This window comes from Zootoca vivipara, chromosome Z2 (assembly GCF_965207765.1).
Source record: "Zootoca vivipara chromosome Z2, rZooViv2.hap1.1, whole genome shotgun sequence".
Classification (NCBI taxonomy): domain Eukaryota; kingdom Metazoa; phylum Chordata; class Lepidosauria; order Squamata; family Lacertidae; genus Zootoca; species Zootoca vivipara.
The window spans coordinates 18373004-18499478 of record NC_142585.1 but is presented as its reverse complement, the minus strand read 5'-3'; the positions used below and the strand labels follow the sequence as shown (position 1 = coordinate 18499478).

The window sequence follows — 126475 nt, the reverse complement described above, 5'->3', positions numbered from 1 at the left end:
AAAAACAATTCCTGTACAGATTTTTTTTAAAAAGTACTACTGTAATTAAATACAAATTAAAGATGTCAATGCAGATTTTAAAAATAGTGTGGAAGAAAAGTTCAGTCTCTTCCCTCTCCTGGCTCTGCGATCCCAGTTCAATTTGGACCCCTCCACAGTTGCTTTTAACAGCTATTTAGAAGAAATGGGGGTGGGGTTCTGATCATGGATCTATGACTTTTCATCAAGCTTGATTCTGCAACACTGAATTCTTTTGCAAAATTGCTAAGGGTTTTTAACATGAGTGGTGGCTCTCTTCCATGTGTGGTATCGTTGCTACAATCTGCTGGGTGCTATTATTATTGTTGCATGCCACCTCCAATCTCCAAGTGGTGCAAGATTCCAGGGGGTTCCAGGCGCTTTACGCAGGGTTTGTGTTTCATTTTGGAAATGAGGCACAGCAGAGACTGTGGTGCCTTTAGGCTATAGGGTTTCTTTACAAATACATACAATCTGAGCCTATGGTGGATGGGTTTACAGCATCAACACCCCCAAAAAGGTCTTGCTTCTTCCATAACCACAGTCTTGGATCTAAGACAGTCTAACCATGTTTTCTATGCGTCTAGCTCACATTGCTTCTAACTTTTAAAACTTTGGCTTTACTGTATCTGTTGAGGGAGGGGCCACACCCATTTTATATCTGGTCCTCTGTTTCTTAATCACCTATCACCTTAGACAGTGCAACAACACAGGAGAATAGTCTGATTTAATGAGCTTTTGACACTTTGCTGATTCCAGGGATTAGAAGTGTTTTAGCACCCAAGCTTGAATTATATTCTAACACTCACTGGATCCATGGATTTTAGAAGTCTAGCACCTAACTTAAAACACATGTGTCTGGCACCCAGTTTTAACACCCTAAGCATTAATTAAATTCTGATACTTCTGGCCCAGGAATTTAGGGGAGTCTGGCACCCACACACTTGTAACATTTCTTTATTAAATTTATATACCACCCTTCATCTGAAGATCACAGGGTGGTTTGCAGGTAGCCTGTACCATAGGTCAACCTATGTTTACTGTACCCTGATTATTAAAGTCTACACTGGAAAAGATGGCAGTAAGAATAGATTGGCCATAGAAACTCCTGCTAGGCCATGTGAAATTCATTTTCATATTTTACCATGTGTTTTCTGCATTAAATTTTTTCTGTTTAAAGTGGCTACTGGAGTCCAACTGATACAACATAAAACAAGCTGTTTAGAATATTAAAATGATCACTGTTAAACAATAAGCATCAGAAGTGGCAACAGTACATTAACTCTACAGTCATACCTCGGTTTAAGTACGCTTCGGTTTGAGTACTTTCAGTTTCAGTACTCTGCAGACCCATATGGAACGGATTAATCCACTTTCCATTACTTTCAATGGGAAAGTTCACTTCAGGTTAAGTACGCTTCAGGTTAAGTATGGACTTCCAGAACCAATTACACTCATATTTCGGGTTAAGTATGCTTCAGGTTGAGTACTCCGCGGACCCGTCTGGAACGGATTAATCCACTTTCCATTACTTTCAATGGGAAAGTTCGCTTCAGGTTACGTACGCTTCAGTTTAAGTACAGACTTTGGGAACCAATTGTGTACTTAAACCGAGGTACCACTGTATATGCACAACAGTCAGTCAAAACACCAAACGCCTCTTCAAATAAATAAGCTGCTCTGCCAAAGGCAGGCAAGTATGGATGGCACTAGAGACTTAAAAAATGCCCCATTCTGCATCTGATGGCAACAATGGCACAGAACAGCAGGGCCTCTGGTGGGGATCATATTTGTTCAGGCAACATTGGATGGCCGCTTATAGATTGCCAGAATATCTACATCACCGTAAAAACAAAACCAAGGACACATGTGCATATGCCAATTTATATACATACATACAGATTTAAAAATGTAAAAATAAATTCATCTTAGTATTTGAGGAAGACAGTGACCAGGTAACCTGTACACCTGATTGGTCTGCTGTCCAGATGCTGAAGGGCAACTTCAAGGCCCTGCTTTTTCTCAGTTATCTTTAAAGTGGACTTGACGATACTGCCTTCTGTAAAGTTAGATTACCCTAGGTGGAAGATTGTTTTTAAGGGTCCAGGTAACATAGGCAAGCATATAATAACACAATCTTCCTTATCTGATATTTTGGTTTGGCATTGCTATTAGGGTGGGCAAGTAACCAGCACTCTAAAGTTGAAATTCTTTGTGGGGTAGTACGTAGTGGTGTCATGGGACTTCTGGGTTCTTAAAATACTTTCTGATACTGAAACAGGGTCCAGAGCTGTAGCCCAACGATAAAGGGTTGGAATTAAAGATGTGAAGACCCAGGAAAATGGAACATAGAGAAGGGGAAAATATTGGTTCTCTTCATAGTGGTAGGGATCCAGTTTTTCCACTGGATGAAAATGGAAATTTAGGGAAACATACATTGTATTTTCTCTTTCAAAATGACTGGGTTTGTGTAGTATTTTAAAATAATACTATGTCTTCTTTTCTTTTGTGATCACTTGTAGCCGAGTACAGTAAGATTGCCTTCCATAAACATGGTTTTAACAATGAGTCCGTAAGTGACTGTGGAGGCCAATTCTGGATCCGCACGTCCTTCCACAATGGGGACATTGGTTTCCGGGCAGGAGTTGATCACAGTGTGGATTTGCCAAGCGTGGCCTTGCTCTTAGCACGTTTCTCCCTTGCATCCTGAGTTCGAGTGTCTTCAAAGCCCATGACACCTTTGGTAAAGGCTGTTCTCCAACTGGAGCGCTCACAGGCCAGTGTTTCCCAGTTATCAGTGTTTATCCTACATTTTTTAAGATTTGCCAAGAGACAATCTTTAAACCTCTCTTGTTGACCACCAGCATTATGCTTTCCATTTTTAAGTTATGAATAGATTAGTCGCTTTGGAAGACAATCATCAGGCATCCGCACAACATGACCAGTCCAACGAAGTTGATGTTGAAGAATCATTGCTTCAACATAGGTGATCTTTGCTTCTTCCAGTACACTGATATCAGGGTACAATACAGTACTATACTGTACAATACTTCCAGTGTACTGTATCAGTGTACAACAGTATGTAATACTATAGTCAAGTGGTTTTATCCAACTAACTTCTTACAACAGACACATTCAAATTAATGGATCTATGTTGGTCATGTCCATAAATGTCAATGGATCTGCTCTTAGTAGGACTAAGACTGGAAGCAAGCAACCAAGGTAAAGAGACAGTAACATGAGACCAGTTTATGACTCTGAGACTTAAACTTGAGATGCTGAGACTGGACCCCAAAATCTATGTCTTGGGGCCTCCTGAAGTGGTGGAGATGGAAGAAAGAGCAGTAACTCCTCTATTTTCCGCTTTAATGTTTTCAAAGTATTTTTGTCTCTCGGCTGTAATCTTTGGACTTGTATTGAAACCCCCAGCTGAGCCCTGGGTGCACTTTCAATGCCATTCTGACGAGTCCACTCAAGACAAGAGGTGAGTTGTAAATATTGAAAATATTAGCACACAGTATTCGTACCCTACAATAATTACAACAATGCAGCCTTGTGTATCTGCCTTGGTACACCACAGTGCAAACCAATACTGTGTAAGTAAAGAATGTTGGGGAAGACCTGGGAGAGACCAGGGTTCAAATTCCCACTTAGTGAGAGAGCTCATTGGGGAACCAAGGGCCAGCCACCGTCTCTCAACCTAACTTTTTAACTTTTTGTGGATATAACATGGGAGAAGAGAGAACCACGTATGCCATCTTCAGCTCTCTTACATGTAGGTGACTGCGGGGGCTAGCAAAGGAGGACGGTTCCTTCCTCTGCACCCAGTATTATTGTTGTTGTTTAGTCGTTTAGTCGTGTCCGACTCTTCGTGAACCCATGGACCATAGCACGCCAGTATAAGAACACAGTAGTCTAGTGGAAGAAGGAAAGTATTCGGTCTCCCGTTTGCCAGCCCACACCAAACACACTTCTCTGGGGTTAAAGGGTGAAACACGTCTTTACAGAACATTAGCGATGCCGGGAAGGGTCTCTGCCTCGCAGTAATCCTCCGCGATCCCCGCTCTGTCACTGCGCTTGACGGATGCTGTGAAGCCCCGCCCCGCCGGCATCTAATTGGGCCACTTTCGCAAAGGGGAAGGGGCGCCGGGTCGGTTGAGTCGCGGGACATGACGTCAAATGAAAGCGACGCCGCAGCACTTCAGAGAGGGCGGAAGAAGCTGTGGAGATGCCTCCGAAAGGGAAAAGCGGCGGCAAAGGGGGAAAGGGTAAGGGATGGGTGGGCGCTGAATGGGGGAGGGATGGGGTGGGTGGGATGAATTCCATCTGCAACCAGAGAACCCAGGAGTCCTAGTTTCCATCTCCCCAGCCAAGTGCTGACAACAGGGATCCCAGGGATCCTGATTTGTCTCCCAGAAGGGACAGTACAGCCTAAGAGTCTCTGCTCGCCCCCCCCCCGGTCCCGCTTCTCTGGAAGGCGATGTCTAACCCTGCACATCTTAAACCGGCCTGAAGCAGATTTAAGCACCAGGGTGGCGTGCAGAGATCTCTGAGACATGTACTTTTCCACAGGTGCCTGGGATGCCCTAATAGGTTTCCAGCCCCTTGACTCATGAAGAGACCGGTTTGTGGTACAGCATATCCCAGATCAATGATATGTAATCCTGTGGCCCTCTAGATGCTCTTGGACTCCCAACTCCCATCGGCCCCAGTCAGTCAGCAGGGTCAGTAATGGTGTCCATGGCATGAGCCCTCCTCCCCAGCTGCAGATGGTACAAACAGCAGTTCGGACAAAGTGAGGGGATACTTTTTATCAGGACCAACCAATGTTACAAAACAGGGAGCAATTTTTCATATTCTCTCTGGTACAGTATGCTTCTTCAGGCAGAATGTCAAGCAAAACAGGAATGGGGAAAGAAAAAAGCTATTATTGTGATTCAGTTCCCAGTGCTGTGATTGTGGTGTTTCTGTGCGCTTTCACATCCCGCCTGGGTTCAAGCAGGGTGAGCAACCTTTGCCTTACAGCAGCATAAGTCTAGCATGCTTTCGTGCATTGCTGTGAGACTGGTAACCTGGAGTTTGGCTGCACAGGGCACACACACAGCCGAGCACAGTGTGTGGGCTTGGCATTATGGAAGGAAGGTGTCATAGCGCACCCAGGGTGTCTCACTGTTGCCTCTGACCTTGTGTGTTTTCATAGGTGGAGCATCCTCTGGCAGTGATGCTGCAGATAAGAAAGCCCAGGGCCCTAAAGGAGGTGGCAGCAGTGTGAAGGTGGGTGTTTTGTGTCATTTCACCTTGGATGGTGTCCCTGCAGTGCCATTTTAGACAAGAATGTATGTACAGCGTAAGTCAGCTAAACTGGGGAGGGTGACTTGCTTCCTGATCTTTAGCCGCTCAACACAGCTAGCTTGACATCAGTCTGCACAAGGAGGGTGGGGATTCTGTGGCCCTCCATATGTTGCTGGACTACTGCTGGCTGATGGGAGTTGGGAGTTCAACACCTCTCCCCTACACTAATGACTCAATGCTATGGGATGCACAACTAGTGAGACGGGGTACAGTAAACCACATTAAATTACAGTCAAATGCCAGAGCTGCTGTTGTTTGCATCACCTATTGAGGAATAATAATAATACATAATAATTTATTATTTATATGCTGTCCATCTGACTGGGTTGCCTCAGCCACTCTGGGTGACCCCCAACAAAAAAATCTTCAGGCAGAGTGGTGTATGCTTGTCTAGTCTGCATTCTGCTTCTTTTTAGGTGAGGCATATTCTGTGTGAGAAGCATAGCAGATGCCTGGAGGCATTGGAAAAACTCAAGGCTGGGGTGCGCTTCAGTGAAGTAGCCTCTCAGTACAGCGAGGACAAAGCCAGACAAGGGGTATGTGCCTCTTTCTTTTTTGTGCTGATAGACCACCTTGTTGCTGTGGTTGGCACCTTTCCTTTGCTGCCCTGAGGACTTGAGAGAAAGAGGCAGCCAAGGTGCTATAGTCTTGCTTTTGCTACTTCACTGCCTGTTCTGCTGTACAATTTGGAAACACTGAGCTAGTTGAGATTTGGATTTAAAAGACTAGAGTGAAGCTTAGCTGCAGCAGAAACACAGAGGCGGAGCCAAATGAAATCTGTGTGTACAGCACTTTGCATAAGTAAAATGAGTTTTAAAAAAGACAGAGCTTTCAGTGGAAATCCCAACAGAAGAGGACATAGGAGGTGAGGAGGCTTGGAAAGGTGAAAGCGAAAAGGAACGAAGAGTGAACTTATGGTAAGCAAAATGTTGACGATATCTTAGCAACCTGACCTACAGGAAAAGCAAATTAGGCTTGTCAGGAGCATGTGCAGAAAGCAAACAAGGTATAGCATATTGGAGAGGGAACTGAGGTCCAGCTGTAAGGGCTTGTGCCTTTTAGAGTAAGGAAGGGCAAAAGAGACGTTGGATCTCCTGGTTGATCACTGGATGATGTACAGGGGACTGGTGAGGGCTTTTCACTCTCACTTTTGTTATAGCAGCCACTTCAACAACATCCCTCCTCCCTTTCTAAATTAGACTGTTTGAATCTCTGATGTGTAGTAACTCAGATGTGGATTTATATGTGTACAAACAGGTCAGCACAGTGTGGGGGCTCATGGGGAACAGTAGCCCCGTCCCCACAGCTACCTTTTGCATCTGGCTCTGGTTGGGGCCCTGAAGTTCTGCTAAAAACTAAATGTACTGAATTCTGCCCAACAGCCCTGCTATCGGGCTTTAACAGTCTCCTGTTGTTCTTCTTTTCCAGGGAGATCTTGGCTGGATGAGCAGAGGCTCTATGGTGGGGCCCTTCCAAGATGCAGCCTTTGCCTTGCCTGTCAGCAGTATGGACAAGCCCGTGTACACAGACCCTCCTGTGAAAACCAAGTTTGGCTATCACATCATAATGGTTGAAGGGCGTAAATAAAAAATGTTCTCTGTGATGCTGGGAAGTCCTTCCCTTTCATTTAATCCCTTGGTATGGTTGTGTGAGAAATTGGAGTTTGATTTCCACACACCCTCCCTAGGTGTGTCAAGGCTGGTGTGTGTACACCATGGTGGGGTGAGAAACTGTGTGTGTATTGGGAATCAAAACTGAAACATTGAAGGTGGGTAGTGTAGAAAGGAGGCACCCAAGGAAGGACATGACAGACATTAATGAAATTATACATGGTGTGGAGAAAGTGCATCATTCCCTCTTTCTTAGTTTAGCCTTTAATTTGGCCTTCATCTTAGACAGCTTTAAAATTCATGGTCAATAAGGCTCTGTATGTACCAGACATTTAAAGCACCCTCCTACCCCAGTGAAGTGCACTGGAAATTGTAGCTCTGCAGTGGCTAAACTACAGTTCCCATTCCCAGGATTCTTTGGGGGGATTCATGTGCTTTAAATGTAGGGTGTGTATGTAGTCTTGATACTCAGTCCCTTCAGAATCAGAAGCAGCATGGCTCTGGATATCTCTGTTTGTGGGGAGCACCAGCAGGAGAAGGCTGTTACCTTCATGCCTTGCTTGTGGACTTCTGAAGAAACATCTGACTGGTCATGATGGGAAACAAGAAGCTGGGCTAGATATGGACCATTAGTCTGATCCAGCAGAGCTCTTCTACATGGTTTGTTCTTCCTGAGTAGGTGGCAGCAACAGCAGCAATTATTTAAAGCTGGCCCACGTGATTGGTAAAAAGAGGGCTAGGTTTTATTTTTTATTGTTTTGCAGCAAACACGACAAGCAGCCTTCAGGGCACCTCAGGAGGGGTTGCAGATGGAATAAATGAGGCGTAAGAGACTAGTCCCCTGTAACTCTTTGAGGGTATTGAAGGAGAACGACCTGCAATTGTCCATTAATGATTCAATATCAAGTGCAAAATCTTTTAAGTCAGGGAGTAAAACCTAGGATCTCAAGGATGCAAAGAAACCCTTCACTCTAGCCCTGTGGATGTCACTTACTTTCCCCCAAATCCCACCCTTCCAAAATGCTAAAGGCAGTTTCTGCATGGTTCCCAGGCATGCAGTTTATATGGCTAAAATTGCTTAGCTTCAGCAACAAAGCTGCATCGGTTTTCCAAAATGTGAAGTACATTGCAGCTGTTTCCGCAGGCTTGTGCAAGGCTTCACATAAATGCATGGTGGTGAACCCAGCACCTTTGTGAAGAACCTGGGAGAAAGGCCCAGGGCAGGGCTAATTAATAGATACAAATGGTTCTGCAGGACAAAAGCACATCAGTGTGCACTGATAGATCTCTGCAGGTGCCAGTTGCACAAATTAGTTTCTCGGTTCAGGGTTGAATGCCTGAGTGTGCCTCTGTTATGCAGACATCTGAGAACCATAGGAATTGTCCTAAGTGATTCTCAAATTGGGGAAGGAGCTCCTTCCTTCTGATAGATGGATCCTGAATTTGTGGCTTATACACAGACAAGCAAAAACAATGCATTGCAAAAGATCATGTCGTTTTCCGGAAGTAACTTGCCTATAGGAGTTCACCATGGTTAGGCCCCACAACCACTGCATTCTTGTACAAATTGCTCAGTTGTGCTTGTCCAAGTGACCTTCCTGATCAGTTGTGTTTCATTGTTTAAGTGGGCTGTACAGAGAAACTTGGCGTCTGCAAAGTGTGTCTGTATAGTTTTGGTAGGGAAAAATAATGACACATTAAAATTAAGCGCATCTACACATACGTGTGTCGACAAAAGACCCAAACCCTTGTGTGTAACTACAGGCAATGCAATAGGAACCCTTCTGTAAATGGCATGTCCAATATAAGATATAACACTGTTAAAATGGTAACCAAGTATTCAGATGTGCCTTTTTACAGAGGATGCTTTCACTTCACCTTGTTTTCTCAATGAATCCACCAATTTATTGATGAAATATCACATTTACCAGTAAAACCTGAGCTGAAATGGTACAGAGGGCAAGACGTTGTTGATAAAACATTTCCCAATAGACTGGCGATAAACTTCTTGCCACCCCTCTGCAAAACCAGTCTGGCAAGTATCTGTTAAAAGCATAGCAGACCTGTCAAAAGAGCATATTCTGTGTATGACTAAAGGGTGGTGTGACAATTGATTCAAGAATCAAGGCATTTGCAACTCCTAAAGAATGGCCCAGGCTGGCCAGGAAAAGACAAACAGCAAGCATCATCAGTTATCTAGACAAGACAGAGGACTGTCATAATACTATCAAATCCCTGTTTCAGGCCACCTCTTTCTGTGACATTTGTGTTATGATTTGGGATGGTTTGACTAAGGAGTTGGGCAATTTCTAAAGATTTTAAAAGATGGTACACACCTTTGTTCTGGGTCCCCTCACCACCTAGCAAAGGGGCGGGATGGGGTGGGGTGGGGACGGTGTTGCAACAGAAAAATAAATATCTGCCTTGCTTTCCTTTAACTGGTCTCTGTCTGGCTCTACCCTTTCTTCTCTGGCCAACAATGGACTTAAGCTCCCTTGGTGATAAGTTGGGTTGTAAAAGCCAACCTCCCCCCCCCCCATTTTAAATGCTAATAGACTAATAGATCTGGAAGGGATCCTGAGACTCATGTAGACTAACTCTCTGCAATGAAGGAATCTCTATGGCAGATGGCCGGGTTGTAGCTAGAAATCGATGTGGCGGTGGGAAGGGAAGCCAGAAAGAATGGAGAGGTATCGGAATAACACTTGTAGTTTAATGGTGATTTTGGGGAAACAATAGAGAGGTAAGAGAATTCGGATTATTATAAGACAGGCACGTCCAACAGGTAGATCGTGATCTACCGGCAGATCACTGGATGTCTGTGGTAGATCACTGGTAGATCAGTGGCTCTCCCCAAAAAGCTGAACAACTTTGGCTGCCCTAAAAGAAAGCTCAACATTTCGGCCCTTCACCCCCCTCCTTCCTAAAAAAGCTCAACAACATTGACCTGAACCCCCCAAAAGGGGGTAGATCACTGCCAGTTTAATTCTGTGAGTAGATCGCAGTCTCTTGAGAGTTGGCCACCCGTGTTATAAAAGATGCAGGAGGAAATGATTAACAATAGGAGCCACAAAGGGGAGGAGGGAAGTCCAGGAGATTCTTTGGAATTTTGTTTCTATGTTGTATGTTGGATATGTGACTGTAAAATTTCAATCTGAAAACCCAAAGAAAGAAAGGGAAAAAGAAAGGGGGGGGGGAGAAAAAGAAATGCCGATGTATAAATCATCAACAACAACAACAACATACGTTGCTAATAATAATTGTGCGACAAACAACGACGATGTGTTATTAACAATAGTAATAATAACGCAAACAGAAATGCCGCTGTTGCTATTCTATGCGCGGCTGGGTTGCAGCAACGAAAGGGTTAATGCCACACCCCTCTACGTTATGTCGTGTCACCCAACCTGGGTCCTCCGTTCCTCTTTCTGCAAGATTCCCCCACCCACCAGGATTCCTAAGGAGCGGATTGGTTAATATTTCAGGCTGGCCTCCGAAGAGCCCTGTGGTTGGCCGAGCGGCGAAAGGGAAGGGCTGCGATTGGCTGGATTGCCGTGTTCCTCGGTTCAGCATTTAACTCTTGAGTTTTGCGGCGCGGCTGGTCCCAAAGTCCGGGAGCGGCACTGCAAGAGGGAGCCGGGAATGGACCGGAGCTGTGGAATAGGGCTGCCGATGGTGCTGCTGCTGCTGGCGCTGTCCTGCCCGGCGGGCGCACTAGAAAACGGGTTGGCACGGACGCCGCCCATGGGCTGGCTGCACTGGGAGCGCTTCCTCTGCCAGATCGACTGCGAGCAAGAACCCCGCCGATGCATCAGGTGAGCGCCTGGGATATTGGGACAAGACGGCTGCCAGATAGAACATAGCGTTTTCATTCTTCAAAAACAAAAGCAGGATCTCAGCTTCATCCATCCATCTATCCAGTCTCTGTTAAAAAAAAGAGAAAAATCTGCAAGGAAGGAGAGTCTGCCACCTCCCAAGGGAGACCATTCTACTGTCAAACTTCCTCCTGATGTTGAGTCGCAATCTCCTTTCTGGTAACTTGACGCCATTGGTTCAAGTCCTACCCTCCAGAGCAGTAGAAAACAAGCTTGCTCCACCCTCGATGTGACAGCCCTTCAGATACTTGAAGATGGCTATCATATCTCCTCTCAGTTGCCTCTTTTCCATGCTAAACGTAACCAGTTTCCTCAGCCATTCCTCATTAGGCTTGGTTTCCAGTCCCTTGATCATACTGGTCAGCCTCCTCTGAACACATTCCTGCTTGTTACCAAAATAAAAAACTTAGTTGGTCTTTAAGGTGCTGCTGGAAGGAATTTTTTAATTTTGTTTCGACTACGTCAGACCAACACGGCTACCTACCTGTAACTGCTTGTCTATGTCCTTGGACACAGTACTCCAGGTGTTGTCTGACCAAAGCAGGATAGAGTGGTACTATGACTTCCCTTGATCTCTGGACACTGTATTTCTGTTGATGCAGCCTATAATAGCATTAGAATATTATTATTATTACATTATTTTAAGATATAAGATATCTTTATTGTCATTGTCCCCTTGCGGGAACAACGAAATTACTTGATTGCTACATCCACTCCGATAAAGCATTCCGCATAATCCAAAATTACAAAAACCTAATTAAAAACAGTAAATATAATACAAAATAACAAGTAAAATAAGATGACTTCAAAGTCCAGGGGAATCTTTTGATTTTTGCCCCGTCAGTTCCTGCTGCTGCATCATGGTGCTCTTGGGCCTTAGGACATCATTGCTTGCATTTGGGTTCACAAATTGTTAAATTATACCTTGTGGGTTCAGGCAACAACACCAGAGTCATCTTATCACCTGCTAAAAGTTTTTAAATGGGCTTAGCAGAGTTAGGAGGGTTGTGCTACAAGCGGTGTGCTTGTATACATGCTGAGACTTGCATGGAAGCATCACAGCTGTGACTTTTGCATCTAGTGGCCTTTTGAAGTGAATGCTTATATAAAAAAGGTAAAATGCTTATACGTATATACATACAGTCTCTCTCTCTCTCTCTCTCTCTCTCTCACACACACACACACACACACACACACAGCTCTTTATACCTGCGTGTGCACACATGAGAGAGAAAACTCCATCAGGTTCATGAAAGGTTTGCCAATATAAAGGTGTACCACATATATCTGTTGCCATTACTGTGGGCTAAGACACTCCATGGCTGGGGAACCTGTGACCCTCCAAGTAATATTGGACAACAACTTCCATCTTTCCTAGCCATGGCCATGTTGGTGTGAGTCCAGCATGTGAAGGATTTCAGATTCCTCATCCCTCTTCATTTTAATGAAAGGTCGTCACCTTTCATTGCATGGTTCCTTTGCTTTTTAAGAGACACTTTAACCAGCAGATGAAGTTTTATCATCCATAGAGATCTGGGGCAGCGGAAGGTTCATCTGTTGATTTCCTGTTTGCAACTGTTAAAGGAACAAAAGACTTTTGTTGTGTACTGAGTCAAAGGATTTTATATCTGTACTACTATTGTATGTATTTGCATTAAGGTAAAGTAACTGCCTTTTGGTTCCAGAAGGTACAGCTACTATTGGTTCATTTAAGCTGCTGTATTTGGATCCTCTGTCTTATTGGTTTCCTCCAAAAGGCAGCACTGTGATTGCTTGATATTGTTCCCTCCAAAATGTATCCCTTCCTAGCTAGTCCCCTGTCCCTATAAATGTAGCTTTCCTCTCCTCAGTCTTCAGTCTTGTTCACTTTAATAAAGAGCTGTTACTAGAGAACTGTCTCCAGCATGTTTTGTCAAGAGAGCTGAAATCACAAACCCCACGTCACAACAACTGGCGATGAGGATGGGATCCGGAATGCTGAGGAGCGGTTAAACACAGCCCTGCCTCAGAGTCCGGATTGCAGCTTAGAACAAGACTCACTGGCCAGCTGAGAAGACGACCCTGCCCGCTAGGACAATGGAGAGTCCAAGGGTATTGGAGCCCTTCCAGCCATCAGAGCCCCACACATGGGAAGACTACGTCGAACGCTTCGAGTTCTTTGCAGTGGCTCAAGGGATCACCGATGCCAGCAAAAGAAGGGCCACATTCCTGAGCTACTGTGGGCCCGAGACCTTCAAGCTGGCCAAGGCATTACTTGCTCCAGCGAAGCTGAGTGAGACATCTCTCAAAGATATTCTTGCCTGCCTAACAAGCCACTTGGCGCCTACTGAGACCAAGATGGCCCGGCGGATGGAGTTCCATAAGAGGCAGCAGCATGCTGGGGAGTCTGTATCCACATTTCTGGCTGAACTCCGGAAGCTCGCTCAGCACTGCAGCTTCCAAAATCTGGAAGAGACTCTCCTGGATCGGTTTATTGGTGGTCTGAGCAGCAAGAAAGCCAGAAGACGCATCGTGGCTAAAGAAGAGGTTACCCTTGCTTCAGCCTTGAAGGAGGCCACCGCCACGGAGAATTATGAAAGAGAGGAGCTTGATGCCAGTCGCAAGGCCACTAAGCCACAGATAGAAGTTGCGCATGCCATGGACGAGCTAGAGGCTACTCCGAGCCAGAGCCCAGTCCGTGGGGTCGAGTTGGTGCGTCAGGCCTGCACAGTGCACAAAGATCGCCGAGGCAGTTGCCCAGGCTGTGGCGGAAACCATGAGCGGAAGAGTTGTCGTTTCAGGGATGCTATGTGCCGGACGTGCGGAAAGACGGGTCACATCGCCAGGGTCTGTAGATCGGCGGCGTCGGGAGCAACAGGAGCACCTAGACTGGAGCATCGCAGACCGCCCACAGCAACTCGTTTTCTAAAGGACTGCCACTACGTAACGGAGATCAACGGGAGGGCCGTGCAGTTTCCAGCGCAAGGCAAGGCACACGTCAAGGTGAAGATTGAGGGTCAGCAGTGCGACATGGAGGTGGACTCCGGATCTGCATTCACCATCGTGTCGGACCAGACCGCGAAGACATTCTTTCCCAGGGGTAAGTTGCCCCCTCTGGAGCCCTTCCCGGCAACCTTGCAGTCGTACTCAGCAGGCCGCATCCATGTTATGGGAATGTGTGCCGTGAGAGTACAGTTCCGGGACAAACAGGCTGTACTCAAACTGGTGATTGCGAAGGGCAGCCGCCCCAGTCTCCTGGGCACTGACTGGTTCCCCGCCCTGGGACTGAGTATCTCAGGGCTTAATTCAATCCAAACCTGCCCTGAGATGAGCGAGGCATTATGCAAGGAATTTGCTGGTCTCTTTAATGGAAAACTGGGTTGTTATAAAGGGCCCCCAGTTGACTTCGAGTTGGACCCCGGTGTGGCCCCAATCCGACTCAAACCAAGGCGAGTGCCATTTGCACTGCAACCCAAGATCGAGGCAGAGCTGGATAAATTGGTCAAGCAGGGAGTTCTCTCACCCGTGGACTCTGCTAAGTGGGAGACTCCAATCGTCACGCCCCTTAAAGCAAATGGGGAAGTCAGGATATGTGCAGATTACAAATGTACTATCAATAAGGCACTCAGGGGAAACTCATACCCCATTCCAGTCGTATCACATCTGTTGGCTAAACTGGCTGGGGGCAAGGTGTTCGCCAAAATTGACCTGGCACAAGCTTACCAACAGCTGCCAGTAACCCCACAATCAGCGGAAGCACAGACTATTGTCACACATAAAGGGGCGTTCAGAGTTAACAGATTACAGTTCGGAGTTTGTGTGGCCCCAGGGATTTTTCAAGGGCTCATGGAACGCCTGTTAAGAGGTCTGCCGGGGGTCTTGCCATTTTTTGATGATGTTTTGATTGCTGGAAAAGACCCACAGGAACTGGTTGCGCGTGTCCGTGCAGTGTTGCTCAAGTTCAAGGAGGTGGGGTTGCAACTGAAAAAAGAAAAATGCAGTTTTGGGGTGCCAACTGTGGATTTCTTGGGGTTTAAAATTGATGCATCAGGCATCCACCCCACAGATGCTAAGATTAAGGCCATCATCGAGGCACCACGACCACAGAACAAGACGGAGTTGCAGTCATTCCTGGGACTTATTAACTTTTATCATTCGTTCTTACCCCAGAAAGCTTCGGTAGCTGAACCATTACATAGACTATTGCAGAAAAAGAATGTGTGGCGATGGGGGCGGGAGCAGCAGAAGGCTTTTGACTCCTTGCGAGGAATGCTGAGTAGCAGGAGCGTCCTTGCTCATTATGATGAGTCAAAGCCGCTGGTCCTGGCATGTGATGCCTCTCAATACGGTCTGGGGGCTGTGCTGAGTCATAGGGAACCGGATGGGTCGGAAAAGCCCATCTCTTTCTATTCCCGTACGTTGTCGCCCACAGAGCGCAACTATGCTCAAATTGATAAAGAGGCACTGGCTATTGTGTCCGGAATCAAAAGGTTCTATGATTATTTGTACGGTCGCCATTTCTCCATTGAAACGGACCACAAACCACTGTTAGGGTTGTTCAACCCAAACAAACAAACGCCACAAATTCTCTCCCCCAGAATGTTGCGTTGGTCAATATTCCTGAATGGGTTCCAGTACACCTTGACCCATGTGCCGGGGAAACAGTTGTGCCATGCTGATGCGCTGAGTCGGTTGCCCCTTCCTGGCGGGAGCAATGAGGATCCTGCTCCGGCGGAGCACATTATGATGCTAGAAACACTTCCGGGGGCTCCTGTAACAGCTACGGATATAGCTGAGAAAACTAGGAAAGATGCTGTTCTCTCCCGTGTGCTCACTTGGGTGGGGAGGGGGTGGCCAGGTGGTCCGCATGAAGAAAAATTCAGGCCTTATGCGACAAGGCAGCACGAATTGTCCATGCATAAGGGTTGTCTCCTATGGGGAGATAGGGTGATAATCCCAGCACCACTGAGAAACAGGGTTCTTGAGACGCTTCACATGGGACACCCGGGAATGGTCAGGATGAAGTCGCTAGCCCGATGTTATGTGTGGTGGCCTGGAATGGACCAGAACATAGAACAATGGGTACGAACATGCAAGGCATGCCAAGAGGTGCGGCCAGAAGTGGCCAGAGCACCAGTCCACTGGTGGGAGCAGTCCAGGACTCCCTGGAGCCGGCTGCACATAGATTTTGCTGGGCCATTCCAAGGGAAGGTCTTTTTGGTTATCGTTGATGCATATTCCAAATGGTTAGAAGTGGCGATGGTCCCTAGCATGGCATCAGCTGCCGTAATCAAGGTGTTGAGGCAGCTGTTTGCTACCCACGGGTTACCTGAGACCATTGTATCAGATAATGGGGCAGCTTTTGTATCCCAAGAATTCAGGGCATTCTTGGCTGATAACTTTATAAGAGGGGTCACATCCGCGCCCTTTCACCCATCCTCCAATGGGCAGGCTGAGCGCATGGTAAGAACAGCCAAAGAATCCATTGCGCGCTTAATGGAGGGTAACTGGTCGGCTCGCATTGCGCGAATGTTATTTTTGCACTGCGACGGGCAAGTCGCCAGCCGAGCTGCTCTTAGGTAGAAGACTGGTAACGGTGCTGGATTATGTCCACCCAGATAAAATGCCAAACCGTAATTCAAGAGCAACCCCCCAGGCTGAGACTGACACAACAAGGTATCTCGCCCCTGAAGATCTGGTCTGGGTGAGGAACTATTCACGAGGTCCGCGGTGGGTGGCCGGTGTGATCACCCGGGCTAGTGGACCTGTGTCCTATTATGTGACCTTGGAAAATGGGCAAGTTTGGAAGAGACATATAGATCAGCTGAGGCGCCGGGCGCTCAGCAGGGAGGAGTCAGATAATTCATCCCTGGCTAATGACGCACAGCTGCAAGACCAGAGTGAAAATGGTCCAGAGGTACAGTCACCAGGGGCTTCAGCAAATGAACCAGGGTCTGCTAGTCCTCATGATGACGAGGTACAGGTCGGGGACCCTGAGATGTCTGGGACTCCATCTGTTCCTGATGAAACCCCTATAGCAGCCCCTCCACCACAGGTAACACCCAATCCAGAACCTGCAACACCTGTTGTCAGGAGATCAGGTAGAAGTTGTAGGACCCCACAGTACCTGAGGGATTACGTCTGCTGTGCTCACTAGGGGGGGAGGGGTGTTGTGTACTGAGTCAAAGGATTTTATATCTGTACTACTATTGTATGTATTTGCATTAAGGTAAAGTAACTGCCTTTTGGTTCCAGAAGGTACAGCTACTATTGGTTCATTTAAGCTGCTGTATTTGGATCCTCTGTCTTATTGGTTTCCTCCAAAAGGCAGCACTGTGATTGCTTGATATTGTTCCCTCCAAAATGTATCCCTTCCTAGCTAGTCCCCTGTCCCTATAAATGTAGCTTTCCTCTCCTCAGTCTTCAGTCTTGTTCACTTTAATAAAGAGCTGTTACTAGAGAACTGTCTCCAGCATGTTTTGTCAAGAGAGCTGAAATCACAAACCCCACGTCACAACAACTTTGACCTTGAAGATAAGTCCAAGTGTGTTAATTATGTGACACTTTGAAACTCCAAAATCAGAAAATGTGTCCACAGTTGCCAGTGTGTAGTGGCAAACTCTGACTTATCTGCTATCGATAACTCACAATTTGCCTAGCACAGTGAGAAACTGACATATGCTGGTGTGTAAGTATTCAGGCAGGAGCCCCCAAAATACATTGAAACTCCTGTGTACTACAGCAAGCCTTGAAGCTGAGGGAGACAACTCTCTTTGCAGGAGAGGGAAAATACGTTGCATTTCTTCAGCATATGCATTACATTTCTAGGCGCCTTGGCAACAGACTGCCTTGGATTTTTGTAGCCCTGGTTTTACTGGCATGCATGATCTGGACCCATCTGGGACCTGGCCTGTGCTTGCAAACAGAATGGTAGAATGGTCTGTGTGTGTACCAGTTCAGATTGCAGATTGTTTCCCCACTAGATAAAGGTAAAGGGACCCCTGACCATTAGGTCCAGTCGTGACCGACTCTGGGGTTGCGCGCTCATCTTGCATTATTGGCCGAGGGAGCCGGAGTATAGCTTCCAGGTCATGTGGCCAGCATGACAAAGCCGCTTCTGGCGAACCAGAGCAGCACATGGAAACGCCGTTTACCTTCCCGCTGTAGCGGTCCCTATTTATCTACTTGCACTTTGACGTGCTTTCGAACTACTAGGTTGGCAGCCATTAGATAAACAACAGCAAATTCTCTGTGAATAGAAAAGTAGAACAACTGAGCTGAACCCGGTGCCCTAAGTTTTGTTTGTTTTGTTTGCAATTCTTTATGTAGGGGCACAGTCTGCAGTCTGAAGTTCACAGTGCCACCTCATTCTGCTAAATATGTCAACACAGGTTGAAGAAGCAAGCTGTGCAGTTTGCACACATCCTATGGCTGGCCTGGCAGATTATGTAGTTTCCTCTTTAATGGTTTACATAGCCTAAACATAAGCTGTTCCACATTCCATGGAATATTATGTGATTCAGACAGTTGGCTAAACTTTCCATGCAGGGCCGTCTTGAGCAGATCGCGCGCCCTGGTGCTGAGGGGCGGAGATCGCTCCGCCGCCCGCCCCGCCCTCGCAGGGCGCAATTGGTTTACGCACGGCTTCGCTGCGCGGCGCCCTCCTTGCCAGGTCGGTGCCCAGCTTACCAGCCCCCCGCCATGGTGCACTGCGCCACCGGGGGTCTATGTAGAGCCGGCCCTGTTTCCATGTATGTAAATTATCATGATTTATTTTTACATAGTGCCATGACTTGTACATGGACACTTTATGGAATAAGAGTTCCTCATCTCAAAGAGCTTACAGTTTTGCCTGCTGGGAAGAGGAAACTTTGTGCAACAAATAATCTGAGTAAAATGAATAAGAAGTTTTTCAGCTGGGGGATAACAGTAAGGGGCTGAGTCAATAACTTCACAGAGATGATGGGGTTTTCAGGCAGTTAAAGGCTTTTGCTGCTGTAGGTGCTGAAAGAGTGGGAATAGGGTGAGGAGCAACAATTTTTTGATTGATTAAGATGGTCTGAAACTGGAACCTTTTATGGAGCTGGTTGATACATCCAGGGAAAGGGGGGTAGAATTAGATAAATGTGGTTAAAGGTTATTATGATAGAAGAAATAATATTTGAAGGTATGGAAAAATTTTGGGGTATAAATTGTGAGGCTAATGGAAGAAGAGATGGATGGGAAAATAAATTTAGATTTGGATTAATTAATGAATTATAGGTTGAGGATAGTCAATGGTTTCTTCTTCTTCTTCTTTGTGTAGATTAGAATTGGTTGTGAAATAATGGAAAAATTGTGTAAGAATGATTTAAGATGATAAAGGAAAATTGTTTAATTTAGATTTAATAAATGAACCCAGTGTGGGGGGAATTGAGGAAGTCCACAATGTCAAATTAATGTAATGAATTGATATGTTTTTTTTCTTTTTTGATTATGTTTTATTTTTGGTTTTTGGTTTTTGTTTTTGTGTTGAAATTTTTGAAAATTAATAAATATTATTTGAAAAAAAACAAAACAAAATTATTGTAATAGCAATATTTAAATGTGAATGGTTGGGAGTCTGCAATCACAATACTATCTTGTATTAAATACCTTCCAGGTGTGCATTTTGGGGGGGGGCAGGATTGCCAGTGGAAGCAGAAAATAGTTCTATTTTCAGTACAGACAAATAAACAGTAATATAGATGTTCTTCGCATTCTTCTGGTTTAATGTCAGTCTTAATTCTAATTGACATAGTCAACCTGTCCCTGTGATGTACCACTTTTAAGCTCCAGATAGGAACCCCCCTATGACGGAATGCTCCCTCATTTAAGAACAAATAAATCCTGCATGTAGAAAGTGGGTATTTCAGGAAAAGGGCTAAGTTAGCACCCTTCCCTTCTCCTTGACATGGCAGTGTTCTGTGTGGATAGTTTCTGTTTGTTTGTATGGAGCATTCCATTGTGAGAGCCTCCATTTCTGAAGCGGTACTACAGATCTATAATCTACAGTATATGAGATTTAAGACCACTAAACATCAGTATGTTTCTGTGTGCATGTACAATGTCTCTCTCACTCTATAACAAAAATGTAAGATTGTCATTGTGCAGCCCCATTAGAGGATTTGTTGAGAATCATTGCAGTTCTGGGTTTTCATGAAGGTAAGGGAGGGGAATGGTAGTGGTCATGGCATGGGAACAAGAAGGGAGGAACACTGAGAGGCGGAAAGTGGTTGCAGAATATGTAAGTAGACATTTTGCTAATTTCCCCCCTCATCACTAAGCAATATGATATTGGATTCTCATTGGATTCTACTTCACTACCAGCTCAGTGTTGGTACCCAGCTTTCGGGACCTTAGCTCAGTGCTGGAGCACTTTTGCATGCAAGAGGTCCAAGGTTCCCTCAGTCCCTGGCGCCTCCAGTTTAAAAGGATCAGAAAGCCAGAGTGATGACAGAGACCCTCTATTACACAAGATTCTGCAGAGCCTCTACCAGTCAGACAATGATGTTGAGCTATATGACCTGGAGGAAGGCAACTTCCTATGACTTTCCTTTTTTGCCCTCTTCAGCGAGCAGCTGTTCATGCAGATGGCAGACCTTATGGTGTCAGATGGATGGAGGGACGTTGGGTACCAGTACTTGTGTATCGATGACTGCTGGATGGCTCCAACTCGTGATAAGCAAGGCAGGCTCCAACCGGATCCAAACCGTTTTCCTAGTGGGATTCGTAAACTAGCTGACTATGTAAGTAGGTTCTTGCTGACCTTTCCTCCAAAGCTTCTTTCACCTTGAGGTCAATGAGAACATATAAATGAGGAGCTGGAGAGGATGATGGAAATGGGAGAACTTCCTGTGCCTGCTCCCCTTTCACAGTGTGTCCATAGCGCTGTAGAACTGCAGGGCTGAACGTGACAAGGAAAAGCATTCCCCATCTCTAGATTTAACCATCTGTAGGAATTGCTAAGAATTGACCCGTGGGTTAAACTACAGAGTCTAGGGCTTGCCGATCAGAAGGTCGGCGGTTCGAATCCCTGCAACGGAGTGAGCTCCCGTTGCTCGGTCCCAGTTCCTGCCTACCTAGCAGTTCAAAAGCACATCAAAGTGCAAGTAGATAAATAGGGACCACTCCGGCGGGAAGGTAAACGGCATTTCCGTGCACTGCTCTGGTTCGCCAGAAGCAGCTTTGTCATGCTGGCCACATGACCCGGAAGCTGTCTGCGGACAAACGCCGGCTCCCTCGGCCTATAGAGCGAGATGAGTGCCGCAACACCAGAGTCGGACACGACTGGACCTGATGGTCAGGGGCCCCTTTACCTTTAGGAATTGCTAAGAATTGACCTGAGCACATCAATTTAGACCAGCATCCTCTTTCCAACAGCAGCCAGCCTGCTGCCCAATACACCACAAGCAGAACATGAAGGCAGCAGCTCCCTCCAGTTGTTTGTCTCCAGCATCTGGTATTTAAAGATAGACAGCCCACTGGACATGGAGATTCCACTGTGCTCTCCTGGCTAGTGGTCATTGATAGGATGGCCCCTCCCATGTCCTTTCTCATTTGCTTGTGTCAACCCCTTTGTAGAGTAGCATCATACCTTCCATTGTTGAAAAACTAGTGCACCTTTTCTTAGCCTATTTTCTTCCCACCCCATTACCTAAAAGCAGGCCAAATTGTTTTGATTTCTGCTTATAAAACATAAGCTTTCCACTCCAGAAACCTTGCTGTGTTTCCCCTCTCAATTACCTGCAATCCAGATCCACTCCAAGGGGCTGAAGCTGGGCATTTACGCAGATGTCGGGAACAAGACATGCGCTGGTTTTCCTGGCAGCCGCGGTTACTACGATTTGGACGCTGACACCTTTGCTGGCTGGGGGGTGGACCTGCTGAAGTTTGACGGCTGTAGCTTTGACACCCTGGAACTGTTGGCAGAAGGTATGTCCCAGAGCAGGATTTGCCAGGAGGTCAGAGCGAACCTTTTAGCCTGCGTGGAATTTACTATTTACCTCAGCCTTGGATAGGGTCACCCAGTTCACTTCCCTGGAAGCAGGAGGGCGGGCTTTAAGGAGCAATGTGTGACTCACTTTGTCCTTCCTCTCTCCCCTCCTAAAACAGCTCACTGTAAATTTTCTGAACTGTCTATACTTGGAAGAAGCCACCAGCACCTTTGCCACTTCTACTCTCCCCACCCAGCTCCTGATCCAAAAGCTCTCTCCCGTTTGGGGCTTAAGGCAGTGTTTCTCAACCTTTTTTGGGCCAAGGCACACTTGTTCCATGAAAAAAATCACGAGGCACACCACCATTAAAAAAGTTAAAAAATTTAACTCTGTGCCGCCCTATATTGACTATATAATTATGACTGTAAGAAACACTTGCCAATTGCTGTGTTGGTTGCAATCTCCTGTAATAAGGCTTCACAAGCCGCTGATTTCTCTGCCAGCACAATCCTCTGCTCAGCAAGTTTCAGGTTGAGCTCATCCAGCCAGCTTCTTTAAGTTTGTCTAAAACCACCCTCCCGTGGTGGTGGCTGTTGAGAGCTGCGCTCGCCCCGTGTCGTGACCCGGCCGGCTTCCTTTCCGGCGGGTCAGTGTTGAATATTGGCGGCCGCCAGGCACGTAACAATGCAAAGCGCCCTTCTCGTCGCCGCATGTCGCGGCACACCAGCCAGCGTCTCGCGGCACACTAGTGTGCCGCGGAACAGCGGTTGAGAAACGCTGGCTTAAGGCACTGTTCAGGGTGTTTCATTTTAAGAAGACAATGACACACTTAAGTGCGTTCAGAGGAGGCAACCCGGATTTGGAGGGTGGGTGTCTGGAATTACTATGACAGGGATGAGGAACCTCAAGCCCTCCAGAGGTTACGAGACTCCCAAATCCTGTCAGCCCCAGGTAGCTGGGTCAAAGGTCATGGATGATGGGAGTTGAGTGCAACTTCTGAAAGGCCACAGATTCCCCATCCTTGATCCAGAGCCAGAATTCAGGGAAATGAGCTTCATTGGCCTTAACTTACATTTTTCACTTCCTTATTGAAGACCTTTGAAAGAAAGGCTTTGGTTATTTGTTTTCATTCTGAGGGCTTTCTGCTCTTTGCCACCAGGTTATAAGAACATGTCTCATGCTTTGAACAAAACAGGCAGAGACATTGTGTTCTCGTGCGAGTGGCCGCTGTATGAGAGACCCTTTCGGAAGGTAAGGAGAGGCCGCTTTGCAACCTTGCTGTTTCCCTGGGGCATATTGCTGGACTATAACACCCATCAGCTCTGACATTTGGCCATGCTTGCAGGGCTGTTGAGGGCTGTAATAATTCAGCACCAGCTGGAGGGCCAAAGGTTCCCCACACCTGTCCTAGGACAAGGGCTGGTAACCAAATGTTGATGGACTACAACTCCCATCACTCCTGACAATAAGTCATGCTGGGCTGAGTGAGGTCCGATGTGAATTGGAATCCAATAGCCTCTGGAGGGTCTTCATAAGTTCCCCATTCCTACACAGTAACCTCTGGTTGTGATGAGATTTACAAATCTGTGTATGAGTGCAGATGACTGTCTTTGCCACACCAGTCATATTTGGTGTGCTGGGAGCCTGTCTGGCTATGTAATAGTGAAACCCATTGATTGTGATGTTACGCTGCACCTTGGGAAAAGCATCTTCCTATCTTGCAACAGGAATGACTATAATCATCCACACCCAACTTGCCAGATCAATTATCTGAAGAGATGGGAGGATGTGATAACACTTCCCTCAGCTGATTTGCAGGGAACAGCCAGCTTTGTCCTGGTGTGTTTGTATGCTTGCTGTATGCAGGAGAGTCTGGGGTAACCATACTGGATGTCAGGAGTGGTTCTCAGAGAGGAAAAGGGTTCCTCACTCTTGCTGCAGTGGCTCCTCCTGTGTTCGGAATGTGTTATGTTTAGTCTCTTAGGAGTACAATATATAGATGGCAAGAAGGGGGAGTTATGGGGAAGCACCGTAGCTCAGAGGTACAGCATCTGGTTTGCATGCAGAAGGTTCCAGGTTCAATCCCAGGCTTCTCCAGGGAGAGACACTCTACCTGAAACCCTGGAGAGGCACTGCCAAGCAATGCAGACAGTGCTGAGCAACATGGACCAGTGGTTTGACTTTGTGTAAGGCAGCTTCCTATGTTCTTATGAAAAGTTTTATGGGGCAAATGACTTCAGGAGAACTTGTAAAAAGGGAGGGAACCCCTATCTAGGTCCTTCCCACACTTTATTTAAAGCCAAGTTGAGTCAGTGCTGCAAAACCCTGTTTGGGAACTGCCCTGCACAGTCTCTGGTAAAGACCCAAATAGCCAGCCATGCCCCTGCTGAATGCCATTCCATTCTGACACAGTGCTCAGTGGGACTGAAACATGACACATATATTAAATAAAAGAAATAAATTGTTGCCCCCTCTTTTCTCTCTGTGTCTTTACTCCTCTGGCAGCCCAACTACACGGAGATCAAACAGTACTGCAATTACTGGAGGAATTATGCTGATGTCTACGATGCCTGGGGCAGTGTCAAGAATATCTTGGACTGGACTTCTTATAACCAGGACAGCATTGTGGATGTTGCTGGGCCAGGGGGCTGGAATGACCCGGATATGGTAAGAAATCCTTTTTCTTGGTCACTTATTCCAGATTCCACTCTGTTGCTCAAACATCCATACCCTCACAGCCTTCCTGAGCCTAGGAGAGGGGCCTGTAGCTCACTGGGAGAGGAGAAGCTGCCCAAACTGTAGCAATCCCAGATAGGGCTGGAAGAGGCTTCAGTCTGAAACCCTGGAGAACTGCTGCCAATCATTATAGGCTGGGGGAGTGGTAGCTCAAAATGTACAGAGGATACCAGGCTGGGGTAGGAGGCTGTAGATATGCATTTGCGGACCCAAATATAATTAATTATTACTGTTAAAAAATTTTTTTTGCCCTTATTATTTGTATGGTGGTAGTGTTACAGTTGCAACCCACCTTAGAGCAGGTCATGGCTTCGTGGTGGGTCCTGACACACTAACTGGAAGACCAGTGCTGTAGAGCAGTAGGTCCCAATTAGCTATGCACCATGGACCCCTTGTTTTTCAAAAGACAAGCCATGGGACCCCTACTTTTGAAGATTGTGATATATCTCTGGTACGTTTTGTTACGTGAATGGTGCCACGGACTCCCTGGGTGAGTTTTCTGTGGCCCACCAATTGAGAACTACTGCTGTAGAGAATATTGAACTCGATGAACCAGTTCTCTGATTTTGGCATAAAATAGCTTATTGTATTCCAAAGTCATTGCTAACTGTATACTGTATACATACAGTACAATCCCGGCTGTTGAAAAGGGAGAGTCCCTGCTCATCAGTCTCCCTGCTCATCAGTCTGCCCTGGTGTCTGCCTTTTATTTATTCCCTCTCTGTCTTCCTGCAAGTCCAGACATCTGCTTTGCATGGCTTTAGCTTCATTTCTGGGTCGTATATTAATTTGCATGTTTTCTTCATGTTTATAAAATGACAATAAGCTGCTTGTGTTCCTTTCAAGAGCTTGGCTGCAAATAAGTTTTTACATGTGGCCCACATGGAAACTCAGTGTGGTATAGAGTGCATTTTATGGCCAAAGTGTCTCTGCACCATAAAATTTCTGCCTACTGGATACAGCCATTTGAGATGCCCTCAAGCTATTTCAGCTATTAATTAAACAAGCATTAAAAATGGAACACGTGAGAAAATAACATGGCATCCCTGTGCAGGGCCTTCCTAAGAAAAATACAGAGCAGCAGAGTATAAAGAGTATGATTCCTAATTCAGGCCCCAATCAAAATATACTGTACATTTAAATCAGTATCCTACCACTTTAAACAGTCATGGCTCCCCCAAAGAATTTTGGGTACTGTAGTTTGTTAAGGACGCTGGGAGTTCTTAGAATACCCTTATTACCCTCATGGATCTACTTGTTATTTTTTATATCATTTTTATTAAGTCTCCAACAATATTTAAAAACATTTATCCTTTTTTTAGTATACAAATTTCTTCTTGACTTCCCACCCTTCCTTTCCTGATTTATTTATTTATTACTCCTTTTTATTAGCTGTTTATAGATCTACAGCTTCTAAAATGGTTTAAGAGACAGTCCTTCTTCTCAGGGACCCTCAGAATGTAGCTAAATGAAAAGAGGGGTTTCCTAACAACTCCTGGTACCATACCAAACTACAGTGGTGCCATATTGCTTTAAAAATGTAAACTGCAGATGGAGCCACACATTTTAAGTGCACTGATATCAGGCTATATAAGTTAGCCTAAGCTGTTCTGCTGGATTCACCTTGGTGAAAATCTCCACTTGAAAGGCTTGTTGGAAAAGGAAGGTCTTTGTTAGGAGCCAAGGAGCCAATAAAGATGGTGCCTCCCTTTGCAAAGAGTAGGTGCTACCAAAATAAAGGCCTGATTTCTACACTGTGTGGAGCAGACCTTCTGATGAGGTAGTATTTGCAAGAGACCATTACACTGAGCCAGGCTGTTTGCTCATCTAACCCAGAATTGTCTATTCAGATGGACAGCATCTCTTCAGGGCTTCAGGCAGACAGACTTTTCCTAGAAACCTTTCCTCTCGTTTTAACTGGGAATGCCTGGGATTGAACCTTCTCAGCGCAAAGAACATGTGCTGAGCTGTGGGATTGGACGAATCTGGTGATAATTAAGGGCTGGATTTGGCCCAGGGGCCTCCAGCGGCTGATCACCAGCCTGGTTCCCTTCCTTAGTGTAGCATCTCGATACCTAAGAGTTGTAAGCCCCTTCAATATGGTAATTCTCCTCTACCACCCTCCTATGCCAGCTGGTGATTGGAAATTTTGGACTGAGCTGGGATCAGCAAGTAACTCAGCTGGCACTCTGGGCCATCATGGCGGCTCCACTTCTCATGTCCAATGACCTGCGTCAGATTAGCCCACAGGCCAAGGCTCTTCTCCAAAACAAAGAAGTGATAGCCATCAACCAGGATCCACTGGGCAAGCAAGGATATCGAATTACCAAGGTAAGACTTCCATGGGGGAAAGGCGAGTGGAGAGGAGGAGGAGGAGGAGGATGATTTTGAAAGCCGAAACAAGGTGGATTTAGTACTCTCCTGTTCTCAGTCTTGTTTCCCAAACTTGAGTTGCCAGCCTCTTTTTTTTTACTACAGTTCCCATCATCCCTGACCACTGGTCCAAAAACACTGGTCCCTGACCACTAGTCCAAAAACAGCCGGAGACCTAAAGTTTGGGAAACTGCTTTAGATGAAGTTTAAAGGTTGTACTCATCCAGATCATGTTCCAAATACAAATGGGATGCAGCCCCACCAACCTCAGTTAGGCCTCATCTGCCTGCCTTCTTACCTACAGCAATACCTGGTGGCCCTGTTGCCAGCTTCCTTCTCTGTAGCCTCAGTACTATTGTAAAATTCATTACTTTTTAAGATTTTAAAGATTTCCTCTCCTACATTCAAGCAGTATTGTCGCCTCTGGACTGGAAGTAGAGGAACTAGGGCAGAGGTCTTTCACACCACCTGCTCCCTCATCCTTTTAATTGGCAGTTCTTTTAAGGAAGTACAATTTAAGTTTCTTAAGAGCTGGTGTTTTGCAGCATTAAGAGTGTGAGCTGGGAAGTCTCCTTTCAAATTGCCTCTGATGAGCTTATAGGGTGGCTGCTTTTAAGCAAGCCATCTTTCTCCCTTCCTTAGATGATCTATTTAAATAAGAGGCGGGGGGTCCTTTTCAGCTTGAGGGCCACATTCAGTTAGGGGAAACCTGAAGGCTTCAGTATGCTGATGACAACATAGTGTGCGCACGCTCTGAGGATGACCTCCAAACCATCCAAAATATCTTTGCAGAAGCTTACGAAAAGCTTGGCCTATCACTCAACATCCAAAAAACCAAAGTGTTGCACCAACAACTACAAAATAACCCCTCTGCAGCGCCACAAATCCAACTCAATGGTGTAATGTTGGAAAATGTTGATCACTTCTCCTACCTAGGCAGTTATCTTTCCACAAGGGCCAACATTGATGCCGAAATCCAGCATCGCCTGAGCTCTGCAAGTGCAGCTTTCTCCCGACTGAAGTGCAGTGTTTGAGTACCAGGACATTCGCAGGGAAACCAAAATGCTTGTTTACAAGCTATTGTACTACCAACCTTACTATACGCTTGTGAAACATGGACCACTTATAAGCGCCATCTCAAACTCCTCAAAAGATTCCATCAACAGTGTCTCTGAAAAATTTTACACATCGCTTGGGAAGACAGACAAACTAATATCAGTGTACTGGTAGAAGCAAATATCACCAGTGTTGAAGCAATGATTCTTCAACATCAACTTCACTGGACTGGCATGTTATACGGATGCCTGATTATCATCTTCCTAAGCAACTATATTCTAAACTTAAAAATGGAAAGCGTAATGCTGGTGGTCAACAAAAGAGGTTTAAAGACTGTATCAAGGCAAATCTAAAAGAATGTAGTATAAACACTGACAACTGGGAAACACTGGCCTGTGAGCGCTCCAGTTGTCACTTACGGACTCATTGCTAAAACCATGCTTATGGAATCTTACTTGGCTACGAGTGTTCACTGAAGAATAAGAAGGGGAAACCTGAAGGCTGCATTCCGTGCAAAATTCCCAAGTTTATTCACACATACACCCACCCACACCCTTTCCATCCAGGCAAGCGAAAGGCAGCATCACAGTTCCAAGATGGTTACAGCTGGACAATACCACTCAAGGAAAACATGGAACAGGACTGGTGAGACACAGATACAGTGGCCTGGAGGTTTTCATTTGGCTCCTGCAGCCAAAATTCCCTGCTCCCAATTTAAACGAAGTTTCCCATTTTTGAATAGATATATAAATATCCTGAGTGCAGTCCAGAGACATCTGGAGAGCAAGAGGTTCCTAGCTCTGCTTTAAAGCAATAAGTAACATTGGATCAGGGTTATCACAGGATTGCTTCCTCCAGTATGGACCTGCTAAAATCTTAAGATCTCCATTGGAGGCCTCCTGGTGCTCCTGCTAGAGGAATTTAGATAGGGAGACAGCCTTGTCAGGGGTGGCCCCTAGTTTATGGAACACCCTTCCCTGAACACAATCTTTACAGTTCTGTCCTTGAAGCCCTTTTAGTAGTTTTTTAAGGGTTCATCATATAAGGTTTCGTAAACTTTGTCTTTACTGTTTTGTTTGTAAACAGTTTTGAGTGTTAACAAAAAAAGCAGTCTACAGAGCAGGGATGGGAAGACTGTCCTTCCAGATGCTGATGGACTACAGCTCCCATCATCCCTGGCTATTGGGCTGATTGACTGTGGCCAATGGGAGTTGGCAGCCCAACATCTAGAGGGCCACAGCTTCCCCATCTCTGGTGATTGTTACTGCAGCTGGTAATGGATGTTGTGTCTTTCCAGGAAAGCAACTTTGAGCTGTGGGAGCGGCCCCTGTCGGGCGGAGCCTTTGCCATTGCTGTGCTGAACCGTCAGGAGATTGGTGGACCACAGGCTTTTGTCTTCTCTACTGCCTTCCTTGGCAGTGGCTTAGCTTGTAACCCTGCCTGCTCCATTCAGCAGATCCTTCCCACCAGCATGGATTTGGGGCTGCACAACTGGGTTTCACCCTTGAAGGTGGTGGTGAACCCAACTGGCACAGTGTTGTTGAAGACAGTGGTGACTGAGGAGAAACTGTTTGATAATGGAAAAAAGCACTTTCCAGAGTTCTTGTAACATAGCATATTCCCTCCCTCAATTTTTTTTTCTCCCAAGGAGGACTTTTAAGCAGAAGCAGGTAACCTTCCTAAATGTCTGGGAAAGGTTGCTACATCAACTCCTTAGTTCAGTGCCACATTCTTAATCCTGTAGTGACTTCTAAATTTCCTTTAAAGTGTAAGAACCTGTTTTGCTGGATATAGCAGTCTATGCCTTATTGCTCTTTGTCAAACATGGTATCAATACCATGTTTTCTTCTTCTACCTCTGGGGGATACTGAGCACAATGAATGTAGTTGTGTTGTTAAGAAAAAGGCTGTGGTTATATGCTGGTAACTCCTGTGGGCAAAGACCTATTCCTTCAGCTTACTCAAACCACAATATACACAACTTTGTTACTTTTAGCCCTCTCCCCCCCACCACCTAAAGATAATTATAGCACAGCTGAGATTACAAATGCACACCTCATTGTACCTCAGGCACTTTTCTGAAAACCTGTTTCAGCAGGACACTTTTGAGTAAATTGTACTATGCCTATTTATTGAACTTCTGTGGGTTTTGTTTGTTGTGTAAGCCTCATTGTATGGGGCGAAAGCAGTCTTATCAATAAATCTAGGGGAAATCTCAGCTGTGTTGCTACCAGTAAGTTTGAAGTCATCCTGGACTTTACATATCACTAAGCATCACTGCTTCACTAAAGTGATCCATACAATGTGATTGTACAAGAGATACTGGCAAAAATGTTTTCAATGAATCTTTCCTCTCTTTCTGCCATGAACTATATCCCCATTGCTGGCAAGGGATAATGAAAGTGAATTAAAAGTCCACATGATCAAGCTATTGGGGTTTTCGTGTTGTTATATTCCACTTGCTGCTTATTGGTTAAAGGAACACCACAATGGGGAAAAATCAGGTCAGTTGTTTTAGCCAAATACAATGAAGCAAGAAACTAAATTTTGCTTATGATTTCTTGAAACTTACAGTAATGTTTGTTTCTAGATTTTAATAAAGGTGCAAAAATCTCAAAATTATGCATTTTAAAGAAAAAAAGACTGAGAATATAGTTAGAAGTGATTATGGGAGTTTAGTGAAGGCATATCCTGCAAAAGCCTTTGAACTCTTGGGGGGGGTTTCCCTTGTTGGACTACAACTCCCATCATCCCTAACCATTGGTCCTTCTGGCTTGGGCTGATGGGAGTTATAGTCCAACATCTGGAGACCAGAAGCTGAAAAAGGCTGCCCTAATCACTGCACAAATCAGTCTCTGCTAGAGATTGAAGAGGGACACACATGGAAAATAGCTTTCGCCTCTGCACAGTACATTACTTTCCATATTCCCAATGGCTTCGAGACCTGAAAAAGCAACGTATCTGCTTATCTTCTAACAGTGAGTCCCAGCAATGAAAGTACCGTAGTCCCAGAGAAATATGTTATGTCCGTGAATTGGCTTACGTTGAAGGTTTTTCCCAAGACATGTGCAAGTGGGGGGGGGGGGGAGGCTAGACATGGGTATAAATATTGAATGAGGGGGAAAGGGGAACAGAGAAACCAGGGTTTGGTCCTAGGCTGCCTATATAAAATATCGCAGAGAAAACAGAATGACAAAAAGGAGTGAAATCTGTATGAATAAAAAGATAAATGCCAAGAGGCAAAAGCAGCCATGTCCTATACTTAGCAGTACAATATAATGAAAACAGCCCCCCGCTTTTTTCAGCAAGCCTCATAGTTGGGCACTCGGCCTCCTAGAGCAAAATATACACCAGGGGGGTGAGTTTGGTCAGAATCAAGTACGGTACCTTATATACTTCCAGAGTTAACACTAAAGACATTCCTTCTGGTAAATGAGTCACACCATGGAGGGCTATGAAAATTGGTGTCCTGGGCTTTTTAGACTCATCTACCTATGTATTCTCTGAAACCAAGAGAGCACATGGGTTGCCAGATGTGAAAGATATTGGCATTTTTTCCAGCTCTCCTACCCCACTATTGTGTTCGAACAATCTGGTATTTTTGTATGCTTGACCCAGCCTTTGTTCTGATGTCAATGTTTTGTGGGGATTGTGAACAGCCAAATTGACACATATCTCCTGCCAAGCCCCATCTCATGTAAAAATTGTACTTAAGGGGGCCTTACCTGAGGAGGTGAGATACCTGACCAAAAAGAGCCTTTTAAAAGCTGATATGCTTTTGCAGCCTTGTCCCCTTTACAACATCAGGGGTTCTGAAACAGGATTTTCTATGAAGTGGACCAGTAATGCTGATTCTTTGGAGTAAATGTTAACAAAGTGTAGTAAATAGGGTTTGATTAATTCAGTCTTGGAGCCACAGTACTGTACTCTATTTTTTTGGGGTCTTCTGTTTTAACCTTCTACCTGCTTTCCTCTCTCTTTATTCCTAATAGTTTCTTAATTTGGCTGCTTAAACATCGTTTGCCAGCCTCAGGGTTTTAGAATCTCCATGCGCATAGACCAGTGATGGCGAACCTATGACATGCGTGTCAGACGTGACACGCAGAGCCCTCACTGCTGGCACGCACCCCATTGGCCCATTCACGCTGTTGTTGTTGGTTTTCCCCCACCCACCCCCATTTGTTCTCCCGCTCCTACAGCCTGTCTCTGCTACAGCTTGTCTCAGCTGTTAAAACTCAGATTGGTTTTTAACCCTTTCTGTGCTGGTTTTTTGGCGCTTTGGCGGACTATGTCGGTGCTGCGTGTTAGTTCCAGCGAAGGTATTATTCGTCATTTATTTCTGTTCTCTTTCCCCCCAGAAAAGCGCAACAGCTTTGGGGCACCCCCCCCCAAAGCGAAGCAACTTTTGCACACACACACCAAAAAACCCTCCAAAACTTTGGTCAGCAGCTCCCCCCAAAAAGCTCAACAACTCTGGACACTTTGTGATAAATAACAGGTTTTTGGTTTGGTTAAATAATTAGTTTTTGCTTTATTAAATAGTTATATATTACAATTATACATTTTTGTTATTTAAGCTATAAATATCGCAAAATTATGGTTTTTTTCTCGAAGTGACACACCACCCGAGTTATGCTCGGTTTTTTGGCGAATTTTGACACACCAAGCTCAAAATGTTGCCCATCACTGGCATAGACCCTTGGTATTCAGTCTATTGGAAGTTTAGGACTGAAGTTGTAAGTGCCCAGCACACTCTTCTCTGGTGTGTATGTTTAAGAGAGAATGGGCTGATGCTACATTCTGAGTAAATCACAAAGTTGTAGGTTGAACAAAGTAGTGCTGGGGCACTGGCTCAGAACCTTTTTAAAAGCAGTTGCTTTTGTGTACCATAGGTTCCCTCCCCTCTGGGGCTGGAGCGGTGGTGGCAGCAAATACCGAAGAGTAAGATCCACTGGTAAACTTGCATGGTTAGTGTGTTGCAGCTGGGCAACTAAGGGGGTCAATGAAAGCTCACACCCGCCTTGACACATGGATAAAATCAGATAAGCTCACACTAGTACACAAAAATGACTATGATGCATATTAGGGTGGTCCAATAAAACCTTTATAAAATTTCATACACCAACCAACAATGGGTTCCACAGCAGCCTAGAACTGGATAACCTGGCCCTGTAAGGGGAAACAAAAATACTGAGTATACAGCCAACAGCAACTGAAAGCATTTTTAATTTTGTAGATTCCCCGCCACCCCCCCCCATTTGCAAAAGAGGCTTGCCACTTGCTATCAGCTGACCAGGACCACTCCCAAAGACTATAGATATACCTAGTAAATGATTTCAAACCTGTATGATTGTGGGTCCCATATAAGGCACCCTGTAAAGTAGTTTTTCATACTACAGTATTTGAATCCACTGCACTCCTAAAAAAATTAAGGACCCTGAGGGAAGCCCTAACAAAAGATAGGTGCATGAGAAAGGTGTACATATCCTGATTTGTTTTCACTTATCTATTCCTCCAACTCTTTTCTGTCATCACACTATATCAAACCCACTTTTACAATCAATCTAATGGTCCAAAGGACAGCAATTATCTCCCATTGTCACAATAAACACCCACAATTAGCAAGACAGGCAGCATCACTTTGGACACTAAAGGAAGGGGCCACCATTGCACAGAACATGACATAGCAAAGGATTGTACCTTTCTCTTCTTGTCTCCTCCCAACTCAAAGTGCTTGCACCTCTTAATGGCCAGCATCCTCTTTGACCTGCAATTGGAGTCCACACATTCCAGTCTCAGCACGATCTTCTTTGTGGTCTTTGCCTGAAATAGAAAATAAAGTCTATTCAGGCCCTGACAAAGGCCTATCTCAACATGTGTTCTTTACCTTCCCTACACCTACTTACAAGGCAAGGCAGAAAGGGAAGCAGAAAAGTGAAAAGGTGAGGCAATCAAGTCAGATTAGTATTCCGTGAAAATCAAAAGTGACCACAATTAAGCTGGAAGCATTTTTCCGCCGTTTACGCCTGAAGGAGTATTTTCATCACAAACAAGAACAAGACAAAGTAGAACAAACAACATCCCCACAACACAACACCTCTCAACTTACTGGGGAACAACCATCACCCTCCAAACGCATTAATGAACAGAACATTGACCACCAACTACCACCGAAAAGATGTTACACAAAAAGGGATTCCACGTGGACCCCTCCTGATGGACGCAATACCACACTAGATCTGTACATCGACTGCTTCCGCCACAGAATCCAAACGGATGTGACCAGAAAACAGCATCACTTACAACAAAATCTAAACCATGCTGAAAGGAGAGCCATAGAAAATCTCAGGAACAACCCAGACATTATAATTAAAGAGGCGGACAAGGGTGGAGCTGTCGTCATCATGAACAAAAGTGATTACATCCAAGAGGCCCACAGACAACTTTCCAATACCGCCTTTTACATGAAATTGGACTCAGACCCCACACAAGCATACAAAAAAGAACTGAACAAGATTGTCAAGGAGCTACCCCTACACATCCAAGAACAGATCCTCACAAACACACCAGCGGAACCTCGACCAGGAACTTTCTATCTTCTACCTAAAATACACAAACCAGGAAATCCAGGACGCCCCATCATCTCAGGTATTGGCACCATTACAGTGGGTGTTTCCGGCTATATGGACTCTGTTCTGAAACCATATGCTATCAGTGCTCCCAGCTACGTACGTGACACCACAGATTTTCTGAGGAAAATACAATCTTTGAACAATCTTCCTAACAATACTATACTAGCCACTATGGATGTGGAATCTCTATACACCAACATCCCACACAATGATGGTTTACAAGCCATAAGGAACACCATTTCAGATAAAACCACAGCGGACTTTGCTACCAAACTCTGCCACTTTGTCCTTACCCACAAGCACTTCAAATTTGGTGATGACCTGTTCCTCCAGATCAGCGGCACAGCCATGGGCACCCGCATGGCCCCACAGTATGCCAACATCTTCATGGCAGATTTAGAACATCGTTTCCTAGACTCCTACCCACTCAAACCTCTCTTGTACCTACGATACATTGACGATATTTTTATTATCTGGACACATGGACAACAGACCATGGAAACCTTCCACCAGACATTCAATGACTTTCACCCCACCATCAACCTAACAATGAACCAATCTATGCAAGAAATACATTTTTTGGACACTACTATAAAAATACAGGATGGACGTATAGACACCACCTTATACAGAAAACCAACTGACCGACAAACATATCTACATGCTTCTAGCTACCATACCAAACAATCCATCGTATACAGCCAGGCCCTACGTTACAACCGCATCTACAGACAGAGAATCTCACCTAAGAGATCTACAGCAAACCTTTTTAGAACTAAAATATCCACCTGATGAAGTTAAACAACAGATCAACAGAGCCAGACTGATACCTAGAGAGAACCTGCTACAAGACAGACCCAAAAAAGAAAATAACAGAACACCACTAGTCATCACATACAGCTCCCAAGTTAAAACAGTACAATGCATCATCAGAGATCTACAGCCTCTCCTGGACAATGACAGCTCCCTTTCTCAAGCTCTGGGAGGAAGACCTTTCATTGCCTACAGACAGCCACCCAATCTTAAACAACTCCTCACCCATAATAATACAACCACCAGACTTAACATGGACACTGGTACCAGAGCCTGCAATAAACCCAGATGCCAACTTTGCTGCCACATACACCCAGACAACATCATTACTGGCCCCAACAACATCCAACATACCATCTCAGGACTATTTAATTGCTCATCTTCTAACATTGTGTATGCCATCAAATGCCAACAGTGCCCTTCAGCTCTCTATATTGGACAAACAGGCCAAACCCTACGCCAAAGGATAAATGGCCATAAATCTGACATCAGGAACCATAAGACAGAGAAACCAGTAGGAGAACACTTCAAACTCCCAGGACATTCTATACAAGATCTCAAAGCAGCTGTTTTATTACAGAGAAATTTCAGGAACAGACTGGAAAGAGAAGTTGCTGACTAATTGCAGTCATCAGCAGTCGTTAACAGCCATCTCAGGTTTACCACTCCCATCAGGCCATCACCCATTCCCACCCACCCCCGCCACCCTCTGTATATATATAAGGGTCTGACACTTCTGTTTCAAGTGTATCTGAAGAAGTGTGCATGCACACGAAAGCTCATACCAAAATAAAAACTTAGTTGGTCTTTAAGGTGCTACTGAAGGAATTTTTTTCTATTTTGCTTTGACTCAGACCAACACGGCTACCTACCTGTAACCACAATTAAGCTGTCTGAGATCCCAAAAAGCAAGATCCAGTCCCAGAAATCATGATTTTCCATTTTCAGTCATTCATTCATTCATTCATATTAATTCCTGAAATAAACCCGCAACAGGAATCCTCCAGGTCCACACCAGCATACTTAGCTTCAAGTTGCACCCTACAAGTTTCCATAACCTTCCAGTCAGGCTCACCTTTTTGCGGAAAATGGGCTTTGTTTGGCCACCATAGCCACTCTGCTTGCGATCATATCGCCGCTTTCCTAATGGGAAGAAATTAAATCCTTCAGATAACAGTGAAGTCTACTTGAAACTCAACCCCCCTAAACACTACAAGGACACAGGAACAACTAACTTCACCATGAGGTAGGTTGGCTATCTGTTACTACAACATGCAATTGTTTCCTCCTGCCACACATTCTCGGAACAGCTTACCTTGCCTATTTTTCTCCCCTATGGTTTTCAGGTTTCACAAACCAGGTGGTGTTTAACTACTTTACTATGATAGTGTTGTGTGATGAGGTATATACAGGGAGAATCTTTATTTTTAAATGTTAAGAGAATCTCTGTATTCCCTTATCCCCACCCCCACATTTTGTATGGGTTGTGCACACAAAGGCCAACACTGCAAGGTAAAAGCAAAATCCACTTAATAAAGTAGAACACTTCATGTATTCACAACATGAGCTGATTCCATATTTCCCACATGGCACAATGCTCTGTACTCCTCCTGCATTTCCTTAAATTAATGAAAGATATGCTCAAATAATGTTTTACAGATGGCAATCCAAGTTTTTTTTTTAAAATGTACCATTTCTACAATACTGCAGGCATGCTCTTTGTGATTCCAAGAAATCAGGAGTAAAATGTATAGTTCTGCAACTTACCCTGAGCATACAAAGAGTCCTTGCCCTTCTTGTACTGGGTTACTTTGTGGGGCTGGTGCTTCCCACACTTCTTGCAGTAAGTCCTCCGGGTTTTGGGGACGTTCACCTGGCAAAGAAGAGCAAGTTTTACAGCAGTAAGTCTTTCTCCTTAGCTTTGCATGCAACCATGTGATTATATCCTGATAACTAGCTTACCATGTGGTCAGGCAGAGTAAGATGTCCCTTAACCTAGCATACAAGGGGGCCAAGGTTCAATTCTAGGGCATCCCCAGTTGAAAAGGATTTAAAGCAGCAGGAAAACACTTCTCTAAGACCTTGGGCAGGCTAATGGAATATAGTTCACAGCAGTGTTCTTTTCAAGTCCTAAGATTGTCCAAAATATAATAGCTTGAGAATACACCACTATTGTCCCTTGTTTTGTAGGTTCACAAACTCAGACTAGGGGTCAGATCATTGAAGCATAAAAAAATGAGAGATGTTTAATAGCTTTATGAAAGCCACTACCTTTCAAACCTCAGCAACTCAGGAGAATAACAAGGTACATAAAATGCTTTGAAGAGGTGCCTGATCAAGTCTAACTATATTTCGCCATTGCACTAGTTCACACAATAATTCTGCATACATGCAGAAAGTTTATACGTGCAGGTCACACACTGTCAAATCATGCTCATTTTCTGCCCAAGTGTTTAATAATTGCAGAGCATTTTCCAGCAAAGAACAGTCACCATCTGTAAACACCTGCAGAAGATCAAGCATCCACTGAAGTTTAACATAGGCTGCTTTATGAAATTCTGGCCTCAGTAGGTTACAAGACTGCCAAAAATCTCTGTTCACCCAGAAACTGTGTGAGCGCATGTGAGATAATACTCAATTAAAATCATGTCAGCTTGCAACATATGAGTATCAAGCAGAATAAAACTAAGGACCACACTGAGAGCAAGAATGCAAGTCCTCCTGGATCAGACCAAAAGCCTATCTAATCCTGAATTCTTTTCCACCAGTGGTACATATATCCCCACCCAATTACTGAGGTATTCACTTAAGTCATTGTTAGTGGTCCTCCATGGCTCGGATACACAGCTAACATCCACCAGGAGCCACGCGTTCAGTACAGTGGGCCCAATTTTAAGCAACTACCCTCATTGTTTAACTTCCAGAAGCCACAGAAGCCACTCTTTAATAAAAAAAAATCCCCGCAGATATTTTTACTGAATTGGTTGTTCAGGTCTACAAGACGGAATTACAAATAATCAAATCCCCGCCAGCACGAGAAGGCTGGGTTGGAAACCTTTCCACCGAGGAGCTAGTTTTCCATACGCAGAAATGTCAGGGCCCTCCGCCAACAACCCCGCCACATGAACCACAGCGCAGCCTACAATAGCCTAAGAGCGACTTGCACTACCGTCAGGGTCCGGCTCACTTAACAGGCACAATCAGGGACTACCCTTCCCCTCCATGCCCATTCTTGCCTTGTCAACCTCGGGCCTTTTCCACCCCCCTTCTCTCCATAACCCGGCGATTCCCCCAACCAAATCCCCCCAGCCCTGTCGGCCGTCTGCCGCCGCTTCTCTCGGACCCACGCCCGAACCGCTGCCCTTAGCCTCCCGAAGCGGATGGCTTTGGATCCGAGCATCTCACCATCTCGCCAGCGTCAACGTCGCCTGGACAGAGAGAAAAAGAACCTCTTCCCGGAAGCGGAAGTCAAAGATACGCGAGAGCAGAAAAAGAAAGGGAAGCCAGAAGGCCAGAGCGTCATTCGCAGGCTCATCATAGAGTCGTGTCCGCCACCTTCAGGAAAGGAGAGGGAATCGCGGGCACATGTGCTTACTTGAGAGTCCCATGGACTGCAAGAAGATCAAACCTATCCATTCTGAAGGAAATCAGCCCAGAGTGCTCACTGGAAGGACAGATCGTGAAGCTGAGGCTCCAATACTTTGGCCACCTCATGAGAAGAGAAGACGCCCTGGGAATGACCCTGATGTTGGGAAAGATTGAGGGCACTAGGAGAAGGGGACGACAGAGGACGAGATGGTTGGACAGTGTTCTCGAAGCTACGAACATGAGTTTGACCAAACTGCGGGAGGCAGTGGAAGACAGGAGTGCCTGGCGTGCTATGGTCCATAGGGTCACGAGGAGTCGGACACGACTAAACGACTAAACAACAAGTGCTTACATGGCTTGTTCGCGTTGCACGCTTACTTGAGAGTAACGAAGCCCCATTGCACTCGGCGGGACTTACTTTAACTTGGGTTAAGGTCGTGATGCCAACCTAGCAGTTCGAAAGCACGTCAAAATGCAAGTAGATAAATAGGAACCGCTACAGCGGGAAGGTAAACAGCGTTTCCATGTGCTGCTCTGGTTTGCCAGAAGCGGCTTTGTCATGCTGGCCACATGACCTGGAAGTTGTACGCCAGCTCCCTCGGCCAATAATGCGAGATGAGCGCGCAACCCCAGAGTCGGTCACAACTGGACCTAATGGTCAGGGGTCCCTTTACCTTTACCTTTAAGGTCGTGATGCATGAATTGGTATAAGAAGGAGATTTTTTTCCAAGTGCATCTTTTCCCAATTGGGACGTTGCAGTGATTGCGACGGAATAAGGAGCATAGCTGCCAAGTTTTCCCTTTTCTCGCGAGGAAGCCTATTCAGCATAAGGGAAAATCCCTTTAAAAAAGGGATAACTTGGCAGCTATGATAAGGAGCAGCTGGCATAATATTTCCTTTTTATGCAGCTCATAGACATATGGCAATGATTCAGGGGTTCTACTGAAATGATCATAGTAATCGTAGCCATCATCACAAAATAGTAATAATAATAGTAAATGTTACAAGTAGACAAAGTCACAAAAAAAGGTTGTGTGGTGTGTTTTATTTAACCATTTTATCAGGAAGAGAGTTGCTCACATAGTGCATTACTTAGAAAGAGGAAGCTTTTGTGGCTGTGCAAACTCTGGAGATTCTCCCTATGCTTGCTTATTATGTCCAACGGGCCTCACACTGGTGAGGGCTGCCTCTTGCTCTGACCTTCCCTATACACACACACCCAATACTTTATTTAGCTTTCCACTGAGAAATGCACTCCTCTCTGACTTGGCCAAATGGCAGTTTTTGCAAATACTGGGGGTGGGGGGAGAAATCTCCTGACCTGGAGATAACCTCAGCTGTGAGTTGCAGGCTGGGGTTAAAAGAGGGGCCTTGGTTCACATTGGGGTAACCCAAATGTTATGAAAGGCAGCGGTGATGTTCAGGCTTTGAGTTCCCAAAACTCTTAGGCAGACAAATTGGTAAGCAAAACAGAAAGAGAGGCGGAAGAGGGAAATAGATGATGTGGGCCCTGGACAAAGAATGGGCATCACTGTACAGGTCACATCACCACCATAGATTTAAAACAATGTTACACTCAGTGCTTTTTTTCCTGGGGGGACGCATGCCCCTAAACATTTTTTGAATCTAAGTTTGGCCTCATTGAGGAGCAGTATTTCAATGTGAGTGCCCCTAAACATTTTTTTAAGGAAAAAAGGCACTGGTTATACTACTTTACCCTCTGCCACTTCTACCAAATAATCCCAGGACTTGTAGTTTACCTCCACAGAGAGCTACAGTTCCCAGCACTCATGGCAAGCTACAGTTCCCAGGATTCTTTGGGGGAAGCCATGACTGTGAACGAGATATAAGAGTGCTTTAAGTGTACAGCATGGTGTCATTGTGAACAGTGTCTTCCTGTGCCTGGCATCACTCTTCATATTTTATGAAGCCCTCAAAACCAGCTCTAAAGTTAAGCCCAAGTTCAAATTGCACCCTGCTCAAGCCTTATTTGCTTGTAATGGCAGGATCCATCTTGGATATGACCCCTCTTCAGCTTATTCTTTCTTATACAGGCAACGTCTTCCTTTGCCTCTTTTGCAGTTTGCTATGCAGGTGGCGCTGTGGTTAAACCACTGAGCCTAGGGCTTGCTGATCAGAAGGTCGGCGGTTCGAATCCCTGTGACGGGGTGAGCTCCCGTTGCTTGGTCCCAGCTCCTGCCAACCTAGAAGTTCGAAAGCACATCAAAATGCAAGTAGATAAATAGGAACCGCTACAGCGGGAAGGTAAACGGCGTTTCCATGTGCTGCTCTGGTTTGCCAGAAGCGGCTTTGTCATGCTGGCCACATGACCTGGAAGCTATACGCCGGCTCCCTCGGCCAATAATGCGAGATGAGCGCGCAACCCCAGAGTCGGTCATGACTGGACCTAATGGTCAGGGGTCCCTTTACCTTTACCTTATGCAATAATTATTCCAACCCCTCCCCCCATGCTCCAAAATTGGGCCAACTGGATTGGTGTGAAAGCTTTTGAGTTTTGCAGGATGTTTCAACTGGCTGACCCTACTTGATGAAGAATTCTGGAAAATTGGGGGTGGGGAACCATCTGAAATTAGCCCAATAAAATATAGTTAACTGATTCTGTATCTTCCTTCCATTGTCTTCCCCTCTGCTTCTATGGCTGTGTACCCACTATAATTTTATAGCACACTAGTGGTTTTCAGCCCGTTCAATAACGGGCGCTAGAATCCTGGGGTTCGGAGAAGCGCTTGCGCAGCGCTTCTCCGAACCCTGGGACCTGTCCTTGCTGTCGGCGGCAGGGGGACAGGAACGGAGGAGGAGAAAGCGCTGCTTTTTCCTTCTCCGTTCCTCTCCCGCAGCCGCCGACAGGAAGCAGATATCCCAGGGTTCGGAGAAGCGCTTGCGCAGCGCTTCTCCGAACCCTGGGACCCGTCCTTGCTGTCGGCGGCAGGGGGACAGGAACGGAGGAGGAGAAAGCGCTGCTTTCTCCTTCTCCGTTCCTCTCCCGCAGCCGCCGACAGGAAGCAGACATTCCAGGGTTCGGAGAAGCGCTTGCGCAGCGCTTCTCCGAACCCTGGGACCCGTCCTTGCTGTCGGCGGCAGGGGGACAGGAACGGAGGAGGAGAAAGCGCTGCTTTCTCCTTCTCCGTTCCTCTCCCGCAGCCGCCGACAGGAAGCAGACATCCCAGGGTTCGGAGAAGCGCTTGCGCAGCGCTTCTCCGAACCCTGGGACCCGTCCTTGCTGTCGGCGGCAGGGGGACAGGAACGGAGGAGGAGAAAGCGCTGCTTTCTCCTTCTCCGTTCCTCTCCCGCAGCCGCCGACAGGAAGCAGACATTCCAGGGTTCGGAGAAGCGCTTGCGCAGCGCTTCTCCGAACCCTGGGACCCGTCCTTGCTGTCGGCGGCAGGGGGGCAGGAACGGGAGATGAGCGCGCAACCCCAGAGTCGGTCATGACTGGACCTAATGGTCAGGGGTCCCTTTACCTTTACCTTATGCAATAATTATTCCAACCCCTCCCCCCATGCTCCAAAATTGGGCCAACTGGATTGGTGTGAAAGCTTTTGAGTTTTGCAGGATGTTTCAACTGGCTGACCCTACTTGATGAAGAATTCTGGAAAATTGGGGGTGGGGAACCATCTGAAATTAGCCCAATAAAATATAGTTAACTGATTCTGTATCTTCCTTCCATTGTCTTCCCCTCTGCTTCTATGGCTGTGTACCCACTATAATTTTATAGCACACTAGTGGTTTTCAGCCCGTTCAATAACGGGCGCTAGAATCCTGGGGTTCGGAGAAGCGCTTGCGCAGCGCTTCTCCGAACCCTGGGACCTGTCCTTGCTGTCGGCGGCAGGGGGACAGGAACGGAGGAGGAGAAAGCGCTGCTTTTTCCTTCTCCGTTCCTCTCCCGCAGCCGCCGACAGGAAGCAGATATCCCAGGGTTCGGAGAAGCGCTTGCGCAGCGCTTCTCCGAACCCTGGGACCCGTCCTTGCTGTCGGCGGCAGGGGGACAGGAACGGAGGAGGAGAAAGCGCTGCTTTCTCCTTCTCCGTTCCTCTCCCGCAGCCGCCGACAGGAAGCAGACATTCCAGGGTTCGGAGAAGCGCTTGCGCAGCGCTTCTCCGAACCCTGGGACCCGTCCTTGCTGTCGGCGGCAGGGGGACAGGAACGGAGGAGGAGAAAGCGCTGCTTTCTCCTTCTCCGTTCCTCTCCCGCAGCCGCCGACAGGAAGCAGACATCCCAGGGTTCGGAGAAGCGCTTGCGCAGCGCTTCTCCGAACCCTGGGACCCGTCCTTGCTGTCGGCGGCAGGGGGACAGGAACGGAGGAGGAGAAAGCGCTGCTTTCTCCTTCTCCGTTCCTCTCCCGCAGCCGCCGACAGGAAGCAGACATTCCAGGGTTCGGAGAAGCGCTTGCGCAGCGCTTCTCCGAACCCTGGGACCCGTCCTTGCTGTCGGCGGCAGGGGGGCAGGAACGGAGGAGGAGAAAGCGCTGCTTTCTCCTTCTCCGTTCCTCTCCCGCAGCCGCCGACAGGAAGCAGACATCCCAGGGTTCGGAGAAGCGCTTGCGCAGCGCTTCTCCGAACCCTGGGACCTGTCATTGCTGTCGGCGGCAGGGGGACAGGAACGGAGGAGGAGAAAGCGCTGCTTTCTCCTTCTCCGTTCCTCTCCCGCAGCCGCCGACAGGAAGCAGACATTCCAGGGTTCGGAGAAGCGCTTGCGCAGCGCTTCTCCGAACCCTGGGACCCGTCCTTGCTGTCGGCGGCAGGGGGACAGGAACGGAGGAGGAGAAAGCGGCGCTTTCTCCTCCTTCCTTCCTCTCCCCCAGCCGCCGACAGGAAGGACGCGCGCACTCTCCCCCCCCCCGCCTCCTCCAACCGCCGCTCCTCACGGCCAGGGAGGGTTGTGAGGAGGCCTTCGCCGGCCTCCACCCCGGCGGGAGCGGCGGTTGGAGGAGGCAGAGTGGGGGGAGAGTGCGCGCGCGCAGTCTCTGCTGTCCAATCCCTGTATCCCTGGGGCACATGCGCAGTGACCCAGGGACACACGGGACAGCTTGGACGCAGGGACATCTTGGACATTATTATATAGGATTCGCAGTACATTCTTCCCCTCAAATAATTCTGAGCATAGTAGTTTACCCCTCACTAATTACAGGTAGGTAGCCGTGTTGGTCTGACGTAGTTGAAACAAAAAATAAAATAAATAAATAAAGTGTACATGCACACGAAAGCTCATATCAATGACAAACTTAGTTGGTCTCTAAGGAAGGAATTTTTATTTTTTGTTACCCCTCACTAAGATAATTCCCATCAACCCTTAACAAACTAGTGTCTGGAATTCTTTGAAATAAATAATGTACTTCAAATGTACTTCAAGGTCTGGTGTGTATGGAACCATCTGCTTGCAGTTAGTCCTGGAACCAATTCTGTTCCTCTCTTCTTCCTCCTTCCCTCTCCTTGCCTCTCTGCAGACAGACCTATTGCCTCTTACCAGGCAAGGCCTGGCCCCCCTACTGAGCTAGGACTTCCTTTTCTTGCAGCAAGACTGAAAGCTCCTCCAGGGGTTTATTGAGCTCATTTGCTTGCACAGTGCTTTCACGGTGGTTAGACTGTCTGTTGCTTATTGAGCACTTGTTCTTATTTGTTTATGGGGTAGCTATACAACAAGAAGCATTCACCCACATTTTCCTGCAGGGTGTTTACACATCTTCCCATTAACAATTCATTCATCTCACACTTTTCAATACATTTCCCAGTCACTTTCCTGGCAGCAAAAAAGCCAAACACTTGTGGCACTGTTTTTCTTTAAAAGCAGATTTGTTGCGCTAGGGTGACAGCGCACTTTAATCCATTTTCATTGTGCAAGCGTAAACTTATGGTGTGTGCTTGAAACCCACCCACAAATTAGTGACATCCTGGGCTGGAGGCCCCCAGAGTATGCCCCCAGATGGGCATTTACTGTGGGGATCAGTATTCCCCATGTATACAAGTCATTTGCAGCAGCCACACAACCTCAAAACGCCAGCCTGTTTTACCCCCCCCCCAATTTTTTTAAATAAAGATTAACTCTTTTAAGGAGAAAGCGGATAATAGGAAGGGGGGGCACCTGTTGCCAATGACCTGTTCGCAAATTAACCCTCTTGTGTCTGGAGGCACCCTGAGGGTGGCACCATGGTTGAAAGGAAATAAAGACAGTTTGGTCAGAAACTAAGAAAAGGGGAACTGAAAGGGTGGGGTTAGCTCCAGATGACAGTCTTCCCTGCAGTTCAACACAGCTCTTTGACTGAGTCTCCTGCTGCCATTCCTTTCCCCAGCCGTTCAAAGATTTTAAAATCATCCCCCTATGTGCTGGCTGTTCCAGAATCCAGGGGTGTCTCAAGGAACCTGCTACTTTTGAGAGGAGCACGTTGCAGCACCGTGTGTGGAAAAGCAAGGACGAGAGTCAACCAGTGAGTCTTTAATCCTTTGCGCTAGCCCAGAATCAACAGTGCTTTTGAAAGAGAGAGAGAGAGAGAAGAGTGAACTAAAAAGTGGGGAGGGGAAAATGAAAGCAATGACAGGATGTCAATTTGTAGCCTCATTCAGGAATCAAGTGGAAATTTTCAGAGTGATTATCTTGGGCCTGAGAACGCCAATAGCAATCAGAGCAACAGCAGCATTGATGAGTGTTGTGCACCTAAAATGTGGGCCACACAGACACTCGAGTTTTCTGTTCTCAGGCCCACGCACTTGCTGCTTGCTCTGGCTGCTGGTATCCAAATCCTGGACACCATGTCTTTTTAATTCTGTACCTTGCAGATATACATGCGAATACGCAGAAATGTAGGAAGCTGCCTTACACCGTCAGACTAATGGTCCATTTAACTCTGTATTATCCACACTGAAGTGCCACAGATCAAATCTAGGAAGCATGTGCACTCCTGCTGCAGTGCAGCTCCTGATTACCCTGCGTTTGTACGCTTCCAAGGAACATGGCATCAGTGGCCATCACAAGCCATCTGTGCGCAGCGACCAGACAGTGATGTACTTACTTTCTGAAGCCATTCACATTGGGGGGGGGGGGGGAAGTATTGCAATAGTTTCTTTTTTTAAAATAAATATTTTTATTAGATTTTCCAATTTAAACATCTAATCCATTTTCAAATTATACAAATTATGTAAATATCAATTAAACAATTAATCCAAATCTTCTGCCAAATTATACTAATTTAAATTTGACTTCCCATGCTTCAGACTCAAAAAGCCTAGTCCTCTTACAGCCATTGCTTTCTAATCAATAAAATCCAGATCTTATCCAATAATCTGTTAAAATCTTTCTATCTTCTTTCAAGCCCCTGAATTTTTTCAAGCAAGCAAGTTTAACCAAGCCCAATATGTTTCTGTGTGAATTTATGCCTATGATTCCTCTATAAATTAGCACTGTCTTTTCGCATGCTGGTATCTTGCCAAGTCCGTCCAAGAATCCAAAGATCCTTCTCACAGCCAGCAGCAGCCATCTTTCGAGCAGTCCCCATAAATCAAATCTTTAAGCTCCTGTGATGTTTCTATCCAGATCGCTCCAGATCGCTACTCAATATAGTCTTTCCAGGGGAGATTTGCCAGACAAAAACTGTAAACACGCATCTCATGTCTTATTTATGGCTTCTTTTCTTACATGCAATATTTTCTCTTACTTTTTGTATAAAGGAAGAGTAAGTAAATACATATGGAACGTTTGTGATTATGGACAAGATTATAGCCATGGTAGATAGCAGAGCCAGGAATTTATAGACAATAAATTAATTGGCAACTGGGTCCCCCCCTTCTGTATTGGAACTGTTTGTTTGCTTACTTGCTTGTTAGGCTTATATATCGCCCTTCATCGTAAGATCTCAGGGCGGTTCACAAGATAAAAATACAAGGTTAAAACACAAATAAATAGTTAAAACAAAAGCAGCAAAACTATAACCCCCCATCCCACAAATATAGAAAACATTTTTAATACTTAGCATTCAACCAGTGCTTTCCAGTGTTCAAAGGAGTACAGATGCAGTATCTAATTGCAATCCCATATGGATTACAATTGTAGATGAGAGTGGCATGTGGTGTAGCTCAAAAGTCTGTGTTAGCTTTTTTGAACATTGCTTGGCTCTATCTACCGTAATTAATGCCTTCTTTTTCTGATGCTCTGGGAGTTGTGCTAGGGAGCAACCTACTTCTAATACAAAAAATAAAGGTTGGCCCAGAAGAGAAATTCCAAAAAGTAATACTTGTATTAGGTCGAACAAAATGCTACAAAATAGTGTGCAAGTTTTCGAGTCCACCATAACTCATCAACAGGCTTGGTGGTAAACAAAACAAGATTGGGGGAAGAGGAAGGGGGGGAAATTGGCTGATGTTGGATGAAATATGAATTTAGTCACAGTCTTAATGTGGGAGGGGGAGCATCACACATTCCAACGAGGACCTATTTCAAATGTGGAAAACCTTTGGCCCTTCCAAGGTTAATGAACTACAACTCCCATCAACCTCAGCAAGCATGGCTAATGACCAGACATGATGGGATTTGTAGTTTAGCAACATCCAGAGCTCCAAATTTTCCATGCACTTGGTATATTTTGCTACTTTGTAGGCTTCAGTGGGACTGTTTCCCAAGACAGACATACAATGGTTCATCATCCTTGTGAAAATATAAAATAAAGCTGTTACACCCAGATCTCCATCCTTAGTTGAAACACAAAGGCTCCTTCAATGGGGAAAACAAACAGGAATACAGAAAAGCTATGTAGTTTTTAGATTAACAAAGTTGGGAAGGTAAAGCATGTTTTAATTGTGCAGTTCTTTTTTCTGATGGGGCCTCAGCTTATCTGAAAGCCCCACAATCTGTGGAGATGGGAAGCCTTATCAAGACGTTAGACGCATAAGATACTGTAGATAATGTTTCTGCTTCCAAGCAGCTGATGTACTCTGTGGCATGGAATTGGACCCAATTGGGGGAGAGGATCTGTTTTGGATGCAAAAGACACCCCTGTTCAATCCTTGGCATCTTCCGTTAAAAGAGACACTTGTCAAGCTGCTGCCCATCAAAGCTGACAAGGAATGACTGTAGTTTAATAGCAGAACATCTGTCTTGCTGGCAGACTGTCTCATGTTCATAGCATCTTCCTTTAGGGCTGGCAGAGAACCATGTTTGAAATCCTGGAGAGCTGCTGACAGTCAGTGTAGACAATACTGAGCTAGGTGGACCAATGGTGTGGCTTGGTATAAGGCCACTTCCTAAGTACCTAAGTTCCTTTGTTTACATGGCACTGAAATGATCCCAAAAAGGCACCCAGCAACCTTGTAGGGAGAACATTCCACAGTCAGGGGGCCACCACTGAAAAAGCCATTTCCCTAGTATCTCACTTGGCAGGGGCAACCAGAGAAGGACTTCTGCAGATGGTCTGGGTTTGTGCATCTTGGATATTTATCACCCTGAATGTATTTTGATTTAATAAGAAAGAGAATTAGCTAGCCTTGGGTCATTAACAGTGCAATATAAGCATGTTTACCCAGAAGTCTGTGAATCAGGGCTTCCTTCCTAGTCTGTATTATGATGATGATGGTTGCAGCTGTCCCTTTTTGTTGATAGCGGAAGTCCAGCGAATCCACCGTGGAAGGGGAGGAGGAGGAGGAGGAGAAGGCGACGTGAGCCATGTCGAATGTTATCCTGGAGGGCATCTTTCTAAAACGCTCTCAGCAGAAGAAGAAGACATCCCCTCTCAACTTCAAGAAACGGCTCTTCCTGCTGACTGAGAGCAAGCTCTCCTACTATGAGTACGACTTTGAGCGCGGGGTGAGTCACAGAAGAGAGACAGCTGGCTGTGATAGAATCGAGGTAGCTAGGTGCAAAAGAGAATAGGGCTTCTGCACCTTTGATAGTTGCATTAAAGAGGGACTTCCAGCAGGTAGTTGTCACTAAAGATGCAGTAATGCTGTCCTTTTTTGAACCTAGCCACTCTAAAGCTGCTGATTCTAATTGCCATGAAAGGGCAGCAAGTGTTTAATTATTTAATTTATTGTTACTGTATTTTTACTGACAGGGACAGGGAAATGTATGTGTAGGATTTTCTGTCTCAGGTGCCCAAGGGACAAGCCTTGGGTTATGTGCACTGGTTATGTGCACTCAGCTGAGGGTTTATATTGTGATCTAAGGCCCATTGAACTGGCTGAGTGCTGTCACATCTACATGGTTACATGCAAAGCGCTTTGAAACCATTTTTACAGCCGTGGGAACCTTAGCTTGTTGTGTTCGCTTTCGCAGCACATATACTAAAATTGGAACCTTAGCTTGTTAAGGGTGCCTGGGATTGTAGCTTGATAGGGGGTAAGGTCTCCTAACAACCCTCAGCATCTTTAACAAACTTCTGCCCCCCAGGATCCTTTGGGGGAAGCCATGTCTTGTTAAAGTGGCATAATAGTGCTTTAATGTATGGTATGTGGAGGTCTCGTACACCCCAGGTAGTGTGGTTGCTGACCTTGAGCCAGACATCTTGGAGAGTGAAGTCAAATGGGCCTTAGAAAGCACTGCTAATAACAAGGCCAGTGGAAGTGATGATATTCCAGCTGAACTATTTAAAATTTTAAAAGATGATGCTGTTAAGGTGGTACACCCAATATGCCAGCAAGTTTGGAAAACTCAGCAGTGGCCAGAGGATTGGAGAAGATCAGTCTACATCCCAATCCCAAAGAAGGGCAGTGCCAAAGAATGCTCCAACTAACGCACGATTGCGCTCATTTCACACGCTAGCAAGGTTATGCTTAAAATTCTACAAGGCAGGCTTAGGCAGTATGTGGACCGAGAACTCCCAGAAGTGCAAGCTGGATTTTGAAGGGGCAGAGGAACCAGAGACCAAATAGCAAACATGCGCTGGATTATGGATCCAGAAAAACATCTACTTCTGCTTCATTGACTATGCAAAACCTATCCATTCTTAAGGAAATCAGCCCTGAGTGCTCACTGGAAGGACAGATCGTGAAGCTGAGGCTCCAATACTTTGGCCACCTCATGAGAAGAGAAGACTCCCTGGAAAAGACCCTGATGTTGGGAAAGATTGAGGGCACAAGGAGAAGGGGACGACAAGAGGACGAGGTGGTTCGACAGTGTTCTTGAAGCTACGAACATGAGTTTGACCAAACTGCGGGAGGCAGTGGAAGACAGGAGTGCCTGGCGTGTTATGGTCCATGGGGTCACGAAGAGTCGGACACGACTAAACGACTAAACAACAACAACAACAACATGTGGATGTGATTCTTTTGATGCATGCAGATGGACTCAAGTTTTAATCCTAGGGACTCAGCTACATTAGTAAAAAAAGAAAGAAAGCATTTTAAATGCGTTATAACACTGTGACACCACATGGTGCTGTGGAGTTCGATCATCGGAAATGTGATTTCTCATTATGAGCTTTACAATGCGTTTTTCTGAAACTTTTCTTTTTTGATGTGTCTAGATCAGGTATTCCCAGACTGCGGTCCTCCAGATATTTTGGCCTATAACTCCCATAATCCCTAGCTAACAGGACCAGTGTTCGGGGAAGATGGGAACTGTAGTCCAAAACATCTGGAGGGCCGAAGTTTGGGGATGCCTGGTCTAGATCCACCCTAAGTCATTAGCTGTGCAAGTAGTGCTGGCTCAAAGCTGGACTGTCTTAAAGCATTCCTGTTTTCTCCTTGCAGCGCCGAGGGAGTAAGAAAGGCTCCGTGGACATTGACAAGATCACCTGTGTGGAGACTGTGGCTCCAGAGAACAACCCTCCACCAGAACGACGAATCCCGGTAATGAAGCGCTAATGCACCTTCATTCCAGACAGGATGTTCCTGCTCTCAGCAGCCACAAGATTCTCCTGCTAAGCATATACATGCATTCCGTTTGGGAGGGGGCAAATGCCACACTGTTTTTCAGTGCTCCACAGTTACATCAAATTGCCATCCAGAGAGAGTGCCCTAAACCAGCTGTGACATGTCTCTTTGTGGTCAGTGGAGGGTCCATATCTGTCAGGGGATTGTTGCGGCTACTCTTGAGTAAAGATGCTCCAGCCTGCTCTGTCTTTAAGAGCTTTATTGCGCATACTATTTACAGTGCAGAGACAACAGAAAACATGACTGCCTAATCTGATTCAGAACCCAGCAATGGCGCTTGTCTGTTTTTGCGCCAGCATAATAGTCTGGGAACCCCCAAAACGCCACCCCCTTGCCCTACGTCTGGGTGCATGACCCAACGTGGGAGCCAGAAGGGGCTGCGTTCCTTCTCCCGTCCTTTGGCTGGAGCGTTGCAGAGGCTCCGACACCTTGCTGCGCTGTCCTTCCTCCTCTGGCCAGCTGGGTCGGTGCTGAGGCTCTGATACTTATTGGAGCCCCCTCTCCATTCTGCTCCATTCCTCATTCCCTCCTCCTGACCCGCTGCTTGCGCTGTCACTGGGTGAAGTGCTGGTCAGGATGTCTGGGGGAGGATCCCTGTAGGGAGTCACCCTGACAATATCCATACCCACAAGGGAGGCCACAGAATAATGGACCTACACAGCTGCCTGCATTTTGGGATTCCCCTTGAAGGGGTCTGTAATGAGTCTGGGGACTGTCAGGGAGTTCCAAATGTATTACTGGTGCTAGGTGCTTGTAAGGTTCAGTGTAGGAGCATAGGTGATTGAGCAGAGCACCTGCTTTGCATGCAGAAGGTCCCCGGTTTGATCCCTGGAGTCTCCAGGTAGGACTGGGAAAAATCCTTCTCATGGCCCTTCAGTGTTAGGCCTGCATGGGGAACCAAAGGTACAGGGGCCAATCAGAACACTCCCCAGCTCCCCTGCTTCTCACCCTGGCCCTGGATGGAATGCATCCTTGGACTCTGACAATTCCTCTTGATTGTGTGAATGGAGGGCAGAGAATGGAAGGTGTGTGGAAAAGCTAGCTTACTTCACAAAGGTAAAATGTATATTTATTGCTTTGCCCACTGTTATAAGAAAAAAAACCTGCTCCTTTTCCTTTATGGGGGTACCAGTATTCCAGAGCCCGTATAGCGTCCTTAAGTGGGTTCCCTATTGGTAGGAGAAAATAACAGAGGCCAACCAGAGTATACTGAGAAGCAAAGCAGCTAGTAAGCCTGATCTTTATTCAAGGAACTGTTGCAACAGGGTCCCCACTCACCACACGCAGGAGGGAGGAGAACCCTGAACAATGGTGAGCAAGCCCAAGACCGCCACCTGTAAAACATCATACATACATCGCAGAAGGAGGTGGTATACAGCAGAAATCCTGTTTGCCAGGATACCCAATAATGGTCACTGATTGCTTTACCTGGGCAGTCTGGCCATTCTTTTGTGATGGTTGATACTTTAGTTCCTGAGTCCAGGTCACAGGCTCACCCTATTCATACACAAATGCACCCTTAAGACAGGATCTGCAACCAAAAAAGACAATGGGAAGGCTTTCTCAATTTGCCTCCCTTGCTGCAGAGGAGCATTTGAGGTCATTGGGAGAGTTAAAATGGCTTTAGGATTGCTCTCCTGTACTATTTCAGACACATGGTTCATATATTTAGATATGTGTGCATTTATGAATATTTATTCTATATTTGAGACCTTAAAATTTAAGCAACACCCACTTTCACCTGCCCACAGTTTCCTGGACGTGAGTTTTGGTGTGTAGGGGAAATATCTCTAATGTACTAATCTAGGGTTACCAGATGTCCCCGGTTCCCAGGGACAGTCCCCGGATTTGCAAATCTGTCCCCGGACAAATTCCGTCCCTGGAATGTCCCCAGACATTCCAAATCTATCCCTAGCAAGCGTGGCAGCAGCAGCAGTCTCAGCAGCCCAGAGCCAGACTGTTAGCGCAGCTGGCTCTGGCTGGCTTCAGGAGCTGCTCGCTGCCGTGGCGCCCGCCATTTTTCCTCTTGGGAAGTCCCCATATGATGTGTCTTGTACGCAACACATCACATGGGGACTTCCGGAGAGGAAAAATGGCGGGCCCCACGGTAGCGAGCAGGTCCTGAAGCCAGCCAGAGCCAACTGCGCTACCAGGTTGGTTCCGGGCTGCTGACTGCTGGAGCCGCCATCACTGCCGAAGGGGAACCGGGGACGTCCGGTGGTACAGATCTTCTGCCCCTTCCCCCTTTGTTTTGACTGATGGGGGGGGGGCTCTGGAGTCACGGTCAGGCATTGCCCAGTTTTTTTAAAAACTCTGCACATTAATGTTCCACAGGGTGCGAAAGAAGGGCTTTGCACCTTTATACAATATGCATGTGTGCTTGGGCCCAGGGTCTTTTGCCTCACCATCCCCACTACTGACTCCCTGTTGCTACTCAGCTTCCAGGGGCGTACCCAGGATCAAAACTAGGGGGGGGAAGGGGCGGGGCCAAGGCACGGGAGGGGCCACAAAGTGGGAATGTGGGCGGGGCTACAGAGCCCAGGTGAAATCAAAATAAACCTGAAGCGACGGCGGCGAAGGGGAGAAAACCAGCGGCCGCCTAGAGGAGAAGAGGGAAGTCTGGGGGTGGGCGGGGGGGGGGGGAGAAGGGAACCAGGCTTGGATCGGGGCCTCCGCGGAGGTCTGGAGCAAAGCCCCGGCCTCCGCGAAGCTATCCGAGGCTCCGTTGCTGCAGCGGTCTGACAGGCGCTGAACGACTCCCGACGTTCGGGAGACCTTTGAGCACAGCCGCGCTGTGCGCATGCGCCCTGCACGGCGGCCGCCGGAGTCCACAGCCGCGCTGTGCGCATGCGCCCCGCTTTGCGCATGCGCAAAGGTCTCCCGAACGTCGGGAGCGTCAGCCCTTGCCCCCTCCCACACAGCGCGGCTGTGTGGACTCCGCACGGCTCGGGCGCAAGAGACTGCTGCGGGCGCCGAACTCGCGCTCCGCTGGGCTGTCCTCCGCCTCTGCCCACCAGCCCCGCCGGCAGCGCCACTCTTGCCCGCAGCTGCCCGACCGGCCCTGCCTCTAGAGTAGGGCAGCGGCCCCTCCCTGCCCCGCGGTGGGTACGCCCTTGTCAGCTTCAATAAATAAATAAATGTGTCCTTGGATTCATTGAAAAAAATCTGGTAACCATATACTAATGTCCCATCTGTTTCACATGCACACAGAGAAAAGGAGAAGATCTAAATGAGCCAGAGCAGATCTCCATCATAGAAAGATTCCCCTATCCTTTCCAGGTGAGCTGTTCTTCCTGTTAGCCACCCCATCATAGACATTTGGGTCACATGTCCCAGACTCAAGAGAATGTGTCTGTACCTGTCTTGTCTCTTACTTTATTGCCCTTAATGACTCCCAGAATCTTTTGCATTAGTCCTCCACCATCTTGCCCCACGGTCAAGCTACAGGTACAGCTAAAACATTATCAGGTACATTTATACAAAAAAAAAAAGTATGTGAAATAATTTGTTGGCAGGGTGGTTTCACTCAAAATACCTTTAAACAGGGCTACTCTGGACTTAATAGTCTTACAGTGGTGGACCTACATTTCTGGGGCCCTGAATGTTGAACTGTTGCAAGGCACCCCTTTACAACCAGCAACGAGGTCTGGGTAACCACTGTTATCTTCAGTGGGCTTGTTCAACGACAGATCACCACACCTGTACAACATCCTTGCTACTGATGGTCAAACTTAGGAATGTTGAAATATATACAACAAAAAATGAATTGGTTGAGTCATGCTGCTCAAATTGGTTCTACTGGACCAAAAAATTGTAAGCAATGTGGACCAAAGTCACTTCTGGGGCCCCTCCAGGATTTGGGGGCCCTGAAGCTTAATCATCATAGTCTTATGTTCCTCTTCCCCTGGCTGCACACACAACATATATTTAAATAACACAGCCCAAGAGTTCTGGGAACTATAGTTTGCCAAGGGTTTGGGGAACTAGTTCTGTAAGGGGTAAAACCACAATCCCTAGGATTCTTTTGTGGGGGGGCGGAGTCAAATGCTGTAAATGTGTTGTGTGTCCATGCAGACTTTCAGACCATTGGTCTTTGTAGTCCAGAACTGTCAGTTTCGGTTTCCCTGTTTCTCATTTACCCTGTTTTAAATCCAATTCTCCATGTTGCCACAGCAATTTGCATTTTAAAAATCCTTTTGGAGATTTGCCATTTCAGTTGGAATTCTTCCTAAGATTCATTTTTGACTGAAATTTTGATTAAAATACTTTTGTGTGTATGCGCGCAAAAATGCATTTTTGTATCTTATTTTCATGACAGTATGGATTTTGTGTGTACTTCCCCCTTATGAATGCTTTCTTGTATGCATTGTTTGGTTGGATAACTCCATCAAAAATTTCAGAAGAATGCAACCTTCAAAGGACAATTGCGTTTCAGTTATCCTATTGGTTTACCAAGCATGAATCACATCATTCCTCTTTACATTCAAATAAAATCCAATTTCTTTCTCCCATCCCTTCTTTCAATAAGTAGTAAACCAGCCATGGTACATTTAAGAATCACCTGCCATTATTGGTCTCTTGGACATCTGTCTCAGGCTCCCATCTTGATACGACACTATTGTCTGTGTACAATGTATTTGTGGCTCTCATCTGTGCTGCTCTGACTCTGTCCCGCTAGGTGGTGTATGATGAAGGGCCCCTCTATGTCTTCTCTCCAACAGAGGAGTTAAGGAGTCGCTGGATTCACCAGTTGAAAAATGGTAAGTCTCTCTCTCCAGTTAAAATCTGGATATTTTAAATAGGAACAATATTTTGCAGGAAGGATTCAGGCACATAGTAGAAAATTAGGTTTGCACACTTGAAATGAATTAAAGCAATCCATTGCCCTTTTGTGACAAAGCCACTTAAAAGCATACACACACAGCTGACTTTTTGCTGTTAGGAAAGTGATGGCGAAGCACCCTGAAAAGTGTGAGAAGAATGAATATTAACAAGAAGGCATATAAATGCCCTGTAAGCAAATCAGGATGAATTCCAGATGAATGCTCACTGTTGTATAACTTTCCTGCAGACAAATCAGAATGAATGGCCTGTAACAGGGTTTCCAGCTGTTTCTGGACTACAGTTCCCATCATCCCTGACCACTGGTCCTGCTAGCTAGGGATGATGGAAGTTGTAGTCCAAAAACAGCTGGAGGCACAAGTTTGGGAAACCCTGCTCTATATAGACCAGACATAGTCTAACCTCTGTGTACACTATGTGGAAGCAAATCTGGATGAATGTTTATTAAACAGGTCATCTAGAGGAGCAGTAGCCTGGAGAGAAATTGTTTGTTGCATGAATGATAACCTGATTACAAGAAAAGTTATTGCATGCTTCCTTCCAATAATCTTACTTAACTAAGGCTCACACAGGTTTCCTCGTTCTGGGGTGCCTTTATAACTAAAAAAAATTGTATTTCTTTCTCCAACAACCCTGGCAGTCTTACCTTTTAATAATTTATCTCGCCTGACATATATCAACATGTCAAGCTTTTTACCCAGTAAGGCCGCAACTAATAATAATAATAATAATAATAATAATAATAATAATAATAATAATAATTTATGTATACCTCGCCCATCTGGCTGGATTTCCCCAGCCACTCTGGGCGGCTTCCAGCAGAATGAGGCAGCTAGACTAGTGACTGGGAGTGGCCGCCGGGACCACATAACACCGGTCCTGAGAGATCTACACTGGCTCCCAGTACGTTTCCGAGCACAATTCAAAGTGTTGGTACTGACCTTTAAAGCCCTAAACGGCCTCGGTCCTGTATACCTGAAGGAGCGTTTCCACCCCCACCATTCAGGGCCTTCTGGCGGTTCCCTCGTTGCAAGAAGCCAAGTTGTAGGGACCCAGACAGAGGGCCTTCTCGGTAGTGGCACCCTCCCAGCAGATGTCAAGGCAATAAGTAACTATTTTACTTTTAGAAGACAACTGAAGGCGGCCCTGTTTAGGGAAGTTTTTAATGTTTGATGCTGTACTGTTTTTAATATTCGGTTGGAAGCCGCCCAGAGTGGCTGGGGAAACCCAGCCAGATGGGCGGGGTATAAATAATAATAATAATTAATAATAATAATAATAATAATAATAATAATAATAATAATAATTCCAGTATTAAAAGCTTCCCTAAACAAGGCTGCCTTCAGATGTCTTCTAAAAGTCTGATAGTTGTTTATTTCTTTGACATCTTATGAGAGGGTGTTCCAGAGGGCGGGCGCCACAACCGAGAAGGCCCTCTGCCTGGTTCCCTGTAGCTTTGCTTCTCACAGTGAGGGAACCGCCAGAAGGCCCTCGGCACTGGATTTCAGTGTCTGGGCAGAACAATAGGGGTTTAGGGCTATAAGGGTCAGCACCAACACTTTGAATTGTGCCTGGAAACTAGGTCTTTCAGGACTAGTGTTATGTGGTCTCGGCGGCCACTCCCAGTCACCAGTCTAGCTGCCGAATTCTGGATTAGTTGTAGTTTCCAGGTCACCTTCAAAGGTAGCCCCACATAGAAAGCATTGCAGTAGTTCAAGCGGGAGATAACCAGAGCATGTACCACTCTGGCAAGACAGTCCACGGGCAGGTAGGGTCTCAGCCTGTGTACCAGATGGCGCTGGTAGACAGCTGCCCTGGACACTGAATTGACCTATGCCTCCATGGACAGTTGTGAGTCCAAAATGACTCCCAGGCTGCGCACCTGGTCCTTCAGAGGCACAGTTACCCCATTCAGGACCAGGGAATAACCACCACCCACCCACCCCTGTCCCCCAGAAACAGTACTTCTGTCTTGTCAGGATTCAATCACATTTAACTTGTGTACGTTCCTCTTTACAATCTTGGCAAAAATAATTTAAAAGGAGGTGGAAAGTGGGCAGGCATTTGGGGGGAACACACACACACACACACACACACACACACACACACACACACACACACACACTTTTGCAATTCCACCTACCACTGCACCCAATGTACTTTGACTATATGTGACTTGACTTTAGGCATGATCCCCAGGACATAACCACTTTGGAAGTTGCAGATTTACTGCACTGGTTTCTATTTATTTTACATTGCTTTGAGTTTACAGGGTTTATCTCAGATAATCCTGAGAAAGGTAGCTAGCTGTTCATTGGACTAGGATCTGGGAGGCCAAGTTTCAAATCCCTACGTAGCCATGAAGCTCTCTGGGTGACCTTGGGCCAGTCACTGCCTCCCAACTTAACCTCCCTCACAGGGTTATTGTGATAATAAAATTGGGAGAGTGGTGTGTGTGTGTGTGTGTGTGTGTGTGTGTGTGTGTGTGTGTGTGTGTCATATACAGTATGCCACATTGTCCTCTTTGGGTGAAAGGCGGGTTTATAAATGTAATATTTAGGAAAGTCCATTATCAAGATTCCTCCACCTTTATAGGTTAGGTAGGTGGTAAAGCCTTGACCTGGGCTGGCACAAAGATTGAGGGTGCCCTGACAAAAATTCCCTCTAGGACTTGCCCAGCACTCTCCTTATGCCCCCCAAAATAAGCTTACCAAGGGGCAGAGAGATGAGTGGTGGGGATTGGTGATGGGTATCAGCCCGTGCCAGGGATGGGTTAATATTTTTAATGTGCCATAAGACTCTTCCTCTTCAGGGCCAAGATTAAGCAAATGGCCCATTTGAGGGGATCTACATTGCTTGCTTCTGTTTAATCTGATTGACCGCATTTGAATCATCATATATTGGTTTACTAAAGCGTCATGTGAATGTACCCCCCCTTTTTTTTTTTGCCCACGCATTCAAGCCCTTCACTTCCTCCTTCATCTAAGCTGGCAAACAAGCCAGGAAGTTCTCATTGACCGTTGTTTCCTGTTTCATCCTAATTGGGAAACTATGGCTAGCAGTTCTGGAGAAAGCCCAGATATTGGACCAACTTCAAACCGAGTTTCAATATCCTGGTTTTTTGTTTTGTTTTCTGGAACTGTATACCATCACTCAAACAAGATCGGAAACTATAGTAACCCTTTCTTCCTGCTGCAGTGATCTGCTACAATGCCAACCTGGTGCAGAAATATCATCCCTGCTTCTGGACTGACGGACAATACCTCTGCTGCTCCCAGACAGCAAAAATGGCCATGGGCTGCCAGATTCTGGGAGGCAAGAGTAGAAGTAAGAATTCACTTCAGCTTTTTGTTTTTAACTGATCTTTCCTTGTGGTTTGCATATGTTAGTACACTTCACTTCAACTTTGCGTGAAACCAGGAGAAGGAACCTTTTGCCCTCCAGATATTTGTACTACAGCCCCCCTCATTCCTGACGACTAACCATTCTGGCTGGGGCTGATGGGAGCTGGAGTCCAAAAACATTGTGGTTTTTTTTTGGGGGGGAGACACAGGTTCTCCAGTCCTGATGGAAATAATAGAAACTTCCACCTCACCCTTGCTTTATTTGTGACCGGGGCAGACACATATTTAAGATATACATATGCCTGCTTTGTCATGTCTAGTTTGGCATATTTGGCCTAGTTTCGGCGCACAAACCTGGAAAGCTGACTAGAAATGCAGCTGCTCCTAATCCTCTCATGAGGGTCTAAAGCAGGCATCCCCAAACTTCGGCCCTCCAGATGTTTTGGACTACAATTCCCATGACCACTGGTCCTGTTAGCTAGGGATCATGGGAGTTGTAGGCCAAAACATCTGGAGGGCCGCAGTTTGGGGATGCCTGGTCTAAAGCATTCCTGAAAACAGATAATCAGATGTAATAATAGAAGAGTTCTGGGTCATTTTTATAAGCATTATTGTCTGCATACCCCTTCCCACAAATGCTATTTTCCAGGGCTTTTTCACTGCAGTTTCATGATGATGATGATGATGATGGTAATTTATACCCCACCCATCTGACTGGCTTTCCCTAGCTTCTCTTGGCAGCTCCCAACAGAATTATTATTAATAATAATAATAATAATAATAATAAAGCAATAAAACACCAGACATTAAAAACTTCCCTAAACAGGGCTGCCTTCAGATGTCTTCTAAAAGTCAGATAGTTGTTTATTTCCTTGACATCTGATGGGAGGGCATTCCATAGGGCGGGTGCCACCACCGAGAAGGCCCTCTGCCTGGTTCCCTGTAACTTCACTTCTCGCAATGAGGGAACTGCCAGAAACAATGGAGGTGGAGACGCTTTTTCAGGTCTAGTGGGCTGAGGCCATTTAGGGCTTTAAAGGTCAGCAGCAACACTTTGAATTGTGCTCGGAAACATGTGCTGGGATCCAATGTAGGTCTTTCAGGACCAGTGTTATGTAGTCTCGGTAGCCGCTTCCAGTCACCAGTCTAGCTGCTGCATTCTGGATTAGTTGCAGTTTCCGGGTCACCTTCAAAGGTAGCCCCACGTAGAGTGCATTGCAGTAGTCCAAGCGGGAGATAACCAGAGCATGTACCACTCTGGTGAGATAGTTTGTGGGTAGGTAGGGTCTCACCCTGCCTACCAGATGAAGCTGGTAGACAGCTGCCCTGGACACAGAATTGCCCTGCACCTCCATGGACAGCTGTGAGTCCAAAATGACTCCCAGGCTGCACACCTGGTCCTTCAGAGGCTCAGTTACCCCGTTCAGGACCAGGGAGTCCCCCACACCTGCCTGCCTCCTGTCCCCCAGAAACAGTATTTCTGTCTTGTCAGGATTCTACCTCAATCTGTTAGCCACCATTCATCCTCCAACTGCCTCCAGACACTCACACAGGACCTTCATCACCTTCACAGGTTCTGATTTAAAAAAGAGAGGTAGAGCTGGGTATCATCTGCAAACTGATGAACACCTAGTCCAAACCTCCTGATGATATCTCTCAGTGGCTTCATGTAGATGTTAAAAAGTATGGGGAAGAGGACAGAACCCCGAGGCACCCCACAAGTGAGATCCCAGGGGTCTGAGCACTCATCCCCCACCACCACTTTCTGAACACGGCCCAGGAGGAAGGAGCGGAACCACTGCATGACAGTGCCCCCAGCTCCCAGCTCCTCTAGACGGTCCAGAAGGATGTCGTTGTCAATGGTATCAAAGGCCGATGAGAGGTCCAGCAGAACTAGGAAACACCTCTCACCTTTGTCCCTAGCCTGCCAGAGATCATTGGCGTGACCAAGGCAGCTTCACATAAAATACACATTTTATACGCATCTTAACTGTAAAAGATGTGTTTTGGGGTGCACTTTTTGCACACTGAAACAGTCCTGCGAAATCCAGAGAAGTGCATAATCAGATAAGGGGCTGCATTCTAATCTGCAAGCAAGTTCAGAGCCACATAATTGGGTTGGTCTTCAGAAAGCGTGATGAAGAATTTTTTCCTTTATTCCTACTGGAGATGCACTTTAAATGCCCTGTTTTCCTCTAATTGAAGGTTTCAGAAGCGGCCGTTGTCTTCTCAAGCCTGACAAGCCTCTACCACCAACTCCAGAGGAGAACAAGGTATGAGCAGCCACGATTTGCAATTTTTTGCGGTGGGTGGTTTGCATCTTGGGGCAGAGACAGGATTAGGGCAGGGGTGAGGAACCTTCAGCCCATGGACCAATCCTAGCCTTCCAACTGGCCTATTTGGGCCCATGAAGCCATTTCTCCCAAACATTTTATCACTTGTGACATCATCTGATGGGCAGTATGGTGGGATTCATTTCTGCCTTGGTTGCACATGCCTGTTCTTATACCCAAAGCAGCAGGATTTCACTGTTTCTTCACCCACTCATCAGCTGACCAGTGCAGCAAGGTGGTGGTGGTGGGAGTTAAATCCTACTGGGAACAGGCATACTCAGCCAAAGCAAAGAACCAGGAAGCGGGGCCTTCTTGGTAGTGGCACCCACTCTGTGGAATGCCCTCCCATCTGATGTTAAGGAGATAAGTAACTATACAAGCTTTAGAAGACATCTGAAAGCAGCCCAGGACAGGGAAGTTTCTAATGATTTATGTTTTATTGTGTGTTGGAAGTCACCCAGAGTGGCTGGGACAACCTAACCAGATAGGTGGGGTACAGTTGTTGTTATTATTATTATTATTATTATTATTATTATTATTATTATTATTATTTTATTATTATTATTACAGCAAGCAGCTCCTTTTTTGCAGGCAAGAGGGTCTCCTCTTGCTTGCAGCCATGCTTACACATTGCAGGCTTTTTTCTGCCTCCCCACCACCTGATAGGGAGTGGAAAAACAAGGCTTTGCCAATCCTCTACTTGGTTGTTGTGCCCATCTGTCAGTATTGGCCTGACAGAAAGGTTCTCCAGCCCTGTACTAGGGGTAGGCAGCATAGTGCTATTGAACTCCCATCAACCACAGGCAGAATGGCCAATAGCCAAGGGTGATGGGAGTTGCAGTCCAGCAACATCTCTCTCTGTGTGTGTTTCACAATTTCCCTCCACCTGTTTTTTTTAATTTTTTTTATTTATTTTCATTTGTAACAAACATTTCAACAAAGGAAATGAAACAATTCTTACATATTCATCTTCGACTTCCCAGACTTCCCTCCTCTTGTTTCTGCGGTCCCATGCATTTATTTTCTTTCTTTTCCCCTGCATATCCCAATTAACTCTATTATTTTTTCTTATCTAATTCGTATATGTTTTAGAAACTGCAAGTTTTTACAACAATCCTGCTATTGTCTTGTTTGCAACATACCGGCATCTGTAAATATTCAATAAACCATTTCCATCCCTTACTAAAAAAGTTTATTGTCTTGATTTCTTAATTTTCTGGTAAGTTTTGCCATTTCTGCATAGTCCATTCATTTCTTTAGCCATTCTTCTCTTGTCGGTACTTCTTTCCATCAAGTTCTCTCCACCTGTGATAGGTGCTGAAAGAGGTAACCTGAAAGTCTCATTCTTTTCTTGTTTCCTCTCTGAACACTGACAAAGATGATCAAGAAGCAGTTGCCCCCCGAACCGGTGCCTGGTGGCCAGTCTAGGACGAGGAAAGTCGTGGCTCTCTATGACTATCTCCCAATGACTGAACAAGACCTGGAGCTGCAAAAGGGCAAAGAGTACATTGTACTGGAGGAGAGCAATGAGTCCTGGTGGAGAGCACAAGACCAGAACGGGTAAGAGACCCAACACAGACAGTAGGGGGGGAGAACAGTGCAAGGCCACTGCCAGGAGCCCACCCTCCTCTTGCCCACCCCCGTCCCACAGGTGGAGATGAGGGGGGAAGTAGAATTAATTCTCATTTAAAGGCGAACCTAACTAATTCACATTTTCCGGGGTGAGGGTGGGAATATATGAGAACAGAGTTGGCTGTCCTTCAAAATGTGCACTTCTCATAATTTTGCTGTGCAGATTTGTAGCCAAGTAATATGTGCAAGAATGCACCTACAGTACTGGGATAAAGTGTGCACAAACATGCATTTATTAGTGAAGACAACATACAAGGATGCATTATTCTGGGAGAATTTGCTTTGCAAAAAATGTACCTCTTAGGGAAAACCCAATGCAAAACATGTGTATGTTAGGAGAAAATGTATGGTGCTTGTCATGGACTGGTTGGGTGCAGAGGAATGTCCTGGGAGGAACCAGCTGAGGAACCCCCAAGGGAAGAAGGCTCAGAGCCTGGAGAGTGGTGGTAGGAATGAGTGGTCAGAGGAAGAAGAGGGAGAAACCTGAGAGGATGTGGTGTCGGAAGCTGAAGGGGTAACAGGCCTTATTGAGCAGGGAGAGTTTGTGGCAGAGAGAAGATCAGAATCAGAAGCTGGAGCAGGAGGATGGGAAGAGGGAGATCAAGAAGCAGAGATTAGTCAGGCTGGTAAAGAGTCACAGGTGTTTCTCTCTTCTGATGTGACAAGCTCCCCTCTCTCCTGGTCTCTCAGAACTAGGTGAGGCATGACATGAAGTGAGGAGAGGAGAGGTTGGCTGCACATGAACGAAGGCGTCGTGATACCCGGGGCAGCAAACCGCTATGTACAGCGCATGTGCGGCGTAATTATGTACAGCGCATGTGTGCGATGCCGCACATGCGCTGTACATAGTGGTTTGCCGCCGGCGCCGGGATCCTCTGCTTGTGGCTGGGGCGGCGCGATGGCTGCTCGCGCTGCTGTGAGCCCCCGCAGGATGCCTTCTTGTCACCCCCCCCCAGACATGGCACCCGGGGCACACCGCCCCCCCCCCCATTGCGACACCACTGGGTGCAGTCTCTGGTTGTTTGGGGAAAGCCCTGGAGAGGAGGGGACAGGCAACTGTGAGAAGTTGGGGACTTTCAGTCTCAGCAACTGATTTTCATGCAAGAAGACCACCAGGAATGAGCTGCTCTGCTCATTAGGCCTGGCTCTCAACAACAACAACAACAACATATTTCTACCCTACCCATCTGACTGAGTTTCCCCAGCCACTCTGGGTGGCTTTCAACAGAACATTAAAAATAGAATAAAACTTCAAACATTAAAAACTTCCCTAAACAGGGCTGCCTTCAGATGTCTTCTAAAAATAGGATAGTTGTTTATTTCCTTGACATCTGATAGGAGGGCGGGCGGCACTACTGAGAAGGCCCTCTGCCTGGTTCCCTGTAACCTCACTTCTCGCAGTGGGGAGCTGCCAGAAGGCCCTCGGAGCTGGACCTCAGTGTCTGGGCTGAATGATGGGGGTGAAGATGCTCCTTCAGGTCTACTGGGCTGAGTCTCTGGATATCGTGTTTTTGCTAATAAAGCGCTGGACTTTCAGTCGAGCCAAAGCATTTGAGCCTGGGACCTTCTGCATGCAAAGTCTGCACCCTTCCACTGAGCTACAGGCCTTTCCTATTGGGTTCCTGTTAGTTGCATAGGGAGCGGCTCACAGTGTTGTTGTTTTCTTTTGCCCTACAGGAAAGAAGGCTACATTCCCAGCAACTATGTCACAGAAACAAAAGATTCTCTGGAGATGTATGAGTGAGTTTCCTTGGAACTGTAGGCCTGAGGGCAGAAGTTAAATGTTATGAGAAAAACATAAGAATATCTGTCCCTTTGTATTTGTAATAAGGTACATTCTGGAGTCTGGGATGGGGGGTAGTAATGAGGGGGGGGGAATGTGTTTGACGAACCTACCAAATCTATAAATCGAGAACCAAGCAACAGCTCTTCTTCAAAATTCACACTTCACCAAATTTTATTATGCCATTCTTCAGCCAAAGAATGCATACAAAAATTGTGTATAATCATGAAAAGCTCATGCAGACATAGTGGATAATACACAAAAATGCATTCTGTTGGGGGGTGGGAATGACTTGCAAAATGTTTATCCTAGGCAGAATTGCATATAGTAGGAGATAAGCACCCCAACATACACAGGAATTTTCTTGTAGCGTTTTTTTTAAAAAAAATCACAAATATATGCAGAAATGGGGCAAACCAAATTTCTGATTAAAAAGAATAGAACAGGAGAAACCAAAATTGACAAGGTTGTCTATTCCTTTGTAGTGTTTCATATTTGTAGTAGAGAACCGGTGGCTGGGAAGAGGAGGGCCCTGTCATTTCTATCTTCTGAGTCTTTTTTGCAAATGCCTGCCATGACAACCCATTTTTCATCACACCTCCACACCCCTGCTAACTGGCAGGGGAAAGCAGAAATATGGCAAAGGGGGAAATGGCATCAAGGGAGAATTGATTTCATAGGGGAGAATTGATGGGTGTGGGAGTGGTTAAGCATCCATCTCCTTTTCCTGACAGCTCATCCCTTACAAAATACTTCCATTGTCTCCAGATTTGCAACCTTGGAGAACACACATTTGCCAAGAGACCTAGTAATCTGCCCTGATTGGGTGGGAAATGTTTGAGCTTTATGTTAACATTTCACCCCAAAAGTAGAGGTTTACCACCTCCCAGCCCTCTTCTTTGCAGTTCCTCCCTGGCAAATATTATGTTATGTTTCAGGTGGTATTTGAAAAACATAACTAGAAGGCAAGCAGAGGAACTGTTGAAGCAAGAGGTGAGTGTATAAGTACTTCCTTTCTTCTTTCCTTCCTCTTTCACTGTGAGAGTTAAATTATAAAGTCAGCAGATAATATTAAAAATGCCCGAAAATATATCTGCCTATATACATAAAAATGTAAGGCAGTCATCATGCTGCAGTTCCCATGGGCATGCCAACTTCCAGTGTGACAACAGAATGGTGACCCAGGGGAGCTATTTTACTGAGTGAGGGAAGCACTTCAGAGAGTGACGTCCTCTTCTCCGTTAAACACGGCTGTTGAGAGGTGTAACAGAGCAGGCAAGGCACTTCAGAGAGTGGTTTGGCAATCAGCTCTCTGCAGTGCCTGTTAAACTGTTCACCTGGGTTGCCTGCCATCCAGGCTTACTTGTCGCTCACCTGCTTGCCATTCTGTTGTCTTGCTGGCTGTAGACCAGATCCCATGGTGAGTGTATGCAAAGCATGAGAAAGGGGGGGAAACAACTACTAATACCCACTTCCTTCAAAAAAGTAAAAGAAGAAGAAAACTCACTTTTGTTTAGGTTACCGTACATAGCTGCTTTTCTACCACCCTAATCAAAATGCCAAGGTGTGTGCGAGTCTATATCAAAAGCAGCAAAACTGTACACAAAATTTTAAGCAGATTCTGCAGGAGAGACTGCTCTGCTGCCTTTATAAAACATACCCTAGCATATGGAAGTGATGCATATGTAGGTCTAGCAAGACCCAGATTAATGCCCTCTTCCATTAACTATGGCTTCAGTGATGGGGGAAGGCCCTTTACAGAGTATTTTGTCAAATTGCTATTGAAGTGCTTCTGCTGACCCTCCTTTAAAAGGGGTTGGGGCAAGCTTTGGGGGGGCGGCGGAGATTTGGGGACGGGGAATTTTGGCCAAGCTGTGAGGGGATAGACGAGGAGGTGGGAGAGATGTAAAGGAAGGGAGGGCAAAGACTGAGGATGCATTGGTAGGGTCAAAACACTAGATATCACTTCTACAGGGTCAAGGACATGCAGGTCCCTGAACCCACTGCAGTTTGCACTAGGCACGTGGTGCTTCTTGCAGCTTACTTCAAAGATCGCTGCTCATTCCCCACCCCCCGCCCCGCCCATGAAATGTTAATGATGTCACCTGCTTTCAAATTTCAGGGCAAAGATGGTGGCTTCATTGTCCGAGACTCCATCAGCAATACAGGAAAATATACAGTCTCTGTGTTTGGCAAGTCATCTGGGTAAGTGTGGCCTGCTGGTGTAGGAACAAGATGACCATGCATTACACTAGTCCTCAGTAAAAACCTCAACAGTAGGACAGATATGAGGATGAGCCCCAGATGGAGGATAGCATCTATTCTGGCCTGCTCCTGCTGCAACCCGTTATCTGCTTGCGGCCCTCCTCTTCCCTCTGTCTGGCCCCTGATACCCCTCCCTGTACCTTCACAATAGAGGAAGAGGAGAGAGAGAGAGATAATGAATAGAAGGTGGGTGAAGGGAGTGCAGGCTTGGGTCTATGAGTACCTGTTGGAGGTATATGTGTTATTATAGGGGTGGGGTTTGTGTGCATGAGAAAGATGGAATAGATGGATGGATGGATGATGAAAGGGAGAAAAACAGAGAGAAGGGGTGTCCCTAGGCATTTTGGGCTTTGACCCTGCCTAGCACTTCACTCCTGGGGGAATGTGCTCTTTGACTCAATGGATGCTGGTTCATTAGCACACTTGGGAATACTGCCCCACCCACCTCAGTCTCATATTTTGCAACTTTCCTCAGAAAATAGGGGCATTCTGTTTGAGTCTGCACCTGACCAGCTCTCATCTGCCTACCTTATTACTTAAAGGTAAAGGTAAAGGGCCCCTGACCATCAGGTCCAGTCGTGTCCGACTCTGGGGTTGCGGCGCTCATCTCGCTCTATAGGCCGAGGGAGCCGGTGTTTGTCTGCAGACAGCTTCCGGGTCATGTGGCCAGCATGACAAAGCTGCTTCTGGCGAACCAGAGCAGCGCACGGAAACGCCCTTTACCTTCCCGCCGGAGTGGTCCCTATTTATCTACTTGCACTTTGATGTGCTTTTGAACTGCTAGGTGGGCAGGAGCTGGGACCGAGCAACGGGAGCTCACCCCGTTGCAGGGATTCGAACCGCCGACCTTCTGATCAGCAAGCCCTAGACTCTGTGGTTTAACCCACAGCGCCACCTGGGTCCCTTATTACTTACAACCTTATTACTTACAACCAGTCAAAGTGTGGCTTTGCCTGTCACTGGCTCTGGTTCCACATATAGCTGCCACCGCCTTGGCTTCAGAAAAGGCTGCTCAGCCCTGTGCTGCCTTGCTTATCCCTTCCATCCTTCTCATGTTATTGCTCTTAACTTGTTGTGCAGCAATGATTGAAATCCATCAATGGCATTCCCTGGAATTATCGGTTTTCCTTTAGTCACACCTTAGGAGTCATGAACTCCAGAATTCATCATTACCCTACTGGTCACCAATCCGCAATTGATTTCACAGGGACCCCCAGGGGATGATCCGCCATTACGTTGTGTGCTCCACACCCCAGAACCAGTATTTCCTGGCAGAGAAGCACCTCTTCAACACCATCCCAGAGCTGATCAACTACCACCAACATAATGCAGCAGGTGAGAAATGAAATGGTTGAGGCACAAGGAAACTTGCCGACTTTTACGATGGAGATGGGAGTGGGGGAAGGGGAAGGGGAGGGATAAATGCCAACAGCTTGATAAAGAAGGTCAACAACCTATTTTAATTTATTACTCGTCCTTCGCCCTAAGATCCCAGGGCAGGTCAAAACAATTTAAATTGCAGTTTAAAACTGTTTAAAAACTTATAATTAAAAAATGTAAACACAAAAAAATAGTGTGGCTCTTGAAAATAAACATTTACAGAGTATAAAGAGCTCCTACCCCTCAGAGGTTTCTCCCAACATTTGACTGAGATCTGCTCCACTGCAATTTGCACCTGTTGTGTCTTCTCCTGTCCTCTCAAGCAACAGGTTTCTTCCATCATCAGTTATTTGAAGACAGTTATCTTGCTTCCCCTTGAATATGAATATGAATACCATATTACGGCCAGAGACCAGCTCTTATAAAAATTCCTTTGGAAGATCAATTCCAAAGAACATATAATACATGTGACACTTTATACAACAATAAAATCGATATTCATAAAAGCAATGGGGATAAGAGTGCTTAAAGCTTAAAACTTAAAAAGCTGCCGCAGAAAACTGAACCTGGGTCGCTCAGGGAACGTTGTTTTGGGACATTCAGACGGGCTGGTTCTTCTCAGGAGGGAGTCTATGTCTGCATATCTGGACACAGAATCTGGCAACCGTCCTGGTTATCTTCTCATGCTTCCCCTTCATCTTCTATTCTCCAAGTGAAACATGCCCAACTCTTTCAACCATTCCCCTTTGGGCTTGGTTTCCAGATATCGCCTCATCCAAGTCACTGACCTCTGGATGTGCTCCATTCTGTCAACGCCTGCATACACACCATACGTTTAAAGCACATGACTTCTCTCAAAGACTCCTGAGAACTGTAGTTTGTTAAGGGGCTAGGAGGTATGGCTGCATACAGACTATACCTTCAAAGCACATTCATAGGACAATGGACATGCTTTCCCTCAGATACCTCTGGGCACTGTAGTTTACTCCTCACAGATATATAACTCCCAGCAACCTTTAGCAAATCACAGCACCTAGAATTCTTTGGTGGGAAGGTTGTGCTTTAAAGGTAAAGTACTGTATGTGCATAACATGTAGCGACACAAGGAGTAAACTATAGTTCTCATGATTCTTTGAGGAAAGCAATGTGTTTTAAATGTATGGGGGTGTGCACAGCCAGTGATCTTAAAGTGTGGTACCCAGATCTTGACACCGTATTCCTGATGTGGCCTGACCAGCACAAGATAGAACCAAGCTATTACTTCTCATGTATTGCACACTATGCTTCTGTTTACACAGCCTAAGATTGCATTAGCATACTGTACCTGTAGTTTACACAAGCTGCACAATTTGGACTTGTGATCCTGATGCTGAATTCGGGTATCTTTAGTGTAGAATATATACAGCTCTGTTTATAATATACATGGTAATGCAATTTATATTGCTTTGCACCTATATTATTATGAATGCACTACTTCAAAATATAATTGTTTGATGCACCCTAGGGCTTATTTCCAGATTGAAGTACCCTGTGTCATCGCAACAGAGAACTGCTCCTTCCACAGCTGGACTTGGATATGGTAATATTTGAATGCTCTTCATTTGGGATTTATCTGTATGTTGCACCTTCACCTTTACTGTCTTTCTATTGCTCCCCTGCAGTGAAAGTGGGCTTGGGATAGGTGAACCAAACAGCTGTTCTTGCTACTTTCCCCTCTGTATCAGCGGTGGGAAATGTGTTTCCTTCTGGATATTGTTTGACTACAGTTCCCAGCATCCCTGACCTTTAGCCATGCTGACTAGGACTGATGGGAGCTGGAGTCCACAAGTTGCCCAGCCCAGTTCTAAGAAGCCTTCTTCCCACAATGATTGACACCTTACACTGTGCTTTGTGTTGATTCTAGGGGCATGGGAGATTGATCCAAAGGACCTAACATTCCTCAAGGAGCTGGGGACAGGGCAATTTGGGGTGGTGAAGCACGGGAAATGGAGAGGCCAGCATGATGTGGCAGTGAAGATGATAAAGGAAGGTTCCATGTCAGAGGATGCATTCATCGAAGAAGCCAAAGTCATGATGTGAGTAGCAAAGAACTTTATATTCGTCTCTTTGTCTCTGCCTCCCTTTTTCTGGGTAGCTTCCTCTTTCTTCTGGGATAGGGATGGGGTACATTGAGAATACTGGACTACAAGTCCCTGGGGTGGTGGAAGCTAGAGTCCAGTAACATCTGCAAGGCCACATTTTCCCCTTCCCTGCTGTAGCTGATGATATCAGGGATTAAGGGCACCTCTATTATTGAGCAGTCTTTCTTGTTTGCTACCACAAAGATTGCACAGAGGTTTGGATATATCTGGTAAATTGAGCATCAAATCTGGTTTGTTTGTGGGGTAGTTATAAGTCAATAATCATTCATCCTGATTTCCCTGTGCACCTTCCCTGTCATTCCACACTTTTGGGTACATTTCTTAAAACTGCAAAATGTCTTTCATTTTGTAAGGAGGATTTGTTGCTTCAGGATGAAAGAGGACTTTTATGCATTTTTAACTTTGCAAACTGAAACGTCCTTGTATGTGCTTGAAGCCCTCCCACAGAATACTGACAGTCTGAAGGCACCCTAAATCTGCTGTCTTCTGCATGAAAAGCATGCAATGAGAGACTGAAAGGGAACCAAAGCAGTTAGCCCACCCCCTCCTGTCAAATCTCCCATTTATTGGTACCTCCACAGGCACAGCTATTACAGCCAGTCATCACCCCAAATGACTCAAATCAAACCACACACAAAGATATCCAGTCTTTTTGAAAACCACAGGGATAGAGAACCTGTGCTTCTCTAGATGCCACTGGACTTCAGCTCCCATCATCAGCTCCCATCAGCCCAAGCCAGCATGGCCAGTGGTCAAGGATAATGGGAACTATAGTCTGTCAACATCTGGAGGGCAACAGGTTTCCCATCCTGGAAATAGCAGGACATGGCTGTTGGTTTTTTTAGCATTTACTTGTGCTCTTGTGGAGAAGAATAATGGAAAATGGTCCAAAGCCCAGTGACAGAATATTTGCTTTCATGGCAGAAGACCCCCTTGGCAACTCCCAAGTAGAGCTAACAGAGACACCTGTCTCAAATTACCTTATCTGGAGCCACTGCCTGTCATTGTAGACAATTCTGAGGTATAAATGGACCAATGATGGTTTTTCTTCCCCTAGCACTATGGAGAATCTCAAGAGACAGCTCTCCATTCTGCCGTCAAGTTACTGGGAATCACAAGTGGGAAGAGTGCTGTTGTACTGAAATCCTGCTTTTAGGGCTTCCCGGAGACATCCTGTTGGTCAGGATGCTGGACTAGATGAGCCTTTGGCCCAATCCAGCAAGCCTCTTCCTATGTTCTTATGATGTTTTCTCACTCCAGGAACCTCTCACACGAGAAGCTAGTGCAGCTATTTGGAGTCTGCACGAAGGAGAGGCCAATACTGATCGTCACTGAGTACCTCTCCAAAGGTTGCCTCTTGACTTACCTGCGGGACACTCGGCAGTCCCTCCAGGGCACGGAGCTTCTCGAGATGTGCAAGGATGTCTGCGAGGCCATGGGGTATCTGGAATCCAAGCAGTTCCTGCACAGAGACCTGGTAGGTGATTGCTTTCCCACTTCTCCATATACCCCTGCCATGTGAAGTAAATGGGGGGGGTGCCTAATAGGGAGAGGACCTCCTTGTTAGTAGCACCCTGGCTATGGAACAGCTTCTCCAGAGAAGAGCACCTTGCTTGTGCTTGAACTCTTTTTCTCACATTTTGAACAGAATGTATTATTTTTAAAAGAAAATTCTAGCCTCTCAGAGCTGTGAACCAAGTCTTATTTTATCATCTCTGCTGCTGATTGGAAAAGTGGAACATAGGAAACTTCATTTTACCCACTCAGACCACTGGTCCATGCAGCTCTATGTTATCTACACTGATTGGCAGCAGCTCTCCAGTGTTTCAGGTGGGGGACATACCCTGCCCTACCTGGAATTCCTGGTGACTGATCCTGAGACCTTCTGCATACAAAGCAGATGCTCTACCACTGAGCAGTGGCCCTGGGTTTTGTGCTTTTTCTCTGCTAGAAAGGAGGTCTTCCTGCTGCATTTTGTTTTCTTATTGCATTTGTAATAACTGTATTTTGTAAGTTACTGTTGTTGTATTTTATTCCTGCTCTGGTAGCTACCCAGCTAATGTATGTTGAGACCATATTCTCTTATATCTCTGCCACAGGCTGCTCGCAACTGCTTGATCAGTGAACAAGGTGTTGTCAAAGTCTCGGATTTCGGTCTCTCCAGGTCAGTTTGTGTGCATATGCATGTGTAGGACGCTGAGGTTGCTTAGCTTTTTCTCTGTTTAACTTTTTATATGCCTTTTTTATTATTCCCTTTGCTGTCTTTCTCATTATGACTGCCATTCTATTGTTCCTCCTCAGCCTCTTTGTTTGCATCCTTCACTGCAGCTACCATTTTGGACTACCTCTTTCTATTTTAGCTTTGTTACCTGATTAAACAACTCTTAGTCCGTTATTATTATTTAAGACATAAAGTGCTTAACATTTCCTAAGCATGGCACATACATTAAATTAGAAGACAGCCCTGCCCAGAGGCCCACAATCTCATAGACATGATACAAGGGAAAAATAAATGAGGAGGGAAGAGGAAAGCTAGCATTGAAGCTGCTGCTCCTTCTCTGGACAATGGTGGGAGGGAGGGCAGGCTGGTCTCTCGCCAGCCATGATGTTCTTACTGCGAGGCAGGAGGTGCCCACCTAGCTCATAAGAGCTTTAGTTCTTTGTTTAAGTGCACAAACTTGCATATGAGAAGACACAACAGTTCTAATGGTTTTGACAGGAAGCACAGATATGTCTTTTCTTTTTTTTAAATAAACATTTTTATTATATTTTCCAATTTAAATATCTACGGTAATCCAACAGATATGTCTTTTCAAGGAAGCATTTGACAAGGTTTGCAGTGCAATCCCATAACTCATAAGCTGCATTTGAGTTTAGTAGGGCTTACTCCTAGGCAAGTGTATAGAAGGGAAGGGCAATCCTTTTCAACCCAAAGGTCACATTTCCTACTGGCTAACCTTCTTGGAGTCTCCTGGCCACAGAAGTCAGTTTCTTTTTTTCAAAGTGGATGTGTTGTACCAGAGTAACAGAGCACTTCTGTTATACAAACTTAAATTTCCTCTATGTGAGTGACTGTCTCCAACAACATACTGAATCCAAAGGCAACCTTTTCTGCTTAAAGAGAGTGTTGTGGGGAAGGCACTTAAAAAGGATAGGCTAATGATCGACTGATGGGAATACATATAATTTCCATGCAAACAAATCAGGATGAATGCGCGTTCTTGTATAACCTTCCTGCAAACAAGTAAGAATGGATTTGCATTGCTCAGTAAAGAGCAAACATTGTTTAATCTCCACAGGAGCTTTGTGCACACAAATTGGAATGAATGTTCATCTTGAGGCACTCTTAGGCTTTTAGGAAGCACAAGATCCTGTAAGGCAACATATAAACTAGCACAACTAAAATCTGTCTACGCAGGTACGTCTTGGATGATGACTACATTAGCTCCATGGGATCCAAATTTCCAGTCCGGTGGTCCCCTCCAGAGGTTCTTTTGTACAGCAAGTTCAGCAGCAAATCGGACATTTGGGCTTTTGGTGAGTTGAAAGTGTGTGCCACTGATGTAGAACCTGGAATAGTCAGAGGATGAACTTTCTATGGCAGTAGATTCTAGGACAGGCAAATGAACGGAACCCTACCTGCAATAGGGAGGACATTAAGAACACTGTGCTGCTGATGTGATTTGCAGGCCCCGGAATAGATGCACGGGCTAGGCCTTTAATAACTCACTGTAAATCCTAGGGATAGGGAACAGCGTTCATAGGGCTTTGGGGTATATTTAATATACGGTACATACATTGCCATATCTGACTACAGTGGTACGTCGGTTTATGAACACAATTGGTTCCAGAAGTCTGTTCATAAACTGAAGCGTTCATAAGCGAACTTTCCCATTGAAAGTAATGGAAAGTGGATTAATCTGTTCCAGACGGTCCGCGGAGTACTTAAACTGAAGCAAACTTTCCCATTGAAAGTAATGGAAAATGGATTAATCTGTTCCATGCGGGTCCGCGGAGTACTCAACCTGAAGCGTACTTAACCCGAAGCATGGGTGTAATTGGTTCCGGAAGTCTGTTCATAAACTGAAGCATTCATCAACTGAAGCGAACTTTCCCATTGAAAGTAATGGAAAGTGAATTAATCCGTTCCAGATGGGTCCGCGGCATTCGTAAACCGAAAATTCATAAACCGTGGTGTTCATAAACCGAGGTTCCACTGTATAAATACTATACAAAACAAGGAGACACTGGAGCTTAAATAGTAGAGACTTAAAAGATGCTAAAGGACTGTAACCAATGCTCCATTTTTTCACCATGGCCCATTAGGAGGCAGCTTCCATGTAGAACACAGAGGTCACCCCAAGATAAGGGGTTGAGCCAGTGATTCCAAGTTCCATTATGGTGCTTTCCTGACTGACAGGTGTCCTGATGTGGGAGATTTACACCTTGGGGAAGATGCCCTACGAGAGGTTTAGCAACAGCGAGACCACTGAGCATGTGACCAAAGGGCTGCGTCTCTATCGCCCCCAGCTGGCCTCTGAGAGAGTCTATGCCATCATGTACAGCTGTTGGCACGAGGTAAGGCTTCCCGTAAACTGCCCCGGTTGCTTGCTTATTTATTAGCAATACGGTACAGTACTTGCATGGCACCCAGTAATGAAGTTCTCTCTCTCTTTACTATAAATCAGGAACTGTAAATGGTAAAATGCAACAACTCCAGTTATCGCCAGGCCCTGGGACCACTGGAGGATTGGTAGCTCCTCCTGGCAATCCGCATGGTGCGCGCTGGGTGACCAGTCCCTCCTTGTCCCCAGAATCTGGGCAACTGAGCCTGCTGCCTGGCTTGCCAAACTGCTCCCTTTTGCTTATGAGGTATTCTGGAGCCCGTATAGCATCCTTAAGTGGGTTCCCTATTGGTAGGAGAAAATAACAGAGGCCAACCAGAGTATACTGAGAAGCAAAGCAGCTAGTAAGCCTGATCTTTATTCAAGGAACTGTTGCAACAGGGTCCCCACTCACCACACACAGGAGGGAGGAGAACCCTGAACAATGGTGAGCAAGCCCAAGACCACCACCTGTAAAACATCATACATACCGTACATCGCAGAAGGAGGTGGTATACAGCAGAAATCCTGTTTGCCAGGATACCCAATACTGTAATGGTCACTGATTGCATTACTTGGGCAGCCTGGTCATTCTTTTGTGATGGTTAATACTTTAGTTCCTGAATCCAAGTCACAGGCTCACCCTATTCGTACGCAAATGTGCCCTTAAGACAGGATTTGCAAGCAAAAACACAATGGGAAGGCTTTCTCCCTTTGCCTCCCTTACTGCAGAAGAATATTTGAAGTCATTGGGAGAGTCAAAATGGCTTCAGGATTGCTCTCCCATACTTTTTCAGACACATGGTTCATATATTTAGATATGTGTGCATTTATGAATATTTATTCTATCTTATAACACAGGGATGGAGTTTTGTTGCTTGAAATAGAGCAGGATTCATTGTTTTTTTTGCTGTTGTTAGATGAGCATCCTTATAAATTTTGGTTTTATTGTATTTTTGCTCTATTTGTTTTTAAATAACTGCCAAATTTTGGTATTTTATAGAGATTGCTTGGATAATTTTTTTGTAGAAAGCAATGGATAAATGTAATAAATAATAGTACATTAATGTCTCTTAAGTAAACAACCTTATTGGTACAGTGGTGCCTCGCTTAACGAATGCCCTGCTTAATGAAATTTCCGCTTAACGAAAGGATTTTTCTCGCGGAGGTTGCCTCGCTAGACGAATTCATTTTATGAAAAATTCATCTAGCGAATCGCGGTTTCCCATAGGAATGCATTGAAATTCAATTAATGCATTCCTATGGGCAAAAAAAAATTCAATGCATTTCTATGGGATTCGCTAGACGAATTTTTCGTTATAAGAAAAGACCCGTGGAACGAGTTAAATTCGTCTAGCGAGGCACCACTGTATAAGCTTCCCCCTCTTTTCTGTTCTTTTGCTGCAGAAAGCAGATGAGCGTCCCACCTTCCAAGTCCTTCTGAGCCTCATTTTGGATTTAGCAAATGAAGACCCCTGAACTGCCATCATCCAATCGCTCTTTTACTACTGCTTATTTTTGTATGTTTGCTCCAGAATTTGTAGATGGACAATTAATGGATGAATCCACATCATGACAAAAGTAACTGGATCTTTCAGACAATACCAGATTATTTTCGTCTGCCTCACGTGTAATAACTGGCTTGTACAGTAGTACCTCGGGTTACAGACGTTTCAGGTTACAAACGCTTCAGGTTACAGACTCCGCTAACCCAGAAATAGTACCTCTGGTTAAGAACTTTGCTTCAGGATGAGAACAGAAATTGTGCTCTGGCGGCGCGGCGGCAGCAGGAGGCCCCATTAGCTAAAGTGGTACCTCAGGTTAAGAACGGACCTCCAGAAGGAATTAAGTGTATGAATTCACTGAAGTGCTAAAGAAGATCTAACTTATGACAGCAAGTGCTGGTTGGGTACTATTTTCCTCTTCAGCAGAGTAAATCCCTTTCAGTGCAGTATCATGGCTTTCTACCTGTAACTTGAAATGGCATTATGGGATTAAAAAAGGATGATGTAATTGTTTGGAAACTTGTTTTGCTATGATGAAATAACAATTACAAGAAATAATATGAAAATGAAATATATAAAAGGGAAATATACCTGATTGTTTTATCATCCTTTCTTGGATACTTTTACCACCACATCTTGCTGCCCTTTCCAATCACCCAGTCTTCTGCCATGTGCTTTCAATGGCCCAAGATGCAAATTTATTTACCGTATATTCCAGCATATAATACAACTGGGCACATAAGACGACCCCCAACTTTCCCAGTTAAAATATAGAGTTTGGGATATACTCGTATAAGAAATACGACCTGGCGTATAAGACGACCCCCGACTTTTGAGAAGATTTTCCTGGGTTAAAAAGTAGTCTTATACGCAGGAATATACAGTATTTAGGTCAACATTTTGTTAAAAAGGTTGAATTTACAGTTACACTCATGCACTCCACACATTCCCCATCCCATAAATTAGATTTGGTATGCTGATAAATATTCCACCGTGGCCCTTCTGCTGCAAAAGGAAGGGGGAAATCTCAACAAGGGGATGTGGATAGACTGAGGCTCCACTCCATGATAATAAAGGAACTGGGTTTTTAGCTTCTGCTAAATCAGAATTTGGTATCAAAGTGGGGGAAAGCCGAGTAGTTTACAACAACCCTGCAACATATCTGAGAGTGATTACAGTACAGAGAAGGGCGGCTGGGGAAGAAGGCTTGGAGACAGTAGCTCAAAACATCAATGTAATGTAGCTCACTTCTCCCCGCATTGCATGGAGCAGAGATGAGGTTGAGAGAGAGAGGCTTACAACATGCATGCATTAGTATCTCCCACATTGCAGGATGCCAGGTGTGTGTTGAGGGTCAGAGCCAGAATTAATGGGGGCCTGAGGGCCATTATCTCTGCATTGCAGTGAAGTGGGGCAGAGGGTGTTTTGTGACATCTCTGCTGCAAACAGCTGCAGACAAGTCATCTTTGGTTATGAATTCACTCCATTTGCAGAGATCTCCAATAATGCTCTTTAGGACATTAATAAATATATATATATATATAATTGCCCAGTAGCACCTTAGAGACCAACTAAGTTTGTTCTGGGTATAAGCTTCCGTGTGCATGCACACTTCTTCAGATACTTCAGGTGTGCATGCACACGGAAGCTTATTCTCAGAACTTAATTGGTGCTACCGGACAATTTTTAAAATTTATTTCGACTGCGTCAGACCAACACGGCTACCTACCTGAATTTAGGACATTAGTGAGGGGAGGTGCGTGGACCTCCAGATGTTCTTATTATTAATTAATTAATTATTAATTAATTAATACAATTATTAATACTAATTGTAACAACCCTATACGCATTTTCCGGGGAGCTGCATCATGTCGCTTCCTTCTGAGTAGGCGCGCGTGAAGCCGAGCTGCGGAACCCACTGGCTTCTTGCCCGATGGCAACTCTACCCTCCCCACCCACGCCGTAGCTCTATGGCCTAGCGCGCGCGCACAGCTCCGCCCACCGCCGGAAAGAGGAAGCGCTCTCGGATGAAGCCTTACGCGCGCGGTGCACTCTGGAAGCGAAAGCTTTTCGCGCACGCGCGGAGGGGACGGCCGGGGGCGGGGAATAGCAGCACGTGAAGGTCGCCGGCCAGACCGCCGTCCTCCCTCCCTCCTTCGATCGGTCGCTGTTGGCTCACAGGTCGGGCCCGGCATGGACCCTTCGTCCGCCGCGGGAGACTTGGGGGCGGCCGTCAACGACCCGCAGCTGCAGCACTTCATTGAGGTGGAGACGCAGAAGCAGCGCTTCCAGCAGCTCGTGCACCAGATGACGGAGCTCTGCTGGGTAAGGAGGAGCTGGGAGGGAGCTGATAGCCCGGGGCGTAGGCAAAGGCCTCCTTCGTGCTGTTCACGGTTGACCTTCGGAACTCTCTGCCGCAAGATGCGCTGGGCCAGGCTTAGAGGATCGGGCAGAGTGTCCGAAAGAGGCGGCGGAGTGGGGGGATCAGATGGAAATCATGATGGAGGAGGAAGAGGGCCGAAGGCTACGGGACCAAAGCCCAGCCCCACTCTTTCATGCTACGTGCAATTAACTTGTGGAACGTGCTGCCGCAAGATGGGGAGCAGATCCGCACCGTAGATTTGAAACACATGATTTCCAACCCCCGCCCCAAGAATAATGGGAAATATAGTTTCCCCTTCAGAGGCACAGTTCTCGGACCCTTTAAACTACGGAGCCCAATATTCTTTGGGGGAAGCCGTGTTCTTTAAATGTGCGTTGAATGTGGATTTGCCTGTGGTGGTGAGACCAGAAATGTGCTTCAGAAGGTGGTCTTGCAAAATCGAGGAGGAGGACTTGTACCTCTGGGGTGAAGGTTGGTTGTGATGTGGTTGCTCAATTTAAATTAATTTTCTCCCACTGCAAGGTGATCCTCAGGGCAACTGGCCAACTCTATGATTCTGTCTCTGTCTGTGGCGATGGACAGAGGCTTTAAAAGTACCGTAGGTCATGCAAAGGACTGGTGCCCTTAAAGGGGTTAATTCTTTTTTTGAAACTTACTGCTACAAGCTGCAGTGATGGTCATTGTCTTCGGTTGCTTTAACAGGAGATCAGATAAAGTCACAGAAAGCAAGGAGGACTGAAGGCCCTGGGGGCGAAGTCTTTCAGCCTACGCATACTTAACTGCTTTGAGGGTGTGTCCCCCCACCCACAAGCAGTGCGTTGTTGTTGTTTAGTCGTTTAGTTTAGTCGTATCCGACTCTTTGTGACCCCATGGACCATAGCACGCCAGGCACTCCTGTCTTCCACTGCCTCCCACAGTTTGGTCAAACTCATGCTGGTAGCTTCGAGAACACTGTCCAACCATCTTGTCCTCTGTTGTCCCCTTCTCCTAGTGCCCTCAATCTTTCCCAACATCAGGGCAGGGTCTTTTCCAGGGAGTCTTCTCTTCTCCAAAGTATTGGAGCCTCAGCTTCAGGATCTGTCCTTCCAGTGAGCACTCAGGGCTGATTTCCTTCAGAATGGATAGGTTTGATCTTCTTGCAGTCCATGGGACTCTCAAGAGTCTCCTCCAGCACCATAATTCAAAAGCATCAATTCTTCGGCGATCAGCCTTCTTTATGGTCCAGCTCTCACTTCCATACATCACTACTGGGAAAACCATAGCTTTAACTATACGGACCTTTGTAGGCAAGGTGATGTCTCTGCTTTTTAAGATGCTGTCTAGGTTTGTCATTGCTTTTCTCCCAAGAAGCAGGCGTCTTTTAATTTCGTGACTGCTGTCACCATCTGCAGTGATCAAGGAGCCCAAGAAAGTAATATCTCTCACTGCCTCCATTTCTTTCCCTTCTATTTGCCAGGAGGTGATGGGACCAGTGGCCATGATCTTAGTTTTTTTGATGTTGAGCTTCAGACCATATTTTGCGCTCTCCTCTTTCACCCTTGTTAAAACGTTCTTTTTTATTTATTTATTTTAAAATACCTTTATTTCGAATAAGGATTTAAAAGTTATTTACACCAGATCTTTCCAGATGTAAACAAACAAATAAAATATATGACAAAATACATCCAACCAAACCAAATTCTCAAAACTAAAATTATACATACCGAAATCATATCTCTGAATGTATTCCATTTCCACAAATAAACAAAACTTCCAACCCTTCACCAGTATATCTAATTTTGTTGTTGTTATTGATATTATTACCCACAGGTTGGTTTATATCAGCTTTAACCACAAATTCTTCCTCACTTTTCTTAGTTTCCCTTTTTATGTTTTACAGATATCGCTCAAGTTCTGCCAATAGAATATTGTTATTGTTATATGTTTTTAAATACTCTCTAAAAAATTTCCATTCTTTGGATATCTTTTGATATTCTATATCCCGCACCCAGCCTGTTAATTTCGCTAGCTGTAAATATTCAATCAACAGAGTTTGCCATTCTGTTATAGTAGGGGGTAGTTTATCCTTCCATTTCCTTGCAATCAGAATTCTAGCGGCGGTCAAGCTATACATCATAAGCTTTCTATCTTCCTTTTTAAAGTTATCGGGCAAAATGCCTAGGAGGAAGATTACGGATTGTTTCTTAACAGTTATTTTGAATAGTTTTTTGATTTCATTATAGATCTTATCCCAATAGTCTTTAATTATGTCGCACGTCCACCACATGTGGAAGTACGATCCAGGTTCTTTCCCGCATCTCCAACATTCAGGACTTCTCCCTTTATACATCTTTGCTAACTTCTGTGGGTAGAGGTGCCACCTATATAGCATTTTCATGCTATGTTCTCTCAGTGAATAGCACGCTGTGAATTTCAGATCTTTGGTCCACAAACGTTGCCATTGCTCTGTTGTTATGTTATGTCCACAGTCCTGCGCCCATTTAATCATGACCGTTTTGGTTAGCTCTTCTTTAGTTTCCCACTCTAGTAGGAGGTCATATATCCCTGAGATATTTTTCTTTTTCTTTATTAATAGTTCTTTTTCAAATCTTGATGTTTCCCTAGCCAATCCATTGCTGATATCTACAGCTAATTTTTGGCGCAGCTGAAAGTATTGGAGCCAGTCCGTCATCCTTCCTTTAATGTCCTCATACTTTTTTAGAATTATCTCTCCATTCTCTATATCCGTGACCTCTCTGTATGACGGCCAGCTCCAATCCATATTTCTTCGTTTAATCGCAATGGCTTCCGTTGGGCAGGCCCATAATGAAATTTTGGGCTCTAGAATTCCTCTGAACTTGGTCCAGATGTTGTACAGGGATTTCCTTATGATGTGATCTAAAAATCCTCTGTGTGATTTTATTTTCCCATATAACAAATATGCGTGCCATCCAAATCTTGTATTATGGCCTTCCAAATCCAATAACTCTCTTTCTTTCAAAACTATCCATTCTCTCAACCATACTAGCCCAGCAGCCGCATGATAGAGTTCCAGATCGGGGAGTGCAAAGCCTCCCCTTTCTCTCTTGTCTATCAACAATTGATGTTTTATCCTTGGTTTTTTCCCGTTCCAGACAAACCTCGCTAGGTCTTTCCTCCATTCCTTAAAACAAGTTTTCCCTCCTAATATGGGTATTGTCTGGAACAGGAACATCAATTTCGGTAAGATGTTCATTTTTACCGCGGAGATTCGACCCCATAGAGATAGGTGGAATTTATTCCACGTTTCCATATTTTTCTTTATCTCTCTAAAACGTTCTTTTATTCCTCCTCTCTTTCTGCCATCAAGGTTGTGTCATCTGCATATCTGAGGTTGTTGATATTTCTTCCAGCAATCTTAATTCCGGCTTGGGATTCATCTAGTCCAGCCTTTCGGATGATGAATTCTGCATATAAGTTAAATAAGCAGGGAGACAATATACAACCTTGTCGTACTCCTTTCCCAATTTTGAACCAATCAGTTGTTCCATATCCAGTTCTAACTGTAGTTTCTTGTCCCACATAGAGATTTCTCAGGAGACAGATGAGATGATCAGGCACTCCCATTTCTTTAAGAACTTGCCATAGTTTGCTGTGGTCGACATAGTCAAATGCTTTTGCGTAGTCAATGAAGCAGAAGTAGACGTTTTTCTGGAACTCTCTAGCTTTCTCCATAATCCAGCACATGTTTGCTATTTGATCTCTGGTTCCTCTGCCCCTTCAAAATCCAGCTTGCACTTCTGGGAGTTCTGGGTCCACATACTGCCTAAGCCTGCCTTGTAGAATTTTAAGCATAACCTTGCTAGCGTGTGAAATGAGCACAATTGTGCGGTAGTTGGAGCATTCTTTGGCACTGCCCTTCTTTGGAATTGGGATGTAGACTGATCTTCTCCAATCCTCTGGCCATTGCTGAGTTTTCTAAACTTGCTGGCATATTGGGTGTAGCTCCTTAACAGCATTATCTTTTAAAATTTTAAATAGTTCAGCTGGAATATCATCACTTCCAATGGCCTTGTTATTAGCAGTGCTTTCTAAGGCCCATTTGACTTCACTCTCCAAGATATCTGGCTCAAGGTCATACATCAAGCAGTGCATACATTTTATGAAATAAGACAGAAATTGTGGATACTGGTGGCCCCTGGTGTAGGTGGCTTTAAAAGACAATTGGATGAAGTCCTGTAGGAGGAGAGGTCTATTGATTGGTTAAATAAAACCTCTAGATTCTGAGGCTTTTGAATTCCCTTTGTTGCTGGAAACAACCAGTGGCTGTGCGTGTGGCTACCGGGAATTCAGTTCCTGGAAAGAAGCCACTGTGAGAAACTCAATGGTGGACTTGATGGACTGTGGATCTGATCCAGCCATGGCTCTCTTTATGTTTGTATTGGTGGCCTGTGGTGAGTGGGTGCAAATTCACTGCTGCTTACACTCACCATCATAGCACTCCTCCAACATTTTTAATACCGTGTTTCTCCTAAAATAAGACACGTCTTATATTTATTTTTCCTCCATAAAAAAACACCACGGCTTATTTTCAGGGGATGTCTTATTTTTTATTATTGTAAGGTGGGCAAGGCAAGAAAAGAAAGTACCGTACCGGTAGTGTTTTGCAACTGGGCTTCGGGGCTCGGCACGGTGCGCTGCATACTCTGGCTCTTGCCGTCGGGGCTCGGCGCTGCGCACGCTGCGGCTGTTGCCGGCTCCCGCTCGGTTGGGGTTCGGCTCTGTGATCGCTGCGCCTCTTGCTGGCTCCCCTCGGTCGGGGCTCGGCTCCACGAGCGCTGCACCGCTTGCCGGCTCCTGCTCAGTCGGGGCAGGCTGTTGCTGGCTCTCACTGGGTCCCGCTGGATCGGGCTCGGGGAGGCGCACTGTTGAAGGCTCCCGCTGGGTCGGAGCTCGGCGAGCGCTGCGCCTTTTGCCTGCTCCCGCTCAGTAGGGGCTCGGTGCGGCGTGTGCAGTGCCTCTCACCGGGTCCTGCTGGGTCGGGGGCCGGCGTAGCACGCTGTTGCAGGCTCCTGCTGAGTTGGGGCTCGGCGAGCGCTGCACCTCTTGCCGGCTCCCGCTCAGTCGGGGCTTCGTGTGGCGCGCGCTACGCCTCTTGCCGGGTCGGGGATCGGCACGGCGCGCTGTTGCCGGCTCTCCCGGGTCCTGCTGGTCGGCCCTCGTGGGGTCCTGCTTGGTCGGGGCTCGGCGCGCTGTACTGTCGGGACCTGCGGCTCTCGCGGGGTCCTGCTGGTCGGCTCTCGGGGGGTCCTGCTGCAGCTCTTGCTGGCTCCTGGTCAGTCGGGGCTCCACGTGGGACACGCTGCTGGTCGATTTGGCGGGGCAGCAACATCCGTTTCCGGGCGCCGACAGGAAACTTCCTTTTCCTCTTCTTCTTCCTTGGCGCCATCCAGACCTGCTCCCCCCGGCTTATTTTCGGGGTATGTCTTATATTTATTCTACTCATGAAAAGCCTGCCATGGCTTATTTTTAAGGCCCGTCTTATTTTAGGAGAAACACGGTAGCTGTAATGTAGTAAGTGTAGTAAGTGGTGTTGGCATGGAGATATACTGGTGAGGACATGTACACCTATTGAAATTGCTGGTACTGCTGCTGATAATGCATGCAAGCAAAGAAAGACAGATGGTGAGTGATAATTGGAATAATAGTCCCAACAACATTGGGCATGAGGAGGGCATAGATTCCTCAGTCCTGTTTTACCTAGGCATGCAAAGAGATTGAATGTGAACCCTTCTTCATGAAAGAGTGTGCTATACCACTAAGATACAGCTCCCAGGTGGAGACAGGGCATGAATCAGAAAACTGCAGGGGATATTGCAGTTTATTTTTTTATGTTAGCCTTCTCATCATTGAAACAGCTATGGTGGCTGCACAGTGGAAGGCAATGGGGATGGAGAGGCCACCTGGGTGTTTGTGTTCTGAGCCAGCTGTTCTGTTTAGAGTTACAGGACAGGAAATCCAGGCATGTCCCTCTTGTATAATGCAAAAAGGGTGTGTGTGTGTGTTTTGGGACTGGTTCTGAGGTTCAAAATTCTGAACTGCTGGTGTCTCTTGAATGCCCCTAAGCCCTATATACTAGGAAGAGAAGGGGTATAAATCAGTTGTATAACTTGTGTGCAAAAGGCACTAACTTCAATTCCTGGCATCTCCAGGTAGGGCTGGGAATGTTCCTCTTCGTAAATCATTGTCAGTCAGAGCAGATAGTACCAAGCTACCTGGACCAGTAGTCAGAGTCAGTATAAGGCAGTTTCCTGTGTTCCTAAACAATGCTTATTCTTCCATATCTTGAATAGGAGAAATGCATGGACAAGCCTGGCCCCAAGTTGGACAGCCGTGCGGAGACCTGCTTTGTGAACTGTGTGGAGCGCTTCATTGACACCAGTCAGTTCATTCTCAACCGACTGGAGCAGACACAGAAATCCAAGTCGCCCTTCTCCGAAAACCTCTCTGACTGATTTGGATGCTGCAATGCCTCAGTTTCCTTCTTTAATGAGAAACCAACCAACTGAATGAGAGAAGAGGAGGAGGTGGAGAACAAGGAGAACAAGCAGAAGAAAGGATCAAAAGTTGTGAAGGACATTGGCCTCCACATTCGAGACAGACTTCTGGGTTTCCTGGCCAACGTGAGCAGTTCTGGTTTTAAATTCCCATCTTGTGAACATTTAGCAGTCAGACAAGTGAAGCCTTGCTGATTCGCATGGGCTTGTGCTGCCCAGGTTTTTTAAATTTTGCTGTTGGATAACAAGAGCTTCACACAGCAGAACTGTAGCATCAAACAACTTGCTTTCCCAGTGGTGTGGCCAGGGAAGCACACTTATCAATATTCAATAATTTCCTCCATTTTGAAATGAAGGAAGCTGGGAGGTTTCAGACAAGAATGTTGATCCTGGGAAAAGCAAAGGTGCCTTGATATAAATTTCTCACCTGCAGCTTGAACATGTGGCTGAGTTGACCCTTTTGTAAACCGCAACTAGTGTTGCGGTTGAACAGAGGGAGGCTGACTTTGCTTGCTGTCATGTGCCATTTAAGGTGCATATTCAAGGCCTCCTTAACATAGCTAGGAAGAAGTAACCCCAGAGGACATGGGAACTGAATACCACTCATCTGGTCATGTAAATGTTTCACTTACCAAGTACAAAAGTCAATTTTAACTTTCTCCATTCCTTTCCTGCTGATCAGTGGAATAAACATCAATTAGATTCATTTTAAACTGCCTGTTGAGTCGGTGGTGATTCCTTCTGCTTTGATTGCTAGGGATTTAGAAATAGGAATGCTGTTGCTAGCAGTTATGGTGTTGGAATATGAGAATGCTGTGCTGTTAAAAGATAGTTTGAAATTCTCTTCTCACTGTCTGTTAGAGAAGCAGTCTCTGAGTTAAGCATACTAAGAGATACATCAATTGCTGGAAAGTCTACACAAATTATTAGTTCTCACCTCAGACAGTTTTTATAACTAGCTATCCACTCGTATATATATTACAAATGTTTGTTCCGCCTCACAAAACCCCCCATGTTTGGATAGCTTCCATTCTGTCTGGTCTAAATAGATCTTTACTTGCCACAAGTGACCATCTCAATAGTTGCATAGATACTGGCTAAGCCATTAATCAATTAATGCATAGGAGAGTATTGACCACACTGACTGGCAGCAGGGTTTCAAACGGTGTTTCCCAGCCTTACCTGGAGATGCTGGGGATTGAGCTTGAGGCCTTCTGTGGGCAGCACAGAGGCTGTTCCCGTGAGCTACAGTCCCTTTACGTTGCATATGTATGCTGGCAAGAGAGGAGGGACAGCCCACTTAGTTTCTATGTTAAGCTCAGAGAGAGTACTCTATGCCTCCTCACTCAGCTTAATGACTATAATGTGCCTTGAATTCCTTGTTGCTTAAGGTTACCGGGCTGCAGCTTAAATATGAGGATGCTGTAAATGCATCAGGAAACAGGTGGCCTGTCTTTAGAAGATTGCTTAATATGGAAAGTCAAAGGCAGCCTACTTACAAAGTTTGCTGGTTTTAAAGTTCCTTATGAGCGCAACACCATGATAGATGAAGCCAAACTCAGCGACATGTCCATGAGTGTTTCAGATCAGGAGGATAACACTACACATACCAGACCTGTTTTTTTAGCCTACCACGTATTGCAGAACTTGCGCAAATGCAGAAGCTCTTGAGTCTTCCAAACACTGGTGATGCTGTCCTGCCCAGAAATGAGTGAGAAATCAAATCTTCAGTTTCTGCATTGGGTGAAGTTTTACTTATAAAGGTTTGGCGGATGCCTGAGCTGCAAGCAATATTGCAGGGGTGGGAAACCTGTGACTCTCCAGGTATTGATAGACTACAACTTCTACAATTGTTATTGATCACTGGGCAATGCTGGCTAGGGCTGATAAGAGCTGGAGTCCTCAGATGTCCTATACTGTATCTGCTTCACCTGCTTTATGTATGGTGTGTGGATGTGCAGCAGATGCTGGTTCTTGGCTGTATTCCCCCCCCCCCCATTACTGTTCTAATGTATTTGAACTGGTCTGATTTCTTGTTCAGTCCACATCTTGTTTATCCCAATAATATTCCTTTAAGGTGGATTGCTTAACTCATATTTGGAAGGGAGAACCAAGGTCAAGAAGGCAACTTGTCTAAGGTCACTGACAGAGTTGTTCCTTCCCTATTTACAGAGTCATAAGGATCAGTAGAAGGAAATTAATTAATTCCTTAGTGTTTTTCAAAGAACTACCAGTATAGTTTTTCATAGGACTTAAACCTTCATTTACAAGGGTTACAGTATGTTTGTTCTTCAAAAAACTGAGGAAACCTTCAGATCAATTCCTGGTTCTTCACCATTGTATTTGACAATGGAGGAGTCCATTATTATTATTATTATTATTATTATTATCATCATCATCATCATCATCATCATCATCATCATTATTATTATTTCCGTTTTTAGCCTGCCTGCCTTCTTCCATTGAACTGAAGACTGCATGCATGGGGTTCCCAGATAGGAATCCATCCAGGCACTGGTCAGACCCAGACCTGCTTAGCTTTTGCAATGCGGTAGCCTCACGTGCTTCAGACCATGTCCTGTGACCCATACGATAGTAGTTTACTTAAAGGTCACCACCAGAGTCCCTGTGAATTCTCAACCCCAAACTCTTAAAATTGTGCAGTATTGTAGGTATATAGAAATTATTAGCCCAGGCAACATTCTGAGTGAAAGGGGGGAATTCTGTAACCTTTGCCAGGGTGATTGGAAGGACTTACAGTGAAACTACAGGGCTTAACTAACTGTTAAGGATAAAGGACGGCATGCCATTATTTTAAAAAGAAAATGGAAAGTAGGCAATGCGTAAGAGCTGCTGCCCTCAGCTGTTAGAAACCAAGGGGATACCCAATGTTAAGACATGCTCAAAGTAAACCAACTGAAATAAACAGACTTAAATTACAGGTGGGGACCATTTTGCATGGGGATTCCATTCCTGGCTCCCGTGCACATTGGTAGAGTACCTAAAGGACACCCCACCTCCATTCTGTCCTCTGGGTCCCAAAGGACCTGTGTGTCAGTGATTGCACTTGGGTGCACCTAAAATGATCGCTGCTTGTACAGTACTTAAATCCACTGTTTTGATGGATTTATTTTGTGAGTATGACTATGCTGGACATCACCTCAAGGCTTGTCGGCAGCCTGTTCGTGTGACTACCTTTATGGGTCCTGTGAGCCTCCTCACAGTGTGAAGGAATTAAAATATATCTGGGCCAATTCTGTTGTGCAGCAGCAACATCTAAGGTTGTAGTGAGCCATCAGAAACGAGGTACTGGGTAGGAAAACTGATTTAAAAACAAATGGCTCCAAGTGATTCAGGTTTACAAGCATGGATGAAGGGCCAGAGTGTGATTTGGAAATTCATTCACAGTTTTTCACCAAGAGAACTGCTTGCTTAAAAAGCCACTATGGGTGAAGGCTGGAAATGGCTAAAAGGTTGAATTGAACTGAATTGGTAACATTCAGCTAGCAAGAAGTCTAAATAAGTTTTGTTTTTTTAAAAAAGCAAGTTTAGGGTTGTTGTTTTTTTAAAAAATGTAATGAATTCTGCAACACTGTTAATGGCTGTACAAAGAAAAGTAACATTTATTTTAAATAAATTAACTTAACCTTAATACATCATCAACATTAAGTGATCATCAACACAGCCCCTGTGGCACTGGGCTTCCCTGACAACCAGTACCCTCTTGTTCTCCTCTTCCCCCACTGAAATTAGAAATAAGCATTCTGTTGTAGCCAACAGAATATGTGCTTGTGTGTGTGTGTCTTACAACAGGTTCTCTGGTTTGCAAATATACCCAAGAGACATAGAAGGTTGGCAACCCCTGATAATAAAGAGAAGTTAATTTTTAAGTCACTTAAAATGCATTGTCCTTACATTCAGAAATTGGTGGAACACTGTTATTGTTAAGATCAGGCATGTAAACAGAGTAGCAGCTGCATTCTCATAAGAGAGACTTGCATACTGAGTTAAAACAGTTATATTTTACAGAACTTCTGAGCATTCTGATTCTCAAGTACACCAATGTAGAGCTCATTCAAGAGCTGAACTCATTGCTTATATCCTTGTTTTATCAGTGGGGCACTTTACATAATAGAGCCAAGCTTCTCCATACCCCAAGTGGTCTGCTGTCCATGCCAGCTTGTCCTTATGTTCTCATGTATCTTCCCTTAATCTGTGTTCTTTAAAATGACCCAGAGGAAGAAAACACAGGGAGAAACCCTCTCTCTTGCACTCTTGTCTGTCCACATACTAGTCCTCTTGCTCATACACACATTTCTCTTACTTCTCCCATTCCCAGAGATTTGAATTACCTTCAGCAGTTTACAAGAGAAAGAGGAATTCTGCTGTGCATTCCTGCCTCTGACTGGAAGACTGAAGGGTTTTGCTGCTTCTTACTTTGCTTCTGCTTACTCTGCAGAACACCCCCTGAGCAATTCACATCCTCCTTACCAATGCCACATCACCCATTACTTTTGAAACTCGTTTTTTGTGTAGGGGCTGGCCCGAAAACCCCTCAGGTGCACAGATTTTTGTCCCTGGTTTTCTTTCTTGTCCTCCACATCACTTCTGGGTGGATGCATGGAAGGGAATGCAGGAGACAGCAAGTTCAGCTCTAGGGCTGCCAATTGCTGAGCTCTAGTTTGACCTGATTTGGTCTCTAATTTGGTTCAAGTATGTTACCAGTGAAAGGACTCGCACATAAAAGCATTTCAAATAGTTCAGTGTTGCTTATTAGAATCTGATTCAACTTTTCTAGTGGAAAACAGCAGCAGTCTTAAGAAGCTCTTTGGAACAGCTTAAAAATGGATTGGGATATATCTTTTTTTAAGGCAACAGGCTATGTATAATGTGCTAGCTTTCATAAACTTTGGCCATATTGCTCCTCTGCTTTCTCTGTCCCCTCTTTGTGGGTATCCTCGGAGTCTAAAAGGGGCTGGTGAAGACAGGACTGATGCTTGCCCCCCTTTCTCCAAGAAGCTGCTCGCACATTTGTTTGGTTATCCTTCAGGAAAAGAGGCAGCAGGTCTGCAGTGAAGGGGATGTCTCTGAAAGCATGCAGTAGGAAGATGCCAAGGACAATGGTGAGGAAGCCACTGATGGTGCCAATGATGTGCATCAGAACCAGATGCTGCCACTCCTTGAACAGAATGGCAGAGCAAGTCATAACTGCTGTGGTGAAGAGGACGTAATAGATGGGGGTGACTACAGATGTGTTGAAGATATCCAACGCCTTGTTCAGGTAGTTGATCTGGACGCTGATGGAGATCACAAGGCAAATAAAAAGCAAATAGCTCAACGGTTCCTTCCAGACAGGCTTCCCAGCAAACAGTTCTTTCAGGGCAATACCCAAGCCTTTCGCAGATGAGACAGAGAGCGAACCAATGGCAGAGCAGATCAAAACATACACTAAGACGTTGCTATGTCCATAGCGAGGCCCAGCCACAAAGATGAGAAGAGCTGAACTCACCAGCATGCACACAGCAAACACTATAAACCCTGTAGAGGAGAGAGGAAAAATTGTTAAGGACAATCTGAATCTTTTAGGTGTAGCTTACTTCTGCAGGATGTAGACAGTTTTGTTCAGATCAATCAGTGCACAAGCTACATTCAGTTAGTAGAATCTGGTGCTTTAGAATTCTTATCTCACTGGTATGGTTCAAAGCCAACTAAATATCATCAGTGGCCGAATAAAGAGAATAAAATAGATGCTATAAAAATTATGCGCTCACAGGTTACTGATTATCAACATGAGTTTTCATTCAATGAAATTAAGGAAAGCACGCAATTTCTGTCAAGTCCCCCTTCCCCAAAATGGTATTCTGTTGGTGTACAATAGGTAAATGAAGTTGGGCAGTTAATACCTGGATCCTTTAGTTTCTCCGCCATTGACTCCAGGCTGGAGACCTCTTCCTCCTGTGGGGCATGGATGACCATCACAGTGGAGCCTAAAATGCTAAGGATACAGCCGATCTTCCCATGGATGTTTAGGTGCTCGTTCAGGAAGTAGGAGGCTAAAACTGCACTATAAGAAGATACAACTGTGTTGAGGAAAGACCTGAGACTGGCATGTTGGTCTCCAGAAAAGGGCTTAGGGATTGGGAAACATCTGATCATGTGCTTACCTGACTAAAACACTTAGTGCTCCTAGAGGAGTGACCAGTGTTGCTGGGGCAAAAGCATATGCAGCAAAGTTGGCAACTTCTCCAATTCCCACTGCAAGTGAAGCAGTTTGCCATTGGCAAAAAAATAATGTTAACAAAGAGCAAATTTCATCTCCTTTGAAACAGATTCACACCTGACTACACCCTCATGGTGGGTAAGAAAATCAGGTGACTAGCAGAAGTCTTCTAAATTCAACATTATCCCCTCCACCTCCTGTCAGTAATCTACAAATGACCAAGTTATTAGGCAGGCTAGTAATGATTTTAAATGATGATGATGTGCACCATCCATTTGTAGATGCCCCAGCCACTCTGGTTTAATTTGCAAGGCTGCTTTATGATAAAGCTCATTATACCAAGGAACTCATTGGGAGCTACTGGAGGTCATGTAAGAAGGCAAAGGGAATAATTAAAGTTGTTGAAATGTAGATGAAGATGGTAAAAACTTGCATGGAAGTACTTACTAGTTAGCAGCCCTGCCCACCACATCCATTCCTTCAGATATGCATGACCCCCTAGACCTGTGAAGAGAGAAACGAAACCAAAGGTGAAGTTTAAATGAAAACAGAAGCTGGCCTGGAAAACCTTTTCAAACTCTTAAGCAGCATGGAGAGCCTGGTTTCTGGGATTTTTCCCATCCACAACAGATGGCATGGTAACTGTGAGCTCCTATTCAATATTATTACCTGCTCTGAGAGCACCTCTGCTACTTAGCTTGAGAAGTCCCTTCTTCTTTAGGATAAAACTTCCTCCAATGAACAGGCTAGAGCTGAGAGCCAGGCCCAGTCCGATGTAGAAGTCGTAACGTCCCATTGAGTCCTCCATTTTAATCACCTCAAGTTTTGAGAGAGAGAGGGAAAGATCAGGGTGTAAATGTCTGTTTCAGAAGAACAGCCATGTTGAATATGCAATAGCAGGAAGCCAAAAATACACTGATGCAACACTGGCAGGTAACACGTCCTATGAAAGGTTCACTAAATAAGCATTCTGTCATACAAGCAACTCATGTTCTACCTACATGCTTCCAATGGACACAATGTCCTTTAAGTAGAAGTTATTTTTCTGTGAAGTGGCCCAATGTTCCTTAATAGGGTAAGCATAGTTAGCCTCCCTTTGCTACTTTTGACAGAAGGAAAAAGGGGATTTTTTTTCTCCTTTAGGCTTCAAATACTCTAGGGGTGCACTGGTATAATCATAACTTTATAAGTACTATTTATCTCTCTTGTACTACAGGTGATGTGGGAACTACTTGTTAATGATCTTCCATAAGTCTTTTGAATGGCAAGTGAATACCTGAAAAAGGGTCTATATTTATCCCCCTTCCAAGTAATGTTGTAATACTTAGGTGTCTGTGTTTGAGACCAAGACTCAGTTGACTTTTGGGCGTTTGTAAGCTAGCAGAATTTTGGGTGTTGGCTGTGTCTCTCCGGAGATCTGGAGTTGCGCCAAACACATATTAAAAAAATTCGGGTTGCACAATTAAAAGTTGCTTTGGCACCCACTTAAAACAAAAAAACCCAAGCCTGGAACTTTTGGGCTACAAATGCTCTGGAAACCAGATGGGGGGCGGGCGGCGGAGAAAATAACTGGACATTAAATAACCTCTCCACAAACCAATCAGGATGAATGTTCAATAAACAGATTGCCTGGAGCATCAAACTTTATGGCGAGTGTTCAGCCCCTAAACTCAACCTGCGTATTTGCAATTAAACACAAATAATACAAAATGCCAGTCAGTAAGTCTCCATATACCAATATACTCTTAGCTGTTTTGTAGGCTGCCTTGAAAGCTCCGGAGTAGTTAGGCGGCAAATTTTACTTTAGATACACGCGCGCGCCAACCACAAACCAAGGTAACAAAAAACATTAAGAGGAATTAAAGAACCTTTTAATGAGGGTGAAAGAGGAGAGCGCAAAATATGGTCTGAAGCTCAACATCAAAAAAACTAAGATCATGGCCACTGCTCCCATCACCTCCTGGCAAATAGAAGGGGAAGAAATGGAGGCAGTGAGAGATTTTACTTTCTTGGGCTCCTTGATTACTGCAGATGGTGACAGCAGTCACGAAATTAAAAGACGCCTGCTTCTTGGGAGAAAAGCAATGACAAACCTAGACAGCATCTTAAAAAGCAGAGACATCACCTTGCCGACAAAGGTCCGTATAGTTAAAGCTATGGTTTTCCCAGTAGTGATGTATGGAAGTGAGAGCTGGACCATAAAGAAGGCTGATCACCAAAGAATTGATGCTTTTGAATTATGGTGCTGGAAGAGACTCTTGAGAGTCCCATGGACTGCAAGAAGATCAAACCTATCCATTCTTAAGGAAATCAGCCGAGTGCTCACTGGAAGGACAGATCCTGAAGCTGAGGCTCCAATACTTTGGCCACCTCATGAGAAGAGAAGACTCCCTGGAAAAGACCCTGATGTTGGGAAAGATGGAGGGCACAAGGAGAAGGGGACGACAGAGGACGAGATGGTTGGACAGTGTTCTCGAAGCTACGAACATGAGTCTGACCAAACTGCGGGAGGCAGTGCAAGACAGGAGTGCCTGGCGTGCTCTGGTCCATGGGGTCACGAAGAGTCGGACACGACTAAACGACTAAACAACAACACACGCGCGCGCCAACCACAAACCACCAAGGTAACATAAAACATTAAAGGAGCTTACTACTTTGGGCGGAAAAGCAGTCACGCCCCTGCTGTTTCCCCAGCCAAGTAACACCCGTCCCTAATTTTTTTGGGGGGGGGGGGAATTACAGGTAAAGTAAGATTGTAAGGGACCAAGGCCACTCCGGATTTATTAATCTGGATTTTTGAAAGGAAGCTTTCCGCGGTTCCCCTGAGGGCGAGGGCCCCCCCTAAACCTTAGGTGAGCAGGGAGGTCGAGGCCTGTCTAAGGGCGGCGGGTGGGGTGGGGCGCGCCGGTACCTGTCTCTGCCGTCGCTCTCTTCCCTGTCAGCAGCAGCTGCCGGCCGGCCTCCCTCGCCGTCCCTTCCTCTCTCCGCCTCCTCCGCCCCGTGGCCGCCAGTTCCGCTTCCGGGGCTTCCGGGGCGGGGCAGGAGTGGCCGGCTTTGAGGTACAGGGCGGCGGGCAGCCGGTGAGTGACGGGGGAAGCGGGAGTGGACGAGGCGCGTTCCCCGTGTGTGTGTGGGGGGGGAGGGTAGGCCTCACCTGAGCACTGCTGTTCCCAAGCGCAGCTCACCGAGGCCTCCGCCGGCCCCAGATCCCTCTCTAGACCCTTCCTTTCCTTTCTCTGGATTTTTTTCTTTCTCCGCGCCATCTCACCCCCTATAAAGACCCCACCCCCAAGTTATAGGAGGGGGGAAAACATATTCAGGGCTCCCCATACCCTCGCAACACCTTCTTCGATGAAAATAGCGTCCCTCTATCCCATAATGATGATGATGATCACTAGGGACGTCGTAAGGAAAAGCGGGACATTATGGGCTCAAATCGAGAAACCAGGATGGCTTCTTTGTAAATCCGGGGCTGTCCTTTGAAAATAGGGACACTTGGAGAGTCTGGGAGCCTGCACCCTTAACAGCACGTTACTCTTCTCCAGTCCCACTGCTATCCCCTGTCTACTTCAACCCACCCCCCTTGACCCCAATGAGCACCTTCAAGAACATATGGAAAGAGATATCCCAGTACAGTACTAAAGCAGCCCCTTCAACCCAGACCCCCCATTTCTTTTCTTGCAGCTCAGAATTCTTCCTTCCCCCCACTTTGCAGTGGCCCTGAGCCCCAGGCAGCCTTCTGCCAAGGAGGTGTAGGAAAGAACCCCCTGCAAGAGTTGCTCTTTTTCTCCAAACCCACAGTTATTCACTGCTGCACCACCTCATTTTCGTTGATGTCCCCAAAACTAAATGGCACCCCCAAGAAAGCCTTGGAAAGAGATTCTCCAACCCTGCAACAGTTCTCCTTCCTTTCTATATCTCCCCCCCAGCTCAGAACTCTTCCTTGATCATCCACACCTGTTGCCTCCACATTTGAGAGCTGTTTTTTCCACCCAGCAGAATGTGGGGTGCATGGTTAAGCCATGGTACTTCTAATTCATGTAGGGCATGACTATTCATGGATGCTAGCCATGATGGCAATGCTTAATATCTCCAAAACCAGAGGCGGTATTGCTTCTGAATGCCAATTGCTGGAAACTGCAGGAGGGTAGGTGTGCTCTCATGCTTGGGACCTGCTTGCAGGATTCACACAGGCACCTGCACCTGGTTGGCCACCGTGAGAACAGGATGCTTGACTAAATGGCCACTGTCCTGACCCACCAGGCCCTTCTTTCATTCTTAAGGTCCCAAACAAGATTTCCTCTGCCTGCCTTCTGCCTTGAGACCCTAAGTTTTCTTACCCTTTTCTTCAAAGCTCCTTTACTACTGTGTTTCTCACAAAATAAGACACCGCCTTATATTTATTTATCCTCCAAAAAACACACCACGACTTATTTTCAGGGGATGTCTTTTTTTTTTGTTAAGCTTTTTTATTTTTTACCGGTATTAAGCTTTCAGAGAGTTTTGCTGGGTCAGGGCTCGGCGCGGCGCGCGCTGCTGTCTTTGCCGGGTCCCGCTGGGTCAGGGCTCGGCGCGGCGCGCACTGCTGTCTTTGCCGGGTCCCGCTGGGTCGGGACTCGGCACAGTGCTGCTGCTCTTGCTGGGTCCTGACTGAGCGGCAGCCGGCAAGGACAGCAGCACGCGCTGCGCCGAGTCCCAACCAAGTCGGGGCGAGGCGAGGCGCGCGCTGCAGAAGCGCCATGCAGACCTGCTCCCACCACTAACAATACCCCAGTACGTCTTATTTTTGGGGGATGCCTTATATTTTATTGCCTCCAGAAAATCGTGCCATGGCTTATTTTATAGGCACGTCTTAAAATGTGGGAAACACGGTAGAAATAAGTCCTTTGGAATTCAATGGGAAGATACTGCCAAGAAAATATAAATAGAAGCGTTTGTGTACTAATTAAAAAATAAAATAAAACGAAGAGCTTAAAAGAGACTTTCTGCAACAGACCAAAAGCCCATCTAATCCTCCATCCTGTTCTCAGTGGTAGCCAGCCAGATGCCTATGGGGAAAACCTGCAAGCAGGATCTGAATGCAACAGCACTCCCCTCACTTGTGATTTCCAGCAATTGGTATTTAGAGGCCTACTGGCTCTGACAGTGGAGAAAGAACATAACCATTGTGACTAGTTGCCATTGATAAGATAAATTCATGCAAAATGGGACCAATTCTTTCTTAAAGCCATCCCAAGTTGGTAGCTTTTAGTATCATTTAAATGCCCTGTTGTATATGTAAGTAAGGTGGTTAAATGATACATTTTAATACACTTAAACAGGGCAATTTCAAATCAGCTTTGATGGGGAAAGCTCCATGCTTTGCATGGAGAAGGTCCCCAGTCTAGCCTCTGGCATTTCCTGTATCAGCATGGGAAACTGCCACTTAAGAGTAGCAGCTTTGGTCTAGATCAGGTATCTTCAGCCTTTTCAGGCCCAGGGTCCACCTTCAACCCAAATAGCATTTGGGGACCCATTTCCTACTTTTTTACTATATATTTGCATGGTGGTAATGCTCCTTTTGTGACCCACCTTGGAAAACAGCACAATTCACTACTGGATCCCAACCCACCAGTTGAAGACCAGTGATCTAGATGGACTGATCATCTGACTTTGTATATGACAGTATTAAACCAGATCCATGCACAAGGCAAGGCAAGCACCTGTAGTACTCAATGATGTCTATTTCCCCTCCCCAAATAATATGGTTTCCAGCTGTCCTGATTTAATTCATCTCTGATATAGGAGTCATCCATTGGATAGTCTCTTGCAAAGCATTCTTTGCACAAAAAAAACAGATATTGTATAATGGCTCAGAGATTGAACTACAAACCCAGTGCTCACCTGATGTGTAAGGAGAATGACTGACTTTGCAGAGTTCTCTCAGTAAGATACTGCATACTAGGTTCTTTGAATGTTCCAATTATTTGTCAAAATACTAATATTAAATATTATTCAACATGCATGTCATTACTTCTTTGGTTGTGCCCTGTCTATGGTCCTTTAAAAATGCTTCTATTTTGGAGTCAATGTATGACTCCATACTAGTAACCACCAAAAAAGCTGAGTATCATCTGATTTCTGAACTTTTTTGCCTCTGGCAACTGTGGCAAACATAGTGCCATCCAGATATTTTAAGATAACAACTCCCATCACCCTTGCCCATTATCATGCTGTCTGGGAATTTGAAGTCCATAACATCTGGATGATACCACATTCAATTCTAATCCAACCTAGACAGATGTCAGTGGTCAGGGATGCTAGGAGTTGTAATCTTCAATACCAGGAAAGAACCATGTTGGGCTACCCTTGCTATAGGTAAACAAATTATTGCCTGCAGATAAGTTGATCCTCAGCTATAGAGAGAGAGAGAAGTTATGTGGGATGGGGAAGAGTTCAGGGGAAGAGTTCAAGGGAATTATTATTATTATTATTATAGATCTACAGACATTTTCCTTTTCTTAACTGTTTTTTTCTGCATTTATGTTTAGTTTTTTTGAATGGTACAAGTTTTTATAAACGTTTGTGTGAAGCAAGAAGAGGAGAGATGGCAACTACAAGTAATGCATTTGTTTCTTTTATGATACTCTGGTGTTGGCTCTGTAGTTCTTTCTAAAAGAAGGATCTAAATGCAAATATTACTCCCGCCTTTCTGAAATTATCCGAAAGAGAACTGCAAGCCTTTGGAGTGTGATTAGGGGAATGGAGGGGGTGGACCGGACCAAAAAAATTGATGAGCTACTGTGGTTTGAGATCTGTAGCCTTTTACACATGTCACATCAATTGCCAACTTTATATAAGGTTTTACTGTCACTAGTTTTACTTGCCACCCAGTCAGCACCCAATTGGCAAACCCCTCCCTTCACCATAAATGGCAGGATCTCTACTCCAATGGCTGCATTCTCTTCATGCTTCAAACAGTAATCTTATACTGTATGATTCCTGCATTTCTTTGATCTTGTGTGTTGTCTGTGATCAAATCTGATTTTCTACACTGCTTATCACACCTTATTTGAAAGAGCTAAGAATGACTTTTCCAGAGGATTGGGTGGGGAAGAAGAGGGAGGCTTTTGCTAGCTTGATTCTGCTCTTTATCTCAAAGCTGTTGAGTTTTGCCCTGCCGTAGGACTGAAACTGCGGCTCAGAGTAAGTTGTGGAGAAACCAGACCGTAGTGGCTATGTGGGCAAACCCTTCTGCTTTCACCATCTTGCCTTTTATTTCTTAAGCTGCCAGTTGCATCTGTGGCTTTATTGTCCAGAATATGCTTTTCATGTGTGGTGCAAGTTCTCTAGTTCCCTCAAATAAGGTGCTTCTGAGCAGAATGCATTTGGGTGTACTGCTGCTTTGTGACTATTAGCAACACAGCAGGTTGGATAACAAAGGTTGAGAGAAGCTACTGTTAGGCCAACAGGTAACCATGATTTCTCTTCTCTTGTTCCCTGAAACACAAGAACCAAAGATGAGCAAGAACAAAGATGATGCTCCCCATGAATTGGAGAGCCAGTTTATACTGAGACTGCCTCCGGTAAGAGACCCTTTACAACAAATAGCTTCGAAGTGCTCTGTGTTTGCTTCCTGATTCTGTTGCTGGAGGCATGAATATGGGTTGGTACAGTGGTACCTCTACTTATAGATGTGATCCGTTCCAGGGTGCCGTTCGCACCCCAAAAAGTCTGTAAGTAAAGTGTTGCTTCTGTGCATGCGCGTAACATGATAAAGCGCTCCTGCGCATGCGCAAAGTGGCAAACCCAGAAGTAAACACTTCCAGGTTTGCCACATTCGTATCCTGAAAAAAACGCAACGTGAAGCGAATGCAGCTTGAGGTATGACTATTGTAAACTCTGCCTTTTCAGGAACATGCTTCTACTGTGCGGAGGGCAGTCCAGTCTGGAAGTGTCAACTTGAAGGACAGGCTCACCATAGAATTGCATGGTAAGAGGACCAGGTCAATGAGTTCTTATTTCTTGGGAGTTGTATCCAGTGCTAGTCCTGCTCAAAGTAGACCCACTGAAATGAATGGAAATGGCTAACTTAGGCCCATTAATTTCAGTGAGTCTAGTCTGAGTAAAACTTAATCGGCTAGAACACTTGGCTTTTGTTGTTACACATTGATTACTTTAAGCTATTCATCAGGTCCTGTAGTACGGAATGCACAATCATTAGGAAGCTATTGGGTGGGGCTACATGAAATTGCTAGGGAGGGAGAGGGATTGTTCTGCCACTGATGCCTCCACACTCTCTAAAAGCTGTGGAAAAGTTGAATTAAAGTGTTTTCTGTAAATGGGGGTAGTACAACTGGTCTTTTCTCCTGTCTATACACCAGGAAGTTACGGTAATACGGTATATCTAATCCACGGTCCCACCTGTAATGTTGGTTTCCACATGCATGAATATCACTTGATTTGATTGGCTGTTCAGTAGATGACTTTTGTGTTTGAGGTTACATGAGGGTTATTTTAATGATCCATTCACATTTGCAAGTTATCACTGAATGTTGCAGTAATCAAAGTTCTGCACAGTAAGCCAGTATTATTTTTTTGTTATAAAAGAAAACATGATTGAGATGTACAGGTGTCCTCCAACTTAATGTGTGATCGACTCATGTGTGACTGCATATATGCACAGCACTGGGAAATAATTCAATAATTCAATAATTCAAAGGAGGGGGTTGGAGAGTCCTCGTGGCTCACAAGGAGACCCTTTATGGAGCCTGAAGATGATGCCAGTGAGGGCAGAGGAAGCCCCGAAGAGTCCGGAAGCACAGTGGGGCTTTGTTCTGGCTGCTCAGGCTCCTTGTCTAACAGCCGACATGTGGGGTAGCTCAGGAGCAGCAGCCTCTTTCCCATGCAGCCTCTAGCTGACCCCAGAATGTCAATTCTAGTTGTGCATATTTTTGGAATGAGAGGGAGTTTAGAGGGTGCTCCACACTTCGTATAAATCATATAATTTCACTTATTTGTGCTGGGGCCTGGAAGCAACCCCCTGTATAAAATGATGCAGATACAGAGAAGTTTTTCTCACTCTCTCATAGAATTTGGCATCCAGTGGAGCCAAATGTTGAGAGTACAGACAAAAGGAACAACTTCTTCACATAATTTATAGTTAATAGTTTATAGTTACTGTGTACAGTGATACCTCTAGATACAAACTTAATTCGTTCCGGAGGTCCGTTCTTAACTAGAGGTGTGCTTTCGCTAATGGGACCTCTTGCTGCCACTGCACCACCGGCACACGATTTCTGTTCTCATCCTGGGGCAAAGTTCTCAACTAGAGGTACCTCTTCCAGGTTAGCGGAGTATGTAACTTGAAGCGTTTGTAACCTGAGGCGTTTGTAACTCAAGGTACCGGTGTAATTCGCTACCCCAAGATGTAGTGATGGCCAACAACTAAGATGACTTTAAAAGGGAATTGGACAAATTCATGGCTTCTGGTGGCTGCTAGTTCTGATGGCTACATTGCCTCCGATATCAGAAGCAGTATGCCTCTGAATACCAGTGGATGAAGAACACAAGCAGGAGATAATTTCACTCATGCCTCTGGGCAACCATTGAGGCAAATAGGAAACTGGGCTAGATATGCCTTTGGTCTGATCCAGCAGGGTTCTTATGAAGTAGTCTACATGCATACATGTTAAACATGGCAGACAGAATCGTGTTCTGAATTCCTAATAAGATACCATGAATCTTCAAGTGCAACCCTACTTTCCTCTCTGCAGCAGATGGCCGCCATGGGATTGTGCGAGTAGATCGGGTCCCATTAGCCGCCAGGCTGGTAGACTTGCCTTGTATCACAGAGAGTTTAAAAACCATCGATAAGAAGACTTTCTATAAGACAGCAGATATTTGCCAAGTAAGTATTGTCTCATGGTCTGGATATCAGACTTTCTCGGTCCCCTCTGTGTCTTTGTACACAGTCTTAATTTTGCCCCCACTCTCATTTCCATGCTAGAAGCACTGGATGTTCCACAGTGTAAAACATTTACACCCAATTTTGAGTGTGAGAAATTCCTTACAGGTGGCTGTTCCCCCAAAGCAGGAAAATTGAATGGTCTTAGAGATGCTTGTGCCAAATACTGTTGGTGACAAAATGGTTGGTTGTCTCCTCTTCTCAGTGCTTTCATATCCAACCAGTGCTAGCTTCAGATTTTAGTCAGTCATCAGGCACATTGATCTCGATTGGGCCCTTATCTCCATGAGTTCAAGAATTCAAATACCAAAATAATAGGAAGGTACAAATATTAAACAAAACAAAACCATACTGAAACTTCAGGTTGCTACATCCATAGCCATAGAATAATGTGAAGAAATGTGTAATAATAAAGTTATTAGAGCCTTCAGGTACCCAACAGTGCGAATCCCTGACATCAACCTTGCATATAACAGTTGCCTCTCTTTGTGGGGATTCAGATGCTTGTGTGCACTGTGGATGGTGAACTATACCCTACTCAGGAAGAGCCAGCTCCGGCCACTACTGATGTTAAAACTCCTTCAAGTACCGATGTCAAAGCCAATAAGAAGAAAGACAAAGACAGAGAGAAGAAGTTCCTCTGGAATCATGGCAGTGAGTAGAATAACTATATTTCACTTCACCTTCCTTACTCGACTTTGTGCCCGCTTCCCACTCTACCACCAGAAAAGTCCCTTCCACTGATCGTCAAGGAGGAGTATTGTTTGCCAATACAATACGACCAAGATTCACCCTCACTCATCTCTTTGGTTTCTTCCAAATCCGGGAGCTGCCATTAACTGTTCTCGCCTTTGCTGCCTAGCTCACTGATCAGGGAGAGATCCAGTTCCCCTTAGTAAGTCACAATGCCTTTCGGCTCTCCCTTTTGCCCCAAGTAATTAATTTGCTGTGATGTTCCAGTTACTCTCCCACTGAAGAATGTGAGGAAGAGGCGGTTCAGGAAGACAGCTAAGAAGAAGGTGAGTTGCATCTCCTTGTTTGGTGTTAGGTTTGAATCGTTGCTCACACATGCTGTGGCATAAAGCCAACCACAGTGCAAACTGAAGCAGGCTAAAAGTTACACCAAATCAGATGAACGTTCAACAGTCTGGCATGATTTCATCACTCCATTGACAAGAAAGACAACAACAGAGGGTCACCAGCACAGTTGTATCTCCGTCTAGAACTCTCAATGAATGCATATTTGACAGCTTGCCATAGTTAATTAAACCCATAAGAAGGACCTGAGCTCAATAGCCTGTTTTCATTTATGATTCCTAGCAACTGGTATTCAGAAGCAGATATGTCTCTGATACTGGAGGTAATATATAGCCTTCATTAGTAGTAGCCATAGTTTCAAAAGATGCACATTGCACCAAATATTCTTATAGGGAAAATCCCACTGTAGGTCATTCTGGTTTCTTAAAAAACAAAGAGAAATCGCATGTCCTTGACTGACAAAATGTAATAATCCAGTCATTAGGAACAGACTGACCAGTCTTCTGTGGTCTGTTTTGTTGTTGCTGTTTTTCAAGTGGAATTCCCATTATTCACTGATTTATGTTTTTCAGTGTATAAAATAAGGGATATTTTAAGGCAGCTTCCCCCAACCCAGTGCCCTCCACGTGTTTTGAACTTGTACTCCCATCCTTACCAGCCCAGGTAACCAATGGTCAGGGATGATGGGAGTTGCAAGAGAGAGTGGGGGCGGGGGCGGCACTATGTTGGGGAAGGCTATGTGCTAATAATGTGTGCTACATGATCCTGAATATGCAGATCTAAAAACCGTAAGAAGTTCCTTGCTGGAACAGACCGAGGTCTGACTTACCCAGCATTCTTTGTGAGAATCTGAGCAATCAGGAAGCACTAAGTGATTTGCCATGAATTGTCCTCCCTGGTCTGCTGGTAGACCACAGTCTCCTTTCCACCCATCTCCATTTTAAGGCCTTTGAAGAAGAAGTTGTGACTTGCTTGGAATAATTGCAGGAATCTTACAGGGTGGCTCAGGAATGCCTTTGAAAATGGCGGTGGAAAGGTTGCAGGTGTGTCTGTGGCATCTGGTAGGAATGACACTTTGGTCTGAGGCACAACCAACTTGTGGGTGCGTAATATTGTTTTTCTTTCTTTCTTCCTCTCTGGCCCAGTACATTGAGTCTCCAGATGTGGAAAAGGAAGTGAAGCGCCTGCTGAGCACAGATGCTGAAGCTGTCGGAGTCCGTATCCTTTCTTTCTAGTTTTTTTTTTTTATGTAGACCAGTTTGCCATCCTTGCCTGAATACACAAGTGCTGAACGTATGTTTGGGGGCAGAGGTATCCCACAATCTTGACCCCAGCAAGCATTGAATGCTTGTCCTCGCATGCATTGTGTGTCTCCTCCCATCCTCCACACTCGTGTCTTTCTGCATGTTGCTCTGGTTAGGCCACCTGATGGTGGCTGTTGTTCTTTTTTGCATTTGTATGAGTGCAAGTAGAATTCTGTGTATGGCAAAGACCCAGAGTGGAGGGGTCTGCTTGCATCTGACTGAATGTGAGCAGACATATCCTGGTGGCATCTTTCTTGGGATTTATGGCACATACAGAGGCTAGTCCATTAGGGCACCTTGGGCACTGCCTCGCTAACTGCCCTCAGCCTGCCCTCAGCTGGCCACATCTGCTTGCCTTGCTATTTTCATCCAGTCTGAAAAGTGGAATTGGCTGTCAGCTTCCTCTTTCTCAGTCTCAGTATTGCCCTTGTAAAACTCAGCAAGGAGGAGGGTGGGAACAGAAGCAGAGTTATTGGCTCCACCTATCCTTGTCTCTGGCTTTACCTACTGTTCATCTCCCTACCTTCTGCCCCACTAGTTCCAGTAGGTGCCAGCCACCACTGCGTTGTACCATACCTGTTCAGGAAAGCAGTGTGTGCAAAAACCGAACAGGTGTAGACATCAATGTGCTTCAGTGGAAAGCTGGAGAGTGTTTTCTAATCATCTAAAGAATATTGCTGTAGCATCAATTTACCAGCGCAGATTCCATTTTTCTAGGGGATGACTCCCTATTGAACTGGTTTTTCCTTGACTCTTCTGTACCTGTTCTGAGGCTGGGAGGTCATTGCCGAAGATGAAACAAAAGACCCTGACAACCATGGTTCACTCACAAGCCTGGATATTTCTTCTCCTGGGATGTCTGGACACAAACCAAGCCATGGTTCTGCAGGTATTGTCAAAATTCAGTAGCTCCCTAACTTAAAGGAAGAGTCGTAGATCATCTTGTATGCCAGAGTTTGAAGGTTCAGTCCCTGATATCTTATTAGGTATTTTGTGGTTTTATATCTTGGTTTTATTCTGTGAACCGCCCTGAGACCCCTGGTAAAGGTAAAGGACCCCTGACAGTTAAGTCCAGTCATGAACAACTCTGGGGTTGCGGCGCTCATCTCGCTTTACTGGCCAAGGAAGCCAACGTTTGTCCGCAGACAGTTTTTCCGGGTCATGTGGCTAGCATGACTAAGCTGCTTCTGGCGAAACCAGAGCAGTGCATGGAAACACCGTTTACCTTCCCGCCGGAGCGATACCTATTTATCTACTTGAACTTTGACATGCTTTTAAACTGCTAGGTTGGTAGGAGCTGGGACTGAGAAATGGGAGCTCACCCGTCGTGGGGATTCGAACCGCCGACCTTCCGATCGGCAAGCTCTAGGCTCAGTGGTTTAGACCACAGCACCACCCGCATTGGTATATAAATTCAATAAATAAATAATAATAATAATCTCCAGTTAAAATGATCAGGAACCAAGTGATGAGAAAGACCCCCTTCTGCTTGAGTTCCTAGAGAGACACTGCCTTTCAAAGTGGACAGTCCTGAGCTAAATGAGCAAATAATCTGACCTAGTATAAGGTAGTTGCCTCTATTCATATTCCAACTTGTTGATGCTTACATTTCTAGATGCTTTCATGCAGATGGCTAAGTACAAAATATATTAACAGAAGCTTTTGGGTACAGTTTTCTGCCCCAGTGGGGTAGAGAGGAATTTCACCTGGCCTGGCAAGGAAGCTGGAGGTCTTTAAATTAAAACAGCGTCAAGGAGGCAATTTGTTACCATGCTAACCACAAGGTTAGCAGCACTTTTCTAGGATAATTTTCACTGTGTATATTGTAAACTATACTCTTCCCTTTTTCGTTGTTGCTTCAAAGCGATAGAACATGCTGAGCTCCGGGAGATGTTTAAGGATGTCAGCAGTACCAGCAGTGATGAGGAGGAGAGGGATGACCTGAACATCATGGACACAGAAGAAGACTTAGCGAGGAGACTGCAGGGCAAGCTGAATGAATCAGATGGGCGAGAGCAAGAAAATGAAGGGTCCAACCAGATAGGTATGATGCCTGAGACCCCCAGGGAGGGAGGCTGTGCAGTAGATGGGGTGGTCAACTTGAATGAGGAACTTATTCGGCTTGTGCCAGAATGTGCAGAGGAATGTTTGGCTTGTTTCTGGAAGTGCTTAGTTATCTGCTCTGTCTTCCAGCCATGGGAATCCAGAAGCAGATCGACAACCTGAAAGGCAAGTTGCAGGAGACCCAGGAGCGCAGAAAGCGCCAAGAAGATCTCATCATGAAAGTAGAGAACCTAGCCCTCAAGGTGAATCCAGCACCACCACCCCTTGTCTAGAACCTAGAGAAAGTCTAATAGAAGCCTGCTCGGCTCAGCTGAGTTTGGCAGGTGTTTATAGCCAGTAGGCATCTCGTACAGCGGAGACAACAGTCCATATGGTGGTAGAGTACTGTATTTTTCCGTCTATAAGATGAGGTTTTTTACCCAATATTTTAGGTCTAAAAACGTGGGTCATCTTATCCATGGAATATAGCAGTTAAATATATAAATAAATAGGGAACTTGCTCTAGCAGTCGCTGCTCCTGGCAGTGGCGAGCTGTGGGGCCTCCGTATTCTGTTTGCCTCCTCCCACTCTGCCCGCCCTACAGCTGGGAAGGAGGCTGTAGGCAGTCCGTTTTTGCCATTTCGCGTGGCTCCATTTGTGTGCAGGCGGCGCAATGTTACACAGGAGGAGCGCGGCGATTGAAGTAATATCCCCCCTCTGCACATTTAACATTGGCGAAACATCACGCCTTGCACTCCTCCTGTGTAACCCGGACACAAATGGAGTCGCGCAAAGATGCCGCACACAAAAACCAAACAGATCACGCACTCAGCCTTCCTCTGCCTGTAGGGCGGGCAAAGTGGGAGGAGGCAAGCAGGTTGAGAATGCTCCATGGGAAAGGCACTTCCTCCCCAGTTGGCTGCGGTGACCGAAGATATCTCTCCCCTCCGCACCTATAGGGTGGGCAGAGTGGGAGGAGGCAAGCAGAATACTGTACGGAGGCTCCGCGGGAAAGACGAAAAGTGCTAAAAGTAATTGAAAAAAAAAGCTTCACTACTCTTTCCCCCCAAGAGCTCATCTCTGCCCTCCCCCCCAAGCTCAGTGATTGCTATATGTGTTGTGTTCTTTTGTTGGAGAATTACAGCAGCAATAGCCACATTTCCTGCCCATCTTATTTTCCAGACCCGCCTCCAAGCTGTGCTGGATGAATTCAAACAGCAGGAAGAGCGAGAGAAGCAGCAGGTAAGGTGGTCTGTAAGGCTGACAAATGGGGAAAGGGCAGTACAGCTAAACCAGCTGCATCGTAAATCCACAAGCAATGCTAAAATCTTTTCCCCATGTGATAATGAACCATATTTTCCCAACTGTGAATTGAAAAGCTTTTTGTCATTTGAGAAAAATTAAGCTGTGCTCTCTGGTAAGATACAGTGTGAAATGCTTGCCAGTAGCTGAACTGTCAGGTTCTCTGGTTGGGACCATTTCAAGTAACAATAACATATTTTGTCTCTCTACATTCTGTTTCTCTTCAGCTGGCCTCCCTTCAAGAGCAGCTAGAAGCCCTTATGGAAAAGTGAGCCTGGCTTTGACATGCCAAGCAGTACATCTGTGATGCCAACCGAAAAGCTCCACAGCCTTCCTTCCTTTTGTTTTGGGGCCCTTTTTAATTCACCAGTGTTAGGCGGATTTGGTTCCATGACTAGGAAGCAGATCACTCTCAGGTTTTGATGTTTTATTTTGATTTATTTTGATGTTTTATTTGCCCAAGTAACTGGTGTTTTGCCAGACATGTGGACAGAAAATACCATCACTTGAGGGGAAGATACTGGTTCCCTTGAGCAAGCACACATGGTTGGTCTCCTGATGAAGATAGAAAAGTTTTGATTACAGTCTTGGTCTTTAAAATTTACCATTACAATTTGCTAGAGGCCACCCAGTGTGGCTGGGGCAACCCAGCCATATGTGCTGCATAGAAATAATATTGTTTAAGAGTAGGGTGAAATTATTTCTTTCCTGGAAGAGAGTTGTTAGGGCACAGTGCAGAAGCGACTTGTGAGAAGGAAAACAGCACTGTTCCCATCCTTCATGTACTGGCATGTCTTGTCTGTAAGAGGTTTCCCTACAAAATAACAGCAAATAAAATTGTATGTGTGTTGATCTCATATTTTTTGTAATGTGGACAGTTTCCTCAAGATGGTTGGATACACACAAGCTAATCCCAGCTTTCTCCCTCCGAAGGAATAGCTTTTTAATTCTTATGGATAAACAATTTCAACACATAATAGACAATAGACCCAGAAATGGGTGGGTATCCTCAGCATCAAGTATTCTGCCCATTCCTGCTCCTGCTCATGTTCTGTCCCTTCACAACTTTGCACTGAATCATTCCATTTGTAGGGTGTAATGTTCTGCCTCTAGACCTCAGTTTGGGTTGTGTCTTTTAAAAACAAAATGAACCTGTGACTCTCCAGATGTTCAGCTCAGCTCCCCTCAGCCAGTATGGTCAGTGGTCAGAGATAATGGGAATTGTAGTCCAGCAACATCTGGAGGTCCACAGGTCATTCCACCTGTGTTGTATAGATGCCCTATAAAACAAATGAGAAAACTACTGCTAAACTTGAAAGCTATCTATCTCAATCTGTTAATTTTGTTACAGGTAGGTAGCCGTGTTGGTCTGAGTCGAAACAAAATTAAAAAAAATCATTCAGTAGCACCTTAAAGACCAACTAAGTTTTTATTTTGGTATGAGCTTTCGTGTGCATGCACACTTCTTCAGATACACTGAAACAGAAGTAACCAGACCCTTATGTATATTCAGAGGGTGGTGGTGGGGGTGATGGGAATGGGTGATGGGCTGATAGGAGCGGTAATTTTGTGTATTACCGTTTGGATCAACCTGACTTCTTCCCACTGGAAGTTGGGACTCTGGCTTTGAAGTAAATTAATGTCCTTGAGTTAGGATGTCCTCTGGGTGGTACGACTTAGAGCAGGCATCCCCAAACTGCGGCCCTCCAGATGTTTTGGCCTACAACTCCCACGATCCCTAGCTAACAGGACCAGTGGTCAGGGATGATGGGAATTGTAGTCCAAAACATCTGGAGGGCCGCAGTTTGGGGGTGCCTGACTTAGAGGATCAACTGAACAACCTGTGTCATCCCTGCCACTTGCAGCATGATGAACATAATGTATGTTTTATGTACTTCTTTATGGGTTGTACTTGGATTGCATTGAAATCAGGTAAGTTGTGACTTCCAAGTTTCATTGATTTCAGTGGTAGCCAAGTGGGACTAACATGGAAACGACCCTGGGTATTGATGCAAAGTATGCATTAAATCATTAAATGGGCTGCAACTAAAAGGCATCTAACAAGTGTAAAAAGAAGGTTTTCCAAACGTACCAAAAACATTACTTACCTGGGGCACCATTTGATCTCTGGTTAACCCTTCGAGGGAGGTTTATGGCCCAGCATTCTTTTGTAGAGGAAGCATTTTTCTACGGAGGGGCGTTCACACCCTCTCAACTAGCCCTAGGAAATTGCTAGCATCTTCTAGAAGGATGCTGGGGGATTTCTCTGTTTACTAAACTAGCCTAATCTAATTTCATACCTACTAAGAAGGCAAATCCTGGATTAACCTGGCCTGGCAAGGAGGGGATCAGGAAGGCAGCTTCAGCCTGCTGTTTCCCCAGCACATTGGATAAGGTGACAAGGACCGGGACAATATCTCCGCCTTCAAAAGGGGTCTGCGGGCAGAGAAGAATTTCTGCTCAATTCTCTAGAGTTGGTTGGACATTAGTACGATCAAAATAGATTGGGAGTAGAAGGTGAATTGAAGTGGGTCTGTTCCAGCAAGGCATTGTAAAACAAAAAGTTCTCCGGAAAAGCCGCTAGCAGCTCTGCCATGGAGGAAACGTATCTGCTTAACGTGGAAGGAGTCAAGAAAAAGATTTTACATGGCGGCCACGGTCCGTTGCCAGATTTCAAAGATGGGAGCAAGGTAAATGGCTGCAAGCATAGAAACCATTAGAAATGTGTAAATAGGATCATAGGAAGATGTCTTACACCATGCAAACTCGTCTCATCTAGCTCATGGTTGTTGATATACTGAGTTGCAATGGCTCTCCCAAGGTTTTGGACAGGAGACTTTCAATCCCAGCTAGAGGTGCTGGGTACTTAAATAGGGACCTTTTGCATGCAAGCATGCCCTCTGCCCCTGAGCTAGAGCTCTCCAGCAGTTATTGGCAATTATGTCTAAATTGAACCTCCATGTTTGGAGGCAGTATAGCCTGAATTTGAGTGGCTGGGATCGGCAGCATGGAAGAGCAATTGCTTTCATGTTCTGCTTATGGGCTTCCTGGATGCATGTTGCTGGCCACTGTTGGAAATGGGTGCTGGACTAGGTGGGCCTTTGATCTGATTCAGGTAATTGATTCTTGGGTAATTAGGTAAAAAGATGGGCAGCAGAAGGGTTGACCTGGAACACACCTCTTGATTCCTCTGCCTTCTGTCTCTTCTGACTAGTGGCTTTAGCTGTTTTTCTGTTACAGAGGTAAAGCACATAGTAATAAGACAGTGAATCCTTTCAGTTGCATAATATGTCTAACACGTATAGAGCCTTGGAGGCTAAGCGCTGTGTCAGGTTCTAGCCCTATTCAGAGTAGTCCCATTGAAATTAAATGGCCTATTCTTGGTAGGACTAGCAGCCCTACATATTTAAGTTTCTGTCCTACCTTTCAGTTATGTGCTTTCAGAATTATGACGCTCATTTGCTATTAGTTAAAGGACAATAATTCCCACATCGGAAGAGGAAACTAAGCAGGCTCCCATTCAATGGAGGGAGGCAATAAATAATTGCCCCAGAACATTGTGGAAGGCAAAGCAAAGGTGGTTCTGAACTTCCAGGGGTTTAGATTTGAGCTGACTAGAGCCCTAACCATTACTGTATTAACTTTAGTTTGTCTTTGATCCAGATCACATTCCACTTCCAAACGCTAAAAGACAACTTTGAGAGAACGGTTATAGATGACAGCCGGGGCCCTGGCATCCCCATGGAGATTATTGTGGGGAAGATGTTCAAAATTGAGGTGTGGGAGACCCTTCTAACTTCCATGCGGATCGGCGAGGTGGCAGAGTTCTGGTGTGATGCTATTGTGAGTGTACAATTGTGTCAGGCATACCCTGAATGCATGAAATTGTCAAGTTCATGCCTACCCTAATTAGCAGAAAGTTATTTGCAATTGACTATCAAGCATCTGATACCCTTCAGATGCTGTTGAACTCCAACCCCCATATTCCCCAGCTAGCATGGCCAGTGACCAAGGAAAATGGGAGTTGTAGTCCAACATCTGGAGAACACCACAGTGGCTATCGTAAAATATGCTCACAACCTCCCATCATTTGACCCAGCTATCCAGATTCACTAAAATAGTTCCCCAGACTCCACCTTTTCAAAGTCTCTGGAACAGGCATCCCCAAACTTTGGCCCTCCAGATGTTTTGGGCTACAATTCCCATCTTCCCCGACCACTGGTCCTGTTAGCTAGGGATCGTGGGAGTTGTAGGCCAAAACATCTGGAGGGCCACAGTTTGGGGATGCCTGCTCTGGAACATAGGAAGCTCCCTTATACCGTGCCAAATTATTGGTTCATCTAACCCAATATGGTCTACATATCTCCAGGGAACAAAATGGTCTTCTCCATCACCAGCTACTTTATTATCTTAATTTGAAACCGAACCCTACCCTCAGCATGTAATGCAGGAACTCTACCACTGAGCTACATGCCTCATCAATCAATCTTCCTTTTATCAAGTGCCTCTTGCAATAGATTCTAGAGTAAAGCAGGGATGGAAAATTGCAAAGGGTTTTGGACTCGGGTGTGTGTGTGTGTGTGGATTCAAATACCTATTAACTTGCCTCTCGCCTTCAGGCCTTGGGCAAATTTCCGTTTCTTATTGTGAGTTGACTAAGGGCTATTTCCAGGCCACCTGTTTACTGAACATCCATCCTGATTTGTTTCCAGGGAGATTAAATAGCCAACATTGTCTAATGAACATTTGTTCTGACTTGTTTGTGGGGAGGTTAGATGCTGCTGCATCAAAGCAAGTGTTATCCAGCACTTCCCTGTGCATCTTACCCTCACTTTCCTGAACCCAAAAAGTCTGTTCTTTTGGGGAGGAAGTGGCCTTGTTGTGCAAGACCTCTCTCCCCCACTCCCCAATCCATTATAGTTGCACAACCTGAATTTGCCAGTGACTTGATCCTGTCCCAAAATAGTGATAGTCTTGAAGTGTCCTAAGAGAATGCCAATGATCTAGCAGCCTAGCCTGACGCTTGGGAGTAGGATGGGCTATGCTGTGCCTTTTTATGCTAAGATAATGCAGATCGTACACTAAGGAAAAAATACCACCTTCCCTCTTGGGCATCTGATTGTAGCACATCACATTCCCCATGCAAGGCCCTGTATGCTCTCTGCACCAGTCTTATGGTTACCTCCTTCGCAATTTCAGCACACAGGAATGTACGCCTTAGTCTCCAAGGGCATGAGGAAAATTGCCGAGGGCAAGGACCCTCTGGAGGGCCAGAAGCATCGCTGTGGGATGGGCAACATGTTCGATTACCACACCACAGGCCACGCAGACCTGGATGAACTACAGCAGACGCCACAGCCCCTTATTTTCATTATGGAGCTGTTCAAAGTGAGTGGGAGGATCAGAAGGAAACTACAGATCCGTTGTGTAACGCGCGGTTGCCACCATCTCCTCAACAGATGAGATCAACTTCAAAGTCATAAATACTTTGTATTCCCCTGTCCTCCAAAGGGTGTCAATTGGTTTATCACACCCTCCCTCCATTTTATCCTCACAACCCCTGTGAAGTAGCCCGGGAGGCAGCAGCTGGCCAAGGACGTTCTGTGAACATCATGGCTGCATGGGGATTTGATGCTGTATTGTTTTAATATTAGATTGGGAGCCGCCCAGAGTGGCTGGGAGGCTCAGCCAGATGGGCGGGGTATAACATAATAATAATAATAATAATAATAATAATAATAATAATAATAATAATTTATTATTTATACCCCGCCCATCTGGCCGGGTCTCCCCAGCCACTCTGGGCGGCTTCCAACAGAAAAATAAAACACAATAATCTATTAAACATTAAAAGCCTCCCTGAACAGGGCTGCCTTCAGATGTCTCCTAAAAGTCTGGTAGTTGTTTTCCTTTTTGACATCTGTTGGGAGGGCGTTCCACAGGGCAGGCGCCACCACCGAGAAGGCCCTCTGCCTAGTTCCCTGCAACTTGGCTTCTCGTAGTGAGGGAACTGCCAGAAGGCCCTCGGTGCTGGACCTCAGTGTCCAGGCAGAATGATGGGGGTGGAGATGCTCCTTCAGGTATACTGGACCGAGGCCATTTAGGGCTTTAAAGGTCAGCACCAACACTTTGAATTGTGCTCGGAAACGTACTGGGAGCCAATGTAGATATTTCCCAGCCCACTGCTCCCCAGGCCTAATCCAGCATTCTGGCAACTACATGCCACTGACACGGCAGTCCGTGCCAATGAGTACCAGTTTGTGTCCAGCTGTGTCAGATGCAAAAGCTTTTTGTGGATTCTACCACCGCAGTTGGAGGGAAGAAGCATCTCTGCCCGAATAACCCTCTTCCCCCACCCCAAGGTCCTTGCACTTTGAAAACTGGCTTTCAAAGTGTCAGAGAAAAGGGTTCAACTTACCTCATCCCTGATGTGCTGTTTTGCTATTGTCAGCCTGCCTATGCACAGCATACAGTTTCAGAAACCCTTGTCCAGGTGCTTCCACCGTCTGCTGTGAAATGGGTGGCGACTTAGTAAGAGGACCTTCTCTGCTGCAGCTCCCTCAGAAATCTTTGTACTAGGAGGTCCACAGGCAGATATTAGAGCTGTGAACATGCACTGGGAGCTGAGCCAATGGGGGTGCTGTCTCAAAGCTGGGTAAGCAAGGCACCGGGCTTTTGGGGAGGAGGTGTGAAGCTCTGGCAGGATCCTAGAGTCCTCTCACCTCCTTTCCAAAGCCTAGCTAGCAGTTCCCCAGTTTTCAGCACCAAAAGCAGATAGGGGCAGAACGGGGGAAAGCACATGCCCTGGTACGGAACCCCTGTGTAAGTGGGGGTTCCCCTGCAATAACTGTGGTTTCCTCTCCTATCTAGGTAGAGGATCCCTCTTCCTACAAGCGGGATACGTGGGCCATGAACAACGAGGAGAAGCTGCTGGCTGTGCCGAAGCTGCACACGGAGGGCAACCGACTGGTCCTTTCCAGGAAATTCAAGGAAGCGGCAGAGAAATACCAGGAAGCTGTCATCTGCTTGCGCAATATCCAGGCCAAGGTAAGAGTTGGGTGGAGATAAAATAAAAAAAGTAATTGATTTAAAATATGCTGGCTCTAAACAGGCTGCCTGTCTCCATATTTGACTGCCTATAGAGTAGGACTTTCTGTTGTTACAAGCTAAGGCAAGTGGGGTAGTTGGCCAGGACAGGGTCTTCTCAGTGATGTCCCCTTCAATTATTCAATGCTCTCTCCAGAGAGGTCTGCTTGGTGTGTTTTTTGTCATCTTCTTGGCACCAGGTAAAGACCATTGCAGCAGCAGCAGCAACAACAACAAAATATCCCAGGCCTTTTAAACAAAATTTTAGCTCTGTTGATTGTTTCACATGGCTTTCAAGATCTTGCCGCCATTCAAATATTTGGGTTTATTTAGATATTTTTTTATTTGCATTATTCTTCTCTAAAAACTGTTTTGCACTTCTTTCTCATATGAATTGTTCCTATGATTTTTTTATTTAAAAATCAAAAAGTGGTATAAATACGCATAATCAGAGCCATGAAGCAAGGGGAAGAGCCCGTCTGAGGCAGCGAAAGTGCAGGAGGCAGTGCTCTACTTGATCTACTACTTCCACCACTGCCGGAGAGAGGGAAGCTTTGTAGCACACAGCGCTGCTCACCTTCCCTGCCGCTGGATAGAGGAGCTGAGTGTTAACACTTTGAGGACCACCCCAGCTCCCACTGAATTTGGTGAGAGCTGGGGCACGAAGGCGGCAGAAGTTGTTGGTCTCCAACTCCCATCAGCCCATGTCAGAATAGCCCTGTGGTGCAAGATGGTGGTGGAATTTGTAGTGCAACATCCCCTGGAGGGCCAGAGGTTCTTCCATCCCTACAATATATAATGAAGGTTTATGAATGTCCGGTGTTGGACTATGTTCTTGGACCACTCATTCCCCATGAAGGACTTACCATGTCTGATGTCTTGCCACCCCTAAAGCTAAGCTGTATTTCACCTGGCCGGTGTCTAGATCACCTGGGGATCCAATTTTTAAGCTATTCTGAGCTCTCTGTGAGAAAGAGGTGGATGCAAATAAATCATTTTGTTAATTAGCTAGGTGCTCTCTTTTGCCATAAACGAGTTTGTTGGCTTCCATGTCTCTGGTATATTCTGCCGTGTCCCACCCTGAACACTGGCTTCAATGCAGGGAGTCTCTGTCTCTTAGTGGACTATTCCAAACCTTACCTGGAGATGGTGGTGATGGAACCTGGGACCCACATGCGAAACCTGCAAAGCAGGTGCCTTTACCACTAAGCTACAACTCTTCTCCAAACCCACCATCTTGTTCTTTGTTGGCTTTTTCTACAGGAGAAGCCATGGGATGAAGACTGGATGAAGCTGGAGAATCTCATTACACCTCTTGTGCTGAACTACTGCCAGTGCCAGCTGGAGTTGGGGGAGTATTATGAGGTGCTGGAGCACACAACCGACCTCCTGCAGAAGAACAACGGTGAGTGGTACCTCCAGCTTGCTACTTGCAGAACCCTCCTCTATCCTTTTCTGCATGTGCCAGGACCCTACACTGCATGATCATAGAGATGTGCTCCAGCATTCCTCCCGTTGTCCCGTTGTCCTGAGACTACACATCTCACATCACATACAATTTTATTGGCCACCCATGAAGACATCAATGACCAATGCAATTACTTGGGCGGTTTGTTAAGACTGGGTGACTCTGAGCTCACACGCTTTGTTCCTTTACGTTATTTATGCTTCCAAAAAGAGCAAAGCAAACATTTGATACCAGTTTAGACACATCCAGTTGACATGCAATCACTGACCCACAGGTCCTTTTGGACCTAGAAGAAGGCAGAAGGGCGTGGAATGAGGGCGGAGTGGGGTGCACTTATGCTCGCCCTGCCAGTGTGTGCAGGGGCCGGGAACAGAACCCCTGTGCAAAATAGTCACTGTCTGTATCAATAGCCTGCTTTTGCAGCCTTAAGGTCTAGATTTATCATTATTACTACTATTAGTATTAATTAAAGTTGGGATTTTGAGAACACAGTGTTCTACACTACTTACCAAATTATTCATGCATCGTAATTGTGAAACCACAAGGTTCAGCACTGGTTCCAGGTTTTGGGGTGCTGTTGGGCAACATGCCTTTGGTGGGCATGTCTCCTCCCTCCAGGAGTCCATCTCTTCCTTCCCACGATCACAAGTGTCACATGATCAGCACAGCAACAAGGCTCCCTAGCAGGAGTGGGGGAGCTCAGGCCTGGGGGCCAAATACAGCCGGATTCTTTGAAACTGAATGTAAACTCAGCTGAAGTCCTCCTCCCAATGTGCAGGAGGAGGAAAGTGGGAGCATGTGAGCCCAGTGCTGGATTCCAACTCCAATCAGCATGTTTAATGGCCAGGGAAGATGGGAGTTGTGGCCAGCAGCATTTGCAGCATCACAAGTTCTTTAGCCCCGGTTCAGCATTATGTGTGATCCTACCCCATTGTGTCTCAGGGAATAACTGAGGAGGAAACGTCAACAGTTGACTTTGGTTTTATTCACCCATCGTCCTCTGGCAATTTTACACAAAGCTACTGGTACCTCTGAGAGAGAGATTTATCCTGTATACACACCATACATTTAAAGCACACACCCCTGCAAATAATTCTTGTTAAGGATGTTGTTAATTTTAGCTCTGTGTTATAAGAATTTTAAAAGGTCTCAAATATAGAATATTGCATGCCGAGGTCCCCAGGACACCCCCCAATAACTCACACAGCACACAGAAATTAAAATTAAGGTTTTTGGCATTTTGGTCACAACTTTATTTAAATACAAAAATGTGAGTGGTTGCTTAGGTATTGGTTCCATACATACACATACACACATCTATCTATCTCTAAGACAGAACTAACTGACTTCCCCGCTTCCTGAAGTCAGTGCAGGGAAAGCATTTTGGGGAGAGAATGGAGCTGGAAGGCTGGCCCTTCGCCTCTCCACCAAATGCCCCCAGGGGCTCTTGCGTGGCCCTAGCCTCTTGTCGGGGTACGGGCTAAAGCATGTCGAGCCCCTGGATTCCTTTAACGGAATTCACCCTTGCAGCAGCAGCATTGGAGGAGCCGGCACAACCAACAACCAATTCTGGCCCCTCCACCAACCAACAGCATTGGAGGGACTGGCACAACCAATCATGATCCCTCCACCAACCAATTTATGAATCAATGCCTAACCGCCAACCTTACAAGTTGTGACTATTTGCTATGCAGTAGGCGAAAACCAAGTGGCACCAGCCAATCAGCCAACCCCATGACAGGCACAGCAAGGTCAAACGCAACAGCCTAATTAAAGAGGAGGGTGGGTGGGTGATCCGAAGCTCGCAGCAAAGAGAAAGCCCAGGCTGTGAGCAAGGAATATAAAACCAGTGGGCTGTCCCCAAATTGCAACATCCAAATCTACCCCACAACAATAATCCACCAGTTGTAGCCCTGGTCATCTAGTCAACCCCACCCAACAGAAAGGGAGCGTGTCCTGTTAGCCCCCACGGCAACATGGGCTCTCCATGAAGGATAACCTGCTTTCATAAATGCACACATATCTAAATATATGAACCATGTGTCTGAAATAGCAATCCTGAAGCCATTTTCACTCTCCCAATGACTTCAGATATTCCTCTGCAGTAAGGGAGGCAAAGGGAGAAAAAGCCCTTCCCATTGTCTTTTTGCTTGCAAATCCTATCTTAAGGGTGCATTTGTGTATGAATAGGGTGAGTCTGTGACTTGGACTCAGGAACTAAAGTATTAACCATCACAAAAGAATGGCCAGGCTGCCCAGGTAATACAATCAGTGACCATTATAAGGTATTCGGTCAGGCAGGATTTCTGCTGTAGACTGCCTCCTGGCTCCTTCTGTGATGTATTTATGGTGTTTAGGGGTGGTGGCCTTGGGCTACAGGGTGGGCAATTTTAAAAGTCTACATAAGGCCTTGCTCACTATTGTTCAGGGTTCTCCTCCCTCTTGCGCGTGGTGAGTTGCAACAGTTCCGTGAATAAAGATCAGGCTTACTAGCCGCTTTACTTCTCAATATACTCTGCTATTTTCTCCTACTGATAGGGCTCTATACGGGCTCCGGAATACCCCATACGGGAAAGGGAGCAGTTTTTCTTATAACATCTGTAAGGGGTGAGCAACAATTCCCAGTTTTCTTTGGTGGGAGGAACTGCGCTTTAAATGAATGTGGTGTACACAGTCATTGTGTGACCCGAGTGGGCTGACTTCAGTCTCATGTGGTCCACTCAGATGACAACATAAGAAACACCCTATCCTTACATGGTCCAGGAATGCAGAATACTGAGAGCGGTGGCTTTTAACATATAACTCTATAATTTATAAGATTTGTTTATGAGAGCTAGCAAACCAACTGACTTTGTTCTTTTGCTAGAAAATGTCAAGGCTTATTTCAAACGGGCTAAAGCCCACGCTGCTGTCTGGAATGAAAAGGAGGCCCGAACAGACTTTTTGAGGGTGGCCCACCTGGATCCATCGCTGACTGCTGCTGTGAGGAAAGAATTGAAGCTCTTGGGGGAGAGGATGAGGAAGAAGCACGTGGAAGACCGCAAGAAGTACAAAGATCTCTTCCAGCAGCCTCCTCCTAAAGGAGAAACTGAGGGGAGAGCAATGGAGGAGACAGAAAAGCTGTTGGATTCTAGCCTCGGCCCACAAACAGAGGAAAAGAATCAAGAAACCCTGAACCCTGAGAGAGGAAGAGAAGAAGGGAGATGGATGGGTGCAAAGACTGAAGAAACAGAGCAAGGGAAGTTAGCAGAGAAAGAGGAAGGACTCCTAATGAAGACAGGCGAAATGGACAAAGAGGACATCACCCCTCAGAAAGTGAGGGAAGAGGAAATGGAAAATAAAGATAAAGGAATGATGGAGAGTCATTCTGGAGATGACCTGACAGGGTGTGAAACATCTGGAAGCAAGAAACGGTTAGAATTTGGGCAGTGGAAGCTTGAAGAACAGAGGGGGAAAGTGGAAGAGATTAATTCTGGGGCTTGGGATCAAAACAGAAAAGTGGATTTTCCAGTGCTGGAAGAAAAGGATGCAGAAAGAAGAGCCGTCCCTGGGAGCCCTGGGAAGGAATTAGGGGGAGTTGCAGGAAACCATGTGAACAGCAGCGTAGGGGAAGGGTTCATTAAAAGACCTTGTGAGACTGGAGTGGGCACTGGAGCAGAGAACTTCACAAGAGAGACGGAAGGATATGAGGCAAGTTGTGGGAAACAAGAAGCCCAAACTCTTAAATTGTCAAGGGTACAGGGTGATAAGGGCTTTGGAGCAGAGGATCCCAAGGATGGGATTATAGTGGAGAGCCCTCAGGAAAGTAGTGAAAAAGGTGACTTCCAAATCCTTCCGGAAGGATCAAAGACAGAAGCAAGTGTGGCAACAGAAGCGAGGGAAAAGGTCAGTTCTGACTGGGAAAACTGTGGTGGGCCAAGAAAGGAGAATTCTACTGGAGTGGAGGAGGAACTTAAAGGAGAAACAAAATTGGGAGAGAAAAGAAGAGAAGATAATGATAATTTCATTCCAGAAGAGGAGACATGTTGCTGTGAAGCAGGCCCAGAGCATTGTGAGGGAGAGGCCGACCCAGAAGACTTAAAAAAAGTAGCAACTGATTATGTGAAAATAACATTAGATGTTAGGGCCAAGGAAGTGATAAGCCTTGAATCAGAGCATGCCAGCGAAGAGGGGGGTGGCCACAGAGAGGTAGCTGGATGTAGAGAGGAAGGAACTGAATTTGGTGACAGATCTAGGCTGTGCAAAGATGCACAAGGAGATGAGGTAGACCAAGAATGGTTCAAGGCAGAAATAAGCTTCAAAGCTGATGATCTGGAGATGGGAACGAGAGGGGAGGATTCTGAAACAGAGCAAGCAGATCTGCAAGTTAGGGGGGAAGAGCCAGAAGTGAAAACAGGCAGGGAAGCAGAAATGATTGTGGGGCAAGAATCTCTATGGGGCCATGGTGAGGTGTCAAGAAAGGAGGATGGAGATACAGAAGATATTTCATTGGCCACCCACTGCAGAGGAGACAAAAGCGAAGTGCTGGAGTTGACTGGATCTGGAGCAATGGGTGAGCTGAACATTTCTACCCTGAGACAACGCAACCTGATGAAAGAGGAAACCCAGTGAGGAGGCAGGTATGAAAAATAGTGGGTTGTAGAATCAGTTGCTAAGGCCTATGGCAGAGCTTTCCAAACTGTGTGTCACGACATGTTAGTTTGTTGGCTGCAGTGTGCTCCCCCCAGGGCTGGAAAGGGGGTAGTTTAACCTCCAGTTTGCTAGTAAAACTGAATTACTGTGTCACAAAATGATGCGTTTCTGTAAAAAAAAGTGTGTCACCAACATAAAAAGTTTGGAAAGCTCTGGTCTGTGATGATATTGGGGAGCAGAGTCAGAGTGAAAGTGTGCTAGCTAATAATCTTTGACGTGGCTAGCTCATCTTGTTGAGAACAGGCAACTCAGGGTCTGGTGCAGTAATCAAAGGCTCAAGGAGGGAGCTGCCATTGCATCTACACCTAGGAAAACAAGCATGCTTGCCCCTTCTTGGGTCTGCTGGTATTCTTTTCAGTTTCCTTCCTTAATTGAAGAATTGTCTGCAAAAAAAGTACTATACAGGGTCATCTTGCCATCCTCATCCAGCTACTGCACATGTACGCAGAAAATAAACCTCCTCCTTGCAACCACAGGCAAAGTCTAAAATTTCAGATGGAAGCTAGAGATGGGTTATGATTTCCATTCCCCTGCCCCAAAGATTCTTTGCAGATTTATTTTTAAAATTGTATTGTGCTATAGCTGTACAGTGCCTAGAGAACTAATTAATGAGGCTTCCAATGAATAGAAATAAAGCTGAAGGTGTTTTGAGAAAGGGACTGGTGCTCATGGTGGTGTTGATTATTCTTGCTGTTGCCCTGGCAAACAGGTTTTGCATTTGGTCAGAGAAGATATGGTCAGAGGGTATTTAAAAATGCATGAAGACCTGACTGCAAGGTTAAGGAGCTGCAGGACACTGCTGCTCAGTGTCATCTGCTTACCCTCATCCCGTAAGTATTGTACAGTATATGGCATCTCCTAAAAGGTAAAGGAATAAAGGAACCCCTGACTGTTAAGTCCAGTCGTGAACGACTCTGGGGTTGCGACAGTCATCTCGCTTTACTGGCTGAGGGAGCCGGCGTTTGTCCACAAGACAGTTTTTCCGGGTCATGTGGCTAGCATGACTAAGCCACTTCTGGTGAAACCAGAGCAGCGCACGGAAACACTGTTTACCTTCCTGTTGGACTTTGACGTGCTTTCGAACTGCTAGGTGGGCAGGAGCTGGGACCGAGCAACGGGAGCTCACTCTGTCACAGGGATTCGAACCGCCGACCTTCCAATCGGCAAGCCCTAGGCTCTATGGTTTAGACCACAGCGCCACCCATGTCCCTGAATGGCATCTCCTAGATATAGCTTAAAAACTGCCATTTTAACTTTTCCATTGTACCTTCTAATGTAGCTAAGGCATTGAGGGAAATGTTGAAATGGTGACAAAACTTTTGGCGGTATTAATATGCAGTGCAGCAAGTGGAAGAAAACACAGGACAAATGGAAGTGTGGATATAGGTCCTAAATTTTTTTTGGGGGGGGGGGGAAATCTTTTTAAAGCATTTTTTTTCAGGCCACATGCAAAAAGGAACATAAAAAAGAACCTTATGCTCTTCTCAAGAAAGGCAAAATTCCTCCAAAACAAAAAAATGAAGCAACACAGCACTTCAGATACAAATTTATTCTTTTCCCCCAAAGCAGAAATGGAAAAGACTTCAGTGAAGACAGCACATTGTAACCAGTCATTATTAGTTCTGTTCCCTTTAGAAAAAACCCCTCATTGCTCATTGTGCCCCTTTCATTTGCTTCAACAGAGACAAACACCCACCCACACCCCAGTGACCAAGCTGCAGTCCTTCTGTGTGAAGAGCTAGGAAAGCGATGAGCAAAATTCCAGGGAGTAGGCAGCAGAGAGGAAATCTCTTGTTACAGTATTTGCAGTGGGAAGTTGCAACGCTAATGAACAGGGTTCTGGGTCCCCAATGTTATTCAGAAAGTGGGATGGGGTGGCGGGGAGAACTAATAATGAAAGTGTGAGATTGAAGGATCCACCACATGCTACAGAGCAATTGTCCTTTTCAGGAATAATTGCCTCTCACCATATTAGTTTCTGTCTCTTATTGGCACACTGGAAAATAAATTACATATACTTCAAAAGCAACACAAATATTCTGCCAAGTGCAATAGGTGATTGCAATTCCTCTAATGCTAGGGGCACAGTCACAAGACTTAAGGTTTTACTTTCTGATAAGTAAATTGGTTGGCCTAATGTGTAAATTAGCTTGGGTGATGGTTCATAAAATTTAAAAGCAATGCTGCAATACTATCAATACAAACAAAAGAATCGAGAAACTACACATCTTAGCACTGTAGGAAGCGATCAGATTAAACAACTTAAGTTTCTTAATATGGCCTACTAACAGTATTGTCCGTATTCTGTCTTGGGACACTGCAGACGAGATGAAGGAAGAGCACCAAGGGGTAGATAAGACCAGTTGGATGAATGAGTGGGCTTCTCTGCCTTGTAAGAATTGGGTAGAAGATGGGATTTGGATATGTGCTGCTCTCTCCACGCTTCTGACTGAAAAACTGCCCCACCACAAATTACCTGTTCTATACAAGAGTTAAAGGTTAAAAGTAGGGAAGGGAAAGAAAGTACAATGCACTCACATCTCGCGTGGGGATACATTCCAGGAATGGCACATATATGCAAAAATGCATATACACAAACCACCCCCTTGGAACCGCCCCCACACAATTGTACGTTCCCCACCCCATGAGCTTGGTAAGCAAGTCTGAGAGCTTAAAAGCCCTTTCCGCATCAGGAAAACACTGTGCAAAAAGAACATTTAAGCTCTCTGCCTCCCATGCATTTAATTTGTTTGATTTCAACCAGGTGGCCTTCAACCATGTCACACATGTTAAACACACATAAGCTGTGAGTTACCTGTACTTATTTTACATAACAAGGCGATTCTACCTAATTCACACTTTCCAAAGCCACATGAGAACCGAAACACAGCTGTCCTTCAAAAGTTGCACTTCCTCAAATGCATTCCTCAAGCCATGTAATGTGTACAAAAAATGCACTATATCACGGTAAAATGTCCATTAATATGCATATATAAAAATTCAAGAAAATAACATATCCCAAAATGCATTATATTAGGGCAAATTGCTTTGCAAAAATGTGTATATTACACAAAATGTACTCAAATATATTAGAGATCCTTTGGACATCATATGCTGGTGAGTTTTCACAAGGAGTTATTTAAAAAAGAAATTATAAGCTGATGTGGGAAAATGAGAAACTGAAACAGATTTGTTGATGTCCTATTTGAAAAAGCCCCTATTCTTCCTTTGCATCTGACTACCCATGAGTGTGGATTTGCCATTTGTCAATATCCTGGTTTTGCGGGCTAACATGGATACCAAGCTCCTGATCATATACAATATCAGCACTTAACTCACATACAATAGTTCCATAATGACAGGACTTTGGGACCAAAGTCCAGGGTTTCATTCAGCAGAAAGAAGCAGGAGGGCCCTCAAAAGCAGCAGGGCTGGATTTACCATATTTTAAAGTAAAACAATATACATTCCCCAAGCCCACCCTGTTCTCTTTGAATGCCAGGATCATTACGTCCAGACTTAAAATTGCTTAGCTTGCACTGCAGCTCATGTGCCACTTTAGGAAAAGGAAACATGCTTCTCACCTCAAGAAAGGAGCACTATGTGTTCCTTCAGAAACAAGAAAAGAGGAAACACAGGGCATAGATTTCCTCCCCTCGGCAGATCATGTAAGCCAAGGCAGGGATAGGGAATCTGTGGCTCTCCAAATGTTGGATTCCAGCTCTCATCAGTCTTAGCCAGCTTGGCCAGTGAGCAAGGGTGATGAGAGCAAAATAACTGATGGTGCACAGGTTCTCAATCTCCGTCCTAAGCTCCTTCTTGCTAGTTTGAGTAACTACATGACCCCTGGGGATCTCTACCTGAGGCCCAATTCCAAAGTGGAGTTTCAGTTTCTTTGAAAACTAAGATGGCATGTGGTGTTTGTTTTATTTTAAAATACAATTCAGAAACAACGACAATGTTGGTTTCTGCCGGGCTTTTTAGCTGTTCAACCATCAAACCAGAGTATTTTCTAGGCAGGAAGAATTGGCATATGCCCACTAAGAACATTCTTGGCCCAGACTTAAAGGTCCACCATTACAGAATATTTAACAGAATGCTCTTTGTCATGCTTTAAATCATGCTCACACAGCATAACTGGCAGTGCCTACAATCCCAATGGCCTAAAAACCCCACTTCCTTCTACAGCTACTGTGTGACACAAATCAGCCCACTTCAATTAGTGTTTTCCTCATCTTCTTGGGAGCCTACAAGATTCTCAACAGCCAACATGCTGTAGCAGTCCACTAATATAAACCCCACACAAATGTATGACAACATGCTACAACAACCCTCACAACCTACAATGCTTTCAACACATGTGACATTCCTTACAATCCGTAAATGCTGGTAAATTACATTTTGACCCATGGCACCACCAGCCATGGACTTAGCAAAACCCATTCTATAACTTGCATTTTTAAGGGTTTGCGTTTAGCCATTTAGCAATACTGCTACTTGAAAGTTGAGGCAGACCTCAAACATATAATTATCTTTTTTATTTTTTGAGGTAGCAGCTTTGACTGCGTATATACTCTGCAAGCAACACCCACAAAGAACCTGCCACAGACATGATATACAACACTGAATGCAGCAAAAGGCAAAGGCTTCAATACACTTAAATCTAAACTAGATTCCACACACTGTCTTTGCTTACAATTTACTGCCCACTATTAATCACCTTTTACCATGGACTAGCACCTTTAACCAACAAACATAGGTATTTGCTTTAGGGCATAGTTCCCTACATTAGAACACTTCCATTAGTTGTCATGAGCTGCCTTTTCCCTTGTGAGTTTGTCACCTGCATCCCCAAAACACAGCCTATCATGGACACCAGCTTCAGGAGATCCTGCAATGCCAGTTGATTATACTGGATCCCCAGTGCCCAACTAGGGGCAAAGTCCTGAGTGAATAGGCCATGACTGTGATGTTTATCTGCCTCTCCTTAAAGAGGAGAGGTGAGAAATTTTCAAGTTTAAATGGGAAACTTATGGTGTACAACAACCTTGTGCCAAGACTGCTCTTGGAATGGCCTGGGTCTGTCAACACAGCACCCAAGTGGTTTCTGCAGCATCAGAAGATTTGGGCTACATGAATAGCATAGTATGCTTTGTGCTAATCCGGTGTGTTTGGGGTTAGAATGGGAACTGCACAAATCAAGGCCATAATACCACTGAGAGCTGACCTTAATGGCAGTGGTTTCCAATGCTTTTTATTTATTTATTTTGCCATGCCTCTCTGTTTCTTTTCATTTGTCTTGTAGCCTATGGGAGATGCAGAGAGTCTGGTGCCTTTGCTATCCCAGTCAGGGAAATAAGCCACATTCCATAACTTTCTCTCAGCTGGAGATATGGAGGCAGCAGTTCTACCATAGCAATTGCTAACCAAGGGAAGAGCCTTGAGCTGCCTGATCAACAACAGCCCAGATTTAAAAATACACCCCTGTTTAAAATGATTATGGGATCATACTAGCTTAAATCTAAGCAACCCAGCCTAACTAGAGGCCTAATTATTCAGACCCCAGTTCTTCTGAATGGTTGCAATCTACCTGAAAGGAAGTGGGGACACCTGTTTATTTTCCAACATAACTAGCTGTGCTGCTGAGCATAGTTCAAAAGAAGTCCTTCTTGGTCACTCAGAAGCGCAGACATGCTCTGCTTTCAAGTGCTCCTGCAACTGAATATTTTGTACTGCTTTTGACCTGTGTGACTTGGTTAGGAGCACCATGCATAGGAAGCTCAAGATAG

General features: G+C 45.6%; 8 protein-coding genes across 14 annotated transcripts; 6 read left to right on the top strand and 2 right to left on the bottom strand.

Moving 5' to 3' along the window:
* Positions 1-4210: 4210 nt before the first annotated feature.
* PIN4 (peptidylprolyl cis/trans isomerase, NIMA-interacting 4) lies at positions 4211-6973 on the top strand. The gene is made up of 4 exons (XM_035122970.3): positions 4211-4286; positions 5219-5292; positions 5787-5906; positions 6799-6973. The coding sequence occupies exons 1-4, from the start codon at positions 4247-4249 to the stop codon at positions 6955-6957; spliced, it is 393 nt and encodes a 130-aa protein (XP_034978861.1). The 5' UTR covers positions 4211-4246; the 3' UTR covers positions 6958-6973.
* Positions 6974-10517: 3544 nt separating this feature from the next.
* On the top strand, positions 10518-30384 carry GLA (galactosidase alpha). Its single transcript, XM_035123353.3, has 7 exons — positions 10518-10795; positions 20427-20601; positions 21610-21787; positions 22949-23040; positions 24295-24456; positions 26659-26856; positions 29252-30384. The coding sequence occupies exons 1-7, from the start codon at positions 10623-10625 to the stop codon at positions 29561-29563; spliced, it is 1290 nt and encodes a 429-aa protein (XP_034979244.1). The 5' UTR covers positions 10518-10622; the 3' UTR covers positions 29564-30384.
* Positions 30385-33035: 2651 nt separating this feature from the next.
* Positions 33036-38829, bottom strand: RPL36A (ribosomal protein L36a). Its single transcript, XM_035123354.3, has 5 exons — positions 38804-38829; positions 37166-37271; positions 36474-36541; positions 33654-33776; positions 33036-33122 (listed from the first exon to the last, which is right to left on the bottom strand). The coding sequence occupies exons 1-5, from the start codon at positions 38804-38806 to the stop codon at positions 33102-33104; spliced, it is 321 nt and encodes a 106-aa protein (XP_034979245.1). The 5' UTR covers positions 38807-38829; the 3' UTR covers positions 33036-33101.
* A 6395-nt stretch (positions 38830-45224) lies between these two features.
* On the top strand, positions 45225-77279 carry BTK (Bruton tyrosine kinase). Its single transcript, XM_060270245.2, has 19 exons — positions 45225-45429; positions 48591-48794; positions 50678-50776; positions 54071-54139; positions 55539-55620; positions 58901-59029; positions 61252-61319; positions 62758-62939; positions 64689-64751; positions 65733-65787; positions 66917-66999; positions 68267-68394; positions 69944-70018; positions 70343-70514; positions 71841-72057; positions 72680-72744; positions 73999-74117; positions 75001-75158; positions 76592-77279. The coding sequence occupies exons 2-19, from the start codon at positions 48654-48656 to the stop codon at positions 76661-76663; spliced, it is 1977 nt and encodes a 658-aa protein (XP_060126228.2). The 5' UTR covers positions 45225-45429; positions 48591-48653; the 3' UTR covers positions 76664-77279.
* A 1505-nt stretch (positions 77280-78784) lies between these two features.
* On the top strand, positions 78785-86300 carry TIMM8A (translocase of inner mitochondrial membrane 8A). The gene is made up of 2 exons (XM_035122235.3): positions 78785-79014; positions 85384-86300. The coding sequence occupies exons 1-2, from the start codon at positions 78883-78885 to the stop codon at positions 85543-85545; spliced, it is 294 nt and encodes a 97-aa protein (XP_034978126.1). The 5' UTR covers positions 78785-78882; the 3' UTR covers positions 85546-86300.
* Positions 86301-89186: 2886 nt separating this feature from the next.
* Positions 89187-94807, bottom strand: LOC118088507 (magnesium transporter NIPA2). Its single transcript, XM_035122232.3, has 6 exons — positions 94719-94807; positions 92477-92624; positions 92255-92311; positions 91752-91842; positions 91491-91651; positions 89187-91125 (listed from the first exon to the last, which is right to left on the bottom strand). The coding sequence occupies exons 2-6, from the start codon at positions 92613-92615 to the stop codon at positions 90488-90490; spliced, it is 1086 nt and encodes a 361-aa protein (XP_034978123.1). The 5' UTR covers positions 92616-92624; positions 94719-94807; the 3' UTR covers positions 89187-90487.
* Positions 94808-94828: 21 nt separating this feature from the next.
* Positions 94829-108297, top strand: TAF7L (TATA-box binding protein associated factor 7 like). 7 transcript variants are annotated; one of them, XM_088664529.1, is made up of 13 exons: positions 94829-94887; positions 98338-98406; positions 99299-99372; positions 99701-99779; positions 101566-101696; positions 102254-102407; positions 102714-102772; positions 103937-104009; positions 104868-104984; positions 105960-106139; positions 106289-106401; positions 107321-107380; positions 107668-108297. In XM_088664529.1, exons 2-13 carry the CDS (start codon positions 98394-98396, stop codon positions 107710-107712), a joined length of 1098 nt encoding a protein of 365 aa, XP_088520655.1. In that variant the 5' UTR covers positions 94829-94887; positions 98338-98393; the 3' UTR covers positions 107713-108297. The 7 variants fall into 7 exon arrangements, with proteins under 7 accessions (XP_088520655.1, XP_088520654.1, XP_034978121.1 ...); XM_088664528.1 differs by having other exon boundaries at positions 102714-102773; positions 103932-104009; XM_035122230.3 differs by having other exon boundaries at positions 101563-101696.
* Positions 108298-109905: 1608 nt separating this feature from the next.
* LOC118089167 (uncharacterized) lies at positions 109906-122881 on the top strand. The gene is made up of 6 exons (XM_035123585.3): positions 109906-110130; positions 111104-111283; positions 112640-112828; positions 114311-114487; positions 115790-115931; positions 118861-122881. Exons 1-6 carry the CDS (start codon positions 110035-110037, stop codon positions 120603-120605), a joined length of 2529 nt encoding a protein of 842 aa, XP_034979476.3. The 5' UTR covers positions 109906-110034; the 3' UTR covers positions 120606-122881.
* Positions 122882-126475: the final 3594 nt, after the last annotated feature.

Coding starts and splice junctions, on each gene's coding strand:
- TAF7L (XM_088664527.1), top strand. Junction 101,697..102,253: donor AGACAGCAGATATTTGCCAA/GTAAGTATTGTC, acceptor GTGGGGATTCAG/ATGCTTGTGTGCACTGTGGA. Junction 104,985..105,959: donor ACCAAGCCATGGTTCTGCAG/GTATTGTCAAAA, acceptor GTTGCTTCAAAG/CGATAGAACATGCTGAGCTC.
- PIN4 (XM_035122970.3), top strand. CDS start 4,247: ATGCCTCCGAAAGGGAAAAGCGGCGGCAAAGGGGGAAAGG. Junction 4,287..5,218: donor CGGCGGCAAAGGGGGAAAGG/GTAAGGGATGGG, acceptor GTGTTTTCATAG/GTGGAGCATCCTCTGGCAGT. Junction 5,293..5,786: donor GAGGTGGCAGCAGTGTGAAG/GTGGGTGTTTTG, acceptor GCTTCTTTTTAG/GTGAGGCATATTCTGTGTGA.
- LOC118088507 (XM_035122232.3), bottom strand. CDS start 92,615: ATGGAGGACTCAATGGGACGTTACGACTTCTACATCGGACTGGGCCTG. Junction 91,843..92,254: donor GTGGGCAGGGCTGCTAACTA/GTAAGTACTTCC, acceptor CTTCACTTGCAG/TGGGAATTGGAGAAGTTGCC. Junction 91,126..91,490: donor GGAGAAACTAAAGGATCCAG/GTATTAACTGCC, acceptor TCTCCTCTACAG/GGTTTATAGTGTTTGCTGTG.
- BTK (XM_060270245.2), top strand. CDS start 48,654: ATGTCGAATGTTATCCTGGAGGGCATCTTTCTAAAACGCTCTCAGCAG. Junction 55,621..58,900: donor GATTCACCAGTTGAAAAATG/GTAAGTCTCTCT, acceptor TTCCTGCTGCAG/TGATCTGCTACAATGCCAAC. Junction 72,058..72,679: donor AGTTCCTGCACAGAGACCTG/GTAGGTGATTGC, acceptor TCTCTGCCACAG/GCTGCTCGCAACTGCTTGAT.
- LOC118089167 (XM_035123585.3), top strand. CDS start 110,035: ATGGAGGAAACGTATCTGCTTAACGTGGAAGGAGTCAAGAAAAAGATT. Junction 111,284..112,639: donor AGTTCTGGTGTGATGCTATT/GTGAGTGTACAA, acceptor TCGCAATTTCAG/CACACAGGAATGTACGCCTT. Junction 114,488..115,789: donor TGCGCAATATCCAGGCCAAG/GTAAGAGTTGGG, acceptor CTTTTTCTACAG/GAGAAGCCATGGGATGAAGA.
- GLA (XM_035123353.3), top strand. CDS start 10,623: ATGGACCGGAGCTGTGGAATAGGGCTGCCGATGGTGCTGCTGCTGCTG. Junction 10,796..20,426: donor GAACCCCGCCGATGCATCAG/GTGAGCGCCTGG, acceptor TGCCCTCTTCAG/CGAGCAGCTGTTCATGCAGA. Junction 24,457..26,658: donor GCTGGAATGACCCGGATATG/GTAAGAAATCCT, acceptor CTCCTATGCCAG/CTGGTGATTGGAAATTTTGG.
- TIMM8A (XM_035122235.3), top strand. CDS start 78,883: ATGGACCCTTCGTCCGCCGCGGGAGACTTGGGGGCGGCCGTCAACGAC. Junction 79,015..85,383: donor AGATGACGGAGCTCTGCTGG/GTAAGGAGGAGC, acceptor TATCTTGAATAG/GAGAAATGCATGGACAAGCC.
- RPL36A (XM_035123354.3), bottom strand. Junction 36,542..37,165: donor GGACTCTTTGTATGCTCAGG/GTAAGTTGCAGA, acceptor TCTTCCCATTAG/GAAAGCGGCGATATGATCGC. Junction 33,777..36,473: donor AGCCCATTTTCCGCAAAAAG/GTGAGCCTGACT, acceptor TTTCTATTTCAG/GCAAAGACCACAAAGAAGAT.